This window comes from Hemicordylus capensis, chromosome 5 (assembly GCF_027244095.1).
Source record: "Hemicordylus capensis ecotype Gifberg chromosome 5, rHemCap1.1.pri, whole genome shotgun sequence".
Lineage (NCBI taxonomy): Eukaryota > Metazoa > Chordata > Lepidosauria > Squamata > Cordylidae > Hemicordylus > Hemicordylus capensis.
The window spans coordinates 189917127-190061305 of record NC_069661.1 but is presented as its reverse complement, the minus strand read 5'-3'; the positions used below and the strand labels follow the sequence as shown (position 1 = coordinate 190061305).

At 43.6% G+C, this 144179-nt stretch overlaps 2 protein-coding genes across 8 annotated transcripts; one reads left to right on the top strand and one right to left on the bottom strand.

The window, feature by feature from the left end:
* Nucleotides 1–31255: 31255 nt before the first annotated feature.
* On the bottom strand, nucleotides 31256–54138 carry TMEM19 (transmembrane protein 19). 3 transcript variants are annotated; one of them, XM_053257532.1, is made up of 7 exons: nucleotides 53786–54138; nucleotides 48015–48168; nucleotides 42092–42205; nucleotides 38942–39079; nucleotides 37342–37593; nucleotides 36036–36245; nucleotides 31256–33147 (listed from the first exon to the last, which is right to left on the bottom strand). In XM_053257532.1, the coding sequence occupies exons 1-7, from the start codon at nucleotides 53792–53794 to the stop codon at nucleotides 32984–32986; spliced, it is 1041 nt and encodes a 346-aa protein (XP_053113507.1). In that variant the 5' UTR covers nucleotides 53795–54138; the 3' UTR covers nucleotides 31256–32983. The 3 variants fall into 3 exon arrangements, with proteins under 3 accessions (XP_053113507.1, XP_053113508.1, XP_053113509.1); XM_053257533.1 differs by lacking the exon at nucleotides 53786–54138 and adding an exon at nucleotides 53116–53356; XM_053257534.1 differs by lacking the exon at nucleotides 53786–54138 and adding an exon at nucleotides 49203–49419.
* A 26618-nt stretch (nucleotides 54139–80756) lies between these two features.
* On the top strand, nucleotides 80757–141580 carry ZFC3H1 (zinc finger C3H1-type containing). 5 transcript variants are annotated; one of them, XR_008308405.1, is made up of 35 exons: nucleotides 80757–81577; nucleotides 86778–87197; nucleotides 88868–88929; nucleotides 89114–89315; nucleotides 89454–89680; nucleotides 92473–92596; nucleotides 94517–94614; nucleotides 95389–95592; nucleotides 96181–96345; nucleotides 96862–96999; nucleotides 97895–98013; nucleotides 98279–98425; nucleotides 99294–99468; nucleotides 99617–99778; nucleotides 101486–102034; nucleotides 102126–102235; nucleotides 108697–108828; nucleotides 117453–117574; nucleotides 117960–118061; nucleotides 118216–118335; nucleotides 118708–118891; nucleotides 119734–119920; nucleotides 120237–120428; nucleotides 122814–123051; nucleotides 129607–129712; nucleotides 130441–130639; nucleotides 131339–131433; nucleotides 132543–132653; nucleotides 134057–134161; nucleotides 134258–134423; nucleotides 135232–135332; nucleotides 136922–137249; nucleotides 137387–137463; nucleotides 137640–137679; nucleotides 140423–140485. XR_008308405.1 is itself a non-coding variant. In XM_053255082.1 (35 exons), the coding sequence occupies exons 1-35, from the start codon at nucleotides 80962–80964 to the stop codon at nucleotides 140746–140748; spliced, it is 6018 nt and encodes a 2005-aa protein (XP_053111057.1). In that variant the 5' UTR covers nucleotides 80757–80961; the 3' UTR covers nucleotides 140749–141580. The 5 variants fall into 5 exon arrangements, 3 of the variants coding, with proteins under 3 accessions (XP_053111057.1, XP_053111056.1, XP_053111058.1); XM_053255082.1 differs by lacking the exon at nucleotides 137387–137463 and adding an exon at nucleotides 140611–141580 and having other exon boundaries at nucleotides 88871–88929; nucleotides 136922–137023; XM_053255081.1 differs by lacking the exon at nucleotides 137387–137463 and adding an exon at nucleotides 140611–141580 and having other exon boundaries at nucleotides 136922–137023.
* Nucleotides 141581–144179: the final 2599 nt, after the last annotated feature.

The following is a 144179-nucleotide window of genomic DNA, read 5'->3' as shown; positions in this document are numbered from 1 at the left end:
CAGGGCTGAAGGGCCTCCACACCCCCTGGGGGTCCCCAAATCCTCTTTAGTTTGTCATGGGTGTTGTGGTGGCTGCTCTCCCACACTGTTCTGGGTGGCCAAGTGTGATTGTGACCTGTGCCACGTGCTTTAGAGACGAGGAGTGAGGAAAGAAATATGTGGGGTGGGAATATGTTACATTATGTGTTGGAATGTTTCTGCTAATGCATATTTGCATAAATATACCTGTTTTATATTCTTACATTCTTGTGAGTTCAGTTGCTGTTTGTTCCCCCAAGAACCCATGTGTTAAAAATTGTGTGTGTGTGTGTGTGTGTGTGTGTGTGTCTTGCTAGTCAAGTCATTTCCCCGCTGCTCCATTAGGTGGCTTATAGTAAGTTATTAGAGGTAGGCAATGTGTGACTCTCCAGATGTTCTGAATGACCCCATCATCCTCAGCCACAGTTTATTACAGCTGGGAATGATAGGAGTTGTAGTTCAGCAATATCTGCATGTTGCCTATCCTATATTGCTTAATTTTCAGCAGCAGAAGAAGGCACATTCTCAGCTGCTGAGTGACGACATCTCCGTGGGTTATCCTTCCCAGCATGCTCCAGGGCAGAATGTCATCAATTTGAATTGTAAGCCTTGAAAGGGCCCAGGAGGATAACCCCTCCTAGTTTAGTTAGTCCTGCTACGCTCCAGCGCAGTCGACTGAGCATTGCTCCTCTAGCCTTGCCTCTACCTCCATCTTGAACTCCTTTAACCGCCACTTTCTCCCTCTCTACATCTCTTCCCTTGGGCCTCCCAATATATATTTTTAAAGTACCTTCCTCCCGACTCCTCGCTTTCCTACCCAGCTTCGCTCTCTCCTTCTGAGCTGAGCTGGTCTTTCTCTCTCCTTCTGCCTCCCCTTATGGACCCGCAAGGACTGGGCATTTTGCAAGCCCTGCTCCCCAAGCCAAAGCGGATGACGGAGCAGGCAACATCGGGCAGGGCCCAGCACCACCGTGCGCTGATCCCCACTTCCCAAGCCACGGACCGACGTGTCCAAATTTGGAACGAGCAGCACCCGCAAGGGAATGGACCCAATTTCAGGCCACTATGCCACGGATTGGGCCACCAAAGCACGCGTGAGGAGGCGCGACCGCTCCACCTCACCTCGCACCTGCCTAAAGAGCCCCAACCTTGCGGCATGGGAGAAAACCAACCGGAGTCCTCCACAACTGGCCATTGTTGTTGCCGCGGATGCCAGGCCTAGCACCTCCACTGCGCCGGCCACAGGGGAGGAAATGGTGTGAAAAAATGGCAACGAGGAGTAATCGGCGGTGGGCTCAGCCGTGGAGGACCGCGAGAACCGGGAGACTCCCAGGGGGCGACAAGGGCACAAGAGACTCCAGCATGACCCCGCTCTTGCAGCAGCCCAACCGACCAGATGACGAGCCGAGCGAGGAGGTGATAAGTCCCGGTCTGGCAAGACCGGCGTTACCTGCCGAACCCCTGCCCCTAGACCCCACCACCCCTGAGCCAAATACCTCCCCTACTATACCGGGCACGCAGGCATGGATGGACTGGTTTGCTGGTATGCTCCAGCAAACTATGGGCAGCCTCCCTCCTCCCAAATCTCATAGAAAATGGGCAAGGCGCAGAGCAGATCACTCCTTTCCCTCCCTATTGGAGAATTCAGACACCTCAACAGACTCGTCAGAGTCCCCAGTTAAAAAGAGGAAGAAGGGCCATGGGGTAAATGCCACCATAGCCACAAAAAGAGGCTCCATAAGAAATACAGGAAAGCACCCAGGCACTCCCCCACCCCTCAGATATTTCCAAATATGGGTCACCTGACCCTCACCCTGGCAGGCCCTCAGAACCCATGTCTCCCCAAGACCTGGGAAACCCAGTAGAGGAGCCCACCCAGCCAGGGTTGCCCACAGATCTACCCACTGAGCCATATCTTGGAGCAGACTCGAAAGAGGAGGGGGAATGGTTGGATGGCCATCAGATAGTGCAGGCTCCACATTCACGCAGATTGTTTCCCCTGAGGATTTTTCAAACTTATTCATGAAAGCCCTCCAAACACTTGGCCTCACGATTGAAGGCCTGAAAGACAATACTACCCCTTCCAGGGAGTCACTGATGCTTCCCAGCACACCACCTGCAGACCTCCTGTTTTCCTCACCGGAGACCTTTGCAGAGGTTCTGTGGCAGGAGTAGCAGGCCCCAGCTGTCCAGAAAAAGACTGCCACACTGGCCAATAAGCATTACTGCTTTGTCCCCTCAGCGACCACTTTATTCCAAGTGCCTCCTGTGGACAATCACGTGGACGCTCTCATGTCAGGAGCCGTGCTACCTAAGGATGGGGAGTCAGTCCTTAAGGACCTCACTGAAAAGAAATTAGAATTTCAACTAAAGAAGAATAATGACTGTATCTCCCTCTCCATCAGGGCCTCCATTGCGGCCTCCAGCCTGTCCAGGGGCCCCCTACTCTGGATGGATGAGCTATTATAATCCCCAACGCTGGACCTCCACCGGCAGCAACAAATACTCTTAAAAGTTCAAACATCTCAGTCATTCATAGCAGATACAACACTAGATGCAATGCATTTTGGGGCCCGCACCATGGCCAACAACATGGTAGCCAGGCGTGCGCTATGGCTGAAACATTGGCAAGTCGACTCCACATCTCGATCCAACTTGTCAGCAGTCCCCTTCTCCGCCACCAAACTATTTGGCGATGAGGCCTTAAAGGACATCTTGGTAGAGATTAGGGACAAGAAGAAGGCACTTCCATCTGCCATACGCAAGGAGGACAAGCATCCAAACAAGAGGTTTAATTAACCATTTTGGTCCTTTTGCCAAGGCTACCGCCCCTCCAAAAGGGACCCCAGGCAACAGCACAATGGATGGAACAGGCAACACTTCGACGCCAGGCCTGAAGCAGCAATTTGGCCAGCAAAACAAGTCATGCCAGGCCTTCTGACTCGGACCAGGTAGGAGGTTGCCTAGCTCAATTCTATCACACACTCCCGTGTGTGATAGACCTCCATAACTGACAAATGGGTCCTCGACACTATTATGAACAGATGAAGGATAGCGTTAACATCAAACCCTCGACATCGCTTCATGCCAACGTCATGATCAAAATCTCTCCAAAAACACATTGCCCTACTACAGGCAATAGATCTCCTCCTCCACATAAACGCGGTAGAACCTGTTCCCTCGCAGCAGCACCGTCAAGGTATCTACGCCATCTTGTTCACCGTGCCCAAAAGAGATGGATTGTTCCGAGCAGTCTTGGACCTCAAATATCTGAACAAGTGGGTCAAGCACAGCAGGTTGAGAATGGAGACGCTGTAGTCCGAAGTGAAAAACCTGCATCATGGGGACCTACTGGCCTCCATCATCCTCATGGAGGCATACCTTCACATCTCAGTACATCCAAACTCCTGGCATCTGCTGCATTTCTTCCACCAGGGATGCCATTACCAATACAAGGCGCTCCCATTCGGGCTGTCATTGGCACCAAGGATATTCACCAAGGTGATGGCCCACCTCAGACTCCAAGAGTCAGGCTATTTGCTTTTCTGGACAACATCCTCATACAGTCCAGAGGCGGCGGCACCCAAGATGTATCTACCACGCTCGCAACGCTGTCCTCTCATGGGTTCCTGGTAAACAAAACCAAGAGTCAGCTAACACCCTCCACACCAATTCAGCACCTGGGGGTAATCATAGACACCATGTGAGACAAACTCTTTCTCCCCAGTGACAGAAGGACCAAAATCCTAGACCTCATCCACACCATACTGGTCCCCAACAGAGTGCGCATCATGGCATTAGCACAACTCTTGGACCTAATGGTATCCACCCTGGAGGCTGTACCATGGGCATGTTTCCACCTCAGGCCACTGCAGTGTTTCCTATTACCCCACCAGCAAGAGATTGCACTGAGGTGCCAAACAACAGTCTTCCTTCGCACCTTGATCAGGAAATCCCTTTGCTGGTGGATGAGTACGACAACTCTCAGCCAGGGAAAGACCTTCCTGGACCTCCCATGAGTGATAGTGATGACAGATGCCAATCTCCATGGATGGGGGACACACTACCTCTCACGCTCAGCCCAGGGCACATGGATGCTTCAGGAAAAACGCCATAGCATGAACTGGCTGGAGTTGAGGGCCATTCGACTAGCACTCAAGGCCTTCACCCAGCTCGTAGACTCCAAAGACGTGCTCATCCAAACGGACAACATGACTGCCAAGGAACACGTAAACCGTCAAGGGGGGACCAGATCCCACTCCCTACAGAAGAATCAGTCCTCCTGTTACAGTGGGCAGGAAGACACCTCACATCCATCATAGCCCACCATATTAGCGACACAATGAACATGCAAGCAGACTGGCTGAGTCGCCAGGAACTCCATCCAGCAGAGTGGAGGCTCAATCCTGAGGTCTTCAAACTCATCACGGAAGCTCTGGGATGGCCGCAGGTGGACCTCTTTGCATCCTAGCACAACTACCAACTGACACGCTTCTTATCATACTTCCTGTGTCCTCAGGTGGAGGCAGTGGATGCCATGTCCATCCCATGGCCCCAAGAACTTCTGTACACATTTTCTCCAATGCCACTACTCGCCAGGTTCCAGCGCCGGGTCCAGTTGCTGCAGGCTCAGGTGATTCTGGTGGCACTTCACTGGCCACTCCGCCTGTGGTTCCCGGAGATCCTGCATCTAGTGTTGGACAGGCCGTGGTTTCTTCCAGCAAGAAACAACCAACTCAACCAAGGACCAGTCCTGCACCGCAACCCAACTTGGTTCAGGTTTGCTGCCTGGTGACTGAATACAACCTGCTAGGACACCTAGGTTACGGCCAGACAGTCCTGGACACCTTGCTGGCATCCAGATGACCCTCCACAAACAGAATTTACCAGTCTACCTGGAGCATATTCCTACGCTAGAGTAGGCAATCCAAACTCGTACCCACAGACTGCGGCCTCCCGGAACTATTGGTCTTCCTTCAAGATGGTCTGGACAAGGGTCTGTGGGCAAATGCCATTAAACACCATGCAGCGGCGCTAGGAGCTCTCCTAACATCAACCAAGTGGAAGAGCATATTGTCCCATCCCCACTTGAAACGGTTCCTTCAGAGAGCCACGCTCACGTTGCCACCGGTGGTACACCGTTCCTATCCTGGTTTCTATCCTGGGACCTGCACAAGGTCCTTAGGGTCCTCCATGCACTCCCATTCGAGCTGCTGCGCTCGATCCCTCTGTGAATATTCTCCATGAAGACGGCATTCCTAGTAGCCATCACCTCCGCCAGGCGAGTCTCAGAGCTCAGAGCTTTTTGAAAACATTTCCTCGGTTTAGACATGAGAGGTAGATTGCTTCTGTTCCAGATTCTAGACTATCCGCCAACAACAGGTTCTGCATATTCCCCTCTGATTCAGTGACGCTGATACTAGATCCCTCTTTCCAACCTAAGGTCGCCTTAGTCTTCCATAGATCCCAGAACCTCCTTCTGCCCTCCTTCTGTCCGAACCCCTCCCACCCTTGAGAGAACGAATGGCACAAACTAGACGTCCACTGGTGCCTAAAGGCCTACCTCAAACGGACATCACCATCCAGGACCACAGAAGCTCTCTTCGTATCCTTCTTAACATCCAAAATGGGGCAGCCAGTATCATCAGTTATTCTGGCTAGGTGGATAAAAGCCTGCATTGCCTTGGCATATGAGGTGCAACACCTGCCTATACCACTGAGGCTGATGGCTCATTCTACCCACTCAGCGGCGGCCTCAGCAGAATTCTCGACCAATGCCCCTCTTGAGGACATGTCCATGGTATGTCCCATGGAGATGTCCTCACCCAGCAGCTGAGAAAGGAGCATTGGTCACTCACCGTGAAGGCTTCTTCTTGCTGCTGGTGTTGAGGAAATCTCGACCTACCCTGGGTGCCCTTGGCTACTGGTTTACTTCCTCAATATCTTACCATGTACCTATCTTAATACCTAATCTGTTCTTCTTACATAATCTCTACCTTCTAGAGGCTTGGCTGTTCTACCTAAACTGGGAGGGGTTATCCTCCTGGACCCTTTAAAGACTTACAATTCAAATTGATGACGTCCTGCCCTGGAGCATGCTGGGAAGGTTAACCCACGGAGATGTCCTCAACACCAGCAGCAAGAAGAAGCCTTCACGATGAGTGACCAGTGCTCCTTTTTCACTTTGTGACAGGGAAACATCTAATACCTCTTGGGGTGTGGGGGGGAGTGTTCCCCTGGTGAATGTAGAAGGGTTGGATGGCCATGACTCACTCAAGCAGAAAGGTTGGGGGGCGGGAGTACATATATAAAACCACTGGAAGCTGGGTTTTTTGAAAACGTTTCCTCGGTTTAGACATGAGAGGTAGATTGCTTCTGTTCCAGATTCTAGACTATAGTGGGCTACCCATCAGAGGCTGCATTTCATCTCATCTCTGCATCTGACTAGAGTGATGAAAGTGTACCCTCTGTACTTCTGCTACCTCTAAAAAGAAAAGTGAAATTGTACATAGGTAGTTAGGGCTACATTTGGATTGCAGAGGCACGGACTGTTCCAGGTATTAGATTGTGACATGTATGTTCTAATCTCCATGAGACTGGCAGAACTGCACTCTGTTTTCTACCTCTGATATGCAACATAAGAACAGTCCTGCTAGATCAGGCTCAAGGCCCATCTAGTCCAGCATCCTGTTTCACACAGTGGCCCACCAGATGCCGCTGGAAGCCTACAGGCAGGAGTTGAGGGCATGCCCTCCCTCCTGCTGTTACTCCCCCTCAACTGGTACTCAGAGGCATCCTGCCTTTGAGGCTGGAGGTGGCCTATAACCCTCTAACTAGTAGCCGTTGATAGACCTCTCCTCCATGAAGTTATCCAGACCCCTCTTAAAGCCATCCAAGTTGTTGGCTGTCACCACATCTTGTGGCAGAGAATTCCACAAGTGGATTATGTCTTGTGTGAAAAAGTACTTCCGTTAGTTGGTCCTAAATTTCCTGGCAGTCAATATCATGGAAATTGGTTCTAGTGTTATGTGAGAGGGAGAAGAATTTATCTCTATCCACTTTCTCCACAACATGCATGATTTTATGGACCTCTATCATGTCTCCCCACAGTCATCTTTTCTAAACCAAATAGTCCCAGGTGTAGCCTTGCCTCATAAGGCTACACATTATGAGGTAAGGTGCTCAAGGCACTTGATCGTCTTGGTTGCCCTCTTCTGCACCTTCTCCAGTTCTACAATATCCTTTTGTAGAAGTGGTGACCAGAATTATATGCAGTACTCCAGGTGTGGCCGCACCATAGATTTGTATAAGGGCATTATAATATTAGCAGTTTTATTCTCAATCGCCTTCCTAATGAACCGTAGCATGGAATTGGCCTTTTTCATATATGCTACACATTGAGTCAACGCTTTCAACGAGCTGTCCACCACGACCCCAAGATCCCTCTCCTGGTCAGTCACCTACAGCTCAGATCCCATCAGCATATACTTGAAGTTAGGGTTTTTCGTCCCTGTGTGCATCACTTTACACTTGCCAACACTGAACCACATTTGCCATTTTGTCGCCCACTCACCCAGTTTGGAGAGATCCTTTTGGAGCTCCTCACAATCTGTTTTGGATTTCACTTCTTGAAAGAGTTTTGTATCATCTGCAAATCTGGTCACCTCGCTGCTTACCACTATTTTTAGATCATTTGTGAATAAAAAAGCACCGGTCCAGTACAGATCCCTGGGGGACCCCACTTCTTACTTTTCTCCATTGTGAAAACCCTCCATTTATACCTACCCTCTGTTTCCTCTCCTTCAACCAGTTAGCAATCCACATATGTACTTCTGCCCTTATCCCATGACTGCTACGTTTCCTCATGAGTCTTTGTGAGGAACTTTGTCAAAAGCTTTTTGGAAGTCCAGGAATAAGATGTCACCTAGATCACCTTGATCCACACACTTTTTGACACTCTCAAAGAACTCCAAAAGGTTGGTCAGGCAAGAAGCCATGCTGGTTCTCTCCCAGCAGGGCCTGTTCTTCTATGTGCTTTACAGTTTTATCCTTGAAAATGCTTTCCATCAATTTGCCTGGAACAGACGTTACACTAACCAGCCTGTAATTTCCAAGATCGCCCCTGTATCCCTTTTTGAAAATCAGTGTTACATTGGCTACTTTCCAGTCCTCTGGTACAGAGCTTGATTGCAGGGATAAGTTATATATTTTAGCAAGGACATCAGCAATTTCACATTTGAGTTATCTGAGGACTCTTGGATGGATGCCATCTGGCTCTGGCAATTTGCTAGTTTTCAGTTTTTCCATACAGTTTTGAACATCGTCTCTTGTCACTCAGTTCTTTAGCCTCCATCCCCAAAAAGCCTGTTTCAGGAACAGGTATAGCTCAGTATCCTCTGCCGTGAAGATGGACGCAAAGAACTCATTTAGCTTCTCTGCAACCTCCATATCCTCCTTAATTATCCCTTTCACTCCCTCATTGTCTAATGGTCCAACCACCTCCCTGGCAGGTTTCCTGCTTCTGATGTATTTGAAGAAGTTTTTGTTATTCCCCTTGATACTTTTGGCTAAATGTTCCTCAAACTCTCCTTTTGCCTCCCTTATTATCACCTTGCATTTTGTTTACCAGAGTTGGTGTTCCTTTCTGTTCTCTTCATTTGGACAGGCCTTCCAATTTCTGAAGGAAGTCTTCTTCCCTTTTATGGCTTCCTTGACATTACCTGTTAGCCATGCTGACATCCTCCTGGACTTAGAGGTACCTTTCCTTCTTTTGGGTATACAATCTAACTGGGCTTCTAGTATTGTGGTTTTGAGTAAACTCCATGCATTCTGGAGCAAAATGACTCTCCTGATTTTCCCTTTCAGCTTTCTTTTCACCATACTCCTCATTCTGGAGTAGTTTTCTGTTCTGAAATTCTAAATGTCTGTGTTAGACTTCCTTGGTGATTCTCTCCCCGCACGTATGCTGAATTTGATCGCACTACGGTCACTGTTCCCTAAAGGGTTGATGACACTGACATCACACACCAGGTCCTGGGTGCCTCTCAGGATTAAGTCCAAGGTCGTCTTAAATCTGGTTGGTTCCAAGACCAACTGTTCTAGGGCACAGTCATTCAGCATATCTAGAAATTTGACCTCTCTGTCATTACCTGACTGTGAATTTACCCAGTCTATGTGTGGGTAATTGAAGTCACCCATTATTACTGCCCTGCCTCTCCTTGATACCTCACGAACATGAACTGGTTCTACATGTTGGAGAGCCCCACAAATAGAGTTTTTTAAAAACCAGCTATAATATTTCCCTGTACCTGGGATAGAGAGAAAGATCTAGGCATAATATCCTGAGATGTAGCCATTTCAGATTATCATGAGGGTAATAGAAGAATCACACCCTATTATATTTTGCCATCCTGAAATGGAGAATGGAATTATATATGGCTGGTAGATACTGACAAATAGAACCTTTTAAAAAAACAAAGCATGTTTTGCTATGCCTGGATGGGACAGGCAAGTTTTTTGTTTTAAGTCATGAGAAGTATTCATTTACATAATGGCAGAAGTGTACTTTATATTCCTACCTCAACTCAGTTCTGAATAAGGAGCTAAAAACAGCAAATACAAGGAAATCATCATGGATGGGCAGAAGGATAAAGCAGCTGTCACACACACATCACCCTAAACTGCTTAAAATTACTTTAGGAAATTTTTGATAGCTAATTGCTTAGCTGTTTCCTCAGTACTATTCTTCATGGAGTTTGGCACTTTCCCACAGAAAAATAGGCAGGATAAACATTTTTAAGCATTAAAATAATAATTGGTGTTTCAGATAAACTATGGTACAGCCATTGCCCCTATATAAAACATATTTTAGTGGGACAGAAAACCCACCTTCAAGAGTACAAGGGACTTTGGATAATATTCACCAAACTCCAACCTTATATGTCTGACCAAAATTACTTCTAGTTTTCTAAGTACAAATCTATAGCTAATGTGGAAAGGAGGAGGGTCTCACTCCCACTTCCCATAGACACAAGATTTAGCCAAACATTATTAATTCCTGCATATTTTAACTGGAAAAGTATTCTTAGATTCAGGAGCAATCCTGATTTTTTTTGCTCAATGGCTAATTGTTTTTCTCATTCAATACCATTTTTATTTCCTTATTGGCCATGGGCCATTACAGAAATGCAAAATGCAGTACATAGCGGGTACCATCCAGATTAGTTCAACATCATGGCTAATAATAATAATGATGATGATAAACAAACTTTATTTGTTGTCCACCCCATAAAAAAATGTTCTCTGGGCATCTCACAACAGAAGATTAAAACATACAATAAAAACATATAACACAGTAAGTCATAACAACCAGAAATATGAAAAGAAAATTCAAAATACAATACAAAGCAGCTTAAAAACTCATTTTAAAATTAGTTAAAAATCAGATCAAATCTGAAAAACCTGAATTTAAAAACCCATATTTAAAAGGTCTTTACCTGGCATCTAAAAGCACCATTGAAATTGATAAATGAGCCAAGTTAGCCATTAGTAACTTAAGTCCCATTAATTTTAGTGCACTTGATCATGACTACCTTAGTCTGAATGCTGCCAAAATGATAATAGGTACCAAAAGTTTTGAAATTATTTCAGTGAGAAACTATGTTACACTAAACTTGTTTTTCAACTCTTATGACATAAACAACAAACACAATTTCACATATCCAGCATGCAGTTGTGAACACATTTTTAAAAGCCTTTGGCTATAATCAAATTTGATTTACTACACCAATTTTCACTGCATGTATGCCTGAAAGTAGCACAACAAAACCAGTAGATGGCACTCCCACCTCTGAATCATTAGAGAACAAATGTCTTTTCACATTTTAAAATGAGATTTCATGCAGCATTTTACAGAACTGGGCCAGAAAATTAACAGCTATGTTTCTTGTTTATGCAGAGATATTTCCATACTTACTTTGTAGCAAAACCCAATACAGTTATTGCAGAAGATCTCAAACTTGAGTCCCCAGATGTTGGACTATAATTTCCATCATCTCCCAACAAAGGCCATTATGGCTGGAGCTGATGGAAGTTGTAGTGCAACAACATCTGGAGACTCAAGATTGAGAGTGAAATCAACTTCTTTATATCCTGTTTGAATGTCAGGGTTATGGCCTAGAGTCCTGAGACCCAGGAGGCAATAAATTCATACTATCTGCCCAGGTGAAGAGAAACAGCTGTGGACACTAGTCCTTTGGACACTAACTTCTTGTGTTGCTTGGGTCTGGTACTTGGTAGCACACTTCCAGGGCTGAGCAGCTGTTACAGTGAGATGATAATAGCAAGAAGAAGACCCGAGAGAGGGCTTTTTACATCCCCCAGCACCTCCAACAGCCTCCTCCATAGAGAGTTGTGAGAGTCGAGAGCCCTATCTTCTAGATGAGGACTTCAAGACTCAAGGAACATTTTTTCTTCAATAGGAGTCTACACATCTTTTATTATTTATTTAAAATATTTATATCCCACCCCTTCAGTGCAATACTCCCACCCTCCTGTTTTTATCTAAATGTGATTAATTCAATAGACTGTACTGAGTGTATGTTGTTATGACCTGTAATTGTTGTATCTGGTCAAGTACCATAATAAAAATCTGTCTGTCTGTCTATCCTGCTCAGAGCGGCTCATAACAATAAAATAAAACAATATAAGGTAAATAAAACTAAAGTTAAAACTAGACACATTTAAAACCAGATTTACAAATTAAAAATCCACTCGAACATACTAGAATTTTTTTTAAAGATTCTTTTAAAAGTTGAAAAGTTGTTTCTTTAAAATGCTGAAGGTGGGAGCAAGGCAAAGTTCATCCTGGAGGTCATGCCAGAGTTGAGGGGGATACAACTCAGAAGGCCTTGTCTGTTCCCCACTAATTGGACCAACTTTTGAGAGTGTAGAATTGTGCACACTGGTTATGTCCACAATATCAACAAGGTCTGAATAGGGAGCCCATGTGCTTCCAGTGGTACAGGTGGACACACCAATACTGGGGGTAGGGCCACTGTCCACTTTTCCACTCCTTCCTCCATATGTTCACTGAATACACAGAGGGGTGTATGTGAAGCAGGAGCAGATCTGCAATTGGGAAAAATGTGTGCAGTAAACATGAGCCACCACTAAGGTGAGCTGTGGCCAGATTTCTGACTTAAATCCTAATTTCCCCATTGGAATCAATGGAAAACTCAAAAAAACCATTAACTCCCGAATGGCTGGGCAGAAATCTCTGAAATTTCACATGGTATTCCTACATGACTGTAGGGTTAAATGTATGGATGTTCGTGGAGGTCAGTCTGTCTGTTGACTTTTAATATAAAAAAATTAAAAATCAAACTTTAAAAAAATTCATTAAAAATCAAGAGGTGGACTGATCTTCGTGAAAACTGACACATTTAATGTGCTACTCTTATGTTAATTTTGAGAATTTTCTGCCTTGTCATTCTGGATTTAAATCTCCCACTCTGCTGAACAGAGTGGGGGATTCAGTTCCAGCACTTTTTGTAACTTTGCTATGAAACAAAGTAGTTGTGAAACACAAGAACATAGGAAACTCCCATATACTGAGTCAGACCATTGGTCTATCTAGCTCAGTATTGTCTTCACAGACTGGCAGTGGCTTCTCCAAGGTTGCAGGCAGGAATCTCTTTCAGCCCTATCTTGAAGAAGCCAGAGAGGGAACTTGAAACCTTCTGCTCTTCTCAGAGCGGCTTCATCCCCTGAGGGGAATATCTTGCAGTGCTCACACATCAAGTCTCCCATTCAGATGCAACCAGGGCAGGCCCTGCTTAGCTATGGGGACAAGTCATGCTTGCTACCACAAGACCAGCTCTCCTCCCTTGAACTTTTAAACAGTTTTAGAAACTTAAAAAAAACAAACAATTAAAAATCAACCTGTTCAAGTTGGTGTGTTTTCAGGTTGAAGATTCTTCAGGCAATGCCGTCTCTTTCCCTCTCCTGTCTCTAGAATTAAGCCTTGGCAAAGGTTAATTATAGAGCCAAAAAAAGAAAGGAAGCAAAAGAATTTAGCATTTAGAGATGCTGAAATACTTTGATCTGCTTGATTGCTTGGTTTCAATTCACCTCCAGCCCTTACAAATTCCTACTCTAAAACAGAAAGATACTTCTTATCTGGCTCATTTGTATATTTAAAAGGAGCACAGCTGCTTTGCCATGATTATTCCAACTATTCTTGGGATAGGAGGAGGATAACCAAGCTGCCCCAGTGAGGTGATGCTGCTTCTCCTGCATTCTCCATGCCTTGATGGCTAAAGCTTAGTGATGGAGCTTTAGCCATCACCAAGGCAACAATGAATGCATCAAAATAGAGAAGCCACAAGTGATGTCATAATTGTCACCTGCATAGGTGGGGGCAAAGTGTCATCCTTCAGCACTGGGGAGAGATGCAGAGATATACCTGGAGGGCATTTAATCTTTATGACAAACATACAGGTATTTTATACAGTCCTATCCTGCAGCCTAGTTCGGAGAGAGTCAGGGGCGTAACGAGGCTGGAGTGGGCCCAGAGACAAAATTTTAAAATGGGCCCCTCGCTGACACACACACACTCACTTCACATATGACTTTCCTCTGGGGGGCCCCTTGAGGCATGGGGGCCCCCAGGCAGCCGCCTCCCCTTGCCTAATGGTAGCTACGCCCCTGGAGAGAGTGCTGATAATAGGGTGTGCATGGAAATGGCTGGCCCGGTTCCTTTTGAGTCCAGACTGGGCTCGAACCAGACCGGCCAAGTTCAGTTCGGCCCCCATCGAACACCCCCCCCCGGTCTGGGCGGGGGGGTTTCACGAATTTTTAAAAGAATTTAAAAAACAACAACAAAAACCTGTAGCCCCTTGGGGTGCTTCCTGTAGGCCACGGGGGGGGCGGTCCACCAAGGTTCCCCCTCCCTCTGCCGGCCTCTGAGATCACCACCACGGTCAGATAAAGGGACTGTTTTTGGCCTGTTTGGGCCTCCATAACTGCACACGATGGCCATTTTGGACACTGCTGTGCATGCGTAAATGGCCTCTGCAAAACCTGGCATGGCCCACGGCCTCGCAGAGGTCATTTGCGCATGCGTGGCGGCCAAAATGGCCACCGCGTGCAGTTACGGAGGCCTAAACGAGTCAAAAATATTCCCTTTACCTAGCCGCAGCGGTGATTTCAGAGGCCAGTGGGGGTAAGGGGAACCTTCGCAGACACACACACACAAACACCTGTGGCCTACAAGAAGCTCCCCGAAGGGGGTACAGGTTTGTTTGTTTTAAAAAATATTAAAATAAAATCCACGGACTTGTCCAGAGGTTTGGTTCTGGTCTGGATGGAGGCAGTGTGTGTGTGGGGGGAGGTTCGATCCCAAACCTCTGGACCGGTCCACACATTCCTAGCTAATAATTCTCAGAGTGATTAATCTTTTTAGTTTGTTATTGATCCCTATGGGGAAATTATCTGATAGGGCCCATGTTCAATTCTTGCACACAGGCACCTTCAGAGCTTGTTATGCCACCTATGTGAAGAGAGAGAGTGCAAAGGAAATGGTAGTTAGGATTATTGTAATTGTTAAAACCATTTTTGGAACATTTTGTTGGAAGATGGCACACAAATATTCTAAACAAAGAAACATGTAAAATAATAATGAAGAAGAAAATTCCTCAGGGCAGGCTTCCTTTCCCTCCCCCACTGGCGGAACACAGCCAGTCCCACACCTGTCTGGAAAGAGGGGGTACCCTTTTATAATCAGAGGACATCACTTTTCACCATGGCCTCTTCAGCTTGCTTGCCTTATTTATTTATTTCTAAACTTAGTGGTGAGTGGTGACCCACAGTCACTTTCCCCAAAAAACAAATACAGATGCAAGATACAAAGGCGTGTAGGACTCCTATACCTTAAATAGTTGTGAAAGGGAGAGAATTCTTGGCCATGGGGACAACAAAAGCTGAAAATGCAGAAATTACTTCTGCTACCTATAATGACATAGGAAACCCCCCTCTTCCCCCTGTAGTGGCACTGTGGAAGATTGGCGAGGAGTTCAGTGGTGTAACCCATTCCTGCCCTCTACACATGCTAATAATCATATGTCTGCATATAGAATATTAATTTCAGGCCTTTCCTCCTTGGGCTTTTTCTAGAAGAAGTGAGCTGTGAATGACCCTGCATCTCTTTCGGCCAGCTGCAAACTTATTGTTTCTGCTATGCCAATTAACACAGCTAGGCACCGATAATGTTTCTCGAAACAATTAGGAAGGAGAGGCTTTGCCCAAGACACAGATAACATTTCCAAAAACATTTAGGGAAGATGAATGAGGCTTTGCCCAAGATTGGAATGCACCTGGCATCCGATCACACACTTGCTGATAAGAAGGTCCACCACTCCCTTCTTAGGCAACCTATTAGATGGAAGGAAAAAAGTACCCAAATTTTACACACACAAAATTGATGGGAGGGGGGCCCACAGCTTCTTTGAATGCTGTTTTAGGGTATAAAACGAGGTACACAGACACCCTAAAGCTGGGAATTCTGTGTAGGTCAAGAAAGCCAGGACCGATGCTGCACACCAGAAGGGGCACTGAGGGGTCGTTCTGTCCATCAGGCGGACTCCCCATGGACAAAGTCCCCAGCAGGGGTCAGGGACATATGACTGCTCTATAAAACTTTTTATTCTATGATCCTCTTTTGACTATTACTTAGTTTCGTTTCATCTGTAATCCTCTTTAAACTATTATTGAGCTTTGCTTACTTAATAAAACCTCTGTTAGCATTCAACACTGGTTTGAGCCTATTGTCTGCGAATCCCAAACAACCTGTTGCACACCCACTGGCCACTGGTTGCAATACACCCCCCCCCCTTTTTTTTTAATCTGGTTGTCATCGCATCAAAAATATACAACAAACATGACAGCCAGTAAATTGCATGTTATGTACATACTTTGCTCCCAATATACATGTGGCATATGGGTACTGTCCCTTCAAGAAAGTATATCACCCTGCTGATTTCCCTCCAGAACTGTGTAGGTGGCGTATGCCCACAAGATTCTGTTCTATTTTGTGAGTGTCACTAAGTTATCCTGTTTGTGTTCAATAAAGAAGCCTGCTGCTTCCAACTGGTGTCCTAGTTTCTTCTGCCCCAATAACGTAGTGGACAAAAACTACCAAGATGATCCGCAAAGTGAGTACACACAAGGGAAACAGCCATTGAAAACACTACAACACAGAACCGGAAATTGTTTCTGCTGACTTACTGCCACATGCATTGGAAAGGTAATGGCTACTCATACACTTTTTTAAATTCCTGTACATATCTGTACTAGGAAAAAGCAACGTGAAGTATCCTTGTATTTTAGCCAGAATGAATGAATTGGACACTTATAATAATTTTGCCCTAAGGCAGGGTTTCTCAAACTTGGATCCCCAGATGTTTGTGGACTACAACTCCCATGCTCAGCTACAATGGCCTTTGCCCAGGGATTATGGGAATTGTAGTCCATCAGCATCTGGGGACCCAAGTTTTATAGCCCCTGCCCTAAGGTATGCTCGGTCATCTGTCAAAAGAATGGCTGAGAGGAAGACGTGACTTTTTGGAGTATTCTGAATCAGGAACTTTCAGAGTTTGTAAGGAGATATATGCTGGTTCCCACCCCACATCCCACGCTAGCTGAGGAGAGGAGCTGATGTGCAAGTGTAAAGTGACTCTACTTCACAGCTTTGAAAGGGCTGAAAGCTGAAAGCAATTTAGGGGGTGCAGGAGTTCTCTCTGGGGATTGAATATTAGTTATTTAGAATATTTCTATACCCTTTGACTCCTTTGCTCCCTTTCTCTTTTTACAAATCCTTGTCATGACACGATCTTTCCTTCCTCTGCTTTTAAGCTACATAGAACTCTTACACAATGAACCTTCCCAGTGCAGACATTTTGCTAAAAATCGTCCCTCAGCGTATTTCCAACCGGTTTTGCAACCAAGTTGCAAAATACAGGAAGAGCTTTGCTTACTATTTTGTACCATTGTCATTTGCTTCCTATTCTTTTATTAAGGCATAGAGGGCTAGCCCCTTTTCTATGATTTCTACACAGTTCCTGGTGTCACAGGGTTGCGGAGCATATTATGTCATTAAATCGAATGCTTGTTTATAGGATACTTTGCCAGGATACTTTGCCATGTCACAAAAGTGTTTCCAGGTCAGTTCAGTCCAGGGTTTTTCTAGGTTAATTGGTGTTCCTTGAACAAATGCAGGGGACCCGTCAATAATAATATACTAAAATGTACTAACTGAATGATTGATTGATTGATTGATTGATTGATTGATTTTTTTATACTGCCCTTCCAAAAGACTCAGGGCGGTTTACATTAAAACAACACCATTAGAATCAATAAATAATTAAAACAGAAATTGTAAAACAGCATAAAACAACAAAAATTAACAATTAAAACATCATAAAACAACAATTAAATAGCCAGGACAATTTAAAAACAAGTTTTAAAAAGCAAAGAAAGCTTGGGTGAAGAGAAGTGTTTTCAGAAGTTTTTTTAAATTTGTCAGAGATGGGGAGGCTCATATTGATTGATTGATTGATTGATTGATTTCTATACCCCCTTCATATCTTAGTAGGAAGCGCATTCCACAATCTCGGGGCAGCAACCGAGAAGGCTCGTCCCTGTGTAGCCACCAAATGAGTTGGCAGCAACTGGAGACGGACCTCCTCAAGTGACCTCGATGAGCGGTAGGGCTCATAGCGAACAAGGTGCTGAAGTTTCTGGACTATGTACAAAGGCAGCCCCACATAGAGCACATTACAGAAGTCAAGTCTGGAGGTTACCAACAAATGTACCACTGTTTTGAGGTCATTGATCTCGAGAAACAGGCGTAGCTGGAGTATCAGCCAAAGCTGATAGAAAGCACCCCTGACCACTGCCTCAACCTGAGAAACCAGGGAGAGGTGTGGATCCAGAACTACTCCCAGACTGCGAACCTATTCCTTTTGGGGAAGTGTGACCCCATCTAGAACAGAGAGATCAAAGTCATCTCCGGAGTTCTGACCCCACACAATAAGTACCTCCGTCTTATCTGGATTCAGCTTCAGTTTATTCTCCCTCATCCAGCCCGTTACTGCTTCCAGGCAGGCATTTAGGGAGGACATGCCAACTCCTGAAGAAGTTGACATGGAGAAGTAGATCTGGGTAACATGGAGAAGCATACTGGTAACACCCAGCTCTAAATCTCCTGATGATCTCTCCCAGCGGTTTCATGTAGATGTTAAAAAGCATTGGAGAAGTATGGAGCCTTGAGGGACACCATACTTAAGCTCAGATTTTGAAGAGCAACAGTCTCCAATTGACACCATCTGAAATCTGTACGAGAGGTAGGAGCAGAACCACTGTAAAACAGAACCTCCCACCCCCAACACCCTCAGATGTTCCAGAAGGATACTGTGGTCGATAGTATTGAAAGCTGCTGAGAGATCCAAAAGGACCAACAGAGTCACACTTCCTCTGTCAATTCCCAATTGAAGATCATCCATCAGGCTGACCAAGGCAGTCTCCATGCCATAGCCCACCCAAAAACCAGTTTGAAATGGGTCTAAATAATCAGTTTCCTCCAAGACCGCCTGGAGCTGAGAGGCCACCACCCTCTCAATTACCTTGCCCAGCCATGGGAGATTGGAAATAGGCCTATAATTGCTCAACTCTGAGGGATCTAATGCAGGCTTCTTTAGAGAGGTCTAATAATTGCCTCCTTAAGACAAGGAGGCATCCTGCCCTCCCTCAGAGAGAAGCATTTATGATTTTCACCAGGCCACCTACAACAGTCTCCCTGCTAGATAGAACAAGCCATGTTGGACACGGGTCAAGAGAACAAGTGGTAGGCCTCATGGCTCCAAGCAGCTTGTCCACATACTCAGGAGTCACAAACTGAAACTGATCCAGTCAAATAAGAGGTGTAGTTGGATACCTCCAGTTCAGACATCAAATTAATTGTGGAGTCTCCACCTAAGTCAGCCTGAATCCAAGAAATTTTATCTGCAAAAAATTCTTTAAACACATCACAGCAGATAACTGAGGACTCGAAATTCTGATTCGGTGGGGTGGGGCAGATACTAGTCCCCTCACAACCCTGAACAACTCGACTGGATGTGAACTCGCAGAGGCAATATGGTCAGAAAATAACCACTTCTTTGCCGCACGTATTGCCTGAGCATAGATCTTTAAATGTGCTCTGTGTTGTAATCTGTCAGATTCAAGTCGAGTCTTTCTCCACTTGCGCTCCAGTTGCCTACCCTGCTGCTTCAGCCCCCGTAGATCTTCCATAGGGGCATCAACAGGATCACCGGCAGAGCCAACATTGAATCCCTCCAAGGCTTCTTGGAATCTTACTGAATCCAATAACCTCTTCGGGTGGACCATTCTAATAGGCCCCTCGCCCCTGTGGAGGTGGGAAGTGGTTGTAAGTCCAACCTTAACCAGATGGTGGTCCGTCCATGACAATGGGGAAATCACAGGAGTCCCCACCCATGGAACACCACCCTGATTAGAGTAAAGGACCAAATCAGCCATGTGACCTGCAATATGTGTTGGTCCAGAGACCGCTTGGGATAGGCCCATAGTTGTCATGGCCTCTATGAACTCCTGAGCTGCCCCGGACAAATTGGTCCCGAAATGAACATTGAAGTCCCCCAGTACCAAAAGTCTGTGAGATTCCAACGCAAGTTCCGCGACCAAGTCCGTGAGCTCAGTAAGGGATTCCGTAGGGCAGCAGGGTGATCAGTACACCAACAGAAGTCCCAATCTATCCCTGGTCCCCATACTTAAGTACATTCATTCAATATGGTCCGATACCCTAACAGGGACCCTGGTGAGGGAGATGTTATCCTTATAGACCACAGGCACTCCACCTCCCCTCACCTGCTCCTCTACAGAATACCCTGGAGGAAGAAGCTGGGACCAGATTGTGCCATCAGCCTCCCCCAACCAAGTCTCAGTGATGCACACCAGATCAGCCCCTTCATCCATAATCAAATCATAGATGAGTTCAGCTTTATTTTGGACCAACCTGGCATTGCAAAGGAGCAAGGTAAAGTTATGTGGGTTGTTGGCAGTGTTCCCCAAAGTCACAGAGCTGACAGGACAGCTGGAAGGGGAGACAGCTAATAATTTTCTGACTACCCTTTCCCTGGAACGGCCTGCTGACCTGCCAACATTACTTCTTCGATTCCCCACCACCACCAGAATAGCTGCCCCACATTCAACGAAGGCGCCCCCTGTTTCCCCATCTCCAGACAAACCCAAACACATTATGACTATTTCAACTCAATCTCAGTAACAAAGCTGGCACATTCACTACTACCACTCCTCAAACAGCCAAACGGAATATAGTGTGGCCCAACCCTCAGCCCTACACCAAAGGCCGGCCCCCTTTGGCGGCCGCCTGCAGGCTGGCCATGTCGCTGGCTGCTCCACCTGTGGCAGCCCCCTTCTTTAAAAAGCCCCCAGTGTCCTTCCTCTCACGAAGGACTCTGGGCAAGGCTGATGTGATCAATCAATGCCTGCAGGTGGATTCGTTCAGGCACTTGGAGGAAGGAAGGTTCCCAGTCAGGCAGCAGAGCTGTGCTGGTCTGAGTTGTCCCGACCAGCAAACCAAGGGTGGCAGAGGCAGCTGAGAGACTCCACGCTGTCCAGCAAAGGAGGCTAGACAGTAAACAGTCAAAGCCCACCTCCTCTGGTCTTCTGCAGATGCTGAACGAATGAACGTCAAGAAAAATATGCGAGACATTATTGCCCCGTATTGTATTGATCAATGAAGTGGTTTCACATCTCACAAAATGGCTGCTTGGCAGAATGGCTACCTGTATAACACCCATATTCTCTATAGTTATATGTATTCTTCTTTTGGATACATTATAATGTGTCTTCCTCCACCCCTTCTCTGGGATCCTTAGAATCAAAGGTTTTCAGTTATAACTGCTAAGGAGTATTGCTATAAATAAATAGCAGCTCTGATATACCAAATATTAGAGCAGTCTTTCTCTAGGCATTAGAACAGAAATATCTGCCAACTACTATACAACTTGGCAACATGCAATTCTCCAAGGTTCACTTAGCCAGTCAAGATGCTCCTCTAAAGTATTGGTAACAGCTCCTCATAAGATGTTTCCTGCACAGCTTTGCCCAAACAGAATATTATTTTCTGTCAGCTGCACCCATAAGGGAAGATAATCGGAGAATAACTACTTGCCAAGCCCTGGGGGTGAATGCTGCTGGTGCAGCTGCTGCTGAGGGTGTGAGTCACATCTTGCACCGCTGAAAACAAACAGCACATGAAACCTTCTTCAATTAAATATTGAATGTATGATGAAAGCTTTTTTGCAAGGGCAATTTGACAGCGTCTCAGTACTTCAGAGACATACTCCAGAAGCTTCCTTGCCTTATTTATGGATAAGATGCTGTGTATGTATGTCTGGAAGAAAGAAGCAGTCGTTGCTGATCTCAGACATGTTACCTGACATCCTAACTACATTTCTCAGTAGTACCAGATCAGGGAGTAGTCTAAAGTAGTCTACATTTCAACTGGCCTTCCTCTAGGGAATTTAGTCAGGATGTCAGACCACAGGCATCAGGGGTCAGCCAGGTTGAGAACTAAGGGCCCACCCACCTGACCCTTCTGAAGGAGAGGACATCTGCTGCTACTGCTGCCCACCGTTTCCTGGTAAGCTTGCCAGAAGCCAGGACCAAGGGGAATGCCCACCGAGAGAAAGTGGACAACAGCAGACATCCCACTTCTTCGGCAGCACCATTGTGATGGTGGCATGAAGGGAGGAGGTATTCATTACCCAGTTAGTCTTCTGGGTACCATCAGGGGGGAAGGCAGCACCGTGTGCACCCACTAGTCCCCCACTCTCCCCTATGGTGCCTGGGACTAGGAAGGGTAACTGCTGCACCCACATTTCTCCTTCAGCACAGCACACCCACTGGTTCCCCACTCCCCCAATAGTGCCTGGCACCAGCTGGGGAGAAGGGGGCAGCAGCATGCACCATTCGGGGCCCAGCTCAGGCAATAGCTCTGCTCAGATATTTTGCCAGTCTACATGGTGCATGTTTATGTAAAACATTTTAACCCAGTCTTTCTACTACAAGATCTTCAAGGTGGCTTGAGACATAAGGTGGTCTGTTTTAACATCTTCAAGCCATTGCTCAAAACAATAAATCTTGTATTTACAAGGCCAAGATAAGATCCAGCAGGCCTTGTCCATTTCAAAATTAAACATTTCGAAAAGCATTTGAAGATGGCCAAGCTGAGATCCTGTTGCATCCACAGTTCAAATTCATTTTCCCTCTGCAGGAGTACAAGTTTATTATGGTCCCTGAGCAAATCAGCATGACATAAAACCATAACAACACATTTCCAACCCTACTAAGCACTTCTGAGAAATGTTCCCTTGCACAATAGTGCATTCCCACAGAGCCTCCTTATACATGTGATTAATTCGTCAGGATGTCAGCCACTAGGTATTTATGTCACATTTGGGGTACATCTGCATGTTTGTTTTTTAAAATCACATTTACTAATCCTTATGGGGCCAGTGACAGTCCTTGGCCCAGGGGCGTAACTACTATTAGGCAAGGGGAGGCGGCTGCCTGGGGGCCCCCACGCCTCGAGGGGCCCCCCAGAAGCAAGTCACATTACTATATTGTGAAGTGTGTGTGTGTGTGTGTGTGTGTGTGTGTGTATCAGCGAGGGGCCCATTTTAAAATTTTGTCTCTGGGCCCACTCCAGCCTTGTTACGCCCCTGCCTTGGCCTGTGCTGCACACTTGGACATTAGCACTGCAAACAGGGCCAACAGGATCCTTGTGTGTGCAGTACACTTGAAGAAGTCCTACATTGTCACTGTAGGGCTTCACACAAGATCAGTCTTGCAGTGAAGCAGAAGCATGAGAGGAAGAGAGGACACTCCTTTGCCACATCTGCATTTGAAGGTAGTTTATAAGTCAGAACAAAAGAAAGCTTTCTTGCCTCCACTGATAACTGCCCCAGCTATTAAGAATGAAGATGAACCAGCAAAAAATGATCCTATTTCAGACTAAATTGTTATTTATGAAGTTCTGCGAGCTTTTGAACTCCAGGGGTTTTTCTTTAGACACAGGTATGCAGAGTCTTTGCAATATGTGCAGGAGGATAAGGTGTCAACCTGGATGAGCTGCTTTAGGAAGGTGGGAATGAAGAAATGTTAACCCTATAACAGGTGCTGCACAAATACATAATTATGGGCTCCTTTTACATTATACTCTTACCAAATACGGGGTTTCAAATGGGCAGCAAATTAAAACAACTCTTGAATGAAACAATGCCTAATGCAATATTATATCTGTGAGACCTACACAATTATACTTCTGTGACAGAAGAAAGGAGAGAAACAAATGTAATAAATTATAAAATACATTTATTACATTTGGATTCTGGATCATGAAATTCATGGTGGCTTACATAGGGTTTATCAGTGGTCATCCACTCAAGCACTGACTAGACTACATGGCTTAGTTTAAGCAAGATGGTTCTCTCATGTGCCTGCAGGCCATGCCCTGGGACCCATCACATTTAGGACATATCTGCATGTGTTGCAGAGACAACACTTTTGATTAAGTTATATATGTGCTTGCTGAGAATGTATACTTTATTTCAGTTTAGGCTTTTCTTCTCCAAGCAAAATGAATGCCTATGGTATTAGGCTAGACTAATCCAAAGATAGTTCAGACAAGTGAAAAAGATTATGAGATTTGTTTCTCCTCTAAAGTCTCTTCATTTGTCAATTAACAAACAAAATAAACATTGGCATTAGCCAAAGCACATTACTGAAGGAGAAGTTGCAAAACTCAAGCATTGACCTGATGTCAAGGTACAAAATGTAATGAGGAGGTTTTCAGTTTCAAAAAGGCAGTAGAAAATATCAAAAAGGTCCCAAAATGCAAGCTGAAAAATACAAATCTGTTTCTCTTTCTCAGAGGACTTGCTAGAAAAATCTCTCAAGGCTGACATCTCCTTCCCAGAGGTCTTCAGACCTGCTTCAGTATCCACTCAAGATTTTCTTCTCCTTCTCTGTCCCAACACAGTGGATGTGCACTGTTTCAAGCCTTAGTTAAAGAATGTTTCATGCTTTCCTCCCAATTCAAAACAGAAGTTCAAAGCAGATAATGTAATTGTTTTGAATAGGAGGGCACATGACACGATTTTGTTTTGTTTTAGGAATTGCATTTTAAAAATCCACACTGAGTCAGTCTTTGGCCTGTACTGGACCTTGCCCATAGTGGAAGCACTATACATGGCAGTCAAACTGGTTGCTCGGGAAAAGTTGTCCAAGATGGCTTGACAAAAGCTGTTGAGTTCTGATAATGATGAAGGAAGAGGGGGAGATTTAGATTAAAACTAGTTTTCCATATTCTGCATGGCAATGATTGATTGATTAAGTGCTGTCAAGTTGGTGTCGACTCTTAGCAACCACATAGATTCTCTCCAGGGTGATCTTTCTTCTGCTTGGCCTTTAAGGTCTCTCAGTGGTGCATTCATTGCTGTCATAATCGAGTCCATCCACCTTGCTGCTGGTCGTCCTCTTCTTCTCTTAGTTTTGTATAATCTGAAACTATTATTTAAAGCAAGTTGATGATAACTGGGACAAGTGGGACCTTGAATATTGTTGGGATCCCATGAGAGACATAGAATGACTTATACACTCTGGGGCAGGGGAAAGATGCCTCCTTCCCTTTATTCCAGATTGCTTCCTATTAACACTGACCGTTCCATAGAACTCAGTGGCAACCACTGAGTACAGAACACATCTTCCCCAAAAAACCTTCCCTTTCCGTGCATAGTTTCATCCTGGGCAGTTTCCTGGTCTCAGCAGGATGTGACTAAGACAAAGGACACAGGGATCATGTTCATGTTCATGTTCATGTTCATGTTCTATAACAGACTAGCAAAATGATAGTTGCTTGGGTATATAGAAATTAAACAAACAAACAAACAAATAAAATATGGAACAAGGACTTAAATATCAGAAAAGACCTGAGAAAGTCACATGCAGAGGAGTGACGACTGCATCACTATATGCGTTGCACATAAATGCACACCATTCCTCCTGCAGATCTTGGGCTGTGCAAGCGTCAGCTCACCTGATGTAGGGCATGGAGACTAGGATTTTCCTTCACAACAAGAGTGTTGTCTCCCAGTGCAGCGCTTTTCTTTCATCTGCGTACGTGAATGGCTGCCGCAAGAATGAAATGGTGCAATGGTGTCTGTCCCCTGCTTCTGGTGCCTCCATCCACTGAGAACCAAGACAGCTCCTGTCTAGTTCTGGCCCATTCTGGAGCCTGCTGCTTGGTCATGCTTTATGACCCATTCTGGAGCCAGCATGGTGTAGTGGTTAGAGTGCTGGCCTAGGACCAGGGAGACCCGAGTTCAAATCCCAATTCAGCCATGAAACTAGCTGGGTGACTCTGGGCCAGTCACTTCTCTCTCAGCCTAACCTACGTCATAGGGTTGTTGTGAAAGAGAAACTTAAGTATGTAGTACACCGCTCTGGGCTCCTTGGAGGAAGAGCGGGATATAAATGTAATAATAATAATATTATTATTATTAATAAATATAGTGCTAGAATATTGGAGAGCAAATGTACATGCGCACAAATAAGAGAGAAAAGGGGGGGAAATAGGCAAATGGGTGGAGGTGGAGAAGATAACTAGAAGGAAACTGATTCAAAGGGGAAACACCAGCTATTTCCCTTACTTCCCAACTCCATTAAGGCTGCATATTCACTTACTGAATCTGCAAAAACTGATAAGAGTCCAGCATAGGAGAGTATCTTTTTACTTAGCATCATTTTATTTTGAACTCTCTGTGTTCTCAAGATACCTTGAGCCTGGAAACTGCAATACATTTTCTTGTACTTGGCTGGGTTTTCCAGCAAGCAAGACTTTACATTAACACCCGTGTTGAAATGTTGATCCTCAAAATCAAGAATACTGTATATGACATAGCCTGCAATTTTTTATTTAACTTCTGAACCATTGGGAAACATGGCCATTTGTTTCTCTCATATATCACATTATTCTTCCAATTTATTCCAAACTTCTGTCTGAAAACATAGTGCTATTTCAGTATTCACAGGAGAGAGGGAGAGAGAGAACCCATTTGAATAACTGGTTAAGAATCCTAGATTAGGTTTGACAACAACAATCATTGTAATGTTCTTTAAAAAACAAAACCCTTTCTTCAAAGCACACCAGCAGTGCTTGTCAACCACTGGAGGGTTGATTTTCTGTTATATTTCCCCTTACTTAGAACTTGCTGCAGGCATGTAATGAATTAGTACAGCATAACAGCTGTGGGGAAATAAAACAGGGTGGTAAGACAGACAGGTCTCCTGCACAACTTCTAAGCGAGCGAGCTGAGCAGAGCCTACCATCTATTATGGAGAAAGGCAATAAGCTAGTCCTCACTAGCAGTGCGCAATAAGCTCTTGGGGGGGCGTGCCCTATGAAAAGACTTGAACATGGGCCCAATTAGATCATTCCCCCATAGGAATCAATGGGGAACTCAAATGATGTAGTAACTCTTGAAAATTATCAGCACTCTCTCCCAACTAGAACTCCCAAGATAAGACTAGTATAAAATATGTATATGTTTGGTGCCCACCAGCTACATCCCTCCCCAGTGCTGAAAGATGACACTTTGTCTCTACCACTTCTGGTGACAATTATGACATGGCTTGTGGTTTCCGTTATGATGTGCTCATTATCTCCTTGGAGATGGCCCCTACTAAAAGAGCAATATCCCTGCTAAAAGAGCAGAGGCACCTTTTAGAAGTGGTGATTCTCTTTATTTAGCAGGGGGAGATCAACTGGCCCTATCCATCCCCAACACAGCATCCTTCCAGTGGCTGTTGCTGGTGTCTATCTTATATTTCTTTTTTAGATTGCGAGCCCTTTGGAGAACAAGGAACCATTTTATTTATATCTATGTAAACCGCTTTGTGGACTTTGGCTGAGAAGTAGTATAAAAATATTTGTTGTATTTGTATGGCTAAAGCTGCACCACCAAGCTTTAACCATCAAAATGTGGAAGATACAGGAGAAGCAGCAGCATTGCAGGGTTGCCATATTCTGGCTTTCCAGATCTGTGTGCCTAATTTGCATGTTATGTAAATTGGCTTGAAAATAACTTTTGAGCAGAATAGCGACTGCATGTTTTGCTCCACAACTCCGCTTCTGCAAGGCTAGAGCTTAGCTCCCCCCCCCCTTCTAAATGAAAGCTGAAATCTGGGCGAATCTGGGTGGGCTAAGCAATCTGGGTGAGATGCTTAAAACCTGGGTGAAACCCAGAATACCGAGGCGCATGGCAACTCTACATAGGAGCAGCTCGGTTCTCCTCCTCCTATCCCAAGAATAGATGGGATAATTATGGAAAGGCAGTTGTGCTCCTTTTAAATCTACAAACGAGTAGAAAGGCTGCCAGGTAACAAGTATCTTTCTGTTTTAGAGTAGGAATTTGTAAAGGCTGCCTGAAGGTGGGTTGAAACCAGCAGATGAGAGTATTTCAGCATCTCTAAATGCCCAATTATTTTGCTTCCTTTCTTTGTTTGGCTCTGTAATTAACCTTTGCCAAGGCTTAATTCTAGCAACAGGAGGGGAAGTGATACTATGTTGCCTGTAGAAGAATCTTTGCCCTGGAAAAAGATTTTTTTTTAAATTGTTGTTAACTGCTCTAAGTGCTTTATCAACAGAACATATTAAATTTAAAAAGACTTAAGGCGGAAGTCTTCAAACTTATCTGCCCAACATTTGTTTCTTCACTTCTTTAAACTTCTTTACAAAATATAATTTATGCCTCCTTACATAAGAAAAACTATATGCTTTCCTACGTCAGCTCCATCAACATTTTCCCCTTTCCACAAAGAATTCCGGCATAATAGTCTGCCCATTTTTACTTGATTAAACACAAGAATGCTTTCCCAGTATGAAACTATTTTCAAGCAATTGCAATATATGATAAGTATATTGCAGCAATGCATTTCAATATAACATCCGATCTCTGCTTTGTCACAGTTAACCCAGGCCTGTCATTTTAGACACATTGTTTAGCAATGGGTTTGGCACACTATGGAACAGGTATGACATCGGACAGGAATTACATGATATTATGGAAAGAGTCTGATCAGAAATCATTATCTGAAATCAGCTAAGTGGGAAAGAGTCCTTCTGAAATTAATAACAGAACCAAATTCTTGTCAAAAATGCAGCAGTGTACAGAATATAGAACAGACCAGAAGAGTCATGATGAATCAGACCAAAAGGTCCACCTAGTACAGCCTTCAATATCTAACAGTGGCCAACCAGATTAGCAATCACATTTGAATGCTACACCCTATACACATAAACACACACTTAGGAAGACATCAGGCTAAAGTTCTGCTTCCCAAGCATGAAGAGATAATTTCTAAAATGCAGTGGATGACTCAATAGCCCTTAATGCTACTATAGATCTAGCTCTGATCCAGGATGTGTAGCTTGATAACATGTACCAACAAAATGAATGAGACAGGAACTTCTCTGCAGGGTAGAATGACTAGTAAAAGCCATTAATTCCTATCTTACGTGAAATTTCTGCTAGGTCTGCACAATCCAAAGCTAAGCAAATTTGCTTGGATATGAAAGAAAATTCTTGAAGGTCAATCATTGCTGCAAAGGAAAGGCAATCTTGTAGCCCTTTAAAAAGAAGAGGAGTGTCTATGTGTAGGTATGTGGACAAATGCTCATCTTCCCTGTGCTAAAAACAATAGTTCAAAAAATGCACAGGGAATAGAGATGCAGGAGTATTCATCATAGATACAAACTGGTGCCAGCAGTCATCACACCAAAACATATATATCTGTTGACACAGTATTGTTCTTGCTTTTGGGAGTCCTCTTAGGCTTCTCCCCCAGATACTTCTTGCTACAGAAGCCTGTAAAACCAGTTTGACCAGAGAATGTGGTGGGGCAGGGGGGGAAATGTGTATCTGCTCTGCAGACAATAATAGCTCTGCAATACTACTAATTGTTATCAGTACCCAACCTGCCATACTAGCTTTCCTTTGGCAGGAAGTTTTAAGTAGGGAAGCATTCAAATTTGTTTAGGGACACACACCTTTGCTGCTTTGTTCAATGGTGCAACTTGGGTGAGATTGTATCACTTTTTCTTAGTACACCCACAGATGAGCCTTAAATGTCTTCATCCCAACATATTCCTCATCCACTTTTTTCATCACATTGCTTAAAAGGAATATGTTGAAGTAGGTTAACAGCATATGGATAGGGAGTCACATAAGTGGTACTTATGAATACCAAATAGATATAAGAGTACCCCAAATGTTAGAAAAATGCTCAAATGAGTACCGCCTGGGTATACAAAGAGCATGGTTAAACATATTTTCATCACTACTAGATAGCATCTTATTTAAAACAAGAGAATTCACATAAAATGCAGTATAGAAGTTGGTATTGCAAGGAATGTTCTCTTCAGAGTGAACAGAAGGATGAAGACAGTCATGAGAAATCACAGAGCATCGCTCAATTGTAGGGTAAGTCCAGCTTCCTCCTGACTTTGCAGTTTTAGTACTAGATGCATATACAGGCAAACCTCATTATCCATGGATCTCTCATCTGCGGTTTCCTACATCTGCAGCTGGGTGGATGACACCCAAACTCGGAATACATGGGGGAAACCAGCACACAAAGGGTTAAGACTCACATATCCGCAGGTTGGGGGGTGGCCGGAAATGAGCTCCGAGCTCATTTCTGGTCATTTTAAGAAATTGAGCCATTTTGTGCCTCTTCTGCAAAGAAATAAAGAGTCCCCCCCCCCATGATTTTCCATGGTTGCTGGGGGGGGGCGGCATTGCTGGGTACAAGGAGACCTCACAGTAATTACTTTGTGTTTTTCACCATTTGACATTGTTTGGTTTTTTAAAAAATCCAGGAACCTAACCCCATTTTCCATAGGCAAAATGCCTCATTACTTGCGGCTTCATTACTCATGGTAGTAGGTGCGGAACAGAACCCCCGCAAGTAAGGAGATATACCTGTACTAGTGAATGAAAAGTTGGTTCCGTCTTGCTCCTCCTCTCCAATGCTTCAAACAAACTGCCGACTTATAAAGTGTCAGTGTACATTCATCCATTCTTTGTCTTACTCAGTTTCTTGGTGACTTCACAGGATGCTTGCCATTTAGCTCTATGCACAGAAGACCTGTGCAAAGATTCAGCTTTGAAGCAAAGTCTAATCATTTGCACCTCGCTCTGCCCTGCCTATTTCCATGCAGAGTGATCTGTGCTCAGCACCTGAGATGGCATTTACAGGGAAGCAAAGCTGTGGGAAACCCCAGAGACATAAAAGATGTGTGGGAAGGCATGTGAGGAATGCTGGGAAACTTTATAAGGAAAGAGCTCTATGGGGGGTGGGAGGATGCTGGAAAGATTTCCCAGCATTCCTGATGCACCTTCCATTATGCTACTAGGGCTTCCTGTTGCTTCACTTCCCTTTAAGGGATCCTCCAAATGCTTTGCATGGACTGTTTTGTGTAGGGACAAGCAGGAAACAGAGGGAGCAACTTCTGCTGTGTGTAACTTCTGCCAGATGTAAATGATTCAGCTTTGAGGACAAATCTTTGCACTGCCCTAGTGTACAGTCAACTTTTGCTGAGAGCAGGTAAAAAAGCACACACACACACACACCCAAATCTCAACTCTAAAAATGTTGTGTCTGTCTTCATCCAATTTTAGTATCTCCCAGTGTGAAATTGCTTGTGTCAACATAGTCAAACAAGGATTTTTGATGGCTAAAGTGAATTTGCAGGTTATCACTCCCATGTTCATATTTAAAAAGGGGGGGGGGGAAGCAGAATTACTTGGAATGAATGCAAAAGAATATTATTTGTTCACTATGCTAGCATAAAAACAGTAGCTAATAAGAATAATTACCAACAAATATTCTCATGTTCTAAACATAGTTTTGGAATTAATCCATTGAAATATCCATGTGGAAAATGTTATATTGAATTCAAAATGACCATGGAGGAAGAAAGACAGCTTAAGCCAGAAGTACAGTCAGTCTTAGAAGCACAAGCATTTGACTGTTTGGCTGATTTTATTAGGGGGGGAAATACACCGAAAAGTAGTCACTATGAAGTTAGATTTATTTGAATATCTTTATAAAATTATACAAGATCCCACCTTGATAAGGTATTTTTGCATTTTCATTACAGATCGCTACTGCCCATTTATCTTGAACAAGGGCACTGAAGCAATGCAAACATTCAAAAGTGTGTTCCCACTTAGATAGAATTTTAAAAGCCACAAATAAGATGTCAATCACCTTTATAACTTGCTCTCACTTTTCTATGTTTTCCCTGTCCCTACAAAGGCTAGAATGTATAGTCCAGGGGGACAACCCTTTCCCAGACCCACCAATTTCTTCTTCTATCACCCTAGACAAGATACACTTTTCATTTTGCCTTTATTCATTACCCATTCAAGGCTACCTTTTCAGACTGGCTAATATGCAACATTAGTACAATCATAATGTTGCCCTGGGGTATTTTTTCACTATTGTGCCAAGTGTAACACGATCTACAGAAATCTCTCTATGGAATGTTGTACAACAGTGGGCAGCATCCAGACGAAGTCATGACTGTGTCTCACTAAAAGTAATAGGACTTCAGTTAGTCTGGATTCTGCCCCAAATATTTAATATGTGAATGAGTGCATTTCAAGGCTCTCTGTGTCTGGATAAACAGCTTTTACAAATAACCATGCAATTTGCCTTGAACCTTGACCCACATCAGTGATCAATGGTTACTCTTATTTAGCTTTATGACTACCACTTGAAAAGGTAGTTAACTTCTGTGTTGCTGTTTAATAGCATTCAAAGTGTCTTTAAAAGCAGCTTGTGTGCATACCTCCTTTGTAGTAGCTTTCTACAGTTTCATTAATGATTCTTAATGCCAAGTTAAAAGTGTTAGCATCGCTAGATGAACCAAGTGAACCAAAAATATACTGAGGTGCATTTTATAGTATGTGTAATCAAACTAATCAACATACAATCATATTTCTTGAAAGTTATTCACCAGCGCAGGAGAAATATATCAAAAGGAGCTGCCTACTGTTAAACTGAATTGCTACTCTTATCACGGTAACTAAAGCTATGTAAAGATGAACCATAAGCTTAGAACTCCAACTCTAAATTGCTTATGTCAACAGAGTCAAGCAAGGTTTCTTGATGCCTAAAGCAAATTTGCAGGTTATCACTCCCATGTTCACATTTAAAAAGAAAAAAACCGAACTACTTGGAATGAATGCAATGAATAAGAATAATTACCAACAAATATTCTTATGTTCTAAGCACTAGATTTTAAATTCAATAAATTAATCTTTAAATTTTAAGCAATAATTTAGTATTATTACTAGACCTCTGTTATGGCTGTGTTAACATAAACAGCACACATGCTTTCAAAAGTCAGTATCAACAAAAAAAGTGTTCTTACTATAAAAAACAAAAACGCAAAATGTTTTGACTTTAGACATTCATTCACCTGAAATGCAAACAATGTGTTGTAGCTTCTCCAACATCTTTTAAAAGAAACTCAAATAGTTCAGGTGAGAATTGTATTCCAGCTCAGAAGGGATGCCAAATAAATACTGCCGCTTCATGTCCAGTTTGCCTACAATGACTGAAGCTGCTATAAGAAACTTAGCCTTCATAGTATGGTGACTCCTCATGCTTTCATAACAGATATTCTCTGGCCCAAAGTTACAGAAGCACCTTATGGAGAATCTTTCAGCCAGTGTGTTTGAACAGAATGAGAGTTGATGTCACCTTCTTGATCAGAAATACCCTTGCTTTGACTTCACACCCTTGGCCAAAACCCCCATGCTACTCCTGGCAGTAACAAAGCAATGACTACAGAGGAGAAAAGATTCACTGCATTGTTATCCAAGATAGGTTTTCCAGCTATGTGCTTTGCATCTTCTGTCTGATGGCCGACAACCATTCCTGTACGTGTGTCAAAACCTAAAGAAAGCAGCAAATACAAACAATTAGTCAGCAAGACCTTTCAATAATTAGGATGAGTGTTATCAACAGAATGTGCACCATGGTTCACATTCTATAACTATTGGTAAAGGAGCACTGAACACCAAACACTCAAAAGCAAAACTGGTTGCTTTTTATTTAAAGTAACAAACATTTAAACATTCAAAATGTAGAACAGATTCCAATGTTGTTAATGATAATAAACAGTAAAGTTTGTTATCCACCCCTTAACAAATTGTTTTCTGGGCAGCTTACAACATACAACAAAAACACATAAAACAAGTTACAACACAAAATACAAAAAATGCAAAACAATTTTTTAAAATCAATTTAAAAAGCCTGAGTACATAAGAACCTCCCTGCTGGATCAGACCCAAGGCCTATCTAATCCAGCATCCTGTTTCACACAGTGGCCCACCAGATGCCCCGGAGAAGCCCACAGGCAAGAGGTGGATGAGGGCATGCATTCTCCCTTGCTGTCGCTCCTCTGTAACTGGCATTTAACGGTATCTTGCCTCCAAGGCTGGAGGTGGCCTATAGCTACCAGACTAGGAGCCATCGATAGACCTGTTCTCCATGAATTTGTCCAAGCCCCTTTTAAAGCCATCCAAGCTAGTGGCCATCACCACACCCCATGGCAGAGAATTCCATAGATTTAATTATGAGCTATGTGAGAAAGTACTTCCTTTTTTTGATCTAGAATTTCATGGACTTCAGTTTCACGGGACGAACCCTGGTTCTAGTGTTGTGAGAGAGGGAGAAAAATGTCTCTGTCCACTTTCTCTGTTCCATGCATAATTTTATACACTTCTATCATGTCTCCCCAAAGTCGCCTCTTTTCCAAATAAAAAGCCCCAGATGTTGTAGCCTTGCTTCATAAGGAAGGTGCTTCAGGCCCTATCATCTTGGTTGCCCCCTTCTGCACATTTTCCAGTTCTACAGTGTCTTTCTTAAGACGTGTGACCAGAACTGTACAAAGTAAACCAAATGTGGCCGCACCATACATTTGTATAAGGGCACTATAATATCAGCAATTTTATTTTAAGACCTCTTCCAAATGATCCCTAGCATGAAGTTACCCTTTTTCACAGCTGCCACACATTGAGTTGACACTTTCAATGAGCTGTCCACCACGACCCCAAGATCTCTTTCCTGATCAGTCACTCACAGCTCAGATCCCATCAGTGTATATGTTAAGTTAGAGTTTTTTGCCCCAATATGCATCACTTTACACTTGCTTACATTGAACCCCATTAGCCATTTTGTTGCCTACTCCCCCAATTTGGAGAGATCCTTTTAAAGCTCCTCACAATCCATTTTGGACTTCACTACCCTAAATAGTTCAGTGTTATCTGCAGATTTGGCCATTTCACTGCTTATGCCAACTTCTAGATCTTTTATGAACAAGTGAAAGAGCACTGGTCCAGTACAGGTCCTTGGCAGGGTGGGGGGGCACTTCTTCCTTCCTTCTATTGTGAACACTTTCCATGTATTCCTACCCTCTGTTTCCTGTCTTTCAACCAGTTACCGATCCACACATGAACCTGTCCTCTTATCCCATGACTGCTAAGTTAACTCAAGAGCCTTTGGTGGGGAACTTTGTCAAAAGCTTTTTGAAAGTCCAAGTATGCTATGTAAACCAGATCAGCAGTAGCCACATGCCTGTTGATACTCTCATAGAACTCTAAAAGGTTAGTGAGGCAAGATTTCACCTTGCAGAAGCTATGCTCTTTCTCCCTCAACAAGGTCTGCTGTTCTGTATTTAAACAAAAACGACTTCACCAGGTGTCTAAAAGAACAAAGTGACTACATCAGGTGGGCCTCACTGGGGAGGTTATTTCATAAATGGGGTGCCACTACTGAAAAGGCCCTCTACCTAGTAGCCCCCTGCCTCACCTCATTTAGCAGGGACACTCTGAGGTCTGAGTTGGGACATATGGGGCAAGGAGCTCTCTCGGTTAATCTGGTCCCAAGCCATTCAGGGCTTTAAAGGTTAAAATCAGTACGCTGAATTGGGCCTGGAAACGGACTAGGAGTTTGAGTTTACTCTTCAACAGCAGCCATTAATTATACTTTATCCAAACCCTAAGTATTTATAAAATAGGGGAAGAGATTCAGATGAGTCTTATACCATCACCACCACACACACACACACACACACACACACACACACACACACACACTCTTTCCAAATCATCGTCTTTGGATTTAACCATCCTATCTAGTTGGTGGAAGGAGCAAATTCCTCCTTTTTATCCTGATTGCTTAAATTTCCCTTTTGTTAGCCAGAGGGGTTTCATAGTATAATTTCCATTATCTGGATCTTGTAAATACTACTGGAAAAAATATTTCCATTATTTAGACACCAGCTACAAACTGGAAAGTATTCCAGTACTTTAATGATCCAGGTTCAGCCTGAAAATCCAATGATACAATATAGACCTGTATAAAAGCAAGATTCCTAAAGTAACCAGAAATTTAAAGTAATTAAGGTTACAGGGAATTACAAGACCTATGAATTAAGCCTAGCATTTATTTATTTATTTACATTTTATATCCTGCTCAGAATGGGGATTTGAACTCGGGTCTTCCCGGTCCTGGTCCGGCACTTTAACCACTACACCACGCTGGCTCTTTTTGTGGGTTGGTAGAGAAAGTCAGCATGAAGAGGGAGAAGAAAATCACCAGGACTGAACGGGAAAGGATATGCATAGGCTGGAGGTGATATTTCTTGGAAGTGGCAAGGTGGTAGAGCGATGACCCCACCATACTGGCTGCCATCTACAACTATCCTGTCTAAGGAGTTAGGTTACACAATATTTCTATCAGCTTTAAAACAATTTAAAAACAAGCAAACAAAAACATACCACTGTACTGCATAGTTGCTCCTAAGTAAGAATCAATCACAGACCCCAGTAAGCCAGCCATTCCACCAAACACAATAATAGGCCACTGTGGAGCAGATATATCCAGATCATTCACAAAAATCAACTGGGAAATGAAGTAAGCCACACCTACAAGTGTGCCGCCAAGTAGGCTTGAGATTAGGCCCACTAAACTAACACCACCATTGGTACCTAAAACAAAAACAAAACAAATTGGCATTGTAAACCTTTTAGAGCATAGCGAATGGAGAATAATGGAAGTTAGATATAACAAGTTAGATATAAGACATCTGTCTTCACCTTTTTACAATGGAGCACAGCAGTATTGGAAAGAAACAAAGAGAACCTAAAAAGTCTTATTTATTTTTAAAAGAAAGGGTAATTTAAAAAGAAACTAGAATCCACAGCAAACACATTGGGCCAATGCAGACATAACACTCCCAACCTGTTAACCATATATAAGAGATCCAGAGCAGGCCACAGGCTAACAATTACCCTCTGCCCACTTCCAGTAATTTCCCCTTCTCCCCCGCATTAACCCTGGTGTAGCATTCTGTCTGCACCTGTGTTGGCACTAACCATGGTTACCAGGCCAACTTCAAGCCCTCGTTAAAAGCTAACCAATTTAAATTTTGCTGGCTTTGGATTGTTTATTTGCCATCTTTATGCTCTCTGTCATTCGTTGGATTGTTTCTAAATATGTGGAAATCTCTTAAATCATTTTAAAATTTATTGTTGTCAGCCACTTCTATAAGCAGAAGGGCAGAATATAAACGTTCTCATAAACTCATAAAATTAATGGGACTTAAGTTAATCTTTGTCTCATTGCAATCAATTGTGCTTAGTCATGACTAACTAGTTTGGATGCTGTCCCTAGTGTACCAACAAAATCAATGGACACAACTGCAACAGTTTGCATAAAACCACACCCCAGTTCAGAAAGACCCCAAAGTCATAAGCCTTCCCACCATTTTAATTTTGGTTGACATTCAGATTAAGGCACTCAATAGTACGACTCAGGAATTAGTCTAAAGGGAACAGCACCACTCAAGAATAATTTAGTCTGGACATCAGCCAATCTTTCCAGTTATGCAGTCAGATCACTGAAGTACATGGAGTGGATGGAGTTATAACTGAGCTAGGATGTAACATTTTTGCTAAGATAATGTCAAAGCTACATGAACTATGTTCAGTGTACATTTGCTAGGGCACAGAAAGGAATTACGCAGCTTACACACTTCCCATTCCTCAAGTAAAGACAGTCTTTGAAGACAAAACCAGTTCTTACCTACTGGAACCTTTTTCCAAGATGTTATCAACCGGGGTTCATTACTCATTACACTGCCGATTTCCGAAGCCCACGTGTCCCCAGCACAGCAGGCTAATGCACCCAGGAGTGATAGGCACATCCAGGATGCTGTATACTGTTTAGAAAAGTCGATTGGAATTTCACCTGGTCCATTTTCAATCATGTACAACAGTGCCAATTCTGCAGGTACACCACCATTGCAGAACACTTGCACCAAATTTCTCTGCCCACCTATGTAACAAATAGGTAAATCACATGTTTTAAAAAGAACATGTAATACCACTGAAGGATGCAATAAGCAAATCAAAACTGGAAATGAACAGCTTATTATGTCTTGTCTCATGTTTTAACCATCATTTATTTTTATAACCATTAGAAGCAAAGATCACAATTACTGCTACCATTACTAATTTCTTTATTACCATTTATACAGGTGAAACTCAGAAAATTAGAATATCGTGCAAAAGTCCATTAATTTCAGTAATGCAAATTAAAAGGTGAAACTGATATATGAGACAGACGCATTACATGCAAAGTGAGATAAGTCAAGCCTTAATTTGTTATAATTGTGATGATCATAGTGTACAGCTCATGAAAACCCCAAATCCACAATCCCAGAAAATTAGAATATTACATGGAACCAAGAAGACAAGGATTGTAGAATAGAACAATATCGGACCTCCGAAAAGTATACAGTGTACTGTGCTTGATTGGCCAGCAAACTCGCCTGACCTGACCCCATAGAGAATCTATGGCGCATTGCCAAGAGAAGGATGAGAGACATGAGACCAAACAATGCAGAAGAGCTGAAGGCCGCTAATGAAGCATCCTGGTCTTCCATAACACCTCATCAGTGCCACAGGCTGATAGCATCCATGCCACGCCGCATTGAGGCAGTAATTGCTGCAAAAGGGGCCCAAACCAAGTACTGAATACGAATGCATGCTTATACTTTTCAGAGGTCCGATATTGTTCTATTCTACAATCCTTGTCTTCTTGGTTCCATGTAATATTCTAATTTTCTGGGATTGTGGATTTGAGGTTTTCATGAGCGGTACGCCATGATCATCACAATTATAACAAATTAAGGCTTGACTTATCTCGCTTTGCATGTAATGCGTCTGTCTCATATATCAGTTTCACCTTTTAATTTGCATTACTGAAATTAATGGACTTTTGCACGATATTCTAATTTTCCAAGTTTCACCTATATGCATTGTGCTTTATAAGATTTCATTTCATCCAGCTACTTATCACCAGACTGAAAAGTGTGGCAAAAAATACCGTATGCACCCAAATAGAAGATGACCCTGCATTTAAGACGACCCCCTTAGAAACAGAGATTAAATACAGGTTATACCTGTATTTACTCAAAAAGAATAGCACTCTGAATTTAAGATGACCCTCCAATTTCTAAAATCAAAATACTTGGAAAAAAACCTAGTCTTGAAGTCAGGTAATTACAGTATTTATATAATATCCTCCATTTTAGAAACATCTTTATTCTCTTGATTAAAAGAGTCAAAATGTAATTTTCAGTTTTTACCAATCTGTTTGAAAATTAACCTTTGGGTCTTACCTTCTTTGTACTCAGAATCTATTTGCCTTTTTACTTCTCCTTTCCACTTTGTAAGTTTGGAGGAAGTAATGAAAAACATGAGCAAAGCAGTGAAAAAACTGTAATTTGCAACTGTGAGGATGAATCCAACAACTAAACCTAAGAGAGAGAAAAAACTTCAGATTTACTTAATGCAAAAATACACTGCAAGGCAATTAATCACAACTTAGACCTCAATTCTAAAAAATCCATTTAGAGTTGGCACAGACTAAGACAATGCAATTATTTGCAATAGTATTGTCCTTTCTAAAGGCTTTGCAGCTTAAAACATTTGAGCAGGAGAAATCACCATAGATGTACTCTCTTTGAGTTTGTGGGGGTTTTTTTTACGCATAATTATGAACGACCGGAAAAAGCAGAGCTCACATGCAAACTTGTGACACAGGAAAATGTGCTATAAAATAAGGCTGAAGTGTCTGATACTATAATTTTTACATATTGCATGCCTATTTTATTATCTTTGGACAGCAAGAGGAAAGCTTCCAAATACAGCAGTTTATATACTGACTTTACACACTTTTCGGACTGGGCTAAATTTTGATTTTGGTTCACTTCACACCCTCCCTTTCATTTCTGTTATTATTTCTCTCTCACATGCCTCTACGAATCTTTCTCAGTTCACTAAAGATGTATCCAGAACAGCATTTCTCTCACATTTTACTCAGTTTTGTGCCTCTCAAAAGATACATTTGCATTTACTTTCAAGACATGATTTTTCTTCCCAGAACAGAAAGAACAGAATTGATAAGCAGTGTGAATTCCACAGCCTCCTCAAACAAATTACCAGTAGAAAACTCTACAAAATACTTCCCCAGCTCCTTTCCTGTTCTACTTTGTCCCTTCTTAAGACAGTATTTTACATGCAGTGTAGTGCGCTGCCCATAGAATGGTGATGCATACGCACAGCTTCTGCAGCAGCAGAGGGTGTACTGAGCCATGGCAGGAGTGGGGATGTGCTCTCAGCTGCTATGGAAGCTGCATGTGTGCATCCCCCTTCCATGGGCAGCAAGTTGTGTTGTATATAAGCACCAGTTCTTCAGCAAAGTCTTTCCTGAACCACCCTAACCAAACTTTAAAGGCTCTCTGTAGTGGCTCAAAAACCTCACTGCATTTGAGGCAGGGCACCAATGCCACCCCCCCCCCAATTCCACCATTAAATGACATGCCACCCCCCTCACGAGTACACTCTCTCTTTCTCTTCCACCTCCCCCCTAGCCTGCTAGTGAGAAGTGGGGTGGGGAAGGGTGTCTCCAGCACTATTGCCTATTCCACATTTCTTCTTCCAATTCTTTCCCCTTTTCATAGCCAGCCCAGTGCAGCAGCAAAGGAGGAGGACCATCTCAAAGCAGATCCTTGCCAAGTGGTAACAAAGGGCTACTCCAATGTTGAGCTACAGAAGGAGGCAGGTGAAACTGTGAAGGGTAGCAGGGGCCATCTTGCCACCCTGCCAGCACACTAATAATCCACTTGAGGATCTGAGAACATCTCACTAAGAACATCTTAGTCTGAGCATAAGAACATCTCACTTTGTCTCAGGGAAGGACAGCTCCTGGTTCTTCTGCACCCAACCTTCCCCTATTTCAGTCACACTATTGTCAATCATTGAACACGAACTTCTCTCCATCTAGGACTTCCAACTACCACAGACAGTAAAACCCCTGGCCACAGACATCATGTTTATGTTATGTACAGCACCTAGCTCACTGTTGGGACTAAATTGGCTAAAACTGTATTTTGACAATTTCATATTTATACTAGCCAACCCGCACAGAGCATCTATGCGCTCTTTGGGGCCAGCTGTTCCCCCCTCCCTCCTGCCCCACTCTCCCTCCCCCTCCCTCCCTTCTGCCCCACACTCTTGCCCCACTTCCCCTCCCTCCTGCCCCACTCTCTCTTGCCCTCCCTCCCTCTCCCACCCCCTCTCACCTTCCTGCCTCAGTCTCTCCTGCCCTCCCTCCTCTCTCCTGCCCTTCCCATCTCCCTCCTGCCCCACTCTCTCTTGCCCTCCTTCCTGCCCCACTCTCTCTTGCCCTCCCCCCACTTTTACCCTCCCCTTCCCACATGGTCTCTTGCCCTCCCCCTCTTGCCCTCTCACTCCCCCTCCCCCACTCCCTCTTGCCCTCCCTCCTTCCCCCTGCCCCACTCTCTCTTGCCCCCCCTCCCCCACTCTCTCCTCTCCCTGCTTTTTAAAAACTCTACTTACCGGGCGGCGGGCAGCCAAAAAGGGCCCTGCTGCCACTCCTCCTCCCGGGCAGCAAACAGGAAAGTCCCGCCGCCCGGTTCCCTCCCACCCCAGCCTCCCACGAGCGCCTGGCCTCGGCGGCCGGTCCCACCGCCGCCTGGTCGAGAGCCGCCTCCGCGGCTGGGCCCAGCACCTCCATGGCCTGCCCTGCCGCTGGGCCAGGCACGCCAACTGCCGCCTCTGCGGCCCGCCGCCACTGCTTACCAGTCTCTGTGGCCGGCCTCTTTGGGGCCGGCTACCTCTCTCCAAACCCCCACCTTCTGCCCCAGTATCCGGGTGGGCCAAGTGCCACTGACGTGGCTGGGCCTGCCACTGCCTCGCCTCTGTGGCCGGGCCCACGGTCACCGTTGCGGGGCCAGGCCCGCTGCGGCCTGGTCCGCCGCCAGCCAATTCTCCTGCGTGCACCTGCCAAGCAGGCGCCTCCGCTGGCCGGCCAATCAGTTGGGCCGCCAGGACGCACATTCCATGGCACACCCAGGAGAAATATATATAGATAGATATTGGTCAGGTTCCAGTAACTTCATATCCATTGGACAATCCTTGCATCATGTTTGAGTGAATCATACTAGCAGTGGCAATAACTTCAGAAGGTGGTACAGAGATTATATTATTTGCAGAATTGTGTATTTTATATATATATATATATATATATATATATATATATATATACACACACACACACACACACACACACACACATATACACATACACACACACGTACATACACACACACACATAAGTAAGATGAAGTAGCATAAGAACAAAGCCAAGAATAATCATGGTAATATTTAAAGTTTTCTTACAAGGATGAAAAAGGTCAATAGTTCTATAAAAATATATGCACTACAATTAAGGCATTAGAGCATACCTCCTATTGCTCCACCATGATCAAGACTTTTCTTCTTAAATCCTCGTGAAGCAATCATTAGTGGAATTAAGATTGAAATAAGCCAACGCCATGGAGAAATTGGTCGCAAAGTACCTAAAAGACAAGGTTAAAGAGCATTTAGAGTGTCAGAAAAGTAAGATTCCATTGTGCTTTTAAAATCCTTTTCAAAAACATTCAGCTATTCAAGGGCCACAATTCATGAGACTTTAGTCCTTTTAAAATGCAGACACTTTGAAATCATTTCCCTTAATTTCTTTACGAACACAATTGGATTGACTTTTTCCTTGATTTGTTCTGCCCATTTTAAAATATGGGCCAGGATTCAAACCAAGACTGCTCTGCTCACACACAGAGGTCTGGAGCAGCATCCTATTAGGCACAAATGAGAAAAGAATGTTTGCCCTTCCCTCATGTACAAGCATAAGCGGATGGATCTGATCAATAATGCCTATCACTTCAGTAATGTTTATTCTTTGTTATAAAAAATGTTGGCACTAAAGTTGATGCAGTAGTCAAAACTGGAGAGGCCTAGACATAGACACTCTATTATATATTTAGAAAAATGTATATGAGAAATAAAGTCATACTTCCTAATGACCTACAGATACCGTTTCGCATGAACAACCCTGCCAAGTAAATTAGCTGAATGCATTACATTTTACACTGGAATATGCTGGGGTTTAAATGATTTTTGGGGTATATATGAATATATATTTTAATTATGCCGCTCCTCGCCTCTGCGCCAGCATGGTGGGGTGGGGTTGTGCCACCGGCCTGTGAGGCAGGCACGGCGGCCGCCATCTTGCTCCCCCTCCACGTGCCAGGGTCTGGCCAATCAGGAGAGGGGGTGGGGCACAAGTAACTTGGCAGCCTCCACTCCAGCCAGTCATTCTTGTTCTCAACAGATTTTTAACACTCAATCAGACAGATCAATACTTTCACAAGGACATCATGCCCAAGAGATCTTTCTCAGAGTCACATTTACTATTATTCAAATTTACCATATATGATTATTCGTCAATAAAATGAATGTTTGCTGAATGAATGTTTCCCGCCCTCTAACTAAATTGGCATACAGTTTAAATAGCCACTATCCTCACTTCTTAGCTGGTGCGTAGGGAGATTTAAAGAAGCGGCGTGAGAGGTGCGGGCTGCTCCATCCACTCTTGCCTCTTGCAGCACTTCTTTAAACCTCCCTGTGCATCAGCTGAGAAACATGGGGAGGTGTAAAGCTTAAGTAGCCACCCTCCTCACGCAGACTGCTCCATCCATTCTCACATGAGAGTGGATTGTTTCGCTAAGGAACCTAACCCCATTTTTTGGCTTAGGTGAAGCATTCCAATATCGCTGTTTCTGCAAGCATTACTTCCATATTAGAGGTCCTCCCTGGGTTTTGTTGCTTGAACTCTCCTAGCAATATAATTTATGCAAAATGACTTTGCCTGGTCAACAATGGGCCTCACCTACTGGCAAATTATTATTATCATCATTATCATTTTAACTGTAGAACTCTTCCAGTTTGAGACTATGAATAAGGATTAAGAAGACATGGAATCTGAATGTCTGAAAAGGTTCTAATACTATCTCTCTAAGCAGCTAAATAAGAACACATGTCTGCTCCAGCTCAAGTTACATATTTGCTGCCGTTCTTTATCTCTGATCTTCAAAGGCACACACATTAGCAAAGGGCCTGTTGGTACAAAACACTATGAACCTCCAACACAAAATTCACATACCAACAATCATCTTCTCTCCTGTATCTGCTCTTGATGCTGTTAGCCAATCCACTCCAATGTCAGAGATTCATGCTACTCTCTCCAATTAATTAGCTGAGCAGTTCTAGATCTGAAAATCTCTCTTAACACTAGACAGCCTATAGACCCCAGATATTATGGCACCTTTGGCTGCCATTGGCTCAGTTGCTTGGATACCACAGAAAACTTTGGAAGGCATGCACAGCCAGCTGAGGATGGAACTTGATGTTTGGCTACAAACACAGGATTTTTGACCCCATGTGGTTGGGGTGGTGGCACTTGCAGGGCTGAAGCGGTGGGTTAAACCACTTATTACCTTTTATATGTAAACTGCTTTGTAAACATTGCTGAAAAGCAGCATAATCATTAATAATAAATAAGAAACATCTCCCCTGCCTACCAGTTTTTTCCTTGCAATCCCTTTTTCTGGCCATTTCCTCTATCAGCTAGGGAAGTGTTGAAAAGGAATCAGGGAAAGAAAATGCACCCACCACTCCTCCCTGGCAGATGCCAACCACCCACGTTCTGTCCTTGTTTTGCATGTCAGCTTGAAGGGAGAGAGACAGAGTACGATCTCCACCGTATAATCACAGATTGCTGTAGCTCTGGATAGCTCTTGGCCTACAGATCTACATTCCAACAGGACAAAGAAATAGCATTCTAGGCCTAGCAGCATTCCAGTTTGACTATCTTGTCTCTACCCACCTGGACCACGCTACAAGGTTAGCAGGGACTACTGCTTAGCCCTTATCCACCTCTGAAGCCCCCAGAGTTTCTCTCAGCACATGAGAACTACATTTACTATGATGCTGACAGGCCTAGGGGAAGCTCCAGCCTCCAAAGTTGCAGAGCAGGCATCAGTCTGCATGGTAGGGATCTGGTCTTCCTTACTACCCCTACGGAGTCATATGGGTGAAAGAGGAGATGACGTGGAGAGCCTATTCACTAGTTAAGTGGCAGCTTGCTCAGAAATCTCTAGCTTCTGGATCACCAAAGACATCACTGGTGCCCAAGATCCTCTGGATTCACAAGCAGACCAGACCTTACCAGATCTATTTTGGATCACTGTGTACTCTAGTAAGTCCAAGTGCAATCCAAAATGGATCTGGAAGGCCCCAGATTCTGAACACTATCTTTAGTAACAACATGTGGCTACAGTGAACATGTTGAAATATATTGTACAATTGGTTGGATGTGCAATGGTTGCAATGCAGAGAAAACTCTGAAGAAGAGATCCATACAAGCAGAAACCTACCTACCTGCACAGGAATTACTATGTGAAACATTCCAATCATATGCAATCCACAGCATTTATGGAGCCTGCAATGTAGCACAATTACATGCTTATCTCTCTACAGACATATAGACCACTGGATTGCAGCCACTGCACTGTCTTTAAGATGTATCCATTAATAGTTTTTTTTTTGTTTACATTATTTAACTGGAATGTAGTCTTCATTAAATACTCTAAAAATACCAGCTATCATGAGATACTGTGAAGTATTTATTGTCAACATGTTTTCAGCAACTCTTGACTTACCTATTTTTCTTAGTAGGAACATATTATTAATAGTGGAGCAGATAAATTGGAAAATTATGCTAAATCATGTCCTTTGATTCATAAGCATGAGAGTCTGCAGAAATGTTGTCAGGTATATATCGTTTAAGACAGAACATCCCCCAAAATAAATACAGTGTCACTGTATAAACTGTTAAAAATCCTAAGAATCATTCAAATAGTGGCACAGACCTGAGATTTAGCACAATGTTATCAGATGTTTCTGGTTTTAGAAAGTAACATTAGGCACCCAGAAATTCCAAGATGGTGGCTAAACATAAATATGGCATCGAGATGTTGAATGTTAAAAACAATCATTTGTAGTGATACAGATCTGAGATTTGGCCAAAAAAAAGTTGTCAAATGTCTATGCTTTTAGAAAGCAATGTTAGGTACCCAAAAAAAATCCAATGTGGTAGCTAAACATCCAATATGGTGGCTAAATATAAATATGGTGGTGCAATATAAAATGTTAGATGTCATCAGAATCATTCTCCATGTCAACTTCATCAGGAGAAGGCATATCCTCCCTGAATGCCTGCCTGGAGGCAGTAATGGGCTGGATGAGGGATAACAAACTGAGACTGAATCCAGACAAGACGGAAGTACTTGTTGTGCAGGGTCGTTACTCGGGAAACAATATTGACCTGCCTGTTCTAGATGGGGTCACACTTCCTCAGAAGAAACAGTTACGCAGTCCGGGAGTGCTTCTAGATTCACGCCTCTCCCTGGTTTCTCAGGTTGAGGCAGTGGCCAGAAGTGCTTTTTATCAGCTTCGGTTGATATGCCAGCTGCGTCCGTTTCTTGAGATTGATGACCTCAGAACAGTAGTACATTTGCTGGTAACCTCCAGACTTGATTACAGCAATGCGCTCTATGTGGGGCTGCCTTTGTACATAGTCCGGAAACTACAATTAGTACAGAACGTGGTGGCCAGGTTGGTCTCCGGGTCATCTCGAAGAGACCATATTACTCCTATATTACAGGAGTTACACTGGCTGCCAATAGGTTTCCAGGCAAAATACAAAGTGCTGGTTATAACCTATAAAGCCCTAAACAGCTTAGGCCCTGGGTATTTAAGAGAACGTCTTCTTCTGCACGATCCCCATCGTCCACTGCGTTCGTCAAGGGAGGCCCATCTCTGGCTACCTTCAAGTCGGTTGGTGACCACACAGGGGACGGGCCTTCTCAGTTGTTGCTCCGAGACTTTGGAATGTGCTTCCCGCTGACATAAGACTCTCCCCATCCCTAATGGTTTTTAAAAGAGCTCTGAAGACTCATCTTTTTAACCAGGCCTTTTAACCTTTAAATTTTTAAATACTGTAAATTGTTTTTGTTTTTAGGCTGCTTTTTGGCATTTTAATTGATTTTAATGTTTTGTGTTTTTGTATTGTTTTATTATTGTGAACCACCCTGAGACTTTGGTTTGGGGCGGTATAGAAATGTATTAAATAAATAAATAAATAAATAAATAAATTCAAACATTAATGCAGATCAGAGATACAGCAGAACTGCTGTCAGATGTTTATTGTTTTAGAAGTAGGCACCTCAAAAATCCAATATGGTGGATAAAATTCCAGTATGGTGGCTAAACAGAAATAATGGGTCACAATCTTAAAATTCTTCAGAGTTATTTGAATAGTGATATAAAATGGAAAAAGTATTATTAAGATTGGATCGAATGTATTTTCTTTGATGGTGCTCCTGGCCCCGTCCACTAGCTGCCCCACTATACAGAATTTGTATTTGCCAACATCCGGACTAGGAGGGATGTTGCAATAGGGAAAGACCTTCTCTGGAACACATACAAGATTGTGTAACGTGTCAACATCTTCCACTAGCACACAAACTAGTCTGGAACAGATGTTCCTGTCTTTGCACATGACTGTGCTATATCCTTGCACTAGAACAACAGTATTATGCTAGTGTAGCACTATGCAGGCTTCTAACCAGGCATCTACAAATCCACTTGCCAGCTCACCAGTGGCCGGTACCACATGGATCTCACCAGAAGTCCCATTTCCACTGCCAATTTTGAGAAAGAAAGAAACAGCAGGAATCCTTTCTAAGCAGGAGGAGAGGGCTCCCACTTTTCTTAACGTCTCTATATCCCAGTACAAATGATAGAAGACCTGTTTCTCTCCTAAGACATCTACCTGTGTGCCAGAGAAGGATCTGAGGGAAGAGGGGGGACTAGTGCTGACCACAATGGTTGGCTAGTGAGCCAAGAATAAATATGTGGGTCCTTGCTACTAACACTAATAAAGTAATGTTTTTTGTATTCCAGGAATCAAAGTACTTAAGATGTGATCACTAGTGATACAGATGGTACGAATGTGGTATTTCAAAGAACATTCTTATTAAACTTTAAAGTATCATTTCTTCACTAAAGTCCAACAACCATTTTTACAGTCATACAAAGACATTCCTATTATATAAATATCTATAAATTTATTTCCTGACTGTTGTTGGTTTTGAGAGAGAGAAATCAGCACCAAGAACCATATTCATACACTAACATCAGAAATTAAGAAGGATAAAAGAAATGCTACTGGGGTCTGTTACATGAAAAAAACAATTTAAAGCTTACCATAATATGTACTTGCAGTCATGGACACAATCCAAAAAGATAAAGAAATGCAAATAAGTATACTCAATATGATAATATTAGTTATCATTTTGAAATATTCTTCATAGAAATCGTCCCAGGAGTAAAATGGCATGGGAAGTCTGAGGCTGATCACCTGTGCATGGAAGAACATGCTTTCAATTAATTGATACACACCCCAAGATTGTGGAAATAAAAGTAGCTCCCAAACACCCAAAATTAAGATATGGAAAATAAAGCAAGAGAAGCAAATCGATAATGCAAGTAGTTCCCAGTGGGAATGGTGGAAATCCCTTTACATTTATGGAAACAAACTATCCAAGTTAAGGACAAAATATTATGATTAATAAAAATATTGATATACCACTTTTCAATAAAAAGTTTATCGTTTACATAGCAAAAAGAATGAAAACATGGTCCCTGTCCCAAAGCAGCTCACAATATTCTAGAAAGAAGCAACACCAGCAACTGGAGGGACACTGTTCTGGGCTACTCTCAAGGCTTTACTGAGACCTACCAACATAAAATAGCAGCAAGTCAGTCATAAAATGACTTGGGGGTGGTGGTGGCAGAGCCAGTTATAGAATGGCAGGTGGTACAAAAGTTTACATTGACAGACTAAGGGGTTTTAATATCAAACCCCCTGAATTCCAGGAAATTTTTGCTTCAGGGCAGGAGGAGAGTGAGAGGCACTGCTTTATGCGGGGAAGGAACTAGAGAGAAATGAATGGGAGATAAAGTAAAAGCAACCCTCCCTAAGCACTCAAAGAGAGAGAGAGTCAAGATTCAAAATGGCATAGCTATGCCAGCCAATCAGAACTGCAGAAGTGGCTGGAAGGGAAGGAGAAGCAAGCCCAAATGTGTGTAGAACTACCCCTGGTTTAGCCTGGAAGTATCCAATACCCCATACATGGTTCTCTCTCCCCTCTTCACATTTATCCTCTCAGTCCTATGAGGCAGGTCAGGGTCAGCCAGTGAACTTTTTAGGGAAGTGCATATCTCAACTTAGGACTCCCTGGTCCTAGTCCAACTATTTAACCGTTACACCACAATGACTCGCTCTTTTTGCTTCAGAACTATTGCTTTTACACATATGCACATTTAATTAACTAACCAACTAAAACACTTGATTACTCAACAATGATTTCGTTAAGGAGGCTAAACTCCTACTTGTATCAATTCAGAAGAGCAGCCCTAATCAGAATCACCATCCAGGATAAAAGGTATGGATTACATCAGCTGCTTCCAGTATATTCTGATGCACATCCATGGAAAAGATACGGTCATAGACAGCACAAGGCATAGATTAGAGACACAACATAGAAACTGAATAGTAGTTAAGGCTAATCAACGTATTTAAGTCATACTGAAGCCAGTATAACTGCCGCAGCCTCCCCTCAAAGCATTCTGGGAACTGCGATTATGAGAGAGTGCTGAGAATTCTTCACGAGAGAGTGTTGGTGGAACTTCAGTTCCAACGGTCCCTTTAAATGAGAGCCATGGCAGTTAGACAGTGTTAAGCCAAACACATACAAAGGCACCTTAAACATTAGTTGTGGCATGTTTTGGCCAGGGTCCTATTAGGACTGGATCCCTGGCACACTGTACTTTCAAGACTCCCATTTACAATCATTAATTGTGGCAGCCTTTACCACCATCTGAGATTTGGTGGCAAGTGGAGGGAACAGAATACTAGTATCTCATTCCTCAACCTTTGTTCCTTTCTCTTTAGCTTTGTGGTGGCTTTGCCGCCACACAGTTTTTCTAAACAGAGTTTCTGGGGGGGGGGGGGGGGTTAGCAGTACTTTTTATTGGATAGCTATCTACCTCTTTCTCTGGGCTGCCGCTGCTGCCACCACCACCCTCCTCCATTGTGCCTGGCAGCTGGGTTGCCACTGGCCAGGACACCAAGGGCCCTGCATGTCAAAAGAGTCAGTCCCCAGGGCAAGTACCTTCCTTTCCATTTTGTATGCAAAGATAGAGAGTAGAAGAAGAAATGAGAAGACACTAAGCTCCATCTCTCCCTCTTTCCATGACACTCACATGGTGAGGGGAGCCTCAAAGGCTGAGGAGACAGTAATGGGGAGTGCCTGCTGGGCTGGAATTTTTCCAGCCCAGAGCAGCATACCTTCTCACTAGTCTCCTGCTTCAGCCAAACAAATGGGGGGGGGGCCACTGGCTGAGCTGAGTGGGGGAGAGGGGAAACCCAGTCAATGAAACACTGACCAGGGAGAATGGGAGAGGGTCTTTATGGACCCTCTCCTGGGCAGTAGCCATGCCCCCTGTGTGGCTATTGCATGCCCCATGTGCAGTGTTCTCTCTAACCATTTTTGTCTGTGTGCGGAATAAGTTTTGTTCTGGGTGACAGTATCAAGGCGGTGTGTGCACACATACATTCAGAGTAGGGATGTGCACCAGACTGGTCCGGGGCCATGATAGGGGCCTCCAAACTGGTCCGGACTGGGGCTGGTCCGGCGGGGGTGGGGTATGGAGCTTTCAGGGTGTGTGTGTGGGTAGTACTTACCCCTCCCGCTGCTTTCCCCCGTCCGGCGCTTGACTTTTTGCAAAGTTTCTGGGGTGGCAGCATTCCTCCCTGCCGCTCCTGCCCCCGTCGTTGCCCAGCAAACAAGAAAGTTGAGTGTATGCATGTGCCCGTTGCAGCACACGCACCCATCGCCTCCATGCGCATGCGCATCGCACACATCACACGTTGCGTGCGCATGCAATGTGTGAGGCGCATGTGCGCAGCGGCAGCAACGGGCATGCACACGCCGCAACAGCCGCATGCGTACACTCAACTTCCTTGATTTCCGGGCAACGACGAGGGCAGGAGCGGCAGGGAGAAACGCTGCCACCCCAGAAACTTTGCAAAAAGTCAAGCGCTGGAGGGGGGAAAGTGGCAGGAGCAGTAAGTACTACCCCACCGCCCTTAAAGCTCCATACCCCCCAGTGCCGGACCACGCCTCCGTGATTCCGTGCACATCCCTAATTCAGAGTGGGACCTTCCCGATTCAGCCTGAGTGGGATGTAAAATAAACTGAGCCATCATCCAAAAACATGTGAATGCACACACATGCGCATGCCTTAGAGGAAACACTGCCCGTGTGGCCATCTGATGCGGGGGCATGGCCATTACCAGGGACAGAACCAGTCAGCAATTTGTTGAATCAATGACTGGGAGCTCCTTTCCCTGTCTCCGTGTGGAGGCAGGAAAAGGAGCTCCCAGTCAGCAATGCGCTGATTGTTCTTTAATATATATTTTATTTTTTCTAAAAATATCAAAAAAGTCCTATAAGTGGCTTGTTTCATGACTTTTAATAAATTTCCCTACTGCAGTAAAGCTGCCAGAAAGAGTTCTCTCTATTCATAAAATACTTCACAAATAGTGAAAGTAGGGCTAACTGTATTTTTTATTTATTTTTATTATTTATTTGATTTATATACCGCCCTTCCAAAATGGCTCAGGGCGGTTTACAACTGTAACTGTAAACATCTAATCTAAATAAACTTTAATGATTTGTACATGCACTATGCTCAAGTTGGTTTGCAACCCAGAACGTCTGAATGAGAACTGTGAAGCAAGGGGCATGTGTTGTGCTTTTAACTTTCCCCCCTTACAAATGTACCATATGACCAGGCTGGTTGGACATGTCCAAAAGTCTCACTCACTTACTCACACTATTTACACAGTATGTCATCAGTCAGTATGATATTGTAATCATATGAAACGTTTAGGGGCCCCCACACATGCTGATTCGCCCCCAGCCCCACACACCCTTAGGGACGGCCCTGTGTCCCACAGCCCAATCCAGTCTTGCTACTCCCCTGGCACCAAGCCAACCTTGCAGATTGTACATAACATGTGAACACAGCATAAAGATAAAGTATGCCGTCGAGTTGCTTTCGGCATACTTTGTGGTATTTTACTTCATCTAATGGCATTACCCTACTCTGAATTTCTCTTTAATGGGCCAACACATCCAACTGCATCTTTAGTGTGCACACACAATGGGTGGGTGACAACAGGCCCATTCATACATTATGTCCAACATCCCTATGAGTGTACAGGAAAAAGGAAAGGAAAGGTTGGGCTGTCAAGTCAATGTTGACTCCTGGCGACCACAGAGCCATGTGGTTTTCTTTGTAGAATACAGGAGGGCTTTACCACTGCCATCTCCCGCACAGTATGAGATGATGCCTTTCTGCACCTTCCTATATCGCTGCTGCCCAATATAGGAGTTTCCCATATTTTGGGAAACACACCAGCGGGGATTCAAATCAACAGCCTCCTGCTCTCTAGGCAGGTTGCTTCCCCACTGTGCTGTTAGGTGGCTTGCATGAGAGTACAAAGGTTCACATTTTATGTTGAGCACAGGGGCATAGCTATAATTGAGTGGATGAGTTCAAAGAACCCCCCCAAACCACCCCCAGCTCTTGAGGACCCTCCAGCTCCACCTATTTTTTTCATTATCTCCCTCACTCCGAGGGGCTGCAAGGGACAGGAGCAAGCATGCCCCCTCCCCCAGCTACTCCCCTGGTTGACAGCAGGTCCAAAAGTATTCTGCTTCTTATCTGTACCATGCATTTGAAGGGCCTGTATCCAGGTTCACTTTTAAAACGAACACAGGTAGAGTCATTCACACAAACACATGTACGAGTGTACCGACGTCCTTACACACGTACAGCATCGTGTTTGAATCGGGCTAGCATCTTTCATTTTCTCTGTTGCTATGAACCGCCAGATATCTTGGAGAAGACAAACAGGCAGAGGAGAGGGCGTGCCATTTTTTGTTTTAACTGATTTTACACTAAAGGGCGTTTGGTTTTATAGCTTTAAATTTTATAATCACTTGCATTGCTTTACTGTTGTGAACCCTCCCGAGTGGTATTGTACTGGAGGAGCACGATAGAAATGTTTTTAATAAATAATAATAGTAATAATAAATCCGAGAGGGTGCCGGCGTTTGTGGTCAGTGGCGGGTGCCTGCGGAAGCAGAGGCTAACTAACCGCTGTGCTCCTAGTCCTCCTGCCTGGCAACCCCCGAGGGTCTGCAAAACAAACAAACAAGACAGCTTCACGCACCTCCTCAGCACTGCTCCAGCCTCATCTGCGGACTGAGCTGGGCACGGCGGAGCCGCCATTCTCCCTCCCTCTCCCATGCCTGGCGCGGGGCGATCCCTCACATGCCCAGCACCGCCGAGAAACCACATTGCCGTCGCGCAACAGCCGTGGAACCCCCAACGCTTTGTCACCTGCTGCAACCATAGACGTAGAACGTGCAAAATCACACATCGTGATCGGCTTATGGGTTGATGGGGGAGCCATTTTTTTCTCCCCAGCCCCGCCACCCGGGAGAAACGGAGAGCTGACCCTTGAGAAAGCCCCTGGATTTTAGAACAGCTGCGATTGGGTAGCAAGGTGTCCAGCTGGAATCAAGGGTAGTAGCAGACAGGAACTCATGTGCTTTCTAGTCAAGTGATATTTCGTGTGAAAATATGTTCTTTTTAATGTTTTAAAACATTTAAAAAGCACAACACGTCCGCACGCGATTGAGAACCGGGAGAAGGGACCATTTAAGTCGACCAGACTGCGTCGCTAGACTGTAATGATAAGCCATTCTGCACCCCGCCCCCCAGCCCACCCTAGGGATAATGAACTGAAGCGAGAAGAATTTATCAAAACACGAAGTCTTGTTTCTTCAGGCAGTTGTCCCCTCACTCTTGTATTTTTCTATCTCTATAGCTAGACTGACCTCTAACATATTATATGGTCTCTAGTGGCGCATGCGTGTAATGGAGAGACATCGTTCGGGATCCTTTCACTTCCTTGTAGAAGGAGAAGTTTAAAAACGTGTTTTCCACCCTGAAGGGCGGGCAGGAGAGGAGAGGAAAATGTTTCTGTGAGCACAGGAGATGCTCCTCTCCCTCTGCAAGCACGATTACTTCCACCAGTGGCTCCCCTGAACCGGCTGTGCTGTTCCTCCTCCCGTGCAGCGTTCCTGCGACTTGACCCCTCTCGCTACAGTGACGGTTGAATAATGGATCTCACCCGACGCGGCTCCCGGGCACTGAGCCGTCCATCACTTCGCTGCCACCCACCCACTCACTCTCAGCCGCACCTGGAATTACGCTTTCCTCTGAGCGCGTCTCAGGCCCCCGCTTGCAACCAACTAAGCGTATACAAAAACGTGTTACGTAAGCAGCAGACGATAAATGCTACACGTAAGGATAAGAGAGTGGCTAGTGAAAGAACGCTAAACTAAAGCACATGCTTTGGGTAGCGAGTCCAAAATCCTTTCGCTTTGCTATACAGTTTATCCCCTTTCGTTCAGCTGGGGATGAGAGAGCCTTCCCAACAAGACCTTCCCCTACTCACGCAGGTCTTGGAGTGGTAGATTCAAATAAAAGGTCATGAGGCAAAGCCCATCACTTTATAAGGTTTTGTGACAACTCCACCCTCCCAGTCTCTGCATTCGGAAGTACAGTACCTCCTTTCTGGAGTTTAGAGAAGTACTACCAGCCTAAGAAGCAAGTTCCTTGAAAGTCACAATACTATGGTTGGAGATGAAATCACGAAGCGAACCACAAAGACCACCACCACCATCACCAAACTTTCCAAAGAGAATACACACACACCACACCTGAGAGTGACAACTGGAGATAAAATCATACAGAATGCACATGGGATGTGCACTGAAGACTGAACTGACAGTGACACACATTTTAATGAAAGCTATCAGCAAATTATCTCCACTTCCTAGATGGAAAGGTTTCTACACTAATCTTCAAAGAAACTACTTTTTTTGCACAGTCAGCTATCCAGTACCTTCCAGTCTTGGAAACATTACCTATCTGTATCTAGATATATGGTGTCTACTATTCCACAGTCAAACATTGCCTTAGCAGATTAGCTTGGACTAGAGCACCCAGTATTTTGCCAAGCAATAATATGCTAAGAGCACAACAAATCCATTGGAAAGCTCATTGTTTTATAAAATGTTTGGCACTATGCCTTGGTGAATTACACATATGCAAGCTATTTTTAGATGTCCTTGAAGTTTGCCAAAGGATCAATCAAAGGTGTTTTGAGGAGTCACCATTCTAATTGCAGTATGAGCACACACACAGATATGTAGCATCTGAGAATTCCAAATGGAGAATTACTGAAGTCTTTACCATTGGCTAGAGCGGATAAGTACTTCAGGGTCTTATCAAGAGTCAGCCTAGTTCCCCCGTGGGATTCCTTTGCTTCTCTGTGTACTTTTTACGAAACACAAAGACTTAATCAAGGAAAAGGGAAAGGATAATCAAACTTACTTTCTGGAGCTCTTACACCAACATGGTTAAAAACCCCATTTTTGTGTAAGCTTGGATGCCCTTCTTCCTGGAAGAGAGTGAATGTGTGGAAACACCAGGGGCTTAAACCTTGTATGGGGCAGGTTCTTATTTGCTCTTCCCAAGGCCTTGGGAAGGGAAGGGAGGTAGCATCAGTGTTCTCCCTTCCAGCTCTAATTTGGGAGCAAAGTCATTAGCTCTCTCTTCTCATTGGTAGTTTTGTCCATCTGGCCATAGCATAGCATTCTTTGCAAGCATGGAAGTGCCCTCCATCCTCCTGCAAGGCTTAGATCAGATTGGGGCTAGCCCAAATGCCTACAGTTGAGTGGCAATTGTGACTTGAGACTGATGCTTATGATAACAACTGTATCCTCATGGATATAAGAGGATGGTCTTCCTTGGAGGCCTTCAGGAGACCCTTAAAGACACATCTTTTTAGCCTGGCTTTCAATGATATCTAGTTTTAATGTTATCTAGTTTTATTTGTTATTTTAATCTGCTTTTAATTGATTTTTATTTTAATTGTTATGTATTTTTTAATTTTAGTGTAAACTGCCCTGAGCCACTTTAGGAATGGTGGTATACAAATCAAATAAATACATAAATAAGATATCTAAGTTCCTAATTACGGCTGTATAATTCTTGATCACATGTTGCACAAGAAGAAATATTGTTGTCCCACATTCTCCATAGTCACCATTAAACCATCAGTAATTCCATTCTGAATATTCAGGCAATGGCAGTTCTATGTGCTATGTGAAGTGTGAAGTTCTCAGTTGTAGCTTGCAAAAGAAATTTCTGCACATTTAAAACCACATAGCAGTTATTCATAAATGAGCACAAATAGGGAGAGGCTTAAGTTAAAAGATCATAAGAAAAGCTCTGCTGGACCAGATCAAAGGTCCATCTAGACCACTATCCTGTTTCTCATATTGGCCGTCAGCTGCTTCAGGACATGCAGGCAGTCATTCCCATCAGTGTTCCCTCTAACAGGGATTCCCAGATGTTGTTCACTACAACTCCCAGAATCCCTAGCTGCAATGGCCTTTGGTTTGGGATCATGGGAGTTATAGCCAACAACATCTGGGAATCCCTGCTATAGGGAACACTGATTCCCATCCTCCCCCACTGTTTCGCTCAAGGAGGAGTCAAACATAGTTTAGTACTATATGTGGGGGGGAAATTGAGCTAATCCCTCCTACATTTCTTTAGGAGCATCTAGAACTGTAGTCTTCCTCCTCCCCTCTGTGTATAGGTACCTCCAATCCCATGCCCTCAGAATAATACCTGGTCATTCTATTATTCTTACAGTTGCAATGAACAATACTTTTTTCTGTGTGAGAAAGAGCATGTGGTTTCTTTTCCTCAGTGTTCACTAGAAATACATACAAACCTTGAGCAGTTGGGAAAGGATCACCTCTCCCACAAATACTTAATTCATGTAAAATCTTTACAGCTCTAATTGCCATATGCTCAAAACAGACTTCAAAAGGATAAGGAAGTGTTAGATCTCTTCCTCTGCTTTCCTAATAGAGTGCTGGATTAGGACCGGGGAGACCCGAGTTCAAATCTCCATTCAGCCATGATACTAGCTGGGTGACTCTGGGCCAGTCACTTATCTCTCAGCCTAACCTACTTCACAGGGTTGTTGTGAGGAGAAACCCAAGTATATAGTACACCGCTCTGGGCTCCTTGGAGGAAGAGCAGGATATAAATGTAAAATAATAATAATAATAATAATAATAATAATATTGAAAAGCACCTCAACACCATAGGGGTCACAGAAATCACCATCAGCCAATTACAAAAAGCAGCTTTACTGGGAACAGCCTATATTCTGCGACGATATCTATAACAATTGACAATAAAATTCAGCCATCCCAGGTCCTTGGGAAGGACTCGATGTCTGGATAAAACAAACCAGTCAATAACACCTGTCTGACTGTATAAACAAGAAATAAAATAATAGACAATTGGACAGGTTAGCATTAGAAGAGGTATTTTCCAAGGGGACTCACTATCCCCTCTGTTGTTTGTAAACGCCATGACTCCACTTTCACAAATACTAAACAAAACATCTAAAACATCAAGTCAAATAAACCATCTGCTTGCTGTACATGGACGATCTGAAGTTGTATGGAAAGTCCCAGTCAGAAATTGAATCACTGCTAAACACTGTCTGTATATTCAGTAGCGATATAGCAATGGAGTTTGGACTAGACAAGTGTGCTGTATTAATAATGAACAGAGGAAAAATAAGAAAAACAGAAGGAATAGAACTGCCCAATGGAAGCAAGATCAAGAACCTGGAAGAGAAAGAACATTACAAATACTTGGGCATTCTCCAGGCTGATAACATTGCACACACTCAAGTTAAAAGAAAAATTGAAAGTGAATACATCAGGAGATTTAGAAAAATCCTCAAGTCCAAACTCAGTGGCGGGAACACCATACACGCCATAAACACCTGGGCTATACCTGTTATCAGATACACTGCAGGAATAATAGAGTGGACCCAGACAGAGCTAGAGATGCTAGATCGTAAGACCAGGAAAAGAATGACCATCAATCATGCTCTGCACCCCTGCAGTGATGTAGATAGGCTATATCTCCCTCGCAGCTCAGGTGGAAGAGGGATGCTGCAAGTCCATCAAACAGTAGAGGAGGAGAAAAAAGGCCTTGAAGAATATATCAAGGACAGTGAAGAAGATGCATTTCAATTGGTCAATAATGAGAAACTATTCAACACCAATGAAACAAAGCAGGCCTACAAGAAAGAACAAGTCAAGAACCGAGCAGAAAAATGGAAAAAATAAGCCACTGCATGGTCAATATTTACACAATATAACTGGAGAATCAGACATCACCAAGACCTGGCAATGGCTTAAGAATGGCAACTTGAAGAAAGAAACAGAGGGTTTAATACTGTCTGCACAAGAACAGGCACTAAGAACAAATGCAATAACAGCAGACAAATAGACAAACATCTGCCACACAATACACCAGGTAGAACTGTAGTCGAGAAGAAAGAAAGAAAAAGTCAAAATAATCGACATAGCAATACCAGGGGATAGCAGAATAGAAGAAAAAGAAATAGAAAAAATCACAAAATACAAAGATCTACAAACTGAAATTGAAAGGCTGTGGCAGAAAAAGACCAAAATAATCCCAGTGGTAATTGGCACCCTAGGTGCAGTTCCAAAAGACCTTGAAGAGCACCTCAACACCATAGGGGCCACAGAGATCACCATCAACCAATTACAAAAAGCAACTTTACTGGGAACAGCCTATATTCTGCAACGATATCTATAATAACAGCAACACCATTGATAATAAAATTCAGCCATCCCAGGTCCTTGGGAAGGAGTCAATAACACCTGTCTGACTGTGTAAACAACAACAACAACAACAACAGCAATGGGCTGCCATCCCCTTCCCTAGCTAAAGTTACCAAAGGCCTGGAACATCTATGGAGAGTCATCAAGACCCCTGTACGAATGCTACTGTCAGCCATACTTGCCAGTGAGCACCACCTTCCTGCTATATGACATCGCCATGTGGAGAGGCAGATCACAAGTAATTGCAATCTCAGGAGTTTTGGAGGAGGGTATTTTTTGCATCCCCAGTTTGGTCTGCGGACAGACCCAATATGAGAGTAACCAAGAAATTAACTCCTAGAGTATCTGTGATAAAGAGGCAAAGTATAAATGCTAGAAATAATCTCACTCACCCTTTAATTTATATTCAAGTGCAGAATAAGTAATAATATACGTCAGAAGAGCGGGGGGGGGGGGGAGATGGTATCAGCAAGAAGTGAAGAATAAGAAGTCACCAGTGTGCAGTAGTATCTTCAGACATTCTTTCTGGGAATTTACACTTTCTCAAACACTACAAAAACCTTCAGCACCAGAGGGAGAAAGACTAAACACCCTAAAATTAGCTTCATCTGACTACCGATCAGGCAACTTTAGCATGGATATGTCAAAAGAGTGTGTCTCACTGTCAGCAAAGCAGCTAATAAAGTATATTTAAGAGAGGTGTGTAATAGCTACAGACAGATCAGAAATGACTATGAGTGTGTTTCATTCATTGCAGTGAAGGGAGGGGAAAGGTTCAGGATGGGTGAGAAAGATCTACCCTACATTTTCCAAAGTATTTTGTGATTTCCAGATCATCTTGCATCCTTTATCCATTACAACATATACAGGTAAGTTTAGTTAAATTATTAGGACTGCAGCTTAATCTTTCAGAACAAATTTTATTAGCAATTGTGTTGTTTTTGCTGTTCATATGTTGCTGTATTGTTCCTGCTGTTTGTGTTTATATGTGTTTATTTTTTAATCATTTTAAATTGAAGGTGTAAGTCTTCTGGAAGCTTATATTAGCGGAGAGACAGAATACATTTTAAATAGAATAAAATATATTAGCTTATAACATTGTTTGGGAGGGGCTTATGTTTTGTGTATAGAACCTGGCTTTTTTTTTTAGGTGATCAAATATTGTCTCTGGTCCAAATACATTTCCTGGTAATCCTACTGATTTTGAAGGAACTTCCAAGAAAGTGTACTCAGAATCACAGTCTTAGTCAAATCCTAAAGAATCATAGCAGACTGGATTAATGCAAAACAATCTAATTTTTATTTCTTCTCACTCTACATCTAAATTTCCTATACACATTATCAGTTTGGTTATGTGATGAAAAAATTAAATCTACTGATTCCCAGAGTTGTTGTTTAGCATAATAATACAGGTTTACTTTCACAAAACATTTCAGTGTGTCACCTTGATAATTGTTCCTGCATTTGGCTTGGAGCAGTAGCATTGTTCTAATCTAAGTAAACATATCTGGAATTACTATGCAAGTAGGCAAAAAACCTTTTCCAATAAACACTAGTGCACAGGGCTACAATCGCATGCACATTTAAAAAGCAGTAAGTCCCATTGAAGTGTGGGTCTTATTTCTAAGCAAACAATGCAAGGCGCAAGTGTCTTCTGAATCAGTATCTTATAATTAATTCCTTCATAATAAAACAAAATTGGGGGAAGTTACAAATAAAATCTGGCATAAGAATTCAGTGAACAACAGTATAATAATGGGATTTCTGCCATTTCAGATCCTCAGACTAAACAGGAAACTCTATGGTAAGAGAGTTCTTCTCTCCCTCTCCTTGCTCTGGTTCCTTATCACAGAACAGAACAAAGACCACAGTCCTCACGCTCCTTTAAATTACATCCCAACTAAGAGGAGTATTGTGCTTTGTTCTCATGCTTAAAAACAGTGCTTTGCTGGGGTTGTAAAGGCCCATCTGCTCATCTCTTTCAACTCTGGGACAAGAAGTAGGATGTTTCAGAATATGAGAGGTCCATTATAATATAGCAAGGAGATGTACCTTTGCAGCTGCAGGAACATGCTTGCAGAAAATATGTTCTCAGGTTATAGACTATGGGTTAGCCTGTTGCCCCTTAGTTGTGTTTCTTTGGCCCTGCGGTTTGAAGGATGATATTTCAAACTGTAAATGACTGATATTAGCAATGTCAGAGAAGAATATTGACTGAAAGATTGTGAGCTAATGCATCTTTATAAAGAACAGAGCTTCAAAGAACCTATGCTGTATTTAAAACATTATGACGTAAAAAGGAAGCCTGTTAAAGCAAGAAGGATATGCTGATATACACAGTACACTAATTTCATCATTATCACATTAAATTTTTGTTTCGGCTGCAATCCCAAACAAACTCACATCCCAATCCTATGTTTACTCAGAAATAAATCCCATTGAATTCAATGGGACTTGCTCCCAAATAAACGTACCTAGCTAGGATTGCAACCACTAGGAAGTTCTAGTTTAAAACATTGCTTCAAATAACAGGTTTAGGAAACGTATGTTCTTTCCAAATTCTTTTAAATGCTTCAGAAATATTGGCTGCTTGTGCTGGTTTGTTGTTAACTGGAGACAAAATCCCCTGCCTCTGTCAAAAACCCTTTAAAAGCAGGTTTTTCAAAAGTTATTTTCCTACCTTCCATATTTTTCCTGACATTAGATTGCTGTAGTTCCATATATTTGTGTCTTCGGAGCTAAATCTGCATATGTAGAATCTCCATTTCTGAACAAACATCTTTGGATTATATTACTGTTAATGCTCTACTCAAATCTGCAGAGTCAGAGGCTGTCAATACATATCAAGCAACCAGCTTTTGAATTTATTATAAATCAATAGCTATATTTGTTAAAACCATAGAATAGGAAAAGAGAGGCTACAAGGCAATAGAACAGGAATTGGAGTATGGAATGAAGAGTTTAATAACACAGCTGTAGAGGTGGTGGAAATGATCTCCAAATTAACCTGAGATATGAAAAATCTGGGTTGCTTTAGCAAAAAGAGTTAACACTCATACAATTATCCTGCTATTGTCAAACTGTTCTGCACTACATGATGGGTGCAATCCTGAAGCATTATAATTAACTGGGGGTTCTGCTTACCTCAGTGGGATATGATTTAAATCCCACTGGTGGCAATTTTAATATTTAAAGGAACAGTGTCTGTATTTTTTTTAATGTACTTGGCTTAAATGACCAGATCCAACTCTTTAAATGACCAGATCCATATATACAAATATGTATATATCAGTTTCCCACTAAAGTTCAATATAGTTTACACAGAAAAATAAATAATAAAGAAATAAGATGCTTCTCTATCCCCAAAGGGCTCACAATCTTTAAACATACAAACACCCAAACCCACAAAGGGGACACCAGCAACCAGGGGCGTAGCAAGGTTGGAGTGGGCCCAAAGACAAGATTTTAAAAATATTTCTAAAATGGTTTTGTAAATTGTGGACGATTCAAGTCATTTAATGGTACTAGAGAAAGACCTGCTGTTCTGGTAGCTCCAGGTCTTAACACTCACATCAATTTCGGAGGATGAATACAACTGAAGGAAGCCCGGGCGGGTGCACAGCTGGGGGAGTCAGTCATATGACTTGCCTCTGGGGGGCCCCCCAAGGCAGTGGGCCCCCAGACAACTGTCTCCTCTTGCCCTATTATAGTTATGCCCCTGCCAGCAACAGTCAGCTGTGCTTGGGCTCAATAGGGCCATTGCAGAGGCGTATCTAGGGAAAATAGCACTAAGGGCAAGCACTGAACTTGCACCTCCTGTCCAAACATCTGACACCCATCTTTCAGATAACTTTACCATAATATCAGCTCAAAAATACAAGTCAAGCTTGTTAATCTTTTAATATTTCAAAAACTATTTAGCAGTGGACGTAGCCAGACCAAAAAATGCTGGAAAACTACGATTTTCAGTATGCTGGGGCTCATGAAATACCCAAATACTATGTGGAGGTGTACTTGGAAAACTAAACAGAAGTGCCTAATTCTCTACTATGCATTGTAGCATCACTATTACATATGTTTTTAAAATAAATGGAGAATTGGACTTTTCCCAGATACTCTGAAAATAATTAAAGGATATGCAGAGTAAACTGTGTCACTGCTTGGAATATATTCTAGTATTTCAGAAAGTCAGTTAAAATGAGAGAAAGAGAGCAAGAAACTCCCAGTGGGCCTTAATACTAAGGATTTCACACTGATTCAAAGACAAACTCACCATTAATAGCCATATGATTAAGACATCACATTTAACTCACTTATCACAAAAAGCAGAGTAAGAGCAAATGAATACAATCCTAGCTCATAAGCTTCAGCTCAGTATTCACAAGCCCTGATTCTCTTTACATAATGCCAAACTCAATATGTGTACAGTGACTTATATTATATTAAATTTTTTACCTGTAGCCCCTTCGGAGGGCTTCCTAAAGGCCGTGGGGGTGTGTGTGTCTGCAAAGGTTCCCCCTCCCCCTGCTGGCCTCTAGGCCCTCACAGAGACCATTTGAGCATGTGCAGTGGCCATTTAAATTGTTTTTTAAAAAATGGCTGCTGAAAACAAAATGGTCACCACACATGCTCAAATGGCCTCTGCGAGGCATGGCATGGCCTAGGGCCTCACAGAGGCCATTTGAGCATGCGCGGTGGCTATTTTGTTTTTGGCAGCCATTTTTTTAAAAAAATTTAAAATGGCGCCCCCTTCAAGTGGCACCTGGGGCACATGCCCTGCCTGGCCTACACTAGATACACCCCTGGGCCATTGTTCTTCCCCTGCTAAGAAAAGAGAATCACCACTTTAAAAGGTGCTTTTTTGCTCAGTTAGCAAAGGATGAAATTAATTATGTCAAATGTGTTTTTTAATATGAAAGTAAATTTTGTACATTCACTTGAAACTTACTTCTAGAATGTAGGTGGATAAGATCTTGTGATTAGCACAACTGAACACAGGCTAGAGACCAATTTAAAGCATTTTCTTGAAAATATGTAGAAGGTTCAGCAATTATCAGAGAGATACATATTTTTAAAGCTCACTAGAGTCAAGTACTATATATCTGTCTATGATTACTTTCTTTCAGACTGGTAGAGGGCTTAGGTCTGTTTTTAAATACACCCATACTTTCCTATGCGTTGACATATGTTTCTCCATGCATTCTTATATTTAACCTTTTCTAAGATCAAATCCAAGCATAATACTATGCACAGTTTAAGAAACCTTGTAATATAGAGTCAATACACTTAACTATAATCAATGCAAGTAATCAGTCTATACAGATGTTCTGAACAACATTTCACCAGGGAGTTATTCGCACATGGCTTCATGCTGCAGGGTAAATGTTGAGCAAAGCCACTTTGAATCACACTCGTGGCACTGAGGGAAGCAGCCTCTCCCCTCTGCTCTTGGTTTTTGTTTTGATGCAAGTTCACATGGCATGAGTCCGTATTTTCTTTCTAGCCAATGGGAGGTGAGGAGAGAGAGAGATTACTAAAGAGCTGTATCTGCATTTCTAAAGAGAGTATTCCTCTTATTATGCTGGTTCTATGTCAGTACCTCTCCCTATTTGCTCTGGCATTTTCAGAAAAAATAGCTTAAAACCAGCATTTTAAAAACCCATAAATACAGAGATAAGCTAGAATTCGTAAGACAAAGTCCGATTTGTGTGTGGAGTGGGTCCAAGGATCTCGAAGGGACTTCGGGGTACATTTGGCTGGAGTGTGAACGCACACTCTCTCTTCTGAAGGAGATTCAGGGTAGAAGCCTTGTCTGTAAAGCCTCCTGGTCTTGTAATAGTCTGTGCATGAGTTGCAGTCTTGAAATTGTATAGCCACATACCCAGGTAATAACGATACTCATTTTTGAAATATCTATTAATTCATTTAGGGCAAGAAAAGCAGCAACTAACCCATTTCAACTAACCCAGTAAAGGACATTGTGCAGAAGACAGCTGATCTAAAGAGACCTTTCCTAAAGAGATCAGTCAGTCCCTATCTGAATGCAAAAAATCCCATTATAAAGATGGGGGGGGGAGAGACCCAACTGTGATCTTGAAGTTTCATGTTTGCTTTTCAACCTTTATTCCTCACAGCTTAGCCATTTTCCCAGGGATTCACTAAAAAAATAAATTGCATGCTTGTTGAGCAGGCAATTCTGAGTGTAACAATGCCCCTTCTAGCATGAATAGTGCAAAGGGAAAGCTTTGAGAAGCCACATAAGATTGTGGGGGGTGTTAGGTGAAATAACATGACAGACTGCTGTTTTACCTCTTCACCAGTATTTCCTTTAAGGCATGTGTATGTGCTCACGTTTTTTGATATGCACTCATTCAATTTTAGATCCCATTCAGATTGATTCAGGAAGGTCCCACTCTGAATGCATGTGTGCACACACTGCCTTGATGACTGCCTCTCAGAACAAAACTCTTTCCACACAGAATTGACTGCTCTGCTCACCACCCACAATTGACTCTAATTTCCACTGTATTCGCAACATTCAGAAGCGATACATTCCAGACTAAATAAACTGGTATTCCTGGCAATACATTTCAAACAATTAGCATAAGCTTTTATCTTCTGTGGATATCAGAGTGGATTCACTGAGATGCAACTCAGTGAATGCCTGATGGATTTTAACCAGCTCTGAATCTGATCCAAGAAAAGGACTATCTAGAGAACTATTTGTCTAGACTGAACATGGGGAAATTATTTGTTGCCTTAAATACATACAGTAGATGACTGTTAAAACATATTTGCATACAGTGCTGTAACCAATGTGGCTATGATCCAAAGTGCCAAGTGAACAACATACAACCATATACTAGAGTTAGTCTGTCTCTTTTTCAGCCTGCCCTAAGTAACAGACTTGTTATGAGTACAGAGAGTGGGGGGAGGGGAGAGATACACTACACTGAAGCTCCTTGGATAAAGGATGGGGGGGAAATGAAATGGGTAACACATAACTGTTTGGACATCAACTTCCTTCAGCGGTAGTATATTAAAGTAAAGTAAAGTGTGTCATTGGTGCCCACAGAGCCCTGGTGACCACAGAACCTTGTGGTTGTCTTTGGTAGACTACAGGAGGGGTTTACCATTGCCATCTCCCGCGCAGTATGAGATGATGCCTTTCAGCACCTTCCTATATTGCTGCTGCCCGATATAGGTACCAGTGGGGATTCAATTTCAAACCGGCAACCTCCGGCTTGCTAATCAGGTCATTTCCCCGCTGCACCATTACATGGCTTACTAGAAATGGGAGTGAAAACCTCACAGAAGCAGCATCACCTAGCACAAGCAATCATCGGGCAAAAACAACAACAGTGATGTTTGGTACTACTGTCTCTGGTTTTACTCCATGCTATGCTGTCTATCTGTCTGCAATAAATAACCATTAGAAACTATACAATAGGATTGCCTAGAAGTACCCTAAAGTTGCAACCCTAAAAGTAAGCCCCTTTATACACTATAAGGCATACTTAGGATTGTACTACCAAGTTGCAATCCTAGGCATTTTTATTTGGGAATAAGCCCAACTGAAGTTCCTGGAATTTATATCTGATAAATATGCATACAATTCCACTATAAGAAATTACATTCATCACAGTCTTCTCATGTGACACTCACACCCAATTTTGTATTTCTCCAAGCCTTCAGCTCCTAGTCTTCTATCTTCAGATATACACAGGATGAATAGATTTATGTTGGGCTATGTGTTTCATTTAATGAAACTCTGTACTGCTGCTATAGTTTTTGTTTCTGTTTTTAATCCCCTTAGGTTCAGGCTACTGGATGAAGAGGCATCTTCTTTTAATGTCTGCAGTAGGTTAATCCCCACCCAACACTACAAACCCATATTTTAGAGACAGACAGTAAATCAAAGTCAGTCAGTTAATACATTACAGTAAGGGTGATTATGTAGGAGCAGTGTTACATATTAAAGAACAGACAGAACAACCTTCATAAGAAAAACACTGCGAAATCTGTAGAAACAGACAGTCCATCCTTATACTAGAAATAGTGTGAGAACAGTTATCATGACTCAGTAAGGTGACAAGCATTGCATACTGCTAAGGGGAAGTTACTTGCTTAGCAAAAGGAATAAATGATAACAGTGTTCAATGAATCTTGATTGACTGACTACATTTTCCTTCAGGGCATGATAGAGAGGGACTAATTTCCTAAGCACTGTAATGCTGCATGCTGTTTAAAAGATTAATTTCTGATTTAATCCTCTGTGGAGTACAGGCTCTGGAGCCAAAGGAGGTAATAATTTATAATGGCAACATATGAGAAGACTGGTCTCTGTTCCAGGCATGGAGCCAACCAAACAGTGGCCTGTGTTCCGCCCTGCTGGGTGGCCCCTCTAGTTATGCCCCGTGCACATGAGTCACCTGCATGCACGCTACCCTCCAAAATTTACAAAAGTGTGGGCCAAAAATTACAAAAGAGGAGAAGTGTACCTTCTCCTCATGCGTGTCTCCTTTGTGATAAAGGGGAGTCACTTGTGTGCTTCCCTGCATACTTCCCTGCTAAACTCCTTTGAGATATATTTGTAAGTTCCTGTTTACAAATTGTTCCCTCTAAGCCAAGGTGGCTGACATGGAAGAATGAGTCACGTGCATAGGGGTGTGGCTCGGGCTCCGGAGAGCCCAAGCAAGCTCTCCCTCTGTGCATTTCAGGCAGCGTTTGCTGCCTGGCAACCTTTATTTCTTTTTCTCTTCCTCCAGCAAGGGAGAGAAAGAGAAATAAATGCTGTCAGGCAGCAAATGCTGCCTGAAATAAATGGGGGGGGGGAGCCCAAGCCACGCCCCTATGCACGTGACATCACATGCATAGGGGGCATGGCCCGCACTTGAGATAGCCCGAGCGAGCTCCCCCCTTGTCATTTCAGGCAGCACTTGCTTCCTGACAGTATTTGTTTCTCTTTATCTCCCTTGCTGGAGAGAGAGAAAGAGAAATAAAGGCTGTCAAGAAGCAAACGCGGCCTGACATGCACAAAGGAGAGCTCACGCGGGGCTCTTTCAGAGCCTAAACCAAACTCCCCTGTGGGCTTCAGTGGCCTTTTCCATTGGCAGCCTGGGTTCTTTGAACCTGTCCACATGGTGGCTCCGCCCCCACTCTAGTCTGAGAAGAAAAGGCTCAGACCAGAGGAGGCAGCAAACCTTTGTTTTTGTTTCCCCCCTAAAGAAGATAGCAAAATATATAACAAATATATAGCAAATATATAAATAAATGAATAAACCAGAAAGCAAGGGGGATAGGACAAGCTAAGTTGATTAAGGTTACTGTTTTCTAAGGTTTGATTTCTGGCTGGCTAGAGGTTTATTCTTGGCATGGCAGTTTTTCAGTTGTGTCTAGAGGGCGCAGTGGGTGGGGCATTAGCTGCAGGTAAGTAACACAGCTTGTGGTGGGAGGGCCCACATTCCTGAGGTGGCTCAGTTTGGGAGCAGCTCTTGAAAAGGCAAGGCTCAGACCAGGGGAGATTTGCAAATAGGAACTTACAAATATATCTCAAAGGAGTTTTGTATGGAGTTTAGCAGAGAGGTGTGCAGGGAAGCACACAAGTGACTCCCCTTTATCACAAAGGAGACACACATGAGGAGAAGGTACACTTCTCCTCTTTTGTAATTTTTGGCCCACACTTTTGTAAATTTTGGAGGGTAGAGTTTAAAATCTTCAACTAGCTGACAACTGTAGCTAAGACCTAGCTTTCAAGTAAACAATCTCTATATAATAAAACCAGTTATGAAGGTAAAATACCAGGAGGGGAGGGGGTGTTTCCCAGTGTATTACACAGTGTTGCTGGTATGACTATCTGCCTGAGGGGTTGTGCATAGTGTTGCATGTATGACTATCTGCCTGAGGGAGTGTGCACTTGGTGCAAAGAGCTCATGGCTCTTAGGGAACAAGTTTGTTCCCTCTAAGCCAAGGTGGCTGGCATGGAAGAGCCCAGGGAGGCAGAGAGGTACATGGCTGAGACCCTCAGGGACGTGATAGAGGCATCCAGCTCCCATGCTGACAGCTCTTCTGCTGTCATGGAGAATGGTCTCAAGGAAGGAGGACATCAGTCTGAGGAAGAGGGGAATGCTCCCTTAGAAGGGAGCCCTTCCATGGGTGATGCACCCATATTCACTCTCACAGAGGATACTCCTCTAGGGATTGGGGGCCTTCTAGTAGTGAGTGATTCAATCACTAGGGGCACAAAGAGATGGGTTTGTGATCTGCGTGTAGACTGCACAATGACTTGCCTGAAAAGAAATGTGTTACTAGGGACATGTTATCGTCCTCTGGATCAGGGATTCTCAACTTTGGGTCCCCAGATGTTATTGGACTTCAACTCCCATAATCCCCAGCCAAAAACCATTGGGCCTGGGGATTATGGGAGCTGAAGTCCAATAACACCTGGGGATCCAATGCTGAGAATCCCTGCTCTGGATCAAAACACTGAGAGTGACCTGGAGTTGGAGAAGGGAATCAGAGAGGCATCAAAGAGATCCATAATAACCAGAGGCACTCTTACCTCCAGACCCTTGGGGGGGGCGGGGCTCCAGCTCACCTTTACCAAAAAAATGCCCAACAACCTGTGTGGCGGTGGCACTAGCAGTGAGGATGGAGGGGGTGAGGAGGGGAGAGTTTTCCCCTGGGTAAACATCTTCTTTAAGATGTTTACCGGGGGGGGGGGGAGTAGGGGGGATGGGGCCTCTTCTCTCTCTGCTGAGCGGCCTTTCTTCATGTGGAGGAAGCAGAGAGGAAAGAGGCTGTCAATTGGGAGAAGGGAGCAGAGCTGGACGGAACTCACCACCTCCTATCCCGGAGGATAACAGTGGGAATTCTCCCCTCCTTGCTGCCCCACCCTCCCTGCACCCACCACTGCCACGCCCCATCCTATCCTCTCCTGGGTAAACATCTCCTTAAAAGGGAACTCTCTCCTCCTTGCCCTGCCCTTTCTGCTGCCATGCAGCAGTGTTTTTTAAATAAACAGTGTGCAAAAGGAGGGGCTTTCTCTTTACCTCCCCCACCATTGTGATTGGGGCCCCCTCCAAAGTCCTTCAGGTCCAGGCTCCCAAATGATCTGGGTGTGCCACTGGTAATAATGGGTGACTTCAATTACCCTCACATAGGCTGGGAAATTCACATGCAGATATTGACAGAGAGACCAAATTTCTAGACATGCTAAATGACTGTGCCTTAGAACAGTTGGTCACAGAACCAACCAGCGAGAAGGCAACCTTGGACTTAATCCTGAGTGGTGCCCAGGACCTGGTGCAAGTTGCAGAACCATTGGGGATGGAAGCAGTGACCACAGTGTGATCCAATTCAGCTTATATGCAAGTGGAACATAGCCAAGATAGAGCACCACAGGTGTGTTGGGCTTCAGAAGAGGAAACTTCTCAAAAATTAGTAGACTGGCATAAAGAAAGTTGGAAGGGAAAGTCTAATCACTCCAGAAAGCATGGAATATATTTAAAACCATAATAACAGAAGCTCATTTGGAGCAGATTTTGGAGTTCTTTGAGAGTGTGAACAGACATATGGATAAAAGTTATCTAGTTGACATGGTATACTTGGACTTCCAAAAAGTTTTTGACAAAGTTCCCCACCATAATTTCTGGTGACTGCTGCTTTTAAGGATCATCTTAAATTCAGTTCAAATTGTACACCACCTTAAAGCATCTGGAGAAAGGTGGAGTTGAATATGTTAAAATAAAGATTGTGAACCATATCAAAGTTGCCCTTTATTCAGCTGGATGTAAAAAATTCAGTGATGAATTCATGCTGGTCACTGACCGAAATAAAGAGATTGACTGAATACAGTGATGAATGTCACATAAACAGGAATATAAAATATTTTCATAGGAGAGACAAACAACTGGATCTGATGCATGTTTATTCAGAAGCAAGCCCCAGTGAGTTCAATGAAGGTTTCGACACAGGTAAGCCACCTAATGGCGCAGCAGGGAAATGACTTGACTAGCAAGCCAGAGGTTGCTAGTTTGAATCCCCACTGGTATGTTTCCTAGACTATGGGAACTGCGCATGAATTATGTACCAGTCCATGATTCCAAAAACATTCAGAAACACTGCTCTACAGGATCCCCACTGGAACAAACCTCTCAACAATATAAAATTAAATAGAATACAGCAATATACAGCTTTTTTCAAACTTGTAAAACTAAAAAAATGTTGAGAAACAAATTATTTAGCATTCCAGTAGTTAATAAAAATCAGTATACATTATTTATTCTCTTTATAGTAGATCTAATGAAAGTGAACTATATATTCTTCTGGATATTTGTACACTGCAGATCTGTACATGCTAACACTGTACAAAGACAGTACATGTGAATAGGGGAGAATACATAATTGCCTTCATCTTTTAGCAATGAATTCTGGGTACTATGAAGGAGTACTTCATAACCTTTTCCATTACTCTTCTCAGATCATGTGCTGAAAACATTAACTGGTGACTGTTCTAGTGGTGCTCTGACTGACAACATCACTATCATCTTCTATCTGGGAAGTCTTTTTTTAAGACAGGATATAAATGAATAAAATAAGTAAAGACATCTACATTGTAATATCTTAATCCTGTAACAAAGGCCACTAGAGAAAGCATGGCAAGGAAATTATGTAATGAGATGGATAAAGAGAACAAAACTTGACATAAATTCCATTTGCACAGAGGCTGAAAACTTGATCAGTGATCTTAAGTAATATAAATACCACAAGACTATATTAGTCATATGATTGGCTTTTGCACCAAAACAAAGTTCTGCCATGGTTTGGTAATCCACCAGAAAATCATTCTTCTCCCTGTTATACAAGTAACTGTCAGGAGTATACTAATGGGACTCTACTTCAAAACCATAGACCAGTACTGACCAAGGAATAAAAGGTCTGTCTGCATTTGCCACCAACTCCTCGGTGGGCTACTCAGGGACTGGCCGTTTCTGTTGCCATCTCAAGGCTTTGGAATGTGCTTCCTGTCAAAATAAGAGCCTCCTCATCTGGCAGCTTTTAAAAGGACTGTTAAGGCATATTTATCCACCCAGGCTTTTAATTAACTTATAGAATCTGTCATTGTTTTAGCTTTCTTTTAAATCTGTCTTCTTGTAAACTACCCAGAGATGTAAGTTTTGGGTAGTATACAAATATACTAAATAAATAAAACAAGCCCACTGGAGTCTCCAAGCAACCCTCACAGACTTTGTAGTAACCTCAACACTTCCACCAAACCGCAACTACAAGCAGCTGTTTCACAGCAATGATATGAGTTGTCTCTAAGATATGACCAAGACCATGCAGAAAAACAAGCAGTACTGCTTACAGAAAAAGAGAGCCTGAAACAAGGCTAGTACAAAGATATGAATACCTGATACAAAGCCTGTATTGAGTTTGTAGGAAGCCTGCTAAATAGCAACAGCAGCCAATCAGGCTGCAGTTGCCCAATAAGCAACAGGTGTGGCTGGGAACTAAAACAGAAACACCAACACTTTTAAGGCAGGGCTGCCCAACTTTGGTCCTCCTGCAGATGCAGGCCTATAATCCTCACCATTCTTGGCTATTGTGGGAGTTGTAGTTCAAAAACAGCCGGGGTGCCTAAATTGAGTAGGCCTGGTTTAAGGCAACAAAGTGGATTCTCATCATTGTATTCTGCAGCAGGCCCTCTCACTGTATTGTCTTTCATCACTATTGCTTTGTAAAGCCAGAGTGGTGACCTTTCCAACCAGGTTTTCATATACCATTATGGCAACTTTTCAGTTATACATGCTGAAATCCACTTATTCTAAATCTGCTATTGACTAATAGGCCATAAGAAAAGCCCTGCTGGATCAGGCCCAAGGCCTGTCTAGTCCAGTGTCCTGTTTCCCATAGTGGCCCACCAGATGCCTATGGGAAGCCCATAGGCAAGAGCTGAGGGCTAGGGATGTGCATGAACCTGTTCAGAGGCCCTTTTACGGGCCTCCAAACAGGTTTGAACAGCCAGCAGTTTGGCCGGTTCGAAGGCTGGGGTGGGACACCTTTAAGGGTGGGGGAGGGTGCACTTCCCTCCCTACACCGCTGCATTCCCCCCTCTGGCGCTTTTAAAAAAGTGGACCTCCCTACCACCCTGTTCCCTCTTTGGTCTGGAAGTACCCCGCGCACATGCACACGTCAGCGCATATGTACATCACACACACGAACGAGCCCATGCACACACATGCGGGGTACTTCTAGACCTATATCACTGCTGCCTGATATAGTACCAGCAGGGATTCGAACCAGCAACCTTCTGCTTGTTAGTCAAGCATTTCCCCCTGCACCACTTAAAGTGACTCATGTGAAGTTAAGTCCCACTGCAATCAATGGGACTTATTTTCAAGTAAAAGTATTTAGGATCTTTATTAGAAAACTCCTATACTCTGTTGTATTATGTTGATTGTGGTTTTAAATTCAGGCAGGGTGAAATCACTGACTGTGATTGGTTGTCTAGAACACTGTTTCTCAACCTTTTAACAAGTACTCCCTAGTTTCTCAAGAATGCAAGAAACACCTCAGTGTTTTAGTGGATCTTGGATCTTATATTTACAGTGATGTGTGCCATATGTTGGAAGAAGTGCTCTGTATATAGGGCCATGAGATGACAGCTGTTTGATCTAATGTAGGCAGGGTTGCCAAATTTTACACTGGGGTGCACAACTAGAGTATATGTCCGGGTAGAGGTAATGTTGGCCAAAGTTAAGATGGCTGAACCTAGTGCCTTGCAAAGTGCAACACACCAAATTATTGCTGGGAAATTCAAAGAGGCTATTCCCACGATCAGGAGAAATCGGGCTAGGGGAGCCTAGCCTGATTTCCCCTGACTGGGAGAACCACTGGGCTCGCCTTTAACCTGCCAAACTACCCCTCTCCTTAAACCAGGTTTGCAGAGTGAGCACTCTGCAGACTCCACGCCGTGGCTACTCACGAGGAGACCCCCGACCAGGAGGCTGAATAGCAGCCTCCCAGCTCGAGGGTCTCTCCATTATGCCCTGCACGCTCACGCAGGACATACTGGAGCTTCCGGGGCCCCCCGATTCTCCCAGCCCCTGCCGACTCTGTCACGGAGCCAGCAGTTGTGTGGGCAGCTTCTGCCCTGCTCGTCTGTGAGGAGAGTGGGTTTAGCCCAGCAACCCCCCAGAGGCTCTCACTGATTGTGAGAAGAGCCTCAAAGTATTGTGGTGAGACATTGCATGATGCACCAGATCTTTTTTGCCATTTTGAGAGTAGGAACATGTCAAATAGGCATATTTTTGAGAGTAGGAATATGCCAAATAGATGATAAAAGAGGGCGAGAGAGAAGATAGAGACAGGAAAGAGAGAGAGAGACCAAGACAAATTCTAGGTGGTAACAAAGACAAGCAGGCACTCTTCTCTCTATCCTCCTCTCTGGGTTTCTTTCTCCCCTCATCCCATATCCCCTGCCTGTGTCTCATGTACCCCATGTTGAAAAATTATGGTTTAGAACTTCATTTGCAGTTTGTTATATGCAAGAAATAATGAGATGGGTTATTTGTGTTAGCAATATTTTAGAAAAGTTATTCTTCAGAATTTATTGCAACATGTATGCTACAAAATCAAATAAACAAGAAAACAATACATTGAAGGGGTCGGAATGAATGTCACTAAAAGCTTAATCAACATTCCTTACCTGTTCTGGAGAATTCTGTTCAGTTCTGGGGAAGTAGGTGCACATAAAACCACAGAGCAAAGTTCTGAGAAAATGTCAAAAAGTGGGATGCCAAGTTGCTGTCAGCAGTTGTCTTGATATAATATTGAAATTGATTTTCCTGCTTTTTCTTTTCATCTATGGTAAAATAGTTTCACTCACATTCTTTCAGTTACATGAAATAAAGCCCAAACTCTTCTGAGACTCATTTTGCTATGAGAGAAAATAATAGTAGAGAAGTAAGAAAACAGGGTGTGCCTTAACCTTCATTAAAATTATGTCTGCAACTGGTTCAGTTTTCCTCCTACTGTGGAATTAGAGACCCACCCAGTGTCTTTGATTGGCATTAAAATAGCAAAATGAACCAAATAAATGCCACAATTTTCTTCATATCTGTGCGGCCTGAATCTATGCATGTTTACACTATTAAGTACCACTGTGCTTAGTGGGACTTTCTCCTCAGTGCAACTATACAGCATGATACTAAACATCCCATTTAGTTCAATGGGATGTTCGCCTTAGTAAATGTGTTAGAATTGCAGCTGTGAATCTATGAACATTTACAGTGTTGTTGGCACTGCATCTAAGAATACCAAGTTCAACATGTACAGTTAGTTACTAAGGTAAAGGTAAAGTGTGCCATCAAGTCGATTCTGGCTCCTGGCACCCACAGAGCCCTGTAGTTTTCTTTGGTAGAATACAGGAGGGGTTTACCATTGCTTCCTCCCTCACAGTATGAGATGATGTCTTTCACCATCTTCCTATATTGCTGCTGCCCGATATAGGTCTTTCCCATAGTCTGGGAAACCTATCAGTGGGGATTTGAACCCGGCAACCTTCTGCTTGTTAGTCAAGCATTTCCCCACTGCACCACTTAAGGTGACAGTTCGTTGCTACTTAATTACTAATCTGTAATAATTAACATAATGTGAGTAAACACATTCCTCTCCACTAGATAAAGCAGTAAAATTATAAATGAATGGAGGTTGCTGCTTGTTACAAAAGAAAACAGAGCCTGCATACATAAAAACATGAATTTTATATAAAGACCATTTCACATCACAAAATACATTTATCTATAGGAATTAAATGCAGTATATTATCTGGCATAAAGGGTATCATCTTTTCAAGCAAAGGACTGCATGATTTAAAACTTCCCTATTTGTGTGTGTGTAAGCATAATCCTACCACCTTAAGTGGCGCAGCGGGGAAATGCTTGACTAACAAGCAGAAGGTTGCCGGTTCGAATCCCTGCTGGGATATTGTGTAGCAGCGATATAGGAAGGCTATAGGAAGGCGCTGAAAGGCATCATCTTGGGCTGTGCGGGAGGAGACAATGGTAAACTCCTCCTGTATTCTACCAAAGACAACCACAGGGCTCCGTGGGCACCAGGAGTCGAAATTGACTTGACGGCACACTGTGCCTTTAAGCATAATCCTAAAACACTGTTGGAAAAACTTGTTCAGCACTTTTTTGCAACTGGAAAACCTCCAGAAAGCATGTTATTTATGCCCTGATTAAGTGTAAATTACCAGGCAGGCTAGAGAGAATTAGGTTAAGATGGCGGGGGTGGGGTAAGATTTCAGATATAAGAGAAAGGCATAGATTCAGCCCTGAAGGAGCCAGGCAAGAGGCTATATCACCTGTCCTCACAAAAATTAGACTCGGGCAGCTGGAGACTAGCATCCATCCGGGGAGGCAAAGTGGGGAGCAGGAGAGTTGAAGGAGTTAGTGGGGTTCCTCACAAGGAGAGTTCCATCATGAGGCCAGCTGGATAGATCAGCAGGGGGACCAATCTAAAATCAGGCAGAATGAGCTGAGCAGGGGTGGAGCCACCATTGGGAGAACAGGTTCAAAGAACCCGGGCCACGCCCAATCAGGGGCTGTGCTTCATGGCCCCAACACGACCCCGCATCTGATGTCAGATGCGGGGGTGCTGGTTTAGCTCCCAAGCGGGGGGAGTTAAATGGCCGCTGTGTTTGCGACATGGCCAGGAGCGGCAGGGAAGAGCCGCTCCTGGCTGCACTGCGAACGCAGCGCCGGCTGCAGACTAGCTCCCAAAGGGGCCGCGCAGGCCCTTCGGGAGTTAAATGGCCAGTGCCGCAAATGCAGCACTGGCCTGACACACACTCCCAAACAGACCTGCAGAGCTCCATTCGGGAGCCAGACCATGTCCCCGCATCTGAGGTCAGACGTGGGGAGGGGGTGAGAGGGGCTGCCGCCGCACACAGGCCCCTGGCGGTCAGGCTCTGCTCCTGGAACTGAGTCTCAGCATGAGGGCAGCGACTTGGCCAGGCAACAGGGGCGTAGCTAGGGGAGAGGGGGCCCGTGTTCACCCCTCTGAGTGAGGGAGATCATGATCAAAATAGGGAGGGGTGGAACTGGGGGCCCAGGTTCTTTGAGCCCATCAGCTCAATTATAGCTACACCCTGCCAAGCAGGTAGTGATTTCAGCTCGGGTGGTCCCAGTGGAGAGGGGAATATTTATAGCAGTGGAGTCCCCAGTGTAAAGCACAAGGGAGCACACAATGGAGTCCCCAGTAGGATGGAAAGGGGAACACACTGGGTCATTGAGTCAGGGATACTTATATCTCAAAACGGGCCCTGGAGACATATTTCTTTTGTCATACTTTGCTGAATAGAAGACCCTGACGGGCTGGCATGGAATGCATTGTGTCTGATCGTCCTTCCTGGGTTAGATGGGATGTGAATAGCCTATTGTATGCAAGGCTGATTGTATGAAAACTAGAGTATGCAGGCACATCAAAGAATATCCTGTGCTGGGACTGATTCTCCCAATAATTCTATCAAAAGTTTCAATAGGCACACTTTCAAAGTTACTTTTGTGATGGAGAGTGCTGCTTTCCCTTCCTAGCCTAATTGCTTCCTTAGCAACAGGTGCTATCTCTCTTGCGAGAGGATGAGGGGAGTTTTAGAATTCATCCTAAGTCTAAAATGACCTTGGATGCCAGATAACTCGCAATAGCTAGTTCTGGAGTCTGCTTAGCCGGGCCCCCACGTAGGGAGAGGGGGTGTGAAGCTAATCCCCATTCCAATTTGTTTTGCCTGCAGCCAAATCTAGGGGTGACCAGTCCACTGCCAACTATGCAACTTTCCCCCATGTATAACATTAACTGAGAGCTCACACTGCGGTGCAGTTCCTGAGCCTAGCAAAAGTGCAATCTCCAACCGTGGAGATGCAGCTGTAAACAGGGAGGCTTCTGGGAGCCGGGCAGAATAAGCTCGGCTAATAACAACTTGCAAAGCTCAAGAATGGACATAGAAAGGACATCCAGGAGTGGCCCTTCCACAAGACATGGTGAGCTGCAGGCATAAGGAAGGGTATAGGGGATGGCAAGTGGGGCCCCCTCACCAATGCACCACCCCTTCCTGCTGCCACCCCTTCCTCCTCACCTTATTTGGGCATGCAGTTCATTTTCCGTGCCTTGTCCCACTGTGGCATGCTTCTTCTTCCCAGTCTTTCCCCATTGCCGTTCCCCATTGCAGTCAAGGAGTTATTTAGATGTCTGATCACTGTATATTGCTACAATACCTTTCAGTGCTCATTGAAGCTGGCAACACATATCATCAGTGGCACCATTTCCCCTGGACCTCTGGGTGAAAGTCTGGTCCCCCGCAGGTGTTGGGAGCCCCAAATTCTGCTTTTAATGTCCTACCACCCATGCCATGCCACATGGCCCCATGTGATGGGCTGAGGGCTGCTGCCAGCCTCCTGACAGCCACCCAATCTGTTTTAGGTGCAGCAGCTGGGCGAGAAGGCGGCTGAGCCTCAGCCAACAGCTGCTTCCGCCTGGCCACTCGAGTGCGTGCCTGTGCTGTAAGTACACTGTGCATATGTGACATAGCGCCTGTGCGTCAGCATCGGGAGTCCACTCCTAGTCCTCCAGCAGCATGAGCCGTGCAAGCAAGATGAGTATAATCATCAGCCAGTAGGAGCTACCATGAGGACAACACCTGCAGGAGAACAGTTCAAGAATGGAATCAAGAGGTGGTTTCCCACTGAGTTACAAGTACCTCTTACTATTCTTCTATCCATAGCTGTCTGGACTGGGAATTTCTGGAAATTGAATCAGGCAGTTTTTCCAAACAAACCTTGGTAATTAGCACAATGAATGTGCTGTTGCAAGGAGTCATGGTAAGGTGGCAGTTGATGTGATTCTGCTACACCAGGGGTAGGCAACCTGACCTAAATGATGACATTTGAGCAATGTGACAACTTGGGGAGACAGTAGATGTACCACCAGAACTCTTTCAATGTCTTGGATAGTTCACATGTTGTTTATATGGCTCTAAGAACACAGCAGGCATAAATGAGTTATGCTACATAGACGTATGTGCAAAAAAGGGTGTAGTACAGGGGTAAGCAACTTTGGCTCTTGATGGGAGTTGTAGTTCAGCTGTTGTTGAACTACAACTCCCATCATCCCCAGCAACAGTTCAACAACAGCTTGAGAGCTAAGGCTACCTACCCCTGGGAGATTTTCACACCTGGCTTTTATTTCGCACCTCTGGAATGGAGGTCACATTTTGGCTAAATTTACCCCGGACTCCCTGTGAGCTATTGGGGAGCACTTCACATGATTCAAGTTATAACTGCATGTTAAGAGTGTAGCCTGGTTTATATCTGGGGTAAAAAAATCCACTTTTTGCACTGGCTTTTGGGGGCAACTTCATACTCTCAGTAAACCCATGGTTTACCTCCTGGGCGTTTCCAGACTACAGGGTACTACAGGGGCAAAATGCTTAAACTTGGCAGGATCATGTTGAAAACGATCTCCAGAATCTCCTACAACTGGAAAATACAGCTATTTTTCTAACGTTGTAGCACTATAATGCAAACATAAAATCCGAAATAAGGCATCTGAAATGTGAACCTTGCTGTCAGTGCAGGGACTGCAGTATGTCACAACACAGGAGGTATGGAAGCACACTTAGCAGATCCATAGTGACACTGTGATAGGGTTTAATCTGGAAAGCGCACTGGTGTAGCAGAATCACAGGGACGATTATCAGTGTGTGCTTTCCAAGATGTTGCTGGGGTTCAAGAGGGCTCTGTTTCCCTTAAAGGAGCCCCACCAGCACTGGGCAAAGTGCAGCATTGCACTTTGGAGAGCTGAGAGAGCTATTGGGAAATGGCTCTTACACTGAAGGAGTTTTCCCAAAGTGCCCCCCATCCTGAAAAACAGTGAATATCACTGGCTTAGAACAAGCAGTTTACATGCATATGTACCTGGGAGCAACCCTCAAAAGAACAGTGGGGCTTCTTTCTGAGTAATATGCACAGGAATGGACTGTTGAAAAAATTAGTTTGTAATGACAAAGCTACAAGAGTTTATATGGCAGAGAAAAACAAGGCCACTATTTTGCTCACATTGTAGGAAATTAGTGGTTGTCCTTTTGAGGGGGGGGGGGGGGAACCCGCATGCCATTTGAAAGGGAACATTTCTAATTTTGCCTACTGAAAACAAAATGATTACTCCTTAAATGGAGGGATCATCGCTCCGTGGCCATGCTTTACACAGGTAGAAGCTCCTAGGTTTAGTCCTTGGCATCTCTGGGAAGGGGGGGGGGAAATGTCTTGATCTTTGGACTGTGGGCAGACAATAGTAAGATGCATAGACGGATGGTCTGACTCAATATAAGGTAGATTCGTTTTCTATAATGTAGAAAACAAGAACTGGAGGTAATTTGGTACAGAAACCAGGAACAGAGCGGATTGATTTTTTAGGAAATGGTGTGGGGAAGAAAAGATGACTCACAATCTTGGGGGAACAAGAAAGTCCCCCCCCCCCATTATCATTACAGGAACCGGGATGCAAAGTTCAACTACTCTGCAGATTATTCAGGCCAGAGGCTTCAGAAGCATTTACAAAGATACTTCGTAATCATCTGGCGAATGACTGCCTTTCTGATCACGCGTATATGAAATGAATTATCAAACGGCTGATGAATGTTGTATGATACAGAATAAGTGGTCCTAGTGTAAACGTGCCAGCCTTTAAGGTGTCACAAGACTGCTTTATTGCGTTTGGATGGTGGAGTAATAGAACTTCTTTTCATCTACTGAAACGGCTGCTTTACAAGAACCTGCTTCAATCGGCCCTTTCCTTCGGTTGCAGAAGCTACTCCCCGACCATTATCCCCGCTGCCCTAACTTGGCCTGTGTCTGATAGACCCACTTCGGACACGGGGTCAGTCACCGGGAACCCGGGGGACTACCATTCCCATCATGCCGTTCGCTGTCCCCTTTCCTTTGTGATGCTTCATGGCCCCCGCTATTCTCTTCAGAGAAGGGAGGGGGAAGAGAAGGGAAGGTTTGATCTCGCGAGACTCGTGCGAGCAAGGGGAAAGGGTGGTGTGTGCGCGTACAAGTTTGGGGTCGGACTGGGCCGCCGCGCCACTTCGGAGAAAGAATCGAAACTGACGAGAGGGATCGTGGGCGAGCAACTGTGGGCGGATCCACTCCCTATCGCGCCTCCGGCCCTGTTAGCGCTGCGTGACACCGATGGCGGCTCCTGCGACTGAGGAGGAGACGGCGGCGGCCCCGAGCGGCCTCTCCCCGAAGGAGGAGGGGGAGCTGGAGGACGGAGAAATCAGCGACGACGACAACAACGATGGGCCTCCGGAGCCCAGCCACAGAGGAGGAGATGGCGGCGGCCCCAACGCCACCTCCGCCAGCAGCAGCAAGGGCCCCCCCGCCAGGCGCAGGCCGCCTCCCGAACTGCGGGGCAGCCTGCTGCTCTCCTCGTCGCGCCGCTTCCCTCACTTGCGGCACCAGCCTCCCCCTGCGGCCGGGCACCTCCACGGCCACAGCGGAGGCGGCGGGTACCGGCTGAAGGAGCCTTTCCGGCCGCACCCGCCGCAACCACCGCCTTCGTCTTCCTGCTCGCGGCTGCCGCCCGGTGCGCACTCCGACTCGGGCCCCAGGCTCTCGTTTTGGGAGCGGAGCCACAACGCGCTGGATCGGTTTCGTTTTCGAGGCCGGCCCTACCGGGGCGGGGGCCGCTGGGGCAGGAGCCGAGGAGGGGTCACCGTTGGAAGGCCCCCGGGAGGAGGGGGTGGCGGCGGCGGCGGCGGGTACAGTGGGAACCAGGGCTGGAGGGAGCCCTCGCCTCGGAAATGTATCCTTGTCCCTGGAGCCCTGGGCCTCTTCCCTTTTGCTTTAGCTCACAGGACGATTTTGGAAAGCGGGGTGGGGGTGGTGTCAGGCGACCTGGGGGCTGAGCCGTAGTGATGCTTCGGCCAGGGCGAAACTCTGGCCTTTGAGAAGGCCTTTCGCCCAGTTTGGCTCTCTGGGTTGGGTGGAGCTGCGATGACGCCAGCACAAGGGCCTAGAGCTAACTAAGCGGCTTTCTCTGTTCAGAGTGTAATGTCAAAGTTGGAGTAAGGTCTGCCCTGTATTTCTTTTCTTTTTCTTTTTAAAGGGGCAGTGTGGAAGTATGATGTGTCTTCCCAGAAGTTAGGTTGCTGGGAAGAGTTCTGCAACAAGGAATACCATATGTTTGTGATCTGGGGGGAAACTGACATTTAGCACCTTAGATGAGCCTTATGTGGTGCTAGAGAGTCTGAAGCACTTCTCTTGTGGCTTGTAAGAGCCTAATTTCATCTTTTAAGCAAAGCATTAGTCATACAGTTCTAGAATTCTGATGTGTCCTTGGTTACACAACTGAGTCACACAACAAACAAATTGGTGGAAGGTGGGGGGGTGTCTTCAGGTACATGTTACGCTTAACCAACATGCGTTTAAAGCCTCTTAGTAATGAGTTCAAAATTAGTCCTAGATTGGGTAGATGAATAGCACATATTTGTACTAAATTGGGCTAGGTGTGTGCGTGGAACTGGATATGCCGGTTCGGTTAGAGTTGGAACCGGTTCACAGACCGGTCCAAAACAATCAAACTGGACCCAGTCTGGTCCAAACTGGTTTGTGGACCAGTTCAAGGGTCTACTTGTAAAGGGGAATTTGGTGAGGATTTCCATTTACCAGTAAAGGAGCAGGGGGGCTTTCCTAGGCCTAGAGGGGTGGGAGCGGAGTTAGCAGTACTCACAAAAAGGAGCAGCCATGGGGGATGGTGGCGGTGGCTCCCCCTCCCCTGCTGACCTCTCCCAGAGTAGCCCAGGCTGCTGCTGGCCTGTGTTACTCTGGGGGAGGCCAGCGGGGGTCGGGGGACCTCCCGCCACCTCCCTGTAGTGGCCACCCATCCTTTTTGTGAGTATTACTGGCTCCCCTCCAACCTCCTCTAGGCCTAGGAAAGCCCCCCTGCCCCTTTACTGGTATAGGGGAATCCTTACCAGATTCCCCTTTACCGGTAGACCCCCAAACTGGTCTGGTCCAAATTGGATCAGCTGAGCTGGCTTACACATCCCTAAATTAGGCTGCTGTCTTATGTATGTTTACCTTGGAGTGAGCTTAGGACTTCTTTCTGATGAAATGTGCATAGGATATTTACTGCACTTTATACAAAACAGAGTGTAAGGGCCACTGAATTCCATAGGATGCATCTTGAATGCACATAAACAGAATTGTTATGCTGAAATAATGCAGCTTGTTTACGTTTGCCTTCAGATTTAAAACTAAATTGAAGGAGTTTTCAGTGGTTGAGTAACTTGTGTTGTACAATACAGTGATTAATATCTTAGACATTTACTACTTGAGCAAGTACTCTTTGGTCCATGAAGTTAGTTTACCTACTGCAGCCTTAGTCTGTTGTGCATTGACCAGGGTGTGGTTCTTGTCTGCTGTTCTAGTTTCAGTTTTGTATATGAAATGCAAGAGTAAAATGTATGTGGAGGCATATTCTGAATTGTTAAGTAGCTTGTTCTGTGTGGGTTATATCTTGTAGTTTACCCATCTATTGTCTTTTTTTTTTAATGGAAGGCTTTAAACAACAACTAAGGTTTTTCAGTATATTTCCTGCTCCCTTATTTCCATGTTCATACTTGCTGAAGATGACATGATGAATTCTGTTTAATTCATACCTTAAAAGTACATCGCTGCTTTAAAAGGACACATTTGGCAGATCTATATTGCTTTCCGAGTAATATAGCAAGCAGTGTGGCACCATGCATAGAGTGCTGGACTTTAAATGGGAGTACTTGGAGGTTCAATCACTGCATAGTTATGAAACTCTTTGGGTTACAAGGTGCTGCTATTTCTTCGCTAACCTGCCTTACTAGGCTGCTTGTGTGGTCAAAATTGGATAACCTCATGTGTAGTCTACCTTGAGATCCTTGGAGGAAAGAAATATGACAAGCAGTATGGGAGATCTACTCTCATAATATTGAACAGGGACTTTGCTAGGTCGTTAAAAGCTCTGGGGCTTGGGCCCACAGCCTCTGATTTTTAAAACAGACTTTTGGGAGGGTTAACTACTTCTTTGGGAGGGTACCAAGCTCCTTCTCCTGGGCTGTTGTCACCTCTTTCTCCTCCCACCCCCACTGAGCCCAGCAGCTGAGTTGCTTCCAGATATGATGGGCATCTGCCACTCACTTCATCAAGCCCAGCAGCTTTTTTGCTCTTAGGCAGAAAGCTGAGGGCCCTGTGTGCTGAAAGAGTCAGCCCCAGCACAACCTCCTTCCCTTTCCCTTTCCCTTTGTGCGCAAATGGAAAGGGAGGAGATGGAGAATGTAGGAAGAGATGGAAAGAAGTCTTTTGCCTCATTCCCTCCCCCTTTCTGTTACAGGGCATGGAAGGGGCTGGGCGAGGTATTGACAGGCAACATCTGGGCTGGAATTTTTAGTTCTCTCCCAGAGCACCTCCCCCTCGCCACTTTCTCCTGCTTGGTCCAAATAAGGTTGGTGGTGGGAGGCAGGAAAGCAAGAAGTTCAGGGCACCCAGCCATTTGAGAGACATGTTCCTTGTGCCCTGTGCTAGAAATGCTAATGATGTTAGAGTTTAGTGCAGGTCTTCTCAACTTAGTTCCCTCAACCAGCTGTTTTTGAACTACAGTTCCCATAATCTTCAGCCACAGTGGCCAGTTGCCCGGGATTATGAGAATTGTAGGCCAGCATCTACAGGAGGGCCAAAGTTGAGCAGCCCTGGTTTAGGGTCATTCAATTAAATTGAAGGCACCCTGTAGCTAATTATTGGAATATACTGTTATGACATGGTTATGGTCACTAGTTTCAATTAGGGATGTGCACGAACCGCTCCGGTGGCCATGTTAGAGGCCTCCGAACCGGTTCGCAATTGGGCCGGGCCGGCGGCGGGGGAGGTGTCTAGCTTTAAGAGCGGGTGGGTAGTACTTACGGTAAGCCACGCGTGGAATGCTGTGGAAATTGCTGGGAAGCTCTACATGCCCCAGGAGTCCATCCCCAGCTTACCAGGTGATGTCCGTGATGCTTATGAATGGTTTATGCAAGTTGGCTGTTGTTGACTTTCCCCGCATTGCTGCCATGGACTGAACATGACTCATACCTTAATTGAGTGGTTTAATGCAACAGAAAACTCTGTTTTCTTTAGAAGCACAGTCACTTCTTGTAACTACTAGATTCTGTGTCTAAAAACTTGAGCATAATGAGTGTGGCCATCTACATTCCTGAGGGAAACAAACCTTTGTTTCTTAGTATGCTTTCTTTGAAGGCAAGAAGGTAAGATGCCTTTCCTAGAAGAGCCACTTAAATCTAAATGATATTATTTGCAGCAGCCATGTAAATGAGTGTGTATTAAAGAGACTGCATGGCTAGTATAAAAAGCTCCCCTCATGTATAAGAGATGTGGTTAAAACCTTTTATACCACTAATCTGTCATATTGAAAATATTTACCTTTGTGGGCCAAAAAGATCATGGCTGTGTTGCAAGCTCCCAAAGTTTCTGAGTGACAAGAAGAAAGTTTTTAGCATCATATTTGCCAGTTAGCTACCCATATTGAATTCTCTGTGTTCTAGTTTTTGTTGAAATCTATTTAAGGGTTCTTTATATTTATTTAAAATATTCCCACTCTGCTCCTTAAATGCAATAAATTAAAATAATAAAAGATTGTTGGAGGATTGCCTCACTGGTAGCAGCTACTGCTCCTCCTCCTTCTGTGAAAGGTAGTTGATGGTTCTACTAGCTTCTGAGGGCAGGAAGAGCCTAATCCTAGTTGGAGAAAGAATAGTGGCTGGAGATGGTTATGGGGACATTTTGCCTTGCTACAGGATTGCTTGACAAATCCCATGGGCCAGGAAGCCATGGCACCTAGAAATTTAGCTGTGATGCCTAGACTAGAATATTCAGAAGCAATGCTATTTAATAAAATGGTTATTTGTCCCAAGCAGCCCTGTTTTGGTTCTGAGTAGGTTACTTGTAAAAGGGATAGAGAGAAGCCCATTTACTCTCCTCCTCCATAATGTCCGTCACTGAGTTGGGTAACTTTGTCAAGTGTCAGTCTGGCTCCTAGATCCAAAGAAAATGTAACAAGGGTTGCCTCGCTGGTTTTCCAGTTGCAATAGTAATTATTCAAAATACCCACACAAAAAAATGCCTGATGAGCAGTTAGCTACTGCATTCAAATATAACCAAGCCTGTGTGCACTGTTCTGGGTAGCACAGAAAACCTGTGGATTGTGGTATTGGTCCCAGAACTTAGTTTCTGAGAATTTAGGCTTTCATTAAAAAATAAATAAAAAATGTTCGCAGCCTTCATTTATTTGGAAGTGTGTGGGTGAGAGGTGGCTTTCCAGTGGTTAGGTAAGGCATAGCTTCTTGCCCCTCCCACTTACTAGAAAACCAGAATAAATTATGAAAATGCAAAAATGGTAAAGTATGCAAAATAAGAGAACATGCATACTGTACTTGTGTAATGTAAACTGATTGCCGAAATGAGCTTTTGTCACAAAACTTTTGTTAGCTTGGAACAGAACTTCATTTTGTTTAGTGCAGATTACACACAGCCCCAAGTACTGTATAATTTTCCTCAATGAGTGTGCTCTCTCAGTGCCTCAGGCTCTGAGCGGGGCTGCAATCAAAGCATTAAAATGAGCAGATCTTATGTTTACCTGACCCTTTACACATTGGTAGAACTGCCACCAGCTGCTTATTTAAACAGGGAAGATCCAGAGTATGTTTGAGCCTAGGAAGTGGCTGAGGTAGATATTGGAAGAAGTAGTCACCTGGCATGGGAGTGGAGTAAGGAAGTACTTGGTCAGTAAATATGTAAATGGGGTATGTTGTCTCAGGCTTAATAAACATTATTTATTAGAATTTTCAGAATATTTTCCAGTACAAGATTACAATAAAATCACCTAGAAAGGGAACTTAAATGTAGTGGCTATATTTGAATCACTGTAAATGTATAAATGACAAATGTACTCCAGATATTTTTCTTAATAAATAATACAGCCAAAATATTTGGGAAGTCTCCATCAAGAAAAAACTATTCATTTAAAAATGATAACTCTGTTGAAGAGAGTTTTGAGGATCTATTGCTGAAATATAAGCAGATTCAACTAGAGCTTGAATATATTAATAAAGATGAGAAATTGGCTCTGAATAATAAAGAAGAAACTGTTCCACAAGGTGACTCTGAAACAGCTAGTCCCAAGGACCAAATAACTGTAGATGATGTCAGTATTACAAAGGATGCTGTGAATGAAGTATCTCCTGAGGAGAAGAATCAAGTGTTAACCTTTCAGGCATTTGAACTGAAGCCTCTCAGGCAGAAACTGCCAACACTAGCTGAGAGAAGCAAGTTAAAGAAAGTGAAAGATGGCGCAAAACCACCACCACCACCAAAATCTGAATTATTGGATGCCAATCAAGGTAATACTTTGCAATAGCTTCATGATTACACAAGTTGATTTATGCCCATTGGAATCTTCAAAACTAGAAGATCATGGTTTGAAAGATGATTTGCATCTAAAACTAGAAGTTGCTTTGTAATGTAGCATTGCTCTGAAGAATCCAGTTTGCAGCTTGTGAGGTGCTCCAGGACCTACCTTTGCTCTTGGATAACCTGGTGGCACCTGTATTTAAAAGTGTGTTTGCACAGATTCTGCTGTTGTGCCAGCGGCAGCCTTTTCTGGAAAAGACATAACACATACTTGGATCACTCAGACATGTAACACACTCTACATGGGGTTCCATTTGAAGTGTGTTTGGAAACTACACCTGGTGTAGAATTCTGCTGTTAGACTGATGTTGAGCATATTTGAAACATACTGTACAAGTTTTTTATTGCAATGACTCCCAGTTGTTTTCTGAGCTCACTTCAAAGGTCACCTGTCAAGCCGTAAACAGTTTGGAGCTAGGGTATTTAAAAGACTGCTTCTTCCCACATTGGGATAGGGTTCCTTCATGCTCTCCTTCATGTCCCACTTCCTTCATGAAGTGGGACAATGGGTATGCAAATCATGGCCGCCTTGGTCATTAGCAGGAGGTGTGGAACTCTCCTTGGTGGGAGCCCCTACAAACATGTTCCCTTTTGGCCTTTCAGCAATGAGTGAGAATTGTTCTGTTAGGCTGATCTTTTAGTACTGGCTAGTTTTTACCCGTGTGTGTATGTGTTTAAAATATGACTCTGGCTGGTTGTATAATTTGCCGTGTGCTGCCTATTTTATTATTTGCTGTTGTTCAGGATTGTATGCCTCTAAATTTATAGTGGTGTTTCGAAGATGAGGTAAAATGAGTTTAGTGTCTTCATTTGGTCAATACCTTCAATGCGTACTCTCAATTCCTTGGCCGCCGTCTGGCAATAGAGACGGGTTTAGAAAAAAAATTAAATTTTAAAAAAAATCAGTGAAAAACTCCCTTGTAAATATTTCATTTGTGTAATATTTTTCTCAGAAAATTTTACTATGCAAATTTTCCTGATGTTCTAAATAGATTATGATTTGATTTCACATGGTAGTTGAAATATTGTGATTGTGTGTGTGTGACTTTGGAAAAGAGTGTCACACCCAACTGAGGGGGATGTGCTTGACAGACCTCATTGTCACTGCTGCGATGGACAAACCCCAGCCTGGAATTACTGTAGGTGTTTTGGAATTGGCAGTGATGCCTCTGTGTGATCTGATCTTGATCTGACTTTGATCCTACCTCAGAGGGAGGATCTGAGATGGTTCATCTAGAAATCCGTTTGCACAGTGCTCCTGATGGACTTGATATCGGCTCACATAAATGAAAGAGTGGGGTGCCTAGGCAGCTGCTTCCTGTTTTCACTTTGCACATCTGTGTAAATGAAATCGGTAAAATGTCTAAGGGAGACAGACACTGGGAGTTGTGTGCTTATTTATGGCACACAGATCACGTGTACTCTGCAGCTTGAAACCTTATGAGAACCAGACATTTAGCTTTTGTAGCATGTAGTAGTAGAGTAATCTTTTAAACATAGTGTATATTTTAAAATGAGTATTTTTGCATGATTTGATTCATTTATTTGTGAGTATTTGGTTTTGTCACTAGTCATAGAAAAATATGTTCTTATTTTCAAGCAGTGGATGAGAAAGAACAAGGAGAACAAAAACTTAGCCTTTCAGATGTTGCAGCAGAGAAGGTAAGGAAGACACTTGCCTTTTATCTGTACAATAAAGAGTTTGCACATTATTGTGGCCCTGTCCTTCTATAGGGTAATTACATTTTAGTCTTAGCAAGCTTATGTATAGGGGGGAAATGGTGTTTGATTAAATCTGGTGATTAATGAAAAGCAGATACACGTTTTGCTTTTTGTTCAACAATAGAAACTTCTTGATGAAGAAGAGGAGATGTCAGAGTTGCAGTTAAGACTACTAGCTCTTCAGTCTGCTAGTAAAAAATGGCAGCAGAAGGAGCAGCAAGTGATGAAAGAAAGCAAGGAAAAACTGACTAAGGCAAAAACTGTGCAACCAAAGGTCAAAACCTGTGCTACAAAATCCCATTCTGCCAAAAAGACCAGCACTGCAGGTAAAACACTAAATGAGTTAGCAGTGGCTTTCAGAGACAAAGTGTGCAATGTCTACTTTTTGCCAGACTACATTCTCTATAGATGTATTTTGTATTTCAAAGAAATGAAGTGCAATTAAAAAATGCTTATATTTAAAGCTAAGCAAGCATTAAGGAAACAGCAAACGAAAGTGTGGAAGAAACTGCAGCAGCAGAAGGAACAAGAAAGGCGGCAAAAGGAAGAGGAACAGCGAAAGCAAGAGGAAGAGGAAGAAAGGAGGAAACGGGAAGAGGAAATCAGAAAAATTCGTGACCTTTCAAATCAAGAAGAACAGTACAATAGGTTCATGAAGTTGGTTGGGGGAAAAAGGAGATCAGGAGGCAAGGTAAATTTACAGGTATTACATGCAAGTATATGGGTCTGATAAGCCCCTTTTCTGTGAGGTACATACTGCAGGCCAGAAGGTTTGTGTGGAGGTGCACATTTGTATTTTGGTCTCATGTTCGTTGACACGATTAGGGGTTTGGTTATTTTTCACACTCTTGTCATCTGGAGCCTGAGAGTGCTAGGCTGAAGTCTTATATCAGCCAAAGGTGGTTTGGTGGTTCCTGGGAAAAGTGCGGGTTTTATTCTCAGTTTCCTATCTATAAACTGAAATTACTGACCACAAGGGCGCTATGTGTTATGAAAAAAAGTTTTAAATCACTTGGTACAGTGAATATGCTATGAACTAAAAACACTCTGCAGTCTGAAAAAAAGAACTGGTATACTACATTAAGAAATTGAAAAGTCCTTCGTGGTGGCTGATAGACTAACCAAGTGTGGCTGCTACATGAGAAGTGCCAGTGCTGCTACTGAGTTCTCAACTAAAGCAGCACTAGCACTTGCATCAGGGGGCGGGGATTAGATGCCCTCCCCTTCCCCAAGAAGCTTTCTGGCCCCTGAACATGCGTCTCTCGTTGTGCAGTTCTGAGACATATTTTGAATGTGCAACAGAGCACTTCGAAAAGAAGAGGAGGTCCTCTAAATCCACCCACCTTTCTGTGCGATTGCTGTTGCTGCATGGCTGGTGCAGCTTTATGGCGGGCTATGGGGTGGAGACTGCCTTGATTAACCTGATGGATGATTTCCAATCAGGAACTGTCAGAGGAAATGTGACTCTGTTGCTCCTTTTGGACTTCTTGGCAGCTTTTGATACTACTGACCATGGTATCCTTCTGGAGCACCTGGGAGGGTTGGGAGTGGGAGACACTGCTTTGTGCAGTGGTTCCACTCCTACCTCTCGGGCAGATTCCAGATGGTGTCCCTTGGGGGACTGTCGTTCTTCAAAATCTGAACTTCGGTATGGTAGGGATGTGCACGGAACCCGTCCGAAGGCCATGTTGGAGGCCTCCGAACCGGTTCGGAATTGGGCTGGTCCAGCGGGGTGGTGGTGTCTCGCTTTAAGGGCGGGGGGGGGGGAGTACTTATCCCTCCTTCTGCTTTCCCCGCTCCGGTGTTTCACTTTGGAGCAAAGTTTTTGGGGTGGCAGCGTTCCTCCCTGCCTCCCCTGCCCTTGTTGTTGCCCAGAAAAAGCAGAAGTTACTTCCGCACATGCGCCTGTTGCGGTGCGTGCGTGTCCACTGCTGCATGCACGCCACACACGTCGCATGCACATGCAACGTGTGATGTGGGCGGCGTGTGCACAGCGTTAACGGATCTGCACGCTGCCATTTCTTGAGATAAATGACCTCAGAACAGTAGTACATTTGCTGGTCACCTCCAGACTTGACTGCAGTGTGTTCTATGTGGGGCTGCCTTTGTACGTAGTCCGGAAACTGCAGTTGGTCCAGAATGCGGCAGCGAGGTTGGTCTCTTGAGTCATCTCGGCGAGACCATATCACTCCTATCTTAAAAGATCTACACTGGCTGCCGATAATTTTCTGGGCAAACTACAAGGTCTTGGTTATAACCTATAAAGCCCTAAACAGTTTAGGCCCCCCTGGGTGTTTAAGAGAACATCTTCTTCGGTTTGAGCCACATTGGCCATCGAGATCATCAGGAGAGGTTTGTCTGCAGTTGCCACTACCTCGTCTGGTGACTATAGGGGATGGGCCTTCTCTGTTGCTGCCCCGAGGCTTTGAAACGCGCTTCCTGCTGAAATAAGAGCCTCCACATCTCTTATAGCTTTTTAAAAAGGCAATCAAGACACATTTGTTCACCCAGGCTTTTAATTAGATACTGTTTTAATAGTTGGATGGTTTAATAGATAGTTTTTAACAGTTTTAATGTTTTTAAATTTTAAATTATTGTTAATATGTTAACCTTTTTACTTGTTTTTATTGTTTTGTTGCAAACTGCCCAGAGACTTGGATTTTGGGAGGTATACAAATATGTTAAATAGATAAATAAATAAATTAGCCTAACTCATTAGCAGCACCAGCATTTCTCACATAGCACTTGTGCTTTGTTAGTCTGGATTTCAGCCAGTTTTCTTTTTAACCTGCTGGATACCAAAATAAAGGAATTGTAAAGTCTATGGATACAGATGGTAATTGGTAAGAAGGCTGTGTGAGCAGAAAGTACTTAAAATGTATGTACTAAGGCCTAAAAAATTGGCTGCAACCATACTGAGGGATCGTCAATATTAACAAGGCTAACTTTATCAGTCATGTTCTGAGTTGATTACTGTCCGCTCAAAAGTAACATTGGTAGCTGTTTAGTAATAATTTTAGAAGTACGTAATGGAGCCCTTTGTACAAAGTGTTTTACAGGCTTTCCTACATTTTGTTCTAACAATCAAGTGAGATGAGCTATTATTACTCTGGTTTTGCAGGTTAGATTTTGTCTTCCAGCAATGGTTGTAGCATGATTTGATTGCTTTGAAAAGGAAGCATCATTCTTTTTGTCACTTTGACTCTGTTTTAGTGGTGCGATTTGATATCTATTTGAGAGTCAGTGTGTGTCATGTAAAAATAATCTTACTGCTACTGCCCCTAACTTAACCTGTAGCTGGTGCCATGAGAAAAGCTGCAGCAAATGGAAGCTAGTAGCTGGTTTAAAAGCCACAGCTAACCCCTGCTTGCTCTATTATTTTTCTTTGCAAAGTTATTTATGACAAAACTGAGGCTGTATTAAAGTGGTTGAAGAAAGCAAATAAAAATCTATTCAAGGCTAAAAAGCAATTCTTGGTGTTAGTCCTCAGATAAAGACTTGAGATGGTCATTAGATAAGCAATCGACTGAGAGTGCAGGAGGGATCTATCAGTATGACAATTACGATGAAGTTGCTATGGACACAGAAAGTGAAACTAATTCTCCTGGTAAGTGTATAACATATGGACTACTTTTATTCGCTATTTTCCTAATGTCGTAACTGTACATTGCCGGCCATTGGTTTATTTTCTAATATTGCGGCTGCTACATGAGAAGCGGCTTGAAAGATTTTGCTAAAATTAAATTCCTCCTACACTCTGCAGCTGTACTGAGCTTGGATAGAAGAAGTGTTGCTAAGTGTGCACATGCTCTGTGTTGCTGAGATGTTTGGCAGTCAGTGTACCACTATTCATTTTCAGATTCAGCCTTGAATCTGTGTCTGTCAGTCGTCTACCTTGGAAAGGGCATTCAGTGTATTCTGCTACTCTTGTCATTATCCTGAGGACTCCCTGCAAGTGCAGTACATGTCTTCCTTCAGCAAGCTCAGTTTGTACATTTGAGAAGCGTATAAAACTAATGTATATAGAGGGATTGTGCCTGCTGTTCCTGCCTGTGATGCATGTAAGCTGTGTTCACAAAGGAACAATGAACACATGGAGGTTAGGGACATTGACAGTCAGTGCAGTTCCACTCCTCCAAACACATTAGTTTCCCAAATGTGTTAGAAGCTCTAATGAAATCCTCAGGTTTCATCTTGAAGGAACTGGGTCATGTTATTTAGGGCTGAGAACACTTTAAATGAGTTTTGTCTTTTTGATGAGTCCTTTTCTAGTGAATTTACACTGTTAAGTCTTCCATTTGAGCAGATGCAGTAGGTTTTCAGACTGCAGATCCAGATCAAATCATGTGTTGTGTAAGTGGGTCGCCCAAGTTAAAGACAAAAAACTGAATTTATCCTTTTTGTAGAAGCCAGATGTGTCATTGACTGACATGCTGGACCAAAGTGTACTTTTATCTTGACAAATGCAATAATATGGGAAAGTACAACACTTTGTTAACCTTGATTCTAGTATTTCAAATTCCTTTTGTCCTTATCTATCCTACCGGTTCATAGTTTTTTGGTTTCCAGTTAGCTTTCCTTAATCCAGTGTTGCTTCTGCTCTCAAATTAATATTTTCTCAAAACGTTTAGTTCAAGAGAGAGGAACAAAGAAGGGGAAGGTACCCAGCCAAACCAAAAACATGAGGTGGCACTTCCTCAAAGTGCCCAAGATAATATTTTTCTTAATTTATTCTTATGTTTGCTCAGGGCATTTTGGAAAAAGATCCCTCAAGGGCTCTAAAACAAATGAAGTAGATACATCTATTTCTATCACTATAATAACTTATTAAAACGTGTTGCAGCAAGCCACCATGCAACTTATAGTACATACATCTTAAAATATAAAAACTAAAAACATCTTAGTCGTTAAAGAATACCCCTATGGGTTACTTCACGCTTACCAATTTGTATTACAGTGTGCACAGACCAGAAAGCTGCTTTTGCTGAGTGAGGAGGGGACTTCTGAAATGCATTGGTCAGCCTTAAAAGAATACATTAATAAAAGTTTATCTCAAGCACTTTAAAGAAATGCTCCCTTGCTTGCCTTTTGGCCTAAGAAAGGGGACCAAACAAAAGCATGTGGAATCTCTGCCTTTTCAAAATGATTGATTGACATTGGTGCTATAATGAAGGTAGTTCCTTTTTTGTGCAGTATTAGGTGTGTAATACTTAGAAGCCTTTTTTAACAAGAGGAACAATTTTAGTGTACAAAGTCAAGCTGTATAATAAAATAGATTTTTTGTATATAGTTCAGATAGTGTCTGAGAATTCTTCCACATCTTCATATGGAGCGAGAGGAATAAAAAGTGCAGTATGTGATGAAAGAAACAGATCTTCTGTGAATTCATGTAATTGTGTAAGATTGCGATGAATGACAGTATATGATGTGAAACTATGTAAAGAAGTTGGTTAAGAACAAAATATAAGCGGATGTATGTTGTAACTCGACCCTATTTTATTTTTTGCTCTTCATAATCCTTTTGTAGCATCTTCTCCAGTCCAGCCTCCATACTTTGAATGTCCTGTTGGCTACTTTCCTCCTGCCCTTCCACAAATGTCACTGCCTCTTGCACCACCAGTTTCAGTAAGTGCTTTTGCAAGATGACGGAGTTTTGAAGCAGAAAAACGTGAAACTGAAAATATTGTGTTTAATCTTTTTGTTGAGTACATTCCTACTGGCCTTGGGAAAGTTTTTCCTACTGGTAACTGTTGCAATAGAGCTGCTGCTGAGTCCTGCTGGGTTCCAGTATTAATGCCCGCTGTACACGAGCAGCTTTTCTATCATGTGCTATCTGGTTCTCTTGCTGAGAATTTTAAAATAATTCATGAGGCATGGCTTCCCAGTAGCAGCACAGCTAGTTTCTGATGGTCGAAGGATTTTGTTGATTGTCTCTTTGGATTGTAGTTTCCAACATATTTGAAGAACTTAGTTACCTTCTGTGGAAAATAATAGTATACTTTACCTTGGAAAATCATAGTTTTCATCTGTGTTGTATTTTGGTTTCTGGAATTGCTGATGGACTTAACAACAGTGTTAACAACCAGGTTAATGTTGCTTATGTGCAGTGGGGGTGGGCAATTTTTGTTCACCCCTGCTTCCCTCTGGAATCTTATGCAAGTATGTTCCTGAGGGTTGTGGGATCCTTGGGGACATATTTTCAGGAGGCACAATGGGCTTCAGAGGGAAAAGGAGATGAGTTAATATCACCCCTCCTCCGTTTCACACATGAAACACTTCTGGCCTGCACAATATTAGTCCAGATGTCAGCCACTGAATTTTTGTAATGGAGCATCTGTCTTGTGTGCTTAGCAAATTCTTAGGACAGCCAAGCAATAACTTTTTTTTGATGTTTTTCAGACTCTGCCACCAATGAATCAGATGTATATGGAAGATATTTCAAGTGTTTCTCTGGAGTCTTTACCACCCCTTCCTCCTCTTCCACCTGAAGAACCTGAACAACCACCTAAGCCTCCATTTGCAGATGAAGAGGAGGAAGAAGAGATGTTGCTACGAGAAGAGTTGCTTAAATCTCTAGCAAACAAACGAGCTTTTAAACCAGAGGTATTTTGTAACTTCTGACCACTAGATGGCAGTCTTGGTAAATCATTGGCAGTGTGAGAAATTCTTTTTTTTTGTACTGTCTAAAAACAAACGCTCCACCCCCCAAGGTGTCAACCAGGTATTGTCTGACTTGAAGGTAGTGGGCATTCCTACCACCTTGTGTAATAATCTTATGATATCCTGTTTTTTAAAAGAAACGATTGTGGTAGAGAAGGGAACTTGCTGTAAGCTGAAGAAGTTGCCTACTCCTTGTATTGATATTTCTTCCACTGTTCTTACTGAAGAATTAGTAGGCCTGAGACATCTCAGATTATTGAAACCTGAGTAATTTTGAGGGGCTACTACATCTTTACATGTTCTGATTCTAGTCAACTGATGACAGTTTCCATTCTTGGTGGAATCTGTCACTAAAGATTCATAAGTTGCCTCACTCAGCAGCTCCTCATTAATCCTTATTCTGGAAGAGCAAGCTACATTTGTAAAGCTTGCTTGCAACATCTGTGGATGTAAATATGTAAACAGTGCTTTTAAGACAATACAAAAGTGTTCTTTCTGATCTGTTACTGGGTGCTTTGTTTTTTTAACCAGGAGAACTCAAATAATAATGGTCCACCTTCACCACCGTTTCCCATTAATTCCTATTCTGTGCCAAGAAGCAACCTTTCAGCAGTCAGTATTAATACAGTGTCTCAACCTCGTGTAAAAAACACAAAGATCATTCGAGTTCCAAGAGCTCCACGAACAGTAATTGCGGTAACGTATTTTTTTTTACTGGTTCTTTAGTCTTTGCTCAGCAGTATTTACATGATGTATAAAGTGCCACTTTCTAGGCATTTGACTCCTGCTGATTGAGTAGCTTGATTGGTTAAATGTTGGAGCGGAGCTGGGCTGGTTTCTGTCTCCTGTTCTTTTCAAAGGACAGTGCAACTGGTTCTTAAAGTAAAATATTGCATTTCTAGCATTGTAGGGATTTAAAACACTAGATGTTTAAAAGATTGCATTTGGGTTAAAATGCTCATGTTTTTAATGAGTTATGTTTCTTTTAAACATCTAGTACTCCACTCTTTATTTCCATTGGTTTTAAAAAAGTGGCAATATGTTCCCTTCAGCTGGGGGTGGTGGGAGTGAGGAATCAACATCACTGCTAGTAGGTTGAGGCTACACAAAATCTAAAATGCAACTGCTGTTGTTTGAGTTGAGGCTTAGTATTCAGTCAAAACAAGATAAGTGTGTTGAATCATTGTCACAGTGATCTTCTTTCCCTTATAGCTTCCAAAGCACAAATCAGTGGTGGTTACATTGAATGATTCAGATGACAGTGAATCAGATGCAGAACAACCTAACTCTGCTACTAGTGTGTTTGGTGGCCTAGAATCTATGATCAAAGAAGCTAGAAGAACTGTGGAGGTAAATAGAATGTGTGTGATATATATATAAAATGCTTATCAATGACAAAAAAAAGTTTTCAAAGTGTTTTATGTAGCAAAAGGAGTGAAGATGGGTCCCTTTCCCAATAGGGCTTACACTAGAAAAACAGAGACTGACATCTTCACTAACCATGTGGAGTTAACCATGCAAAACACTTCTGCAGTGTTTAGTAATCCAAAATATTGCTATGTTTGTGTGTGCATGCACAATTTTTGCTGATCCTTCCTTCCCCCAGAAGTGCTATTAAATGTGAAAAATGAGGGCCGTGCAGCCATCAGGAACATATTTTTACATGTTATAGAACACTTTGGGGGAAGAAGAGATGAGTGAAATTTGCCCGTGCAGCAGGATTCTGGATCACAGTGCTTTACATTCAGTGTCTCCGCACAGCTAGTGAGGATGTTGCCCAAAGAGTTGGTAATTAAATTCTTAGTAAAAAGTACACTTCATCTCTTAATCTTGCCTTGTAGCTATATTCTGTAGTGCGCAAGTGTGTAGAACAAGCTTTCTTGTCAGGAGGTAGAAGAGAATGGAATGAATTCTCACCTGCTTCAAAAAACAAGGCCAGTCAATTTAATCAGCTTAGAATTTGGCCATGCTGTTTCCTATGGTTGCCCAATCAGTGAGTCAGTCACTAGCCAGAACTGTAGGTACCATCACTCACACCTTTCTCAGGAGAGAATGTCTCATGCGGAAGCGGACATCAGAGCTGATTTATCCCTCCTCCTGAGCCGGAGGAGGAATTCCATCCTCCTTGCTTTCCTGCCTACTAGACAGAAGGGAGCTTCAGTGTCTGTCCAGCTTAGCTTTCATTAGCAACTTGAATTCTTTCTTTAGATTCCTGTGTGTAATGCTTTTTGGCTCTTTGTTACAGGCATCAAAACCCAAAGCACCTTTAAAGTCGGAAAAAGAAAATAATCCCATGAAAACCCCTGAGGCCTTACCAGAAGATAAAAAGATAGAGTATAGACTCTTAAAAGAAGAGATTGCCAGGTATATTGACATGATGCAGTAACAGCCCAGAAGACCACTTGCACTAGTCTTGTGTTCTACAAATTGCAGAGTTAAATATTTGAGGGGGCTGCTTTATGAACAAAATAGTCCTTTATTTTTACATTATTAGACTACCTATATAGGCTATCGAGTTATAAAATGCTTGGGAGCAAACCTGGTTGTACTACTTAGGGGGCTGCTTTCCATAAGTATGTGTAATTCAATATTTCTACTGAAAACACTGTGTATGTTTTGGAACTTTCAGTCGGGAGAAGCAACGCTTGATAATATCCGAACCTTTGAAAACCAGTTCCTCACCAGTTAATTCTGATGCTGAAGTTGACGGAGCTGGTAGGATAGCGATAGTAACAAAACAGGTTACAGATGCAGAGGCAAAACTAAAAAAACACAAGTAAGTCTCCTCATTGTAATATTAACTATAAAGTGTTAATATAATCTAAAATATATTTGGACTTCTTGTGGAAGGGCAGGGCACATCTTTGATAGTCTGCCTATTGCAAAATGTTATGTCTGCCTTCTTTCTCATATCCTTCTATGTTTGAAGACTGTTTTGCAAATAACTCTTAATTCTCTTTCTAGCTAAGTTGAACATATCCAGCTCAGTGTTTCTGAATGGCTTGCTGTTGTGTAACTTTTCCTCCTCTTTCATTCTCTTCAGTCCTTTCTGTGGTGTCAACAGCTCTTTTAAAATAGATTCTACTTATTTCCCATAGCCCTCGGGATCATTTCTCCTTGGGAGTTGCGGAGGAATTGATGAAAAACTTCCCTTTCCTATTGTATGCCTGTAACATTTGGCATATGCAACATTAGTCTAAATGTCTGCTGTTAAGTATATACTCTGTTCTTGAAGGGTGGCAGGTGGAGAAGCCAACATCCTGTTAGGGTGGTATGTAAGGGAGGTGTGGGGAAAGGTCTTTAAGCACACCAGTGTCTTTATTCCGTTATTTCATTCAGGAGATGCCCTTGTGGGGGGTTGACATACAAGAATAAGGGTATTGTGTTGGCCCTTGAGGGAGGAATTTGCAATATGATATTTCTTGGTTGTCTGGCATTTAGGTTTTTCCTAGTTTTATGCATTTGCTCTGCTTTCAGTAGAAATCTTTTGACATTTAATTGTTTATAAAATGGTTTAAGATAATGTACACAAGGCCTTGTGTGAACACCTAAACAAGCATTTTGGAGTTTAGTAGCCCTGGTCTTATACTGGTTTTGTCACCAGGGGTGAATGTCATACTTCAACTCTGTTCCCTGTTCCTTAGACTTCTCTTGTTGAAAGATGAGTCTGTGTTGAAACATCTTCTACAACAAGAAGCAAAGAAGAAGGAGTCAGTTCGTCTTGCTGAAAGCAAGATTGCCAAACTTAACGAGCAGCTGCAAGCAGCAGCAAAGATATTGAATGCTAACAAAGTGTTTCTGAAGAAGCTTCAAGAACAAGTAAATCTGACTTTTTTTCAATAGTCATGTGAACAGTCAATTCTCTAGCAGTAGTAGTTTCCTAGTATTGCATGACTTTACTAGATGTGTTTTGGGATTAGTTTTATCAGATTGTCTTCTTTACATTCGTGCTTTGGTTCAAATGCAGCATTTTCTGAAGACTGTTGAAATGCTTCAGATTCACAGAGTACAGCAGCGGGTAACAGTGAAGAAAGCACTAGCATTAAAGTATGGAGAGGAACTTGCTCGAGCAAAAGCACTGGCTAGCAAAGAAATTGGAAAACGAAAACTTGATCATCATGATTTTTGCGTAAGTTATTATATAACTGTATGGGTGTGGCCCATCAACTGGGCAAAGTCGTTTTGTGTAGATTACACTGATAGGAAAGTTCGAGAAATTAAATAGGTTGTAGAATTTTTTTATTTATGTGCTTGCAAAATAAGCATTTGAAACTTGCAGTATTTCAACTTGAAACATTTTATTGAAAAATGACTATATGTGCTAAATTCAAATCATAGTAAATTTGAATCCAAGAAAAATCATCTGCTTTTCTTGGCCATGATCTTGTTTTGGAATTATTGACCTGAGTGTTGAGTATTAAAATCTGTTGAGAACAATAACAGTTAAAATATGGTTATATTCAGAATTTCTTCTTAAAAATAAGAAAAAAATCAAAATCAAAAAAATCAAACCTTTCCCTGAGCATATTTCAGTGTCAAAAGTAATGCATTTGATTAATTTCATCAAAGGCAGGATTGTTCATACACAATTTGGTATCTGTATGTCTTTGGGAAACATGACTTTATTTTGCACAAGCTCTTGAAAATATATGTTAGATATGCTAACGTTTATTTTACTGTTCTCAGAAGTGTAGGGTAGAAAGCAAAGTCAACTTTGCAGAAGAGCTCTTCTGTAAAATTGCAAGTTTGAATGCCTTGTAAAATACCAAAGGGATTATTTGATATATCGCCAGCCCTCATGCCATATGGCTAATCAGTCTTGAAAAGGAGATGTTCAAAAGTAGTTTGTGATATGACACAAGATCTGCTGTTGAAAGAAAAAAAGTCAAAAATTCCGTAGAGCATGCCTGAGCTCGTGAATGCACGTACAGTTCAGGTGGACCTCTTTATCCACGGATTCCATATTCATGGATTTGCGTATTGGCAGTTGGGAAAAAGACACCTGACCTCATCTTACATGGAGAAAAACAAAACATGCTGACCTCATGTTTCCGCAGGTTGGAGGTGGCTGGAAATGACTGTGGAGGTCATTTCCACCCGCCATTTTATTTGATGGACCCACAAAATGGCTCCCATCTCATGGAAGGAAGGGAGGGAGGTTGGGGAAAACACCAATCTTTGGCTGATTTGGGGGCACAGCACGACTCAGGGAGCAGCAAGAGCATAGTAGGAAGCTCCCCCTGTGAAATTTGGCCGATTTTCAGCCAGCTGGGAACTTAACCCCTGCAATCCCATAACTCTGTATTTGCGGTTTCTATATCCACGGCTGCAGCCCAGAACAGAACCCCGCGAACATCAAGGTTCTCCTGTAGTTTGATTCCTGCCATTAAAATTTAAAGCCTTGCCCTTGCTTTGGGTCACATGAATAGTGAATCTAACAGAACTATGATTGAGCTGCTTGTTCTATGCTGTGGGGAAGAAAGGTTGCTGTATGTTATGTTCCATTTGTGAAATTGCTGTTCATGAGTTTTATAGATCTTTCAAAGTGTTCTGTAGCCTTTATTATTAAAACATTGTATTGTGCTGTTTTGGGCCTTTATCTAAAAAGTCAATTACAGCTTTTAATTAGGTTTCAAAAGCTGCTATCTGGTTTAGCTTAATTGAAACCCTAACAAATACTCTCTGGACTAGTAAATTTTTCCTGTTCATATAAATTTTCTGACAAGATTTTAACTATATATTTTAATTAAATGTACTTGTGTTGTGACTTGGCTTGACCATAGCTGAGTAAGTGTGAAATGATAAAATTAATAATTTTGTGTATGGTTCTTGGCAGCCAAACAAAATATTGAAAATGGAGAATTCTCCTTCATCAAGCCCCAAAAAACATTCAGCAGAGCTGATTGCACTGGAGAAAAAAAGACTACAGCAACTGCAGTATGAGTATGCTTTAAAAATTCAGCAACTGAAAGAGGCCCAAGCACATCAGATGAAGGACCGATCAAATGTTGTTCCCATTGCAGAAGAGGAACCTGAATTTGCACTACCTCAGCCCTCCCTTCATGATCTAACACAAGATAAATTGACCTTGGATATTGAAGAGAATTATTTTGATGATGAAATTTTGTCCAATTCAAATAGAGAACGAAGGAGGTCTTTCAGAGAATCGGGTTCTTTTACTAAACCTAATCTTAAGCATGTGGAGACCCCTAAGCAAGAAACTGCAAACAAACTTGCTAAAAAGACACTTGAACAACCAGAACTCTTTCTAGGTCTGAATATCGATGAACTGAAAAAGCTTTATGTGAAAGCTGATGGCTTAAAGCAGGTCTTGGAAAAAAGTGCAACTCTGATAGCATCTAATGAAGGGAACTCATGTGGTCAGGTAATACTGCTGAAAGACAAAGACTTGTTAAAAATGGATCACTCTGGTTTGTGTCTGATAAAATTGTAATATGTATCTATTTTTATTTTAGGAAATAACAGTGGATGTTGACCCTTTCACAGTTCAAAGTGAACAAACGGAAGGGAAGCCATACCCATTTGGACCATACCATAGCCCACTTCTTGTTTTTAAATCTTACAGGTATGAATACTGGGTTGCTAAAGAGTGTGCCACAAACAGCATAGTGCTCTAGAGTTTCTTAGGATGTGGGTGTGGGTTTCTGTTGTAAACAGAAAAGGCATTGGTATGGAAAGGGGAGGCAAGAGGACAATTGAATGGCACTGGAGTTGAATTGCAACAGTGTAGCTGCATTGGTTGCTGGGAATCTAATGTGCAGATAGATTTAACAGCTAGTGCTATTAAGTCCCTCTTGTGTTTGTAATTGAGTTCCTGCTAACAAACCCTGAAGACAATTGCATTATTTTTCTTTTCCTCTACGTGAAGAGTTCCTTGTATGTATTCTACATTAGTGAAATATCTGTTGTTCCAACAGGCAGAGAGAGGACCTACATCTGTGTATGTCTGTACATGTGAAAAGCATCAGTGTGTGTTCTTGTTAGTAGTCCTATTGTCCTCCACTCTTTGGATGTCTGTGTCCACGTATACAGGACTTCAGAACCTTCTAGAGCTGTGAGCTGTAAACTTCTTGGCAGTAGCCCTGCCCCCTTGGTGACGCACACATAGCCCTCTCACAGATTACCTCCCTCAGTCCCTTCCAACTGCTGCCTTACTTGCTCGGTTAAACTCTCCATTTCAGACAGGCACAAAGAGTGCTTAGTGTGCCTTTCAGACCCACCAAACTGACTTCTGCGCTGTTTCCCAGGGCTTTACTAGACAAGCCCGACGCAAACACACTTCCCACCTCTGTGTTTTGCTGTGGGAGAGGGCCTTATGTGCTAAATCAGCCCAACAAGCCACTCCCACTAGCCAGCTATCCCAGCAGCTCTGTGCCAGCTCTGGTATGTGTGCTCTCCGGAATCCAAGGAGCCAAAGCAGCATGAGTCACAGCCAGTGCCGATACCAAAGACAGGACACCCCCCCCCCCGCACTCCCTCTCAAAGGGGCAGGCGCTGCTAACACCAAAGGCTTTCTTCTCTGGGCTTAAGCATGCTAAACAAGGGAATCTGGTGGACCAAGCTGGGGTGACTACTCTTACCACTTTTGTCCACTTCATTGAAATTAGAAAATAGAGTACACCACAGTGATGTGCCCTACCTGTTTTTGCATCCCAAACCTAACTCAATAGTTGGGTTGAGTTTTCTCAGCAAGAGGCACAACAGAAGTTATGATCTACCCCATCAGCTCCTGATGGCAAAAAGCTAGATTCATTTGGTAAACAAATATATGCCACTGCAAGCCCTCAGGTACACATCTCAAACTATTGGGGTATATGGCTAGGTATGCCCATTTTCTCTTTAAAAAAATGGAACCTTTCATCTGACAGCTTCAACAGAACCAAAAGGATGCAACGATGACCTTTTTATCTGTAGGCTTACAGACCACCAAGTAACAACTGCACTCTGCCTGCCACGAGGCAGACTGCGGTTCCAGGGCAGTGGTGGTGGCAGTGGCACTACGGAGACAAGCGTGCCCATATCGGCAAAGTCCAGCTAAGCAATGCCCTTGGACCCAACTCTCTCAACAAAGATCATCCTACCAGCTATTCTGCTATTATGATCTCAGAAGGAACAGGTATTAACTCTACAGTTCCTTTTGCAAGTCAACTACTCCATCGCAGAAAACCACTCCTAAGTCCAAGCCAGCCTACGATAAAAGGGCCTGACACAATGACCGGCTCAAGATTGCTCCCTTTCGCAGAAGCATGGCAGGCAATTACTATGCACCAGTGGGTGATGACTAAAATTTGATTGGGATTTGCAATAGAGTTTTGTACACAGCCTACCCCATCCTACAACAGGAAGTTTGATCCCTTATCAAGAAAGGCACCTTTCAACCAGTGTGCACCAACACAGCCAGGGATTTTTATTCAAGGTACTTTGCAATCCTGAAATTAGATGGAGGCCTGAGGCCCATTCTTGATTTTCGCAGCCTCAATGGTTTTATTTGCTCCCGTTGGTTCTGCATGACCACTCCCACCCAGATCTTACAGCTTATGTTTTCACAACAACTGGTTTGTGGCAGTAGACTTTAAAGACATTTATTTTCATATTTCTCTTTGGCCATACCACAGACAGTTACCTACGCTTCTACATTGGGAAGAGAACTTACCAATACAAGGTCCTGCCATTTGGTCCGTCCACCACTGCTAGAGTTTTTTCCAGTGCATGATGGTGATGGTGGCACACCTCTGCCAACAGGCCGTTTGTCTATTCCCTTTTTAGATGACTGGCTCTTGGTGGCCAGAACCAAAGAGAAGTTGCATCAACATATCCATCCCACGTTGACCTTTCTAGGCGAGCTAGGATTGTGTGTGAACTGGGAGAAGTCAACATTGGCTGCCTCAAGGACCATAGAGTTTTTGGGAACCATTCTAAATTCCCAGGAGATACTTGCATCCTTGCCTTCCTGCGGGATAGCAGATATCAGGGCCATGGCACACACAATCTTAACATTACACACTCATCCAGCACAGTCCATACACGAGATGCTGGGGTTCATGGCATCCACTACCAGCATCTTATCTCTAGCATGCCTTCAGATGAGGTGCCCACTGCTAACAGGCCATTCAGTGCAGGCTATGACAGACAATGCGACCATGATGTCATATCTGAACCATGAGGGGGGCATGCACTAGCATTGTCACACCTAGCCATCAGTATCTGGATGTGGCTCCTCCATCATCAGATCTGGCCTTCTGCAATGTACATTGCAAGGAAGGGAAATTCATGGGCAGACTCCTTGAGTCAGATGCAACAAACGCATCCCACAAACAGACATTAGATCTCTCAGTGGTGCAGGGCCTCTTCAACAGATGGGATCATCCATGCATAGATATTTTTTCACTGAGGAAAACAAACAATGCACACAGTTCTGCTGTGTAGTGGGCCAAGGATGTGACTCCTTGGAAGATGTGCTTCTGTCTTGGAGCAAGGAAATGCTATGCTCTTTTCCTCCATTACCACTCATACCAACAACTCTCTGATCTACACAAGATCAGAGAGGAAGATTGCATCTTCATCACTCTCTGGTGGCCTTAACAAGCCTGGTTCTCCACTCTGCTAGACATAGCCAAAGGTCAGGCATCTGCCTTTACCCAGCCATCCCAACCTATCTTGCCAGAGAGCAAGGATCAGTACTTCATCCAGACATGAAGAGTCTTCATCTCACGGCCTGGAGGATTACCGGCTGGTGATCTGAGACCAGGAGGTCCTGGGTGTCCTATCCACTGCCAGGAAACCTTGCAACGCTCCTACGGGGCAAAATGGACACAGTTTATCATTTTTGTGACCTTCAAAGGACCCCAAAGACGCCTCATTAGATTTCTTTCATTCCTATTACTTTTAAAAAAAAAGTTAAATCTTGATGTTCCGTCATTTAAAGTTAATCTTGCTGCAGTTGCAGCCCATACTCGCCATGTTCATATTTTCTCGTTGGACCCTGTTAGAAGAATTTTAAAAGGGACTGCTCCGCTTGTATCCCCAAGCTCCAAGATTAGCCCCTCCATTGGATCTTAAGTTGGTTCTCTTTATGCTCATGCACAAACCATTTGAGCCGAAGGCTACATGTCTGCTGAAATACTTGGCCATTAAAACCTCATTCCTCTTAGCAATTACCTCTGCCCTTTGAGTATCAGGGCTCTTAGGGCTGACCCCTGCTTTCAAATTCTTCCAACAGAATAAGGTCCTATTCAGGCTGGACAGTCAATACTTACCTAAAGTGGTATCTCAAAACCATGTGACGGGGAGAAAAATTTTCTCAGCTCATATGCCTTCCGGTCTTCTTTGCCTCGCTGTCTTCAGATGAAGAATGCGCTTGGCATACCCTGGATGTGAAACATGCATTGTCCTTTTATCTTCATTGTACTTGACCATTCCTTTAGTCCACATCCTTGTTCCTCTACAATGTTGGGAGAAGTCTCCTGCCAGAGATTGTCAGCCTGGATCACATCTACCATCAAACAGGCCTACACATTTGCTAAGAAGCCACTACTGTCCTCCATTAGAACTTATTCTGCAAGTGCAGTGCTAACTTCTACGGCTTACCTCCATGGGATTCCACGAGATGCCCTCTGTCGAACAGCAACGTGGAAAGGACCCTTGTCCTTTGTGCGCTACTATGCTTTGGACACCAGGTTAAGATCCCATTCACAATTCGGAGCAACAATCCTCGACACAGTTCTTCAGTAGATGCCTGCTTCTCCCGCCGTCCTGGTGAATAGCTCGCTAATCTCCAAAGTGTGGAGGACAATAGGACAACTAACAAGAAAGTCAGGTTGCTTACCTGTAACAGTAGTTCTTGTAGTGGTCCATTGTACTTCACACAACCCTCCCTCCTCCCCGCTGTAGTGGTCACCTATTTGTTATGTATGATCGCGGCGGTCAGGAACTGAGGGAGGTAATCTGTGAGGGCCTATATGTGTGTTACCAAGGGGGCAGGGCTACTGCCAAAAGCTTATAGCTTACAACTCTAGAAGGTTCCTGTCTATGCAGATGCAGACATTCAAAGAGTGAAGGACCATGGACAACTACACGAACTACTGTTACAGGTAAACAACCTGATTTTCTATAGACACTCTGAACCCCCTACATGGGCACATGTCAGTGAAAGCACCATATGATGTTGGAAAAGGCAGATCTCACTCACATGGTGGAGGTGTCTCAAGTGCAGTGGAGTATTTAAGGAATACCTGCTATTCATTCCTATGGGGAAAAAGATGCATTTGGGTAAACCAAGTCTGAGGCATTACTCCAGAGTGACTAAGAGCTGGCTCAGATGTATCTGGCTGGTTTGTACAAATAATGGCTCGTAGTCTGCTCACTTGAGCTGCATAACATGGAATAAGTATAGTCATGCAAGACACACATCCAGCATTATGTTGCTCATAGGATTTATACACTTGCATTGCTTACAGCTCATATTGCTTGTGCAAGTAGTGTGGCACAGGCAGATGGGGTGTGCATGAACCAAAAAATGCCGCTCGGTTTGAATCTGAACTGAACCGTGTTGCTCCAAACAGGTTCATTTAGGCTGGCCAGTCCGTTTGATCAAACCAGTTTGGAGGTTTGGGTGGCCAATATACTTGTAAAGTGGAATCCTCACTAGATCCCCCTTTACAAGTAAAGGGGTGGGGGACTCCGCTAAAGGTAAGGGGTGGCCGGGCAGAGCGGCGAAAGATTAAAAAGCTCCTTACCTGGTTACCGCTGCTAGGCCTCCCAGCGTGGCCCCAAGCACGCTCCCTCCTCCACTACCAAGTTAGCAGCTTGATAAAGGAGGGGGAGCGCACTTGGGGCCATACTGGGAAGATGAGTGGCGGTGATAGCTACGAGCGATGGCTCAGTAAGGAGCTTTCCACCTTTTTCGCTGCCACCATCCAGCCACCCCCTACCACTGAGGAACTGGTTCACCCAATCCCAGTCACAGGCCGGTTTGTAGGATTGATTGCCGTTGCTGGGTTGTGCCTGTAGGGATGTGCACAAACTGCTTGTAGCGGAACTGGTTTGCAGGTTCACTTGTGGACCAAACTGAACTAGGCCTGGTTTGGGCAAACCAGTTCCACAACGGTAAGGGGTGGCCAGGCAGGGGTGGCGAGAGAGTAGAGGAGGAGAGAACACACTTGGGGCTGCGCCAGGAGGGCGAGTGGCAGCGATGGCAGCCGTGACGGCTGGGTAAGGAACTTTTTAACACTCTCACTGCCCCCTCCCAGCCGCCCCTTACCGTTGTGGAGCAGGTTCACCTGAACTCAGTCCACAATTGAACCTACGAACCAGCCCGGATCAAGGTGAACCAGTTCCGCTACAAACCATTCATGTACACCCCTACAAGCAGAACCCAGCAACCGGCCTTTATACACCTGGCTTTCTGGCAACTGGTAATGAAGCTTTGTACCAAATTGCAAGCAACAATTAATCTTTAACATGTTTCACATATATTTTCTGGCTCTAGGAACCTTAAATTTAAGGTTGACTCTGAATGGCAACCCTATTGTGTGTGCTCAGCCCCATGTAACGAAGCCCAGTTACAGTATGCAGCACTGCCTTGCTTTTGTTTGCTGCTGTCTAGCTAATACTGCTTCTGCGATTAAAGCAGATAAATTGGATAGAATAGTGCACTATATGATCTAATGTAGATCAAAGGTGATAAAGGCACAGTCTTTAAAATTGTGGCTCACCCTATTTGGTGGGTCCAACTTCCGACTGGCCTAAAGTGGATGTGTGTGCACAAAACATTCCTCTTTGTTCTGAGTTGAACAGTGGGTGGTGCTATATATCTGTTTTCGGTTATTTTTTAGAACTGTAAAAATGGTACAGGAATCAGTACTGTGAGAGACTGTAATCCTATGCACACTTACCTTTGGGAAGAGCCTCCTTGAATGTGGTGGGCTTAATCTTGAGTGGACATGCATAGTATTGCATCCTCAGTACGTTGGCTTTTTTTAAAAAAAGAGTTGACTGTCTTGACTCAGACTTTTTTTTCTAACTTAGGTTTAGTCCTTATTTTCGAACAAAAGAGAAGCTTTACCTCAGTTCAGTATCCTACAGCAATATGATTGAGCCAAAACAGTGTTTCTGCCGTTTTGATCTAACGGGCACATGCAATGACGATGATTGTCAGTGGTGAGTGATTTTCCACCCTCTTAAGATCTTCAGTTGATAGTTAACTACTGCATTGTCTGTGGAACCAGGGGATCTATGTAGATTTGTTACCTGCTTAGAAAAAGGAATTTAGTTTAATTTCTCTATGCTGTCTCATGTAAAAACGGAAGAAGCCTTGAGTGGCATACACAGGATGCTAAAGTACATTTAAAGAAAACAAAAATAATCTTGGGAGCACAAACAATCAGTAGCTCGAATTCTTAACTGTCCAACAGCCACAGTCCAAAACAAAACACCCAAGTCCTTGAATGTTTGCTTAAAGAATGATTTACTCAGCTTCCTGAAGCTTAAAATGGAAGCATTTTGGGGATTGATTTGGCTACTATAAGAAGAAAGTCCTTATGTGTGATCTGAATAGTAATGTAGAGGCAGTTGCTTGAGCACTCTTCTGGTTAAAATAGATAATAATGTATGTATTGTTGTAAAATGGTTACAGTAGCTGTTAACCATATTGACAATGGATGAGCCGTATGGCCTAGGTGTTGCTGCCCTGTGAAACCTCTGCCTGCCCTAAGAATAGATTTTTAGAACCTTGGGTGTTAAAGGGAGAACTGTCCTCCGCACAGTTCTAACCTCTTCCATAGATTGTGGTTTAGAGCAGAGCTCCTGTGGAAGATTTAAGAAGTGGGATAGGACTCCCACAGAGAAAGGAAGGCACTGCTACCACTCAAAGTTTGTGTTTTAGAGCACTTTTAATATGTATGTGCTTAATCATGGTTTAAAGTAGTGCTTTGAGGCTAGTCACTAATATTGTCTTTGTATACACTTTTCAATTTGATCTTGGTACTCTTTGTAATTCTTGTTCATGGGATTAAAAGAAGTTAATGTGCCTTGTGGACTGGATCAAACCCCCTGCTGCCAAAAATCAAAGCAACCCAACAGCTTTCTATGGCCTCCTGGCAGCTCTACAGAATTAGCATATCTGCCGCCTTCCAGAGAAATCATCTCTTTATGCTCTTCAAAGAATGATTCACATATTAACATTGGAGAACTGGATACATTACAGTAGGGATGGGCCCAGACCATTGAAAAGGCCTCCGGACCTGGGTGGTTCGGATTGGGGGTGGGGGGTTGCTTTAAGAGCGGTGGGAGGGTTTACTTACCCCTCCCACTGCTTTCCGCTGTGGCGCCGTAATTGTTAGAGTAATTGGGGCGGCAGGATACCTCCCTGCCGCCCCTTCCCCGCTGCTGCTCTGCAAAAACTCCCAGTAATGCTTTGCGTGCGCGCACGTCAGTGACGTGAAGCACGCGCACCCAGGTCCGGAGGCCTTTTCAATGGTCTGGGCCCATCCCTTTTCAATGGTCTGGGCCCATCCCTACTGTAATGTATCCAGTTCTCCAATGTTAATATGTAACTCCCAGTAATGCTTTACGCGCGCGCACGTCAGTGACGTGAAGCACGCGCACGATGTGTGCGCGCGCAAAGCATTACTGGGAGTTTTTGCAGAGCAGCAGCGGGGAAGGGGTGGCAGGGAGGTATCCTGCCGCCCCAATTACTCTAACAATTATGGCGCCACAGCGGATAGCGGCGGGAGGGGTAAGTAAACCCTCCTGCCGCTCTTAAAGCGACCCCCCACCCCAGTGCCGGACCGCAGTGTGGCGGTTCCGTGCACACCCCTACATTACAGTATCTCTGACACACCATCTTGGATGGCTCTAAAAGTGGCTTAGACGAATGCATGGTGGACAATACTATCGACGGTTACTAGTCTTGATGGCTATAAGTTACCTGCAGGCACGGAGGCAGGATGTTTCTGAATACCAGTTGCAGGGGACCAACAGCTTGAGATGAGACATATCTTCATTTCTTGCTTGTGGGCTTCCCGGAGGCATCTGATGGGCCACTATGGGTAACAGGATGCTGGACAAGATGGATCTTGGGCCTGATCCAGCAGCTGTCATGCACCATTCCAAGGTCACTTTGCTTTCTAGAAATGCAGGTTTGAGGAGAGTTTTGTAATCAGTACAGTAAATCAGTTCTGCACAAGTATCTGAATAATCTGGATAGTGGTCCTGGACATTCATAATCGTGGATTCTGCGCCTGCGCAGACCAGCTTCGGTAAGAATTCTATAGCTCCTTGAGACGCCCGCAACCGCCTACTGCACGTGACCAGCACCATCTAGCGGCGGTTGGGCGTCCTCATATTCAGTTTCTTTCTGACCGCCGTTGGGATCAGACTTCGGAAACGTTTGCTCCTCAGTTATTAAAATTTCTTAATATCTAGAAATATTTTTGGCTACGACTAAGGACTGAACTGACTACTCTTCTGGATATTGTTTTAAACTTGTTCCTGTAAAATTAAAGGAAAAGCCGTAAAGACGCGGACTGTTTTGACCATTCTACTTTCTTTTTCCCTCACGGCTTATTAGCGATCTCGGCAAACCTCCTCTTTGACTCCGGAACGACTGACTATTCTTTGCCAAAATCCCACGGACACCTTTGCAATGAGTGCCCCGCCGGGTAAGGAGAAAACAACTTTTAAACGATGTTCTGAATGCCGGGGGAAACTCCTGTCTACGGACGGCCATGACCTCTGCCTCTTCTGCCTGGGCGAGGCTCATGATGCTTCGAAGTGCCCCGTTTGCCTAACGTTTAATAAGCAAACACTTAAAAATTGTGAGGCACGATTAAAAGTATTCCTTATGGAGGAGGCACTGATAGCCCGGAAAGACTCGCCATTGAAACCGGGTTCTGCTGCTCCATCGCAGTCCAAAATCCCGGCAAAACCGAAAACAGCCACAGCCAGACATCCCTCGACATCGAGGGCATCGACACCGGGTGCCACAGCGTCGACATCGGCAAAACTGGCTATTGCTTTTAAGAAGCCTGCGGATCCATCCGCTGCCTCTAAGAGGGGCGCTGCCCCAACATCGGGGAGCAGCCCAAAGAAAAAGAAGCGTAAGGATCGTCACAAGGAGCGGGGACGTTCCTTGACCCGCACCCCATCGCCATCGGGGTTGCAGACGGTTCCAACCCCACGGCATCGAGCGCTCTCTTTGTCCCCAGCATCGACTCCTCGACAATCACCTTCGACACCGTTGTCCTTAAGGCATACTGCGCCTGAAAGGGTTAGAGAAAGCTTCTCGACGTCGAAGGTTAGCGGCCAGTCGACATCGAGAGCCAAAGCAGCATCGACGCAGACTGGAGACTCTGTTCGAGCCTCGACGCAAGCTAGACCGTCGACATCAACAGCGGCTGACCTTATGGAAGACCCGGCACTGGTGTCAGTCATCTTGGACACCGTGCTTGATGCGGAGGTTGCCGATGCGGAGCCTATGGAGGGGGTTGTGTCTATAGACCAAGAGACACCACCTCTTCACCGTGGGGCTTCAGCCCGCAGGCTGACCCGCTTGCTGGAATCAGAGGAGAGCACACGTTCAACAGGAACTTTTACTGGCTTTAATGTTTTTGAAGGTCCTGTCCCCAAGACCCCTTCTATCTCTGCTTCTGCCACGCCTGTAATGACTCATATGGACTGGAGTGAAACCTGCACCATCACAAGGGCACAGTACTCCTTATTTTCTCAATGGCTTAAGCAACACGAGCAAAGGGGATCAAACTTTATCTGCTCTGATTCTGCCGCTCAGACATCACCTTATCAAATGCATCAGGTACATCGTACTGACTCTGCGATCCAAATGTCTTCGTGCTATCCGGAGCATCGCTCAGTGTCGCTCCAAGCGGACTTCCCAAGGGCGCCGTTGCGTCCGCCGCCACTGGTTCATCCTGTGGCCACTCAGACTTCCTAAGCACTACTAACTAGACAACCACAGCCCAGGCCGCTGGTGCCCACAGTACTAGGGGACTCACCCGCGCGTTACACGCCTGCGCAACACTCACCCAGGCGACAGTCACCCATCCCTGTACAACATTCGCCCAGGTGGCATTCACCCATTCCCATCTCAGATGATGACGGTGACGACGGGACTGACTCTTATTATTCTGACACCACAGAACCGGACCCTGGGGATCCATAGGAACCGGAGCTGCCAGATCCAGGACTGAATGTGGCTGTGGTTCCCTTGCTTCACCCAATGAAGAAATGAAGGGCTACCACCAGCAGGTGGCAGAAATGGCTAAGGTCTTGGGCCTTGATTTGAAACAAAACACACTGGAGTTAGACGATCCAATCTATAATATGATGAAAGCCGCGACAGGTTTACATCCAGTCTACATCCCGATGCTGCCACACATTTCGCGGGCAGCAGAGTGAGAGTGGGAGGTCCTACAGACCTCTGCTCCAACCTCTAAACGTCTAGAGGCTCTTTATAGGGTCCAGGAGGAATGTAACGAATACCTTGTCCGTCATCCAACGCCAAACTCTCTGGTGGTGGACTGTGCAACCACTGCAAAAGGGGGTAGGAGGCATACTACCCCTGCAGACAAGGAAGGAAGGAAACTTGATGGGTTAGGTCGCCGCACCTATTCCACCCTTTGTCTTTCCATCAAGATTGCGAACTATATTGCCTACCAGGCCAAATATACCCATTCATTGTGGGAAACCTTGTTCGATCAGTGCAACACTCTGAATCCTACAGAGTTCCTTAAATTGTTTGAAGCCACCTTTGCCAAAACAACATCTACTACCAGGCAACAGCTGGCAAACGCAAAGCATCTCGCCGAGTCAGAATCACGCACTTTGACATCTTCCATTGTTCTGCGGAGACATGCTTGGCTGAGGGCGATGGGCCTTCAACAGGACATGAAGGATCGTATTGAGACCCTTCCATTTGATGGAAAAGGCCTATTTTCTGACAAGACAGATGAAACGATGGAGCAGTGGAAAAAGTCCAGGCTGACTGCTTGTTCGTTTTTGTCTCAGAAGGCAACCAACTCAAAATATCAACCTTACCATCAATACCAGCGCAGACAGCAGTTCTACCGTCAGACAGACCGCGGAGACTACAAGCGCCAATATCAGAGGTACAACAAACGAACATTCTATAATAGAAACAAATCAAACCAGCAAGGACAAAATAAGGCTGCACAGCAGCCTAAACAGCAGCTTTGATTTGGGCACCAGCCCCCTAGCACATGGCAGCAACAGATCCAACAGTTGCTCCAGGGAGAGAGCATTCAATAACGTTACAAGCAACAAACTCACAAGGACCAATATCTCCTTGACGCCACTTCAGATTACCATCAAACTGGCCAGCTACGCACCAGCGTGGCACCACATAACATCAGATCGCTGGGTTCTCCGCATTGTGAACGAGGGGTGTGCGATCTAATTCAAAGAATTCCCACCCTTCTCGGGTATAAAGTACACCCCCATAACTCTGGTGCTACAGGAAGAAGTGTGTCAATTGCTACAGAAGAAAGCGATCTCTCCGGTGCAGTGGGCGCAGGGACAGTCGGGATTCTACTCCCGATACTTCCAGATCCCGAAAAGGGATGGAGGCATACGTCCCATAATGGACCTGAGACACCTGAATCTCTAGGCCGAGGTTCGCAAATTCCGTATGACAACGTTGCAGGCCATCCTTCCTCTTCTACACGAAGAACAATGGATCGCAACGTTAGATCTAAAGGATGCGTACTTTCATGTGGGCATCAGGGAGACCCATCGCAAATACCTGCGATTTACGTTGGGGACGTGTCTGTATCAATACAATGTCCTACCTTTCGGGTTGGTAACCGCCCCGAGAGTTTTCACGAAGGTCGTTGCAGTGGTAATAGCCCATCTACGAACACTGGGCCTGTCGATTTATCCTTAACTCGACGATTGGCTCTTGACTTCAAAGACGGAAGTAGAACTCCAAACTCATGTGACGATGGTGACATCCCTACTGGAAGACCTAGGTATCCAGGTCAATCACAAGAAGTCCTTCCTAACCCCGTCCACCAGTCTCCAATATATCGTGGCACAACTGGGCATGTTAGCACAGATGGCCTTTTTGCCAGAAGGCCGCATCCAGCGGATACAGGCTCTATTGCTCACTTTTCAGAAAACACCCTTGCAAAGGGCTCATCAAGTTCAAGTGCTGTTGGGTCCGATGGCTTCCTGCACAGCAACAGTCCCATATGCACGCCTACGGATGAGGGTGTTACAGCAGTGGTTCCTGGGAGCTTACCTCCCGCGAACCAAGCCACAGAACAAGCTGGTATTGCTCCCTTCCTGGGTTTTAAAGTCCTTGCTCTGATGGGGCGAGAGGAGGAACTTACTTCGTGGAATGCCTTTCAAGCTACCAGAGTCCTCCGTAACGGTGACGACGGATGCCTCAATGACAGGGTGGGGTGCCCACCTGGATCATTTCACGGCACAGGGTCTTTGGTCTCCTCCACAGACCCGCAGTCACATCAGTTATCTAGAGCCTTCAAGGCACTACAGGCATTCCAGCCCCACGTAGCGGGTCAGGTGGTCCTACTTCAAATGGACAACACGACTGCCATTGCTTACATAAACAAGCAGGGCGGAACGATGTCAAGATCGCTCTGCAACCTCAGCTCGCGGATCTGGGACTGGTGTGTTCCCCAGTTGATCCATATCGTCGCGATACATATCAAGGGGACCCACAATTGTCTGGCGGACTCACTCAGCAGAGAACTGTGGACAAGTGTCGTTCTGCCCCAACACAAGTGGGAATTGAACGCAAAAATCATACAGCAACTTTTCCGGTCTTGGGGTTCAGCCCAAGTCAATCTTTTTGCTACGAAGGAAAACAAGAAATGTGAAAGTTATTGCTCTCGCATAGGGCCCTGCCGTTTATCGCGAGGCGATGCTTTTCAGTTCCGCTGGATGGGGGAGCTGTTTTACGCATTTCCACCGATACCCCTATTAACCAAGGTGGTGGCCAAGATGCTTCAGGAGAACACCCAAGCAATTCTGATCGCGCCATGGTGGCCAAGACAACCTTGGTACACACGACTACTCAGACTATGCGGGAGGAATTACAGGAGACTTCCGTGGTGGCCAGATTTACTGACTCAACACCAGGGGCAGGTCTGTCACCCAGATCGATCCATTCTGAATCTAACTTCATGGAGAATAGGTTACTGAAGAAGATTATGTTGAATACTAGGAAGCTGTCTACAAGACGTAGTTACAATGCTAAATGGCGTAGATTCTGTGTTCATGCAGCCACTAGAGGATTCAGGCCTAGGCATGCCACTCTCAAGGATGTTCTTCTCTATCTTACCTCATTGAAGAGTAAGGGCCTTGCGAACGTCTCCATTAAGGTACATATGTCTGCACTGTCTGCGAGACACGCAGGCTGGGACGGGATGACTTTGTTCTCCCATCCGAAGTGCAAGGCATTTTTGAAAGGGATCAAAAATCTCTACCCACCAGTGAGACCACCGGCGGAGAAGTGGAGCTTGTCACTGGTACTGGCTACGCTCACGGAGGCTCCCTTTGAACCATTAGCAATGGCCTCTCTGAAACTGACAACGTTAAAGAGCCTCTTTCTGATAGCTGTCACCATTGCAAAACGGGTCAGTGAACTCCGGGCCCTACGGATTGATGAGCCCTACACTGTATTCTATCTGGAACGGGTTGTGATGCGCCTGGATCTGGAGTTCAGGACAAAGATTGTCTCAAGCTTTCACCTAAATACTAACATTGTGCTAGCGACCTTCTTCAGAAATCCATCGACACCACTAGAAGAGTCCATGCATTCTCTGGATGTGCGAAGGGCCCTACTATACTACCTACGGGCAACAAAGCGGATAAGGCGTACAACCAGTCTGTTTGTTTGCGAAAAGGGTAAACGGAGAGGCTTATCTCCTAGCAGACAAAAACTCTTTTTCTGGATAGTGGAAATGATTAAACTGGCGTACGACCTGCAAGGGGTGACCCCGCCATCTATGCTCCATGCTCATTCGACCAGAGCTTATGCTGCTTCAGCTGCACATCTGGTGGGCATAAGTCTCAACGATATCTGCACTGCAGCTACCTGGGCATCTCACCAAATCTTTGTAGGCCACTATGCTGTGGACTTCCGTAATGCAGCACAGGCAGATTTTGGACAGGTGGTCCTAAAGAGGGTGCTGCAATAGTTTGTTGCGCCCGCCTCCAACAAGGTTGCTTGTAATTCACCCACTATTATGACTGTCCAGGATCACTATCCAGATAAACAGGTTGCTTACCTGTAACAGATGATCTGGTAGTGGTCCTGGACAGTCATAAGACCTGCCCGTCCGTCCCCACTGCAACAAAAAGAAAAAGAAAAGAAAGAAAAGAAAAAGGGGAAAAAAGGAAAATGAAACAGGCTTAAGGATACCTTGAGTCATCGGCCATCAAGAAACTGAATATGAGGACGCCCAACGGCCGCTAGATGGTGCTGGTCACGTGCAGTAGGCAGTTGTGGGTGTCTCGAGGAGCTATAGAATTCTTACCGAAGCTGGTCTGCGCAGGCGCAGAACCCACTATTATGACTGTCCAGGACCACTACCAGATCATCTGTTACAGGTAAGCAACCTGTTTTTAGTGGGGAAATGTGTGTGTGCTTTTGATCGCAAGAGGGCTCATTTAATCCTTTTTTATGCTTTTGATTTAGACCACTCTGCTTATGATACTTGAGAATAATTTAGAACGTAACTTGAATGCTCACTAAGCTTTTTATGTGGATTGTTTCTATTTAGGCAACACATGAAAGATTGTAGTCTCAGCCGAAGGCAATTGTTTGAGGATGTACTTTCTTACAACTTAGCTTTGATAGGCTGTTCAGAAAAAAACACTGATGAGGAGATAAGTGCTGCAACAGGTATGTTGTTTGTTCCTGTCCTCAGCAAAGCAATTCAGTCCTGCATTCCTCATATCCCCTACTTAGTTTAATCAAAACCCTCAGTTGTGGATGTTGCTGTAGGAAGCTCCATTGTAGGATATGACACGTAACTTTGCCCTTAGTTCCAGGTAAACATAACTTTCTAATTTTCAGTTTTTTAAATGCCAAGAACTTAAATTCCAAGTTAACAATGGGTCAGACTTTATCAAGTGACAAGTACTTGCACTTGATGCAACCATTTTTAACAATCATTTGTTTAAATGCAACCACTTTGTAGCTTTTGGGCATTCTTCAGAGATCTGAATAGTTTAAAAGCAATGCACACAAATACCGCTAACAGCATTTCTCTACCATCTCTTTTCAGAAAAATACGTTGAAAAACTTTTTGGCGTAAACAAAGACCGTATGTCAATGGATCAAATGGCTGTTCTTCTTGTTAGCAATATCAATGAAAGCAAAAGTCATAGTAAGTAACTCTTAGAATTTCCCAATGTGGCCTTTATTCTATGCATGCCACAACAATTTGCAGTAATTCTCACAAAATATTGTAACAGGCCAAATGATTTTTGCTTTGGCAGTAAAGTCAGCAAATTACTTAATTTTATTTTTCTTGTTTACAGCCCCTCCATTTACAACTTGGAAGGACAAAAGGAAATGGAGACCCAAGTATTCAAAAAAAACTACTTTGGGCAGTGGTTCTAGCAGTGAAGAGGACCAGTCCTCTGGCCCTATTAAATATGGTAACAAATATGGAGTGCAAACTAAATTTGGAGTGTTAGAGCCATCTTAGAATTGTGCAGGAAAATAGTTTTAGTTTTTAACTTTTATTTGCCTTCCCTCTTATTTGTCCCGTAGCCCTAACATTCATAATGGACCCTAAAAATAGAATCTAATAAACAGTTGGGGAGCTTGTAGAGTTTTCGTGAGCTTTGCCTATAAAGGATCAGATGCGATAGGCTGAGTTCTGAGTTAGAGCATGCCTAGCAAGTCCCCCCAGCTAGCGCTGTTATGATGATGACTGCCCCTCCCCTTTTCTCATAGTTGTCTTTCTGCTCTTGTTCTGAATAAATCTCTTTTGTTCACCCATTGAAAAAGCTTGCTTTTATTTGCAGCTCCTGCAGTAGAAAACAAAATAAGGGCTCCAGCTCTGGATGCTGTTGTGACTCCCGATGATGTTAGGTATTTTACGAATGAGACCGATGACATTTCTAACCTGGAGGCAAGCGTACTTGAGAACCCTTATAACGTTCAGCTTTGGATCAAATTGGCATACAAGTATCTGAATCAAAATGAAGGGTAGGTCATTCTTACCATGCAAACAAATTGGTTGCACTTCTCTTATCGAAGTCTTCTCACCTGTGCTGCTGTAATCAGGTTCTCTCACTAACATCAAAGGGTCCTTTGTTTCTTTGGTCAAGCCGGTTATTGTTTAAAAGCAATTGGAGGGAAACAAGATTAGATCTCTCGCAGTATACACAGTAATAAAATATTGTTTGGCCGTGTTTCATTTCAGAATGGAAGTAATAGCAGAATTCATTTACTTAAAGGTTCCCTGAGTTGTGGGAAATAAAGTGTTTCTTAAAAAAAAAAAAATCAGTGGTAAAGAGGAGAGAAATATCTGTCTTATAAAATGAGGTGAGATTTCAGAAACCACTTGCACAGGATGCGTTATCTTTCCAGCAGGTGTTCTGAGAGTATTGACTGTGAACTACAGTTGCAGTCTGATGTCTACAAGTGCCCCAGAGTTATGCTGTAGGTTCCCTGTTCTGAAGCTTCTTCCCTCAGTCTGTCTTCAATTCCCTCAAACTGCAACTTAAGTACAGGAGAGAAAAGGTGGCTTGAGTTGGGCGGGGCAAGTTGGTGCATAACTTGTATCCACCCCCAGGACAGTACCTCCAGTGACTGTTGCTGGTATCTCTCTTGTGTTTCTTTTTAGATTGTGAGCCCTTTGGGGACAGCGATCCATCTTATTTATTTGTTGTTTCTCTGTGTAAACGGCCCTGAGCCATTTTTGGAAGGACAGTATAGAAATCAAATTAATAATAACAATAATAATAATAAAGCTCTGGAATGAACCATTAAACTGAATATTTTGAAGAATAATGTATAGTACTTCCTGTTTCCTGTTCTTCCTGCAGTTCATCATCGGAGTGTTTGGATTCCTCTTTGAATGTATTGGCCCGAGCACTAGAGAACAACAAAGAAAATTCTGAAATCTGGTGTCATTATCTCAAGCTGTTTTCAAAAAGAGGAACCAAAGAAGAAGTGCAGGAAATGTGTGAGACAGCAGTGGAATATGCCCCTACTTACACTATCTGGTGGACTGTAAGTTTGAACTCTGGGAAATACTACATGTACAAAGGAACCGTCTGCATTTTTGAAGTACATAACTAGGATCATAGGAAACTGCCATATACTGAGTCAGACCATTGGTCTGTCTAGCTCAGTATTGTCTTCACAGACTGGCAGCGACTTCTCTAAAGTTACAGGCAGGAATCTCTCTCAGCCCTATCTTGGAGAAGCCAGGGAGAGAGAGAGATACTTGATAGACAAGCAGAGTTCCAGTTAAACAAATTTAATGGAAAGGTGTTTTCTATCTATCTTCTGCTATAATAATCATTTCTCTCTCAATGCCATTCAGTTTCTAAATCTGGAAAACACCTTTGATGGCAAGGATTATGTATGTGGAAGAATGCTACAGTTCCTAATGGAAAGGCCCAAGTGTGAAGAGAACTTGGATCTTCAGTCCTTTCAGTTGCTGGAGATGCTGCTGTATAGAGTTAACCTAAGCCTCTTTACTGGGAAACAGCAAAATGCTGTTGCATTATTCCAGGTACTTGCTTATGTTTAATATCCTGTTACATTGATGATAATTGCATTCGAATAAATGTGACCTTTACCGTTCATTTATATTTTGTGAATATCTTGCAGCATTTTTGTTTCTAGAAGGAAACTAGTGTTTTCTCTACCCAAGTAAAGAAACAGAAGAAAGTAACAGTGATGGGGAAAACTCTGTGTTAAATATTCTGAAAGGAAAGAACTTTTTAGAGCTATTCATGTGTTAGGAGAAAGAAGAATACCATTTGTTCACAAAGTACAACTGTGGCAACTGCTATAATTTGTAGGGAGAAGAGGCATGTGGCTGGCAGCACACTGTTAAAAACCTGACTGGGACCCATGGTCAGGATGGTTTTATTTCGTGTAACATATGAAGTGGCCCTAAATGTGTGTATCTAATTCTGGAAGGATATTCTTAATGTTGAATCTGTATTATTAATTCTCCAAGACGGGCCATGCATGGGGACGTGGTAGAAAGGAGGCGATTGGCTGACAGAGTTCGCAAGCAAAAGCACCTGATTGGGCAGTGGGATTCCATGTGCAATTTGGGAGAAGAAGCCTGTGAGAGCAGAAGCACCATGGTGATTGGGCAGTGAGGATTCCATTTGCAGATAGGGAGGAGGAGCCTGTGGCACTGTGGTGATTGGGCAGTGGGGATTCCCTATGCAGATAAAGAGGAGGAGCCTGTGGTGGTTAAGGTCAGTTGGAATGCAACTTGATTGTAGAGGAGAGGAATCTATATGTATAAAAGGATAGCAGGCAGGGGTCTGCAAAAAGATGGGTCCTGAGGGAGGAAAGAGCCCCTTCAGGAGAAGGAGGATGCCGTTGTGTGAATTAAATGAGGAAATAAGATGAACAAAATCTGTTAACTCGGGGAGGGAGAGAGAAAAAAACATGAAGGGAGGGTGAAGAAAGAGTGAGGAAGAGCGAGTGGAGGAGAGAGAAAGAGAAAAAGAACGGAGGGGGAAGAGGGACGGGCCTGAGCCTGTCAGCAGCCTGAGGGGAATGGGCGGCCATGGCAGCACTAGCAGCAAGGAAGGGCCCAGTCAACCACTGCTGCTGGTTGGGGCTATCGAGGTCATTGTCAGAGGGAGGCAGGCAGGCAAGGGATGGGCCTGAGCCTGTCAGCGGCCTGAAAGGAACGAGCGGTCATGGTGGTGGCAAAAGAGAGGAACGGCCCGGGTCAACCACTGCTGCTGCTCCTGTGGGGAGGATCAGGAGCAGGGCTCGGGTAAGGGTGGGGAGGTCTCTGGGGATAGGGGGCTGCAGCTTGGCCAATAGGTGGCAGCAGTGCTGCAGCCATGACCAAGGAGGGTGAGGGGGATGGAAGCAACGGATGGAGGAGGAGCAGGAGTGCAGCTTAGGGGAGCAATCAAGTATTAACATGCAGATGCTCTAGAGTGTGTGAGAGTTGCAGCATTGAAGTGGAGAGCTGTGGGGGGGAAGGGTGAGCGCGCGCTGCGGGGGGATGCCACAGGCTCAGAGCACAACTGCACAGATGCTCTGTGTGGGGTCAGCTAGTTGATTTTTAAAGCTTAAATGCTTTCCAGCGATGCCATCTTTCTTCATTGTAAGCATAGTCTTCTCAACCTCAAGAATTATTACATTTTACATTTTTACATTTTATATTCCTCTCTTCCTCCAAGGAGCCCAGAGCAGTGTACTTTAGGTTTCTCCTCACGATAACCCTGTGAAGTAGGTTAGTCTGAGAGAGAGAAGTGATTGGCCCAGAGTCACCTAGCAAGTATTATGGCTGAATGGGGATTTGAACTCGGGTCTCCCTGGTCCTAGTCCGGCACTCTAACCACTACACCACGCTGGCTCTCTTATTCTGGAAAAGGCTGCTCAGTTTAGGAGTAAAAATTGGTTTTCTCCTGTCTCGATTTCAGTATCAATCTAATGCATACCACAGCAAGAGTCAGACTACATGTTAGGTTAATATCATTAACCCCTGGGTGCCTGGCTTTGGTTTCCTAAATAGCAGCGGTTTTGGGGGAGTAATTAAGACTATATTGGGGGCAAAGGGTTAAATCCCCTTTCCCTTATCCCATGGCCCCAATCCTGAGTATCCCTGTGGCTACTTCTTTAGGAAACCAAAGCCAAGCACAGAAGGCTCAGCACTCTTAGTGTGAATCCTTGCACAGTAATATACCTGTAAGTGGGAAGCTTGGATGGATACACAGCAAACCTAGGCAGGATAAATTTCCAAAACATTCGTAATCCTGAATTTCACAGGGCTAGTGCAGTGAAGCACCAGTGATTGTGAGCATAGAATTTGTTTGTTTAATAAATCATGTACCTCTGTATTAGGGCATAATATAACTGTTACCCTTGTGGTTTATGTGGTTGTGTTTAAGCCTTGTCACTTTGTGCTCCACAGAATGCTCTGAAGTCAGCAAGTGATAAGGTTATAGTGCAGCACCTCACTGTAAGTGACCGTTGCTTAGCTTGGCTATCCTACATACATCTAATTGAATTTGGTGGACTCCCTGCCAAGTTCTATGATCCTGGCAATAGCAACCCTTCAAAAATGATGAAGAAGGAACCATTTTTAATACCTTGGAAAACCACTGAAGATGTGAAAACTAATCATGATATGTTGTTAGCTGTATTTGAAGGTATGTCTGCCTGTGTACATTATTTAGTGGTAATTTTATTTCATTCATGCTTAGTAGCATATGTACATTAATTTTAATTTTGTAAGCTGCTTGTGGCCTTTCACTTTGAAGGCAGATTTCCTGTATAGAACATGAGTGGGAGAAGCTACAACAGACTGAAAAACAATTAGACTGCTGATGGTGCTTGTACGTGAAAGCTAAGACTCGGGGACTGTATTCATTCCTATAGTTGCTTTTAACCAAATCTTTCTCAATCCCAAATAGCAAGGTTATATTCTGGCTCATTTTCTTGTAAACCATTATCTTTCCAATGTATATTGAAGGAAATCCTCATCTAATATTTTTTTCCCCCACAGGTTCTTTTATTTTGCTGTCTTTTTGTATCTCTTAAATGCTTAGATGGATTTTGATTTCATTGAATTTCTTTATAGGCAGATTTTGACTTACAGATTTTTTTAAAAAATGAACCAAAGGCCATATGAAACTATAACTTGATATACAGAATGCCAGTAATATAGCTTTTGATCATTGAAGCAATCCACCATGTGCACAGAAAAATCTTTTGACATGCACACTCTGCCCCAAAGATGCATAAATCCAATTTTCAGTTGCAAATCTATTGCTGGTGGCTAGTAAATGGGTTTTTAAAAAATGGGTACAATGTTAACCTGTCTCTCTAGGCTGTGACTGCTGAAAGAGGTTCATAAATAACTGATTGACAACCAGAGAAGTGTTGTGTGTGCCAAATAATACTTTGTGCAACATAGGGGGAGTGATACTTGCCAATTTCCCCTTTCTTTCCTTTGCAACCCTCTGTGCCTCCTGAAAATATGTCCATGTGGGTTGCACCTTAAGCTCACCAAAATAAGGCAATAGGTAGCTGGTTTCTTTCAGAAAGCACAGTGAAAAGGATTCTAATTTATATAGCTGTGCAGTAGAATTTAGTAAATAAAGCTTCATCTTTCTATTTACAAGCAAGGTCATGGCTTCTCATTATGAATCGGTTCGATGTGCGAAGCACATTTTCAGAACTGAACTTAGTACTGGAAATCATGTTGGGCAGTTGAACTAAAATGGATAGGCTAGCCTGTATGATCCTGTATCCACAGATTAGTAAAATATTAATGTTCAGTTGTATGCAGTCATAAGGGAGACGGAGACGTTGTGCACAATCTACTTATATAGCAAGGAGTATTGGAAACTCCTAGATCTTTGAGGTGATCTAGGATCTTTCCCAACATGGGTACTGTGCAGGCGGTAAAATCGCAGAAGGGTTTTATACTTCCCCCAAGTGCTCTGTAGTTCCACCCTTTGCGCTAGGCATGCTCAGTATTTTTGGTGGCAAAGCACCATTTGCTCAGTTCTTTCTCAACCACCAACACATGTCTTGCTGAAGGTTTTCTCCTCATTCGAGCTCTGTTTCTGCAGAAAGAAATAAGTTTGTTTTGATTTATTCAGTTTTTGACTCTTTACGGTTTTAAGGTTTATTCGTTGCTTAACATTTTTTAGCCTAATGGATATTTGGAAAACCTTTAAGAAGTGTACTTTGTGTGGCGGTACTCTCCCATCTTCCGATAAACATGAACACTGTCTCCTGTGCTTAGGAGAGGACCACAAGGCTTGTACTTGTAAGATCTGCCTTGCGTTCTCTAAGCAGACCCAAAAGAATAGGGAATTGTGACTTAGGGCTGCCCTATACAAATGTGTTGTGCCCTCCTACCCCACTGCCACGTTCTCCATTACTGGCGACCCCTTTGGGCTCATCCGACCATTGATATTCCAAGTCTATGTTTGGGTCTAAGTCTCTGCTGGAAAGAGCCTCCCATTCCAAACATGCTGAGTCAGAGTGCTCTAAGGAGTTTAAGAGTGCTCTAAGCACTTTAAGAATCTTCATGATTGGTTTAAGGATGGGCACCAGAAACACAAAGAAATGTAAATACCAAGAGGGTGACTTAGTATCCCATTTGGCTTCCAAATATTACAAGACATCTTCTTCAGTGTCAATATCATCCCCGAGATCGACAACTATTGAAAGCAAGATTCATCCATCGACAACTCAGATGTTGAATCGACCCCCTATGTCGAGCCTGGAGTCAATGGCAATGACATCAAGATCAACATTTCACTCCTTCTCCGTCTGTGGTTCAACACATCACACTAACCACGCCAAGATTGTCGTCGTCTTCCTTGCTGGAGGTGCTTATAATTGCCCTGGAACCTCCCTTGTCTTCAGCATTGATACAGTTACCAACACCGACATTGACCCTGATGCCTATAACAACAACTTTGGTACCGATGTCATTACTTACTTCGACACTGATGGTAACTCAAACTTCAAACCAGCTCTCAAATTTGAATTGTGGAAATCTCATCCACGCCAGTACATACAATGGTGCCAACAACCCTTGCCGCTACATCCCCTGTGAGGCAGAGCCCTATTGTGGCAGTCGACCTTGGGATTGATTTCCCTGCAATGCTGTCAGTGTTGAAGGAGCTACCCTTTCTGCAAGACATCAAATCTATTCTGGGTTCTTCCCATGCTACCCCATCTGGGTCAACTTCTAAGGGTTTCGCACCACATGGCTTGTATACCAAAGAAGACTTGAGGTCTGGTCTTGTTCCCGTTCCTAAAATGCCTTCGGTTCCCCCTGCAAGGGTTACTCCAACATCTTCTCCCTACATACCTCGGAGGGAGCTATGATACCACTTCTCAGACCCTGCTTACTCCTCACTGAGGAGATGCAGGGATTACTGGAGCTTCCCTGGAGCCTTGGACCATGGCTATATCCATAGACTGGGGAGGACCAGGAATCCCTATTTTATGCCCTTCCTGGGCTTGCCCTGTGACTATGATGAATTCCACTTATAGAAACTTTTTTAAAAAACCCTGAGATCCAACTCTGTTCCCCAGGATCAGAATATAGGGAAGGGATGTGAAGCCTTTTAAAAAAGGCCACAAGATCCACCCACCCTCTGCACAATCTTCTTCAGAGCAATGCCTAGTTCCCAATGAGGATGTGCATACTTGCCCTGCGTCTCCAGATGTTCAGGTCCTCTCCACCCCAACTGGACAGGATAAATCTCTGGCTCCTGACAAGGACAAGATGGGTGATGAGTATACCTCATTTTCTGATTCCAATGGAGACTCTTACCTTAACAGAGAATCCCTCTGATCCATCACTGGATGAAAATGTTTCTAATCGCCCTTCTGTCTCTCCTAGGTAGGAGATTAAATCTTTATCACATGCAAGTTACGGAAATAGCCGTTATTGGATTGCAATTAAAGACAGCAATTCCCGAAGTCAAAGATCCAGTTTGTGACTTCATGTCCTCTTCCTCTGTGTTTCAACTAGCAGCACTCCCTATATTCCCAGTTCTTGTTAATTCAATGAAGCCTGCTTGGGAAGACCTTGCAGCCACCTCTTCCATGTCTAAACATCTAGAAAATTTCTATAAGAGTACAAGAAGACCATTGCACCTTTTTCAAACACCCACTTCCAAATTATTTGGTGGTAGGCTGGGCCATGGGAGATAAATCTGGAAGGAAGCATTCAGCTCTTTTGGAAAAGGAGGGAAGGAAACTGGCTGCCAAGGGACACAAATTCTATTCAGCTGCTTGGCTTTCCATCAAGATAGCCAATTGCAGGGCCTGTATGGCCATATCCCACTATTCTATCTGGGATAACTTTAAAGAGGATCTGAGAGATGCTCCTGAGTCTTTATGGGACTTGGTAGATCTGTTGATGTCATTTGTCAACACCTAAGCAAACATTTAACTGAAACAATCTTGATGGCTCCCAGCAGTGATTTTTCCTAAGACTCCATGCTTGGCTTTATTCCACATCACTCCAAATTGACATGAGAGAGAAAATAAAAGGCCTGCCATTTTGAGGGATGGCCTGTTTAGTCCCAAGACAGATGGCACGATGAAGAAAATGAAAAATCTAAATACACGGCAAAAACATTCACAGCTTCCTCGCCTCACAATCCTATACCCAAGGGTTTAAAAAATATGCAAGATAAAGATTCCAATTTAACAAGTCAGACCACAAAGACTATAGGAAACAGTACCAATATGGACAACAAGGATCCCACAATCAAAAGCAGAGGCAGCATCAAAAATCGAAGAGCCAGGAACAACCGAAACAGCTCCTTTGATCACTTCGTTTCTCAGCCATCTTTTTCAGGAGTTGCTTCAACTATTGGACTGTTCTCCCCAGCTTGGTGCCATATTACATTGACACTTGGGTTTTAAGTATCTCTACTGGATATGCAATTGAATTTACCATCACCCTTCTATTTTGAGGGGTAAAATACACCCGCCCGACTCATACATTGGAACCAGAAGTGAAAGATCTCCTGGAGAAAGGGGCAATAGAACCTGTGCCATTGAAAGACCTAAGGAAGAGTTTCTATTCCAGATATTTTTGGGTCCCGAAAAGGATGGAGACCTACGCCTGATTCTGGACCTACACCATCTAAACTAATTCATTCATCCAAGAAAGTTTCTGGTGATTATGTTACAGACATTCTCCCTTCCTTAGAAGAAGAGGAGTTGCTAGCCACCTTGGACCTCAAGGACACATACTTTCCTATCGTAATAAGACTAAGACAGAGGAAGTTTCTTTGTTTTGCTCTAGGGAATCAAGCTTACCAATACACTGTGCTTCCATTTGGTCTTTTGGCTTCCCCTCGAGTCTTTAGCATGTTCATGAATGCAATAATTCCCCATCTAAGGACACAGAGGATCTCCATCTTACTTAGATGACTGGTTGATGACTTCCACGGACAAAAGCTCCTAGTGTACCCAGATACTTTACATCCTGGATTTACTTCAAAACCTGGGCCACCAGATCAACTGCAAAAAGTAAAACCTTCAGCTATAGAAAAGGATACTTTACATAGGGGCTCTGTTAGACACATAATTAAAGAGCTTTCTTTCCAGAAGAAAGACACCTGCTTATTGTACACTTGATCTCTATACGCAAAGCTGATCCAAGTCAGAGGGCAATACAAAGACACTTGGGTTTAATGGCATTCTGCACAGCCACAGTAAGGTATGTCCGTCTCCGTTAGCAACCTTGTCTCTGCAACTACTTATCCTGAAAAACCCCTTTTTGGTGGCCATTACTTCTGCTCTGTGGATAGACTCGCCTTACACAGGATTTTCCCCAGACAAGGTGGTCTTGCAAATAGAGGCCCTTCCTCTATTCCAGTAGTTGTGTCTGATTTTCCTATCAACCAAGATATCTTTCTGCCTTCTTGCTTCATGATCCCATCCACTGCTTTGGAATATTCTCTCCATTCCATAGATGACAGAAAGGCTCTTTTGTTCTACATGGACAGAACCAAACTATTTTGGAAATTTCATATACTCATATACTTTGCCTATCTCCAGGAAAAGACTCAGATCAGCTGGTGAAGCTGATCTTCTTTTGCTGTAAGCAATGGAAAGTCAAACCTCCAGCTACCTTCAAAGCCCATTCCACCAGGGCCATGGAAGTCTCCACAGCGCATATGTCTGGAATTCGTATTGGTGACATTTGCAAAGCAGCCACCTGTTCGTTGAACCTGCCATTCAAAAAATATTATGCTATAGATATCTGGTCAGTGGCCGAGGCTAACTAGGCTGGCAATTCTAAAAAAGTTGCTTTTAAATAACATCCTCACACCCTCCACTGTTGTTTCATTAGTGAGTTCACTAAATACATTTTTGGGAAGAATCCTGGATCACCTCAAAGATAAACAGGTTGCTTTCCTGTAACAAGTGATCTTTGAGTGATCCAGGATCATTCATAACACCGCTTGACCTCCCTGCTACTTGGATGTTGTTCTTTAAGTCCACTTACCTCAGTATTTCCAATGGAGGATCTCAAGTTCTCTGTGGTTGTTCAAGAACTGAGCTAATGGTGCTCTGCTGCTGAAAATACTGAGCGTGTGTTGTGCACAAAGGGCAAAGCTACAGAGCGCTTTGGGAAGCTGTAAAATCCTTCTGTGAAGGCTGCTGCGCAGGCATAGTACCCAAGTTGTGAATGATCCTGGATCACCCCAAGATTACCTGTTGCAGGTAAGCAACTTATTTTTTTCCCTTCTCTTTGAGACTGGTTAGTGTTCAGGAGATTGACTTTGTTGTTTTCCTAACGGAGTTTGAGACAGAACTCATGTCAAGAACTGAAGTGGTCCTTTTAACCAATTTGTCCATAATGGAATTTAAGCACTTTGATTTTTATATTTGTTCAATGATATAAAAGCTGAATAGCTAAAGCATAAACAACCAAACTTGCCAAGTTTAGTTTTGCCTTTGTGAAGATCATATATGTTTTGGTTGTCTTTAATTTTTTTTCTAAAGACTCGGCTTTGTGAGTTTATACATTCACTTTGTGAAATCTAACAGTGTTGGGTCTGGTGCCTGAAATCTATGACTGTATACTCTTCACCACTTGCAGTGTATGTTTATACCAAAAGTAAACACACAACCTAACTTGCCAAACATGTAGACTTCTTCTAAGGCAAGGTTTGTAATTGTGAAAGTGTAATCTCTATTTTTGTTCTTAGATGCTATCCAGTCATGTTCAAGTGAGGATATTTCAGCTAGTGAAAGAGTAGCACTCTGCCTTCCACTGTACAGAAACCTGATTGCCTTGCAGCAGCTTCTGGAAAAGTATGTTTTGGTTCTTATGTGTAATGTATTAAAAATTCATAATGGTTCAATGATACATCACACCTGCTGTTGCAATATGCTCTTTTACTCTGCTCTTTGCACTACTACCCCAATTTCCTGTGTTCACAGGAAAACTTGAAATGTTCTAAACACAGAAGAATATAGTGGGTGTTTTGTTTTTGTTTTTTAAAGGCGCATAGGGTAGCATCCAGAGCAGCACATGTTGGGATGGGGGGAAGAGCTAGAAACCATTTCCTCCTCTATACCATCCTCTCAGCAGCTGGAAAAGCTGTTTCTAATTACCAGGGTACCCTCAGCAATAGCCTGGGATGTCATGAGTGAGGGTACCCCAGAAACCACATGGAGACACCTTCCACTAATGGAGCAGATGTTGGCTTTATTTTTTTCCTCATGCAGCCATTGGTGTACACATCCCACACTGTAGTTGAGTGTCCCTTGGGCCCCAGGAATGGCTCTTCCAATAGTTTTGGGGCTGCAGGGAGGAGGATGAGAGGTCAGGGGTAAGCTTTTGCTGACTTATTGATCTGCATGCAGTGTGATAGATGCCACAGGTTTGGGGCCAAATGTCTGTTTGAAAAAGGAATGGTCAGATACCTAACAAATGAATTATTTCATAAAGAGGCAGCTATAGATGTTTTCATACATGTTTTAGAAGCTACTAGCTTGTATATTGTGGAAGAGTAACTTTTAAATTGTCTTTATTCAAGGTGGGAGGATGCTATTGAGCTTTGTATATCTCTCTTAAAATTGAGCCCGGTTGACTGTCAGTTGTTGGAAGCTCTGGTTGCTTTGTACTTGAGGACAGATCAAATTGAGAGGGCTTGTGATGTATGGCTTACAGCATTTGAGAGGAATCCTCAGAATGCCCAAGTTTTCTTTCATATGTGCAAATTCTTCATATTGCAGGTAAAGACCAATGTGTTGTCTCATAGATTTGTAAGTGATGAATTTCTCCAGTACACAGTTAATATCGAATTCAGTCATATCAATTAAAATGAGAGAATTTGCCTAAAGCTTTGTTTAGAACTTGAAGTTGCTGGATTTGTGTCCTATCTAAATTTGTCATTGTCCAAGAAGGCTAAAAGTCTAGACCAGTGGTTCCCAACCAGGGTTCCTCCAGTTGTTGCTGAACTACAAATCCCAGCATCCCCAGCCACAATAAATTGTGTCTGGGGATGCTGTGAGTTGTAGTTCAACAATATCTGGAAGAACTCTAGTTGGCAACCACTGGTCTAGACTGTGAATCTGAACAAAGTTACTGATTGGGTGTCCTTCCACTGAAGGTGCACTCATACTTGTGACTTGTTCATCTTTTTAAGTTTCTTGTGTAATGTACAAAAGAGTGAATGGGTGCATCTAAATGGAGATGTTCCCATGATAAGCTGCAAGAGTTCACTCTTGCATGTTAGGAAGCACTATAGATGCATCAGGCTTCTGTTTCTACTTTTATGTAATGGCTGGAATCCTCTCTTGTACATCTGTCCCATACAACAGCATGTTGAATTAACATGCATTCACAGAGCCATTTAAAAAGTGAATCAAAGAATTTGCATCGTACTGCGTATTCTGAGGTAGTCTAATGCCATGTTTACTCTTCTATGACAGAATAGATCAGACAGCATTCCACCACTGCTACAAGCTTTTGTTGCAGCATTCTTTAAGTGTGTACATCAAGAGAATACTCCAGTAGAACTGTTAAGGTAAGTTTGGCATTCCATGATAATTGTGAACAAAGTTAATGTAGCATCTTGCTTTTGTTCATAAATATACTGTAAGAATATTTGCTTTAAAGCACTTAAATTACATGTTGTCACTCTGTAGTTTATTTGGCACATTTCTACAATTTATGTATACATTTCTTTGTGACTAGTTATGTCTTTCAGGACTTTACAATTAAAAGCAATTCACAAATTGAGTTCAGTTGGTGACCGTTTCTTTTGTGTAAGGCAGCAACTATTACATGCTATAACTGTAGATTAATGATGTTGCTTTAGACCAGCGCTCAACCTGAGAGGGTAGGATTTACTAAGCTTGCTCCCTAGCAATTATAGGGATATTTTATCCTATTTTTTAATAGAGCCCCCTTTAATTGTGGCTCGGTTGGCTCCAGCTTATAGATGTGGTGGCTAAGCCAGGTGGCCAGTATGGAACTGCTGAAGCTGGTATGCTAGTGTTGAGGTACATTTCTACAGCACTCCAAGACACTTGCCACAGCCCTTGCGGGGGTTTCGCAAAGCCTTCTGTGTTGTCTTGTGTGTCGCTCTGTGACTTCAACAGCCAACTGAACCCACCCCTCCTGATAAAACACATCTTTCTTGGAGCACAAACTGTCCTATTGGGTTGTATTTTGTGCAAGGCCACATTAAGCAGTTGACCAGATCTGCACACCTCAAAGCACTTGCCTATTTCAGCAGTTACCTTCCCTTAGTAATTAAACTCGGTGGTAAAATAAAAGTGCAGCTGCTGTCAAAAAAAATTAGCTGTTGGTTCTTCCCTCTCATCTCGCCCCCATGTCTAATGCAACTTCCCACTCTCCTGGCGTCAAGATCTATATGGCACTTCCCTCAACAAAATTAATTACCATTGGTGGTGAAATGTAGAGCATTGTGGTGTTGGGACACAGGCAATTTGTATTTTACAGAGAGGGGCAAAGTAGCAGCCCTCTCAAGTTTGACTCTTAATTAATTGCTTGATAACGGAGTAATGTGCCCCCCCTTCCTAATTTCCCCCCATATCTTTATTATCGCTAGTTGTTGCAACTCTTTTTATGTACAGAATTTCTTCACACGGAAAAAACCTTTTCTTTTAGATATTTTTTGAATTTTCCTGTGCCAATTGAATTCACACCACCTTTGTATAAGGGCGGTTTTACAGAAGAAGTTGTAAACCAGCAAATTCCTTACTTGTGGCAAATATACTGGTGAGTGTTTCCAGTCTGAGAAGGTTTGATGTTGCAGTCATTTTCACGTGTGGGCTTACTAAACTCCTGAAAAGGCAGCTCATCTTTCTTTATAGTACAGCGAATCTTGAGGGGGAGAGAGTCTTTATAGTGGCAGCCTTTTCAGAGGCTTCAAGTTTTTGCCATTGGCCAGTATCCTTAGGATTTTGCTTAGCCTCTGTAAAGTTGTAAACATACAGTGGAATCGCCTGCATTGCTCCTCTTCCTATACCATTTAGCTCACTTTTCCTTCTGTCATATGACTTTCTTGACTGGAATTGGTATGTTATGAACCCTGGACTACTTTTGTCAAGGAAGAAATTAATAAGTCTGGTTGAATTGTGAGGTCAGATGATGTGCATAGTTTGACCCCACACTTCAGTTTGGAATGTTAACTGAATGTGATGGTAGGAACTGAGTATTGTAAAAGTACCTAGGCAACTAACTAACAGAAGTTTCTCTTTAAATAAGGCATATAGTGAATTGTCTTACACTTTGAGGCAGTTTTCTCCATCTTAGTTTCTCAGTATTGAATGCATCGTCTGCATAACATTGAATGCTCCACCAGGCAAAAGGAGAACCAGGCTGGACACCTAGCTGTTCGCCTTTGTTTATTCGTGAAATACACTCTTATATTTAATATCGCCAGCTAAATATTTACATGAGCTTGTTCTTGCAGACCGAGTAGGGCGTTTGTCTTGGCACGCTCGAATGTGCTGCCCTCAGCTTTCTTAGAGGGTCGCTGTCTCGGGATTCCTTTTGCTCAAAGGTTATGCCCATGTCAGTCAGGAGTGGTTGAGACAATTTATCATATGTTGCTTAACTATTTATTTATAGAGATATTTGGCTAGCACTTTTGTCACCTATTTTGTCTAGATTCCCCAGTAGGCCATTGGCCTTTTTGTGTGTCTCTTCTTTGCCTGACAGTGATATTAATGTTTCCACCAAGGTGGCAAAATTTTTGCCACGTTGCAAGCTGTGTAAGGAAGCAATTGGTAAAATCATGAGTGTTGACTGTATATATAGTCTTATATTGTAAATGGTGATATGTAAGAAAGTACTGGCAGAATCATGATTGCTGAAGACTACTTCTCTATTGTGCTGTGTTTGGCTGGTCAATGACCAAAATAAAGATTCCATTTCCATATTTAATAACTATTTTCTTTACCCTTGGTGTATATTTAGCTTTTAAATAGTTCTTGGTGGCTAAAGTTGAAACACTGTTGTTAAACGCAGTGAAAATGAATGCATTGTGGCTTTTGGCATCCTCGACTTCTACTTACATATGATGTTGAGGATGAACTTGTTTATTGTGGCCCTTTCTTTAAAAAGAACATTTAAAAAGAAGTTAATATTGTGTTCTTCTTTTAAAAAAACACAAATAGTTTATACCAGTCTCTTCATGGAAGTTCTGGAGAAGCAGCAGATGCTTATGAGGCAGCTCTGGGAGCAGTTATGCAAGAGGAAATAGTTCAACATATTTGGATGGAGTAAGTTTAAATGACTAGACATTGCTTGACTTTACAGTGGTAAAAGCAGTGTGTTCAGAAGTGTTAACATCTGGGTTTCATTTCTGTTTTTTTAAGCTACCTTATTTTTATCAATGGCAAAGTTGTCAGATCCAACAATCAAGTTCAAGAATTCAAGCTTTTTAGTGATCTTGTGAACAGATGTCTTGTTACAGTTCCTACCCGTTACCCTATTCCATTTAGCACTGCTGATTACTGGACCAGCTATGAGTTTCATAACAAGGTATGCATATCTCTGTCATTCTTTAATTATGACTTTGGCCACAATTTAAAGGAGGGAGAACTCAACAGGTGTAGAAGAACTTGGCAGTTGGTTGTTTGTGTAATAAATATAAACTGATAAAAGATCAACTTTTCTAAGTAACAAAGGCATTTTTGAAAACTGAAGATTAGGAGGAAGTAGAGGCCTGATAGTCCCAGAGTTCTCTACCTAGAGGGGAACTTGTTTATCATTCCTCCTCTAGCACTGACCATGCTTCCTTCTCCCTGGTTCATAAGAATAAGGGTGTCTTCCTCTGTGGCAGCTCTCAAGTGTTCTTTCCACCTTTTTGAAGGGCTCATTGTTTTAGCACATGCTGAACATGTCTGGAGTCCCATGGGCTTCTCCTGCCTCCTGGGTACCAATAGTACCTAGAAAAGGGGAAGAGAGCTGGTCTTGTAGTAGCAGGCATGACTTGTCCCCTTAAGCTAAGCAGGATCCACCCTGGTTGCATACGAAAGGGAGACTAGAAGTGTGAGCACTGTAAGATATTCCCCTTAGGGGATGGAGCTGCTCTGGGAAGAGCATCTAGGCTCCAAGTTCCTTCCCTGGCATCTCCAAGATAGGGCTGAGAGAGATTCCTGCCTGCAACCTTGGAGAAACCGCTGCCAGTCTGTGTAGACAATACTGAGCTAGATAGACCAATGGTCTGACTTGGTATATGGCAGCTTCCTATGTTCCTAAAAGCTCTTCAGGCAAGTGTCCTTGCAGGTACAGTTTTTTCAGTAACAATCACATGTTCTTTCTAATATTTTTTAATTGACCGTTGCAGGTTATTTTCTTTTATTTGAGTTGTATTCCAAAGTCTCAGCATTCCAAAGCCTTGGAACGATTTTGTTCTACTATGCCAGCTAACCCTGGACTGGCATTAAGGTAAGCTACTGTTGGTTAAAGCATTTGAAAGTTATTTCCTTTCCAAAAAGGCTATATAGTCAGCTAATTGGCTATGGGGATTTTTAATAGATCTCCTAGGCCCAAATCACAATTTCCTGAAGGCAATTAATGAGCAATGTGTTGTATATAACACCCCTCCCCCGTCCTGCTATGCTGCCTCATCGTGGCGGAGAGTGTGTGTTCCTGGGAAGGATAAGCGAAGTACGCCGGGAGGTATACTCCCAGTAGGGTCACTCAAAGTGCAAAGGTCATCCCAGTTGCCCAGCTAAAGCAAGCAGGAACCTATATTGGGCAGCAGCGATATAGGAAGGTGCTGGAGGCGGACAATCACTTCAGTGACAACGACAAAGGCATCATTTCATACTGTGTGGGAGAAGGCAATGGTAAACCACTCCTGTATTTTACCATGAAATACGTCACACGTGTGACGTATGCGGCCTGCGCGCGCACGGCGGCGACAGGCGCGCGTGCGCCGTGACGGGTGCATGCGTGCTGGTATTTACACGACTTCCTGGCAACGACGGGGGCAGGGGCGGCAGGGAGGAACGCTGCCGCCCCCAAAACTTCAATTCTAAATCCAGCGCCGGAGGGGGAAGAGCGGTGGGAGGGGTAAGTACTACCCCCCTGCCCTTAAAGTTCGACCCCCCTCAGTGCCGGACCGCGCCGCCGTGGTTCCATGCACACCACTACAAATGGATCATAGAACAAAATCAATCCAGAATTTTCACTCGAGGCACAAATGACCAGGCTCAAACTATCATACTTCGGACATATTACGTGAAGATCTGGCTCACTGGAAGTCCATAATGCTGTAGAGAAAGCCGAAGGAAAGAGAAGAAGATGACCAGCAGCAAGGTGGATCGACTCGGTTATGACAGCAATGAATGCACCACTGAGAGACCTTAAAGGCCAAGTTGAAGACAGATTGTCCTGGAGAGAGTCTGTCTGTGTGGTCGCTAAGAGTCGACACCGAATTGACGGCACTTAAATTAATCAATCAATATAACATTTAGAAAGCCTTGCCATATGGTCACGTGAGCAGTAAAGACTTTGTACAGTCTCGTATATTATGCTGACTTTGCCTTCGTATACCCACAAATGGCCTTGGTCTTTTAGCTTCACATTTGGCTAGAAGGGGTGTATCATGGTAGGAATTCAGGAGGTGCAGCTGATTATAGATGCAGACGATTGATTTCTGCCTTGTGCATTGTGCAAACAAATTCCCCTGATTTCTTTTTAAAAAAAGGTTTTTGCATGGGTTCGTGTTTCACCTCTAAATATTTGGCATGTTGGTGTAGTATTCATTCTACCCATAGTCTTGTAGAAACATCTTTTTCGAAGGATTTAATGTATAATGAAAAGTTGTGATTTGAAGATCTAGGCATACCCTTGCTCCTATACTTGTGAGCACATTTAATATTTGAACTTATTTGTCATATTTATAACATTTTTCCTACTATAGTCTTTAATAATCTCTACTACTGCTTAATGTTTTTATTTAGCACTTAAGAAGGTTGCCTTTAGCAATCGTATTTACTGTCTTTTTCTGTGTTGCTTTGTCTTTGCAGGCTGCTTCAACAATATTGGGAAGAGAGCAATGTTCAGATTCTGAAACTGCAAGCCAAGATGTTTACATATAATATCCCAACATGCCTGCCCATCTGGAAAATGTAATTCAACAGTCATACACCTGTTACCCTAGATATTATTATGATTATTTTAAAAGTAATAACTTTTGCTTCACAAAGATAAATCTGAAATAGCCTTCAAATTGGATTTATCCTAGAAAGGTTTTTCAATATTTCAGTCTTTCAACAAACTTTGGTTTAGAAAGATACCTGGCACTATTGTCGTAAAATGAGGACTCTTGCTTCCCCATACAAAAATATTTCAGAAGTAAGTATGCCTTGTGTGGATAAGAAAGCAAAATGTGTTGACAAATTTGATTGTTGCTACTTTGGAATGTTTTCTCATTAAATTATTGACTTCTGTTTCCTCCTCCTTTCTACCCTCCCCTTTATATATCATAATAGCAATATCCAGTGGTGATGAACTGATCATTGTCTGCAGTGTTTGTACATAATGGGAACAACTGAAATGTCTTGCTCATGTAAGATTGTTTATGAAATGGATCTCTTTTTTTATCTCTTCACTATAGATTATCATCATTGGGAATTAGTCTGTTACTTTCCAGGACTCTTATAGTTCCATCCCATACTCAGTGTTCAGCCTATAAAGGTATTCAGGGTTCTGCAAAAATAAGTCATTTTTATTTCTTCCCTTCAGAGCCATTGCTGCCGAGTGCTTTCTAAAGGGACAGAGAGAGGTATGTTTAAAAAATAATAATAACATTGCTACCTTTGTAAACACACAATTAGTCTCTGAGTTGAGTTCATCCTGGGTTCAATACCTAAAGTACTAGAAGGGATTAGTAGCAACAGTATTCTGGCTAAGCTAGTTTGTAGCGTTAGAGTTCCACTGACAACTTCTCAGTACTTCAGAAATACAGTCACGCTCTCTACTTTCCTCTTCCTCTTTAAGCGATTGGTGTTTGTGGTGGGTCCTTTTTATTTATTTATTTATTCAATTTTTATACTGCCCTTCCAAAATGGCTCAGGGCGGTTTACAATTAAAATAAAACCATTAAAATCAGTTAACAATTAAAACAAAAAATATATTAAAAAGTATAAAACAACAATTAAAACACCATAAAACAGCAATTAAACAATCACAACAATTAGAAAAACAACAACCTGAAAACCAGGTTACAGCATTAAAACCAGTTACAACTACTTAAAAATCCTGTAAGGCCAGACCAAACAGATAGGTTTAGGGGCTTTCCTTAAGGTCAATAAATAATTCAAATTGCGGATTTCTGCCGGGAGTGCATTCCACAGCCTAGGAGCAACTACAGAGAAGGCCTGCCTCTGATCACCACCAGACTAACTGGTGGTAACTGGAGACGGACCTCCTCAGATGACCTTAATGTGCGGTGGATCATGCAGAAGAAGGCGCTAAGATAACTCGGACCTAAGCCATTCAGGGCTTTAAAGGTAATAACCAGCACTTTGTATTTTGCCCGGAAACATATTGGCAGCCAGTGTAACTGTTTCAAAACCGGCATACTATGGTCTCTCCAGGTTGCCCCAGAGACCCTGGCTGCCGCATGTTGAACTAACTGAAGTTTCCGAACTACATACAGCGGCAACCCCACGTAGAGCACATTGCAATAGTCAAGCTGGTAGGTTACCAGCTGATGCACCACTGTTTTGAGGTCATCCTCTTCAAGGAATGGGTGCAGCTGTTGAATCATCCAGAGCTGATAGAAAGCACTCCTGGCCATGGCCTCCACCTGAGATACCAGGGTGAGGCCTGGGTCCAGGAGTACTCCCAAGCTGTGCACCTGCTCCTTCTGGGGGAGTGTAACCCCATCCAGCACAGGAAGGTCTAACTCACTCCTCATTCTGAGCCCCCACAATGAGCACCTCCGTCTTGGATTCAGCTTCAATCTGTTCTCCCTCATACAGCCCATTACTGCCTGTAGACAGGCATTTAGAGAATGAGTACCATTTCCTGGAGATGAAAAGGAGAAGTAGATTTGGGTGTCATCAGCATAGTGATAACACCCAGCACCAAAGCTCCTGATGATCTCACCCAGCGGTTTCATGTATATATTGAAAAGCATTGGTGACAGAATGGAGCCCTGAGGGACTCCATATAACAGCTCCCGTTTTGAGGAGCAACTGTCACCAAGCTCCACCATTTCAAATCTACCCGAGAGAGAGGAGCGGAACCACTGCAAGGCAGTGCCTCCTATCCCCAACTCCCCCAGGCGATCCAGAAGGTTACCATGGTCAATGGTATTAAACGCCGCTGAGAGATCCAGAAGAACCTGCAGGGTCACACTCCCTCTGTCAATTTCCTGGAAAAGGTCATCCATCAGGCTGACCAAGGCTGTCTCAACCCCATAGCCAGCTCTAAAGCCAGTTTGAAATGAGTCTAGATAATTAGTTTCCTCCAAGACTGCCTGGAGCTGGCTGGCCACCACTTTCTCAGGAATCTCAGATTGAAACTGATCCAGTCTAATACTGCAAGAGGGATTGCTGGACACCTCCTCCATAGACCCTGCAGAAATAGTGGAGTCCAAGTCAGCCCAAATACAGGAGACCTTGTTCACAAAAGAACCATTAAAAGCATCACAGCTTCCTAATGGAGAGTTCCGAGTAAGAGTCACAGGCAGACTTGATTTAAACTGTGCCAACACAATTAACAACAACACTTTTCAACAAAGGTTTCCAAAGTAGTTTAGATAGAGAAATAATAAATAAGATGGCTCTCTGTCCCCAAAGGGCTCACAATCTAAAAAGAAACATAAGACAGACACCAGCAACAGTCACTGGAAGTACTGCTGGGGTGGATAGGGCCAGTTACTCTCCCTCTGCTCAATAAAGAGAATTGCCATGTTAAAAAGGTGCCTCTTTGCCCAGTTCGCAGGGATCACACAAACAGCAGTTTGTACCACTGCAGCTTAAGTAGCTTTCTGTGAGTACAAACACAAGGCCTGGATGGATGTTCACTCATTCTTTATTCAGTCCACTTATGCATACCAAAAAGAACAAAAGAAAATGACCTAAATCCCATCCAGAAAAATTCTGTTCTGTGGCTCCTTCAGGAATTCTTGAGCAACGTGATTAGCATGACTTGTTCTAGTTTACCAATATATTGTGTGTATGAAGTGCTATTGGCATAATAAACTAATCGGTCTGAAAGAGAGCAAATTGGGGACTTTTAATTTTCAATGCTTCCATCAGAATTGCATGTTTTTCTCTACAGTCTTCAAAGTGACAAACTTGTTTTAAAATGGAAGATTCCAAACTGGAGCAGTAGCCACAGTATCACTGCTGGCCTTAGGTTGCCTGTGCCTCATGCCTATTGATTTAAAGACATAAAAGAAAGTGCTTCTCTGACTTAGTTCTGTGGCCATTCCATATGTAATTTTTGTCATTTCCTCATTATGTAACAACATCGTGTTGGGGTGCCATTAAACCGATTCTTGTTTCTCTTTTCAGGTCCATCACTTATATCAGAGAGCCTTTCAGAAGTTACCTCTATGTGCAACCCTGTGGAAAGATGTAATGTTTTCTCTTTAAGTTTCAGTTTAAGGTTTCATTTCAATTTTCTGCATATCCCATGTCCGTCGATGTGGTGATATTCAAGCTCTGGCTAAATCTTATGTCTGCTTCCCCATCTCTTACAGCAGCTCCTGTTTGAAGCATCAGGAGGAGGTAAAACTGATAACCTGAGAAAACTAGTTTCCAAGTGCCAAGAGGTTGGAGTCAGCCTAGATGAGCTTTTAAATTTAAACACTTTCAGAACAGAAAGCACGAATCGCTGAACACTGGGTGCAGTCAGTGCTAAATCCTATTAAATGCCAAAATCATTTGAATGATTCTCCAGGCTGATCTCTGGCTTTAGGCCTGCATAAAGCAGATGAGCCATGCTGAGCATATCAAGTCTCTCTGGTCTGCTTTCCTCGAACCTGGAAACATTTAACATGGCCGCCTCCTTGGATAAATGAACTCCCTGTATGGCCTGCTTCTGGGCCCTGCCAGACTCTCATAACATCATGTACGTAAGTATAGTTCATCCCAATGACAGACTATAAATGTGTTAGTTTTTTTTATTTTCCACTTTTCATTTTCTTTCTTTTTGTGCTGTTCCTGATTTCACTTGACGCTCGCACTGATGCCTGAGAGATCTGTGTTAGGAGCTAATAACATAGGCTGTGTTTACATTTTTTTAAAAAAAACCCAAGCAGTCCACTTTAGATTTTTTTTCCCATTTAGGGGGGGCGGGGAGGCGGGAGATTTGTTTTTGTTGCAGGATTTCAAACAAAAGTAGCTGCTCTTAAGGAAAACAACTGCCATGGCCGCAAGTATGCTTTTTGCACTTGAAGGCTGTATGAGGGTTATTTACTACCCTTTCTGCATCCTGGACTTGTGGCAGAGACTTCTTAGACTTGAAGATTAAAGATACCATTGCAAATGCCAGTGCATCAGAACCGAAGAGTGGTCAATTTATTATGTGCAATTTTTTGTAAAGAAATTTTAATTTATAATAAAAGTTTAACAGTTAATAATATTGAACTGATTTGTATTAAGATACTACACTGTAGTATTGCTATTGTTTATACAAAGATATTTTGAATATAAGTTTTTAAAAATCTACTCTTGTCTCTGTCGTTTCTTGATGACAAGATTCCCCCCCCCCCATCTCCCATCTATTTTTGCCCTTTGCAACACACTTTAAAAAAAAAAAAGATGGCTTACAGTACTTTGTGCAAGAACCTTTAGCTGCCAGACTCTGGCTCATATTTTTTGCTTTGGTGGGCAACATTGAATCTCAAAATGTCAGTAACTGCTACAGCCTAAACGTTTTACACTGGGTTGACTTACACGAGCAGAAATGAATCCCCAGCCTCCATCGCAGATTGTGAACAGGGAGAAAATATTCTGAAGCCGTTTCCATTCCCCAATTGGACCAAGTCTAAACTGCGTTACATTCCTTGCTATGATAGCCTCTACTCAGGAGGAGGAGTGTCCCTTCAGCACCACTGCATTGGAGAACTGAAGCAACCATGTCTTCAAGCAGATGCGGAGCTTTGTTAGTTTTCACAACACCCTGACACATCATTATTCCCATTCCCATATACAGATAAAACACAAGGTTAATAAAGCAATTTGCTTGTTATCAAACATGGTGTCTGTGATGGAGAATAGGAACATAGGAAACTGCCATATACCAGGCCAGACCATTGGTCCATCTAGCTCAGTATTGTCTACCCAGACTGGCAGCAGCCTCTCTCAGCTCTATTTTGAAGATGCCACAGAGGGAACTTGGAGCCTTCTGCATGCGAGCATGTTAGGTGTTCTTCCCAAGGCAGTTCCATCCCCTAAGGGGAATTAGTGTTCACATGTCGTCTCCCATTCAAATGCAACCAGGGTGGACCCTGCTTAGCAAAGGGGACAATTCATGTTTGCTAAAGGTGTATGAATAGCAGAGATCCTATATTCCATGCACAAGCATGAAGAATACAGATAGCTAACCATCATTTGGAAGAACTTGCTCTAAACAAAACATGTTCCTTCTGTTCATCACTCATTTGGTCTTGCATCCTCTCTAATAAAACGCTTGGTGTCCGTCTGTGGACGGACACCAAGCGTGCGTTCGTGCCTCGACTGTTCTGAGCGTGCGCGGAGCGCACGCTCAGAACAGTCCAAGGGAGACACGACCGCCAGCACCCGGCGGCCATCTTGGGCGGCCAGAAGTGGCCGCCCGAAGAAGCCGGATAAGCGGCAGCGGGGGACACTGGCCGAGGCGGCGGCAAAGCTGCCGCCTCGGCCAGAGGGCGCGGCCAAGGCGGCGGCGGAGCCATGGCCGTGCCGCCGAAGCCGGGCGGGGGGAGGAGGCGGCGGGGGAAGCCGGCCGAGGTGGCGGCCGAGCCGCCGCCGAGGCCTGGCGGCTTGGGGCCCTTGCCTGGCCAGGGAGACCGGCCGCGGCATAGAGGCTGGCGGCGGCGCCGCCACAGCCGATATCCACCTTCCCGCCCTCCCAGCTGCCCGACTTACCCTTCCCCGCACCCCCCCCCCAAAGGAATAAGGGCCTCCGCGGCCGCCGGAACTGCCCTCCCAGCTGCCCGAGCCCTACTCACCCGAGTCAGCCCGCAAGAGCCGGGCGAAGTGCAAGCATGTTTTCAAAAGGTCCAGAGAGGAGCTCGCAAACAGAGCTCCTCTCTGTGCTAAGTCTCTTCCCGAACTCGGAAGTCGGGAAGAGACTTAGCACAGAGAGGAGCTCTGTTTGCGAGCTCCTCTCTGGACCTTTTGAAAACATGCTTGCACTTCGCCCGGCTCTTGCGGGCTGACTCGGGTGAGTAGGGCTCGGGCAGCTGGGAGGGCAGTTCCGGCGGCCGCGGAGGCCCTTATTCCTTGGGGGGGGGGTGCGGGGAAGGGTAAGTCGGGCAGCTGGGAGGGCGGGAGGACAGTTATCGGCCCCTTCCCTTCCTAGCGCCCGTTATTCAACGGGCTAAAATTTACTTGTAGTTATATAAGCTGTGATTCTTTATAATAAAAAACTGACAGAAGTTGTATTTGCCCAGAGGACACCCCCCCCAAAAAAACACCCTGTACTCTCAACTTCTGACATTATAGCTGTTTTATCAAGCTGAATGTGGTGTGAGCAGGAACATATGTAGAATATTCTGCTTAACCTGAACAGAGCTTAACTCTCATATGGAAACAGGGAGAGCCCGTCAAGCTGGGGGAAGCTGGAGCAGTGGGTTGTACACAGAAAGGAACTAGTACAAAAGAGTGTGGTAGTGACACTTTCACAAAGGCAAATTCTTTTCTGTTGCAAAGCTCTCTGGGAAAATTGGTGCAGATGCAACCTGTCACTGCAACGCTGTGAGGAGAAGCTTCCCTCAGTTGTGTGGCTTCTAATGGTACCGGAGCACCCTTTTGAATCTGAGTGAGCTGCCAGACTCTACAGGATGGAGTTCTTAGGCCTTCTGGCAGTTGCAAACAAGGGGACATTCAGTCAGGGGTAGCTTCTCTCACATTATAAAGTCATAGCTGCTCCCATTCTTACACAACTGAAACCATTGGCGCCTTGTGTCTAGGCATGCGCCTCAGCCATGGCTTGAGCACTGGTTTGGTGCCATAGGGAGGGGAGTTTGTAGTGGGAGCTTTAAGAAAGAGGCAAGCAGGTCTTACCTGCTCGCCGCCACCCCACGCTGCTTCCTGCTGGGGTGGTGCTCAGCCCAAGTACCCC

Excerpts from the sequence above, each read along its gene's own strand:
- TMEM19 (XM_053257532.1), bottom strand. Across the intron at positions 42,206-48,014 it reads GACTGCAAGTACATATTATG|GTACTTTGCGACCAATTTCT; the intron begins GTAAGCTTTAAA and ends CTTGTCTTTTAG. Across the intron at positions 37,594-38,941 it reads AGATTCTGAGTACAAAGAAG|GTGGGCAGAGAAATTTGGTG; the intron begins GTAAGACCCAAA and ends TTTGTTACATAG.
- ZFC3H1 (XM_053255081.1), top strand. The coding sequence starts at position 80,962 with ATGGCGGCTCCTGCGACTGAGGAGGAGACGGCGGCGGCCCCGAGCGGC. Across the intron at positions 123,052-129,606 it reads GTTGTTAGCTGTATTTGAAG|ATGCTATCCAGTCATGTTCA; the intron begins GTATGTCTGCCT and ends TTTTGTTCTTAG. Across the intron at positions 140,486-140,610 it reads GTGCAACCCTGTGGAAAGAT|CAGCTCCTGTTTGAAGCATC; the intron begins GTAATGTTTTCT and ends CATCTCTTACAG.